At 35.3% G+C, this 118,876-nt stretch overlaps 4 protein-coding genes and 2 long non-coding RNA genes across 7 annotated transcripts; 5 read left to right on the top strand and 1 right to left on the bottom strand.

Annotated features, from left to right (window-relative positions):
• The first annotated feature begins 17,745 nt into the window (after positions 1-17,745).
• LOC129284282 (relaxin receptor 2-like) lies at positions 17,746-43,645 on the top strand. The gene is made up of 24 exons (XM_064110195.1): positions 17,746-17,930; positions 18,439-18,570; positions 19,518-19,850; positions 20,679-20,987; positions 21,639-21,944; positions 22,311-22,358; positions 22,732-22,785; positions 23,177-23,234; positions 24,292-24,366; positions 25,362-25,433; positions 28,601-28,672; positions 29,157-29,228; positions 29,831-29,902; positions 31,064-31,135; positions 31,459-31,530; positions 32,296-32,367; positions 32,536-32,607; positions 37,027-37,098; positions 37,589-37,660; positions 38,213-38,284; positions 38,585-38,656; positions 39,071-39,142; positions 39,667-39,738; positions 40,803-43,645. The coding sequence occupies exons 1-24, from the start codon at positions 17,867-17,869 to the stop codon at positions 41,965-41,967; spliced, it is 3,552 nt and encodes a 1,183-aa protein (XP_063966265.1). The 5' UTR covers positions 17,746-17,866; the 3' UTR covers positions 41,968-43,645.
• Positions 43,646-65,096: 21,451 nt separating this feature from the next.
• LOC129284285 (G-protein coupled receptor GRL101-like) lies at positions 65,097-69,127 on the top strand. Its single transcript, XM_064106289.1, has 4 exons — positions 65,097-65,113; positions 66,058-66,129; positions 67,454-67,525; positions 67,963-69,127. Exons 1-4 carry the CDS (start codon positions 65,097-65,099, stop codon positions 69,125-69,127), a joined length of 1,326 nt encoding a protein of 441 aa, XP_063962359.1.
• Positions 69,128-71,784: 2,657 nt separating this feature from the next.
• Positions 71,785-79,550, top strand: LOC129284286 (scavenger receptor cysteine-rich type 1 protein M130-like). The gene is made up of 7 exons (XM_054919711.2): positions 71,785-71,888; positions 72,509-72,817; positions 74,177-74,302; positions 75,292-75,360; positions 75,913-75,966; positions 78,605-78,659; positions 79,334-79,550. Exons 1-7 carry the CDS (start codon positions 71,810-71,812, stop codon positions 79,548-79,550), a joined length of 909 nt encoding a protein of 302 aa, XP_054775686.2. The 5' UTR covers positions 71,785-71,809.
• Positions 79,551-80,825: 1,275 nt separating this feature from the next.
• On the top strand, positions 80,826-90,513 carry LOC135156789 (uncharacterized). Of its 2 annotated transcripts, none has more exons than XR_010295818.1 (3): positions 80,826-80,911; positions 86,352-86,557; positions 90,135-90,513. It is a non-coding gene; the product is annotated as an uncharacterized LOC135156789 (long non-coding RNA). The 2 variants fall into 2 exon arrangements; XR_010295820.1 differs by lacking the exon at positions 80,826-80,911 and adding an exon at positions 81,604-81,621.
• Positions 90,514-94,198: 3,685 nt separating this feature from the next.
• LOC135156788 (uncharacterized) lies at positions 94,199-103,994 on the bottom strand. The gene is made up of 3 exons (XR_010295817.1): positions 103,819-103,994; positions 98,160-98,369; positions 94,199-96,385 (listed from the first exon to the last, which is right to left on the bottom strand). It is a non-coding gene; the product is annotated as an uncharacterized LOC135156788 (long non-coding RNA).
• Positions 103,995-111,460: 7,466 nt separating this feature from the next.
• LOC129284284 (G-protein coupled receptor GRL101-like) lies at positions 111,461-115,835 on the top strand. Its single transcript, XM_064095768.1, has 4 exons — positions 111,461-111,526; positions 113,537-113,608; positions 113,888-113,959; positions 114,429-115,835. Coding segments are annotated over exons 3-4 (1,215 nt in total). The 5' UTR covers positions 111,461-111,526; positions 113,537-113,608; positions 113,888-113,957; the 3' UTR covers positions 115,642-115,835.
• The last annotated feature ends 3,041 nt before the right edge of the window (positions 115,836-118,876 follow it).

Raw genomic sequence — 118,876 nt, 5'->3', positions numbered from 1 at the left:
TTCGTCCGCGAAAAAATTTGACTAGCAAAAAGAAAAGAGGTCTTCAACCACAAATAAAGGATTTCTTACCACAAACAAAATTGACAAGCAAAAAAAAAAAAAAAAAGGTCTTCAACCAAAACACAAAAGGATTTCTTACCACAAAAAAATTGACAAGGAAAAAAAAAAAAAAAGGTCTTCAGGTTCAAATGAGGGGGTACACGTCTGTTTTTATTGCAGTTTTACATTACAAATTATTGATTTGGCTTCTCAAAGGGGGGGGGGGGGGCACGTCCCATGTATCAGTTGTGACTTGTCAGGGGGCAGGGATACGTCCCCTGCATGAGTTGTGACTCGTCAGGGGGGGGGGGGGGCAGTCTGCCCCCCCTTAGGTACGCTAGTGCTAACAAGAATAAGTCTGTTTTAATATAAGGTGAAAATAACTAGTGGTTTAGTTTAGTGGGTAGGAAGTGTCTCGCTTTGCTAAACCTGATGCCAGCCTGCTTGTGTCGAGCAACGATTTTATCATTATCGTCATGATCAATGTATGGTTCCAAGATAGTTTTTCCTCATGATAAGCACCCCACACCAAAAGAAATCTCGTTGGGCCCTCTGAATGCTGTCAGGTAAAGTCCCATGCAACCTTATTACTAATATAACTAGATTTATTTTGTGTTAGCTTATTTCCAATTTGCAGTATTCAAAACTTGCTTTAAGTTTTGGATCGTGAAAAAAAACTAGACATACGAAATCAGAAATAACATTTCCATTTGGCTAAAAATATATTAAAAAGTAAAAACAGATAAAGGGGGGGGGGCACGTCCCCTGTATCAGTTGTGACTTGTCAGGGGGCAGGGATACGTCCCCTGCATGAGTTGTGACTCGTCAGGGGGGGGGGCAGTCTGCCCCCCCTTAGGTACGCTAGTGCTAACAAGAATAAGTCTGTTTTAATATAAGGTGAAAATAACTAGTGGTTTAGTTTAGTGGGTAGGAAGTGTCTCGCTTTGCTAAACCTGATGCCAGCCTGCTTGTGTCGAGCAACGATTTTATCATTATCGTCATGATCAATGTATGGTTCCAAGATAGTTTTTCCTCATGATAAGCACCCCACACCAAAAGAAATCTCGTTGGGCCCTCTGAATGCTGTCAGGTAAAGTCCCATGCAACCTTACTACTATTATAACTAGATTTATTTTGTGTTAGCTTATTTCCAATTTGCAGTATTCAAAACTTGCTTTAAGTTTTGGATCGTGAAAAAAAACTAGACATACGGAATCAGAAATAACATTTCCATTTGGCTAAAAATATATTAAAAAGTAAAAACAGATAAACAAGAAAACTATTTTTTTAGTAGAGAGACTCGACGTTTCGGACAGCTTGACTAAGCTGTCCGAAACGTCGAGTCTCTCTACTACTCATCATCTCTACTCGCCGACTCAAGCCAGCATCTCCTCATTAGCTCTACTACTCAAGCTGTTCTCAACTCATCAATCTTTCCTGGTTTAGAGTCCTTTTCAGGACGACTTTCAAGAAAGAATACTCTACTCTCAAATCTCCACTTTCTCGCCTATCCATTTCTTCTCTTCTTCTATCCACTGTTTCTATAACACTCCACATGGTGTACCGTAAACCACATCAGCGATCATCATGTTTATGGCATCTCCTTGCCGTACTATGAATTTGTACTACATAAACAATAACTAATATGTGTTGGTGAATATAGGCATTCAAACAAAATATATAGGCACGATAAATGATACCCGGGGGCTTGCCAAATGTCTTACTGTACACACGGGTGGCCAAATTATTTCCAAACACCCCCTAAACGAGTTTTTCTCTGCCGGTGCAAAATAACCCCCTAAACAAGTTTTTCGCGAGCTTCATTAACACATTTTGGCCCCTAAACAAGTTGTCGCCAGAATATGACCCCCCAAACAAGGTTTGTCTTCTTGCTAACAATATATTTAAATATAGACAAGACTATATTCATGGGTATTGCATACCCCCCCCTCCCCCCCCCCCCCCCCAGTGCAGTAAGGGTTAAAATACCACAATCAGGAAGAACCTGAGCACTTTTCAGAAACGAGGAGGAAAAAGCCCCGGGGAAAAAGCTTGAGGGAAAAAACATACCCTAAACACGTTTGGCCAGTCTTAGAAAAAAAAAGCTTTAGAAAAAAAAAATACCCAAAATACGTTACGGTTTGACCCCGCAAGTGACCATTGACCAGTCTTTCAAAACCACCCTATATTGAAAATCGGTGTTTTTGATACCCTTAACCGCGTTTTTTTTGGTCGCGCGTTTGTACAGCAATGTATTTGACTGCCTCCCCCTCCCCGGGAAAAGATAGAGCAAATTTTGGTCTAATCCGGGGAAATTGTCGGAGTGGGGAAAATGCTTGCAGCTATCCAATGTCATTGGTTAATTCAACCTGTTCGCATTGACATCTTCATTATTTAGCCATGAACGGCAACTCATACATTCGCTTCATGATAATTGAATTCAGGATTACACGTAAAATTTTCGTCCAATAGGAAATGACCGGACGTTATTTCATTTTCTGTGCAGTTTAAAAGGGCGTCACAGTGAATCTTTCTCTGCCATGGCCGTATATATTTGCCATAAAAGCGCCTATCCTTCAGGTTTCCACTTTGATGATAAGCCGAGTACTTGAACCAAGGCTGGCCTCCATGTCGTCTAATTATCAAAATGCTGGTACGAAGTGATCGATTTGACATCGTTCTCATCTGACGTTTGATTGATTATCAGTCATTTCATTCGATTGCTTTCATGTTTAACATGTTTTTCAGTCTCGTATCCATCGTGTGTTTGGTGTTTTTCGCGGGAAACGTTAATTTCACTGAAGCATTGTCTATAAATGAAGAACCAAGAGGTGAGAAGACGTAACTTTTTTATTTATCTAATCATTGTTGTTCTTGATTAAAATAATTTGGAATTGTGCATCAGAAGAATAAAATCTAAAAATATTCAACAGCATCTAATCTCATATCAGATGCAAGTCCAAACTTTAAATCCAATTATGTCCACCATCCAATCATTTAGATAGCTCTTCACTGGTATAATGAGTTTGTATTAAAACAAAGTTAATGAAAAGGGAAAGAGGGGAGAATACAGCTTTTGACTTGAGCGTGCCAATATGGAAATAAAAAAGATCTGGAAATATATCTAATCACTATTGTTATATTCAATTATTATATGATATTAAATCAAATCATTAAAGATGGTAATCAATGGCGTAACTGCGGGGGGGGGGGCGGCACGCTCCCCCCAATCGGCTGCCCCCCCAAAAAAAAAACAACGGAGGAAAAGGAGAAAAAGAGGGAGAAGAAAGATAAAAAGAGAAACGTAGTGGGGGAAGAAAAACTGCCTTATTGTGTATTATATCATATTACTTTATACTATATTATATATATCATATTATATTACATTAAAAATCAACTTTATGAAACCTAATTTGCTTAGGGGCTATGTGTTCATCAATCCTTGGATCGCATTGTCTGTTTAATGAAATAAATGATCCTGTTCAAGGGGATTAAATGATACTCAAACGTTTTAAGTCAATATAAACCAAATATATTTCCTCGCACTTCGAGTTTTTATTATTTTATGTAGTGACATATGCTTCGATCTTTTTCATGACTACTTAAAGTGATTGCCCACTTTTAAGGTCTGAATATAAAACATTTCCAGTCCGTGCTGTCATTCGCATTAGTGGATTGGTGAAATATGTCTGCTTTTCATGAATTCCTTGAAACAGTCCTTAAAATGTCCCCTCTTATGGCCTGAATATAAAAAAAATTCAGCTCCCGCTTTACGCGCGTATCATTTGGTAAGTGAAATATGTATGGTATAATTAAAATGCCCCTCTTCAGGTCTGAATTTCAAAAAAAAAATTCAGCTCGCACTTCGCGCTTGCAATATTTGATTAGTGAGATACATTTCATGAAACTACATAAAGTGCTTTATGTGCTTAGGCGGAATTCTAAAAAAAAAAAGAAAATCAGCAAGCGCTTGGCGCTAGCATTAGACAAATGTTAGATGACTATGGTGAGATATGTATGCTCTTCATGAATTCTTTAAAAAAAATACTCCTTAAAATGTCCCTAAATGTTTGGGGGCAATATATACAAAAATTTATGCTCGCTCTTCGCGCTCACATTGTTTTTTTTTTTTTAGGTCTGAATATCAACAATTTTCTGCTCGCGCTCGCGTTATTTGATCAGTGACAAACATATCCGTTTAATGGCACAGTCCTTAAAATGGCTCTATTAGGTCAGTATATTCGGCTATTGACCGCGCTTCGCGCGCCCACTAAGTAACTCAAAATTTTTGCTGATGCCCCCAATGTCATGACCCAAGGTATGCCACTGAGGGTAATCATAAAAATATATTGCATATTACGTGTAAGAATCTTAACATATAAATATGTAAACGTATTTTTTTTTTTTTTTTTGTATGTGTATTTGATAATATGGCTCACATGAAGAATTTGTTTGTACGTTATAACCATTTTTTCTATCATACATCTGCAGAAGAAGAAGACCCAAATTCCGAAAGCTTATTATAAAATTTGAAGAAACCCAGGCCAGTCTATCATGCCTTAAGATTTCTTCCCTTATTAGCATCCTTTCAAATTATACGTCACAAAAGCACCCACGCAATGTTTAGGTCTTTCCTCTTCACATTTGTGTAATATAATATATTGTGAAAAATAGGTTAAGAGAATAATGGTACGCGTAGCTTAAATCAAAGCTCCTCAGAGCTATCCTCCCTCGGAAGCATTGATGAGGCAGAAAAATATCTCCTCTGGGAGGATAGCTCAGGGGAACTTTGATTTAAGCCCACGACTACCCGTATTCTATAATAATTACTGCATTTCTTTCACAACATAAATTATTTAAATAAAAGAGTTGCCAAAGATGTTGTACATGTAAGAATTTTAACATTTTATAGGCAAAGAGGGGGGTTCATAAATTATCACTGCAGGCATTGGGTATGAATTTCAGATAATGAAGAAAACAACTGGTTTTGAGGACGTTCCACAGTTACTTTAGCACCTAAATATTCCAAATATGATTTTTTTTGCTATTGGGCTTTGAATTTTACCATTTGAAAGGTTTCGAGAAATACGCAATGAAAATAATTTTGCATTTTCAGACCCCAACCAGATCGCAACGTTGAGTTTAAACCTGTATTACTCAGTCCATATCTATCTAAATTTCACCGAATTTTACAATAGAGTTCAAGATTATATACTTAAGATAAAGAATTCTCTTATATTGCTATTTGTTTGCTCTTTCAAGAGTAGCAGTACCTTCAAATTTGAAAATAAGGTGTGTCAGACTATAAACACGTCTAAAAACTTGAAATTTATATACAGTGCGCCCCACAAAAAACGAAACCGAGATTTATAGATGATTTATCATGCCTTAATCACAAATAAAATAGACAAATGACCTATCATTGTAAAGCTGATGGTCTCGTCTTTCAAATGAAATAACTTGGATTATTCCTCATACATGCATGAGTGAGTAAAACAATTTGAATAAAAGAAACCAAAAAGTCACTTGGCGGGCGGTATCTGAGTTTCAAAAAGAAAATCACATTTAAAAAAAGTTCAATATCTGCTCTTTAATTTGATACATCAAACGGACGAGAAATGACAACGTTCTGTTTATTTGAAATAAGACTTGAATTCCAATAATATCATAAAGTGAAGAGATTTTACAGGATAGCTTTTAGACTCACTTGACACTCCGTTTTGTTGACGATCAGCCATGCAGAAAGTCTTTTGTTAAACTGTGTGATAGCTTCGATTGGAAACCGGTGAAAACACGTATGTTTCATGAAACTATGGAAATACAAGCATTGTTTCGAAAAAAAACATAACTTTGTTATCTCTCGACCATTTTCTTCGATTTAGCTATCAAATTAAAGAGCAGATATTAACTTTTTAGGCATGTGATTTTCTTTTTGAAATTTTGATACCCCCCGCCAAATGACTTTTTGCTATCCTTTTTCCAAATTGTTTTTACTCACTCATGCGTGGATAAAAAATCTTATATTTATATCAGCTAAAAGGGGACATTCTAAGCTTTATGATGATACGTCATTTGTCTATTGTATTTGTGATAAAGTTATGATAAATCATCGCTAAACCTCGGTTTCGTTTTTTGTGGGACGCACTGTATAACAAATTTAAGAAATGCAATAAATGCTGCGCCTTGTTCAATCTCATTTTCACCAAAGTTTGCATGGTTATAGAGAAAGGTATACTAATGATGTTTGAATATTAAAAATTTGGGGTTTGTGTGCTCGTTTCCAAACTATCAGCACGTTTCATGGAGCAAATGTGCTTAAAAAAACACACACACACGCAAAACGCGTCAAAAGGCTTATCTACACAAAGAAAATTTCTATACCAATATCCCAGCGAATAAAAATCGAGGTCATATACATCTCATATCGCAACACTGCAGAGTAGAGTATTCTGAAGTGGTAGATGCGTTTAAAAAATTGGTACATAGATTATTTACCGCTTATGGCTTCGTAAAATAAGATAATTTGCTGTTAGAGTGCAGATGACTGGGACTGGAAAAATCAGCTGATTACTCACCTGTTCACTTTGTGTTGACGGTGGCGTACGAATTATGGAGTTGGTATAGAGATTCGTATGAAGAACAACTGAAGACCTTTTTGAGAAAAGAAATGATTTACGGTTATATAGTGGCCCCTGAGTTCTAACTTTTTCGTAAAAAACGCCTTGAGTTATCCTTCCGTCAGACTATACGACCATCTTACGATTTCCGTTGTCGCAAGATGGTCGTACTGGCCAGGAGTAGATCCAGCCGGACTAGACACAATAATTCTGATTGTACAAAAACAATATGGCCCTAAAATTGTATTGTGTGTAATCCGGCTGGATCTGCAACTCATTTTATTCGCAAGAAGATTTTAGGATTTTTTGGGTATATTTTGTCGAGTTGTAAAAAAAGACGATGCCGTATCCTGTCAAATATCCTCTTACTGTTGAATTGTTGATATTTTCAAAATTGATGTAGTGCCAAGGAGACTGCGAGTCCCTTGCGAATTCCTTACAAACGTCAAGAGTCGCTCGTAAAAGCGCCGTACGAATTTGGCGATCGTAAAAACGTCGTAAGAGCCCTTTATGAACAGCTTATGCGTTCTTACATCATCGGATGAAATCGAAGCGTTTAGAATTGTCTCTCGACCATATAACCTAACGTGGTTTTTACGATGTTCTTTCAACATTCGTGCGACCGCCTTACGAAGAGACGGTTTGGTACGACGTGAAAAAAAGCCTTGGACAAAGCCATCGACTCGACCAAGCTGCGAACTTACGAATCGTCTACGAACGGTATGCGAACGGTGATTTCGTACGGCCATCTTGGGAAGATGAAATGGCAAAAAAAATATCGTTCTTACTGCGTTCGTAGCAATTCTTAATGATATTAAGGGTCGAGGCTCTAAATAACTTTGTGCTAATGACCATGACAGCATTAAGTAATATCCTTGAACTTCGTTTTGACCACCCCAAAACTATCCACCGTATGTACATCTTCTACAAACCACACTTACTATCTTTTAAGTTACCAATTATAATTCTGTTCCAAATACAAATGTTAAATCCATTAGTACTTATTCTACAGTAAACTTAATTTTTGTAATCAAGTTTCATTATATATATATAATTATATATGAATCACACTTTAATATTTATTGTCTGTGTCATAAGTCCATGAACGAATTATTTTTTTATTAATTATAGCCTTGGTAAGGAGAAAGTGAAAGTTACGTGAAACCAAATTGTAATTATATCTTGCTTGCAAGAAGACGAACGAATTTCTATATAGCATGGGTTAAGTTTTATTTATTTAGTTAAATTTATTCTATAGCAAATGATTCTGTAAACCATTTGTTGAAATTGATACTTTGTGAAAAATGAAGAATGAATTTTAATGGAAAACGCACATTATTCAACCTTCATGAAAACTTAAGATATGCTTTATATTAATGATTGAAAAATAATGGTTTGATCTTCTTTAAAAGAAGAAGATAAAGAAGAAGAAGAAAAAAAAGAAGGAGAAGAGGGATGAAGAAGAGTAGGAGGAGCAGGAGAAAAAGAACAAGAAGAAGGAGATAAAGAAGAAGAATTTTTGTATACTGTTCAGTATAAAAGATTCGTCATGATTTTATACATTTCTCTTTCATGTCTTTCTCGAAATTTTTACTTTCTTTTTAAGACTCTTTTAAGGTCAGGCTCTCGTTTTAGAAAAAACTTTCTTTAAGGTTAATTTCTCGATTGATTTTCCCTCGTTTCACTTTTACTTCATCCTTCGAATATCGTCGAGAATCTAGAAACTTTTATCAGTTCTTGTAACCCTCTTTTTTCATCTCATATTGAATTCATATTGATGGTGCATTGCAGTTTGCTGTAACAATTCTCCCTTTTTGTCCTATATTCTATCATATTGCACGGTATTAGGGAAATATTTTATTAACTTACATTTCATTTAGACATATTTCAAGTTATATAATAATGTTTTTTCCCAAATAACTTGTATTATTACGATACAAGTATGATTGCAATGTAACATGTTTTTATATTAAAGGATAATGAAACCCTTGAAACCAGCTGAATCCATATCAAAGAGAAAAATCAAAGAAACATATTGTTGAAAGTTTGAGGAAGATTGAATGAATAATAAGAAAGTTATGAGCATTTAAATATTGAGATCACTAGTGCCATGTAGATCCTCCCATCGGCAATGCGACCAAGATCTGTGATATCACACACGTACAACTCCCTCATTACTCTAGTACTTATTTCACTTATATTCTCACTTTTATAGAGTCTATCACAAGGTGAGGTGTTCTCTTTATGAGATGACAAGTACAGAGGTTTCACAACATTATACCATTGATGAATCGTTTGTCATATGATTAGAATAAGCAAAAAGAGATGTTTTGGGGTATATTTTCAGTGTCCAAATGGGAGAGTTGTACGTGTGTGACATCACAGATCTTGGTCGCATTGCCAATGGGAGGATCTCCATAGCATTAGTGATCTCGACATTCAAATGCTCATAACTCTTTTATTGCTAGTCCTATTTTACTCAAAGTTTTGTTGATCTTATTCTTTGATTTTTCTGCTTTCACAAAAGCTAACTTGCTCCAAGAGTTTCATTCTCCTTTAACATTTTACACGTGCACAACTTGATTATACAGTGCGTATCAAAAAAAGTTTACACTTTGAAAAGCACTTGGAATTAAAAAATATACAACGTGTGGGTAATTTTTCCACATACATTCTTGGGTTTGGGTCTCATCTATCCAATGAAAGTAAAAGTTTTGACAGAATGTAAGCACTGTCCAATTTTGTAAAGCTCGCAGAAATGTGTTTGCGCAGTAATACTCGTTTTCACGTTGTGTCAAGGGGAAAAGGCCAAATCAAACTTACCCTGCGAAACATTTCTCATACATTTCCCTTGCACTTTGAGTCAATTGAAATAAAACGGATGCATGCAAGCATTTTGTAATAATTTGCTACCAAAATCAAAATTTTAATATTTAGTAAGCACAACCTTTACCCTTTATGTGCCAGCTGGATCTGAGGACATAACTAAATATAAACAAAAGCTTTTATCAGACATCTCCAACATTTTTTCACTAAGTTTTTATCTCTTGAAGTGGGTTTACATTTCATTTTTCATATGATACTTGTTTCTCCACACTTTTCCCAAGCTTGACAATGATTAACAAAATGAAAATCAAGCCTAAGCCATTTCATGAAAATCACAGCTCAGTGTAAAGCAAATATCGTCACGATGGCCTCGGTGTGTGGGGGTGGGGCGCAATGGCACTCTTCGAAGTGTTTTGGGCAAGGAAACCAGTTAAAAAAGGTAAAATATATCTTCAAATCAATTTTACTAGCTAAATTTCATGTGCACTTCATGATTAAGGTCTAATTTTATTCGCATAACTATTTCAAAGTTCTGCGCAAATCTTTATTCACTAACTTTTCAAAAGTAAGTGGTGCTCACTCAAGCGGAAATATTTTTCGACAGTTATAACGTCATTTGCTTAAATGGATCTATACCAATGTTAAAATGTTGAAAAATCTTCAGGATACTACAAATGTATAATTTTACAGGAATTTTTCTAAGTGTAAACTTTTTTGATACGTACTGTATATTATATATTTTTCTTTTTTCATTGTGTCATTGGTAATTCTATAATTTAATTAATATCTATATATCTTGTATATTTTCTTAATGTCACGTGCATTTTACGTTTTTTGTTATTTCTCATGGTTCTAGTTGTAGCAGCTGAATAGGGCTTTTACCTTCAATAAAAAAATTAAACATTTTGTTCTTGGAATCAAAAGTGAATATGGCAAATAATTAATATGGAAGTTATTTTTAAACTCTATAGGCACTGAAATGGAGATCGATGAGGTATATTGATTCTAAGCGAAAATTTACATTAAGTGAACCGAATTTTTAATGAAAGGAAATATAAAACTTTCTTGGATGATATTGCCTGCAAGAAGGCGCATTTAATAGCAATTCTAGAATCATATAAAGGGAAATGAAATTTTACAGAGACATACAGAAAACAGAAATAAGGAGAAGAGCGTATAGTGTCCATTAGTAGATGGCTATTTTAATGGCATCCATTAACAGTGAACAATGGCGGGGAGCACTGATTTCATAAAGCAGTGTTTAATCTTAAAAGGACGAGTTGCATATTTTATGAAAGGCACCGATTCTTTGTGGTCAATCAAGCAAATTTTAGAATCTTTGCATCACAACAAGATTGTTAAATTAAAGAAAGAGTAAACGAATTGGTATCAAATTAAAGAAAGAAGTATACATGTATCCTGCCGTGGAGCATATCACATAACCATTCAATCATGATATCACAATGAAAAAAAATATAGACCACCATCTATAACAAACAATTAAAGTGAAGAAGAAACAGTAGAAAGACATTGGGGAAAAGGGAGGAATTAAAAAAATGGCGCTGTCTAAAACACGACCCAAAGCAATAAAATATTGATAGATTCAGATAAAATCAATCTGCGCCTGCTCAGTAGGCTGTAAGATTGAGCATGCGCAGATTGATTTGTTATCTGCATCTACCAACCTCTTTTCCTGCTGCTGTTATGTTATTGAAGTCATTCGAGCATGTAATTACAAGAAATTAATAAAATGTAAATTTCCAATACGTAGGGTAAGAGTGAATTGTGTCGCCTCGCTCTCTACTATGTCTTCGCCGCGCCGTTTCGTCTGAATAATGCCATAAAAATACAAAAGATGGAGAGAAGTATACAGCATGCATGGAAGAGGAATCGATTGGTTGATCAGTTTTGTTCCACATGTTCCATTGCATATCTCTTGTAGTACAGTCCCATTATTTTCCTGATTATAGGGAATGGATGTGGTCACAGTGATAGGAATATCTTATTGCATAAAAACGTTTCAGCAATACGCGATGTTCCTTCGAGAATATGTGAAAAACTATACATTAGGAATATACTTGAATACATGTGAACTAATACTAATGCGATACTACTACCACTACTACTACTTCCACTGCTACTAATGACTATGATGATGATGATGATGATAATAATAATGATTACAATAACGACAATGATAATCCTCATAACAATAATAATTTCATTATTTGTATCAATGACATCAAAGATGAAGGTTATCGATGCAGGGGGGGGGGGGGCAGTGCGCTCGTTTTTACAATCATGATGATACTGTTAATAACTTCAGCATCTCTCATATTTAACCATTATTTCGAATTCGTTTGATTGTGAAAAGTATAAAAAGTATAAGTATTTATACTCCTGAAAAGTATAAGAATGCTGATCAAGTCTGAACGATCACATGTCTTCCACATGGTCATCACAGCTGTTTCAATTATGTGACTAAACCCTGATGACAAACAGAGTAGATGGTCAACAAATAGAATATAGAGATGTCCAATTTCCAACCAGTGGAACAGATCAAGATCAATATATGCCACCGTATCCAAGGAAACAAAAACGTAGAATATTGATTATAAATCTAGAATATCATTAAAACTCAAAGTTAAGCTGAAAGATTTGATTTTCTTTCAGTGAATATGGGCCATATTTCTTTTAAACATACATATGATTATCATCGGTAATATTTGTAATAAGAGGTAATGGATAGCAAAGTTAGAGTTAACTAAATGTATTACTATCATATTTGTACTTTTCTCTCTCTCCCCCTCTTTCTTTCTTTCTTTCTTTCTTTTTTTCTTTCACTGTGCCTTGGGCACTATGCCCGATTTGGCACATTACAAATCACATATATTATTATTAACTATTCAATATTGTTTAGAACAACAATTTTCAAGTTTAACTCCTAAATTATAAAACGTTTTCTTTCCTTTTTTTTTGGGGGGGGGAGGGAGTGAACTGCCCTCCAAATAGGTCAATTATAGTGGGTTTCTTCTAATAGACTCATGTATATACATGTACATAATATATTATTCTGCTTGGCATTTAAAGAAGAGAAGAATCACGATTAGTAATAGAAGAATGCCATACAAATTCGATAAGAATGAAACACAGAGCTATCATCTTTCAGGTATTTTGGGGGCGTTTAATATAATGACCGGTCGATCCCGAGGTGGAATTAAGGGCCGGGATCTTGTTTGTAACTTGTTTGAAGAATCACAACTAATGGGAAAGCACTTCAGTGCTAGGTATACCCTTAGCTTTTTAATGGATCACGTTATCGTGGAATTGATATTGCCCTTGATTGATTTGGCATATGCGAAATTTAGGTTGAACTAATGGGCGATTCCATGCTAGAAAAATCAGCCATTTTCACAACACTTCTCAACCTGCTGTCCAAACAAACGAGGAACTTCAATTTGTTTGGTTGTAATATTAAAGTACTACTGGGTACTCATAAAAAAAATGACAACCAACAAAAATGTGTTTTCCATTGATGAATTAGGGGTAAAAACGTTGCGTGTCGTACGGGACATTTCTGAGTCCCGTACGACACACAACATTTTCACCTTTAATTCACATGTACTCGAACATTTTTTTTTGGTTGTCAGTTTTACACACTACTACCCGCTTTAACTTAATCATTGGCAAAAGAGGAAGTTTTATTGCGCAAGCATTTGGCTATTAAGAATGTAAATTGTTGTCAAAATGTCCCGTATACGACACGACCGTATGGAATCGCCCTAATGAGGTTTTCCTATAAGTTTTGGGGCTTGCCTTTCATACACGCTTTGCTTTTTTCGGCAAGCACCCCCGTTTTACTCTATAATACAAAAATCATCAGAGCTAGCTTTATTTTTTAAATTGTGTTTACCTAATACATAATTATGTTATATGTATATGATATTATGTACTTTATGTTATGTTCATTATATTATGTACAACATTGTGAAACGGAAACCAATAAAATGAAATGAGAGTGATGGGACATATACTGTAATTTCCGAGGCGATTTGACTCTAGCTCTCTTTGAGAGGCGGAGCTAAGAAAGGATAGTGTCCTCTTTCATCTGTTCATATCGCCGATGGGGTGATATTTGTCTCATCCACGGTAAAAAGTAACAAGTTGCTATATATGTCTATGAAATAATCCTTACTGAAATCATAATATGGCTAAATTCAAGCAAATCCAAAATTTTCTCCACATCGTAATCATAATCATGATAATATCTTATATGTTTAATTATTAATATTGTAACAATTTTTTATTTATGTAGCGGGTTTTTTTGGTAATAAACCAAAAAGTTAACCAGCCAGACAGGATACAGTTTGTTTAGGGAGTTTTGTGAAACACTTGATCGAATATGTTTTAAGTTCTCACTGCAGGTTTGATTTGATTTGATTTGATTTTATTATAGCATTTTTCCAACAGAAATAATTAACAAACATAATGTACAACATAAAGAAAAAAATTGTGATACATTTCTTTTTACAAAAATAAATACAAATAATCATTCATTTGCAAAAATGTATATAGATAGTATTAGTTTGCAATATTATAAGTTGTACTTTGTTGAGTAGACAAAAAAAATGCTGGAGACCGCTACTATAAGCAGTGCTTGACTAGGGTAGCGGCCTCAAAACGTATTAGCGAAATAGACAAAAAAGAACGAAGTACAAATCAAGCATTGACTTAAATTAATTATAAACATATATTATTAATACGATATTTACATGCAAGAACCTTGTATGCCTGCTATTATGTGCACATTTGACGTATTTGCATGTGTTTGTGCATGTGCAAACGTGTGCGCGTGTGCAAATGTATATTTAAAATTGTATGTGTATGTATAAGTGTGTGTGTGTGTTGAGAGTGGGTGTGCGTGTATGTGTGTCGGTATATGAGGGTGTGGGGGTAGTATTAATTAGGAATTATTGAATGGTTCCAGGATACAGCTTGAAATGATAGAAAAGTTTGATACTATGACTTAACTTTTTTTCATTTTCTGATGTAACAGTTTATGAGATCAGATAGAAATTAAAAATTTACCAAGAAAATTGAAAATTGACCAAGACCCGTAGAACTCTTTTTATATATATGCATAAATTATTCAGAATTGTATTTGCGTGTCATAATTTTTTTAAAGGATGATTTGAATGAGTTAAGAGAGGGACATTGTTTTAAGTATTGTGGTAAGGAATTCCAGGTATCTGGTCCATGATGGCGAACTGATTTTTGAGCAAGAATAAGTTTGGGGTTGTGTAGATGATAATCAGAAGAGTGGCGGGTTGGATATGCATGTATATTTGAATTTAAATTGAATAGATTTTGGAATAATGATGGAAGATTATTGTAAGTGTATCTAAACATAAATATACCTGTTTGTAGAGTGTGAATATCCTGTATTTTAAGTGCATTTAAACGCTGAAATAGAGGTTCTGTGTGGGAAATATAATGCGAATGAGTAACGTTACGAATTGCTCGTTTTTGGAGAAGTAGAAGAGAGTTTATTTTCGTTATACTTCAGTTACCCCATACAATATTGCAATACATCATATGTGAAAGTACTAGGGAGTTGTATAGAACCAATAATGATTTTTCAGAAAGTAAGTCTTTTAAGTTGTAAATTATTCCTATGTTTCTTGATATAGATGTATGTACATTGTGTATGTGTTCATTCCACGTTAGATTGGAGTCAATTGTTACTCCCAAGAATTTGGTAGAGTGCTTTTCAGTAAGAGGTAAACCGTCAATTGATAAATTGGGAGCTGGTAAGTGTGGATTAGCTTCTCGAAAGTGTATAAAATTGGTTTTGCTTATGTTAAGTGAAAGTTTGTTTGTTTTAAACCATTGGGATATTTTAGAGAGTTCTGAATTAAGAATATGAGTTAGAGTATCTAAATTAGCATGGGAATAGAAAATACTGGTATCGTCGGCCAAAAATATGAAATTTAGAATTGGGGATGAATTTATGATATCATTAATATAGATAATAAAAAGTAGGGGTCCCAGAATTGATCCCTGTGGTACGCCGCACTTTATATTTTGCTTTTGTGAGTTTTGAGATTGGAAATGTATGTATTGTTGTCGATTATGTCTCGCAAGCTGTACGTAAAAACCGCAGAGTGAATAATTGCTGAATAAATAGTTTTCAATATCAATTATCACGTTATCAATTATCAGGTCTCGGAAGCTGTACGTAAAAACCGCAGAGTGAATAATTGCTGAATAAATAGTTTTCAATATCAATTATCACGTTATTTTTATTGAATAAATAATGTTCATCCACGGTAAAAAGTAATAATTTGCTATATATTTTATTGAATAAATAGTTTTATTGAATAAATAGTCTTCAATATCAATTATCACGTTATTTTTATTGAAAAGGTATTATACAATTAGATGTACTGCGATTTATGTAGGATTATGACCACATGGACAAATGCATTCAATTATTTTGGTCTTACCATGCATTGGCACGAATCTGATTTTACAACACAGCAATTAATGTTATTCACGCGTAAAGAAATGCCATGTAAAAATGATATTGAATTATTTGGGAGAAAATACTCTTTTAAGATGTATGTAATAGTCAAGCATTCATGATAAGGACTTTCATTAAATTTTCAGTTATGAGGTATAAATTCTTTACCTTCTCGGTAGATCAAAGTCGTTAACTTGAGAAGGGTCAACGAAAACTCGAAACCTAATTTGTTTTAATGGGCAAATACCTCATAATTTACATTTGACCGATCGGATAGCAACATTCTATGTACCCTTTGCATTGACTTCATAGCACATGATTTGAGATATTTTATCAGGAACAATTCATTAACATAATTTATAAAGAATATTTTTTTCATGTCAGAATTTCAGCCACATTTGAATGATTCACGCTGTAAAAAACGTTGTTTAAAATATAAAGCAATGATGTTTAAGCCCAACAATCTTATATAAACTATAAAACAATTGTTTACATATAAAACCACACTTATCTAAAAGTTGATAGAATGACTGACTTAAACAGCGTTGCTTAATATTTTTAACAGCGTTTTTACAGCACAGAATAAGTCGCTGCAACAAGAGGTTAATTTCATTTACCAAAAATAAAGATTCGTGTCTATGGGAAAATATATCGAGTGGGTGTTTCATAAAGCTGTTGGTAAAGTTACGCACAACTAAAACATGTTCTTGGGTCATAAATCAATTATATAGGGATATCACATAGCACAAGATAGGGTCACCAGTCGTGCGTAAAGTCATTCGTATCTCACGAGCAGCTTTATGAAACACCCACCATGAAAGTAAGGACATATGGATCATAATATTCCCCGAAGTACACTTAAAGGACAAGTCCACCCTAACAAAAAGTTGATTTGAATAAAAAGAGAAAAATCCAGCAAGCATAACACTGAAAATTTCATCAAAATCGGATGTAAAATAAGAAAGTTATGACGTTTTTAAGTTTCGCTTAATTTTACAAATCAGTTATATGCACATCCAAGTCGGTATGCAAATGAGGGAACTGATGACATCACTCACTCACTATTTCTTTTGTATTTTATTATATGAAATATGAAATATTCTAATTTTCTCTTTATTGTCCGGTGAAACAAAGTTTTATTTCGCCCTGAACATGTGGAATTACCATTGTTTAACATTTTATGATTCAGTCAAGTTGGTCCTTATCGTCATATCTGTAAAAATTTAAATATTGTATAAATCAAACAATAAAAAACAAAAGAAATAATGAGTGAGGGACATCATCGATTCTCTCATTCGCACGTGACTAAATTGTGCATATAACTATTTTGTGAAAACTTTAAAATGTCATAACTTTCTTATTTTACATCCGATTTTGATGAAATTTTCAGCATTATGCTTAATTGTCTCCATTTATTCAAATAAATTTTTTTCTGGGGTGGACTTGACCTTTAAGCACATGTGGTATAGTACATTAGGTTAATTCTCATCAATCACCCTTTCTAGAAATCACAAACACCCGCACACCCAAACCAGCACGCACCTACACACTCTCGCACACACACACACCCCACCAGCGTGCGCGCACCCACACCCGCACAATACCCTTTAAACTCTCTCTCATCAGTGACTGCTCTAGATAGTTTTCTTTATTCTTCATAATGATAGACCTTTACAAGCCTACCTCAAATCCCTTTTTAATAATTGCCTTTTATTATCTTTTGAAAAAAATGACAGTAAAGTCTATACGGCTGGTTGGTGGATTGACGCCCTGGGAGGGCCGAGTAGAAATACTCCATGATGGTGAATGGGGAACAGTATGTGATGATTTATGGGATCTTGCCAATGCACATGTTGTTTGTATGAGTCTGGGTTACGCATATTCTGTGGCGGCTTTGAGTGGAGCTCCGTTTGGTGAAGGCACAGGTAAGATGAAATGAATGCATGCAGAGGGTAGCTATAGGGTGCCATGTGGCATGTCGGAATATTGTCCTTTTACTAAGTTGTTAATGAAAGGTTAATTCTTTTGAAGATACTCATTACCTTTAAATGCTATATCAACATAATTCTAAAGATCTTCGTTAATGATATTAAGATTCATTGTCGAACAAAATGATTTTTGACATTTGTTTCTAAAAATAATGATGTGAACACTTGTTTGATAAATCATGTGTAAAATAAGACTTATCTTAAAACCACGACAGATCACAGTCCTTCAATTATGCTACTGGCCTTAATGCATGACTTCACAATCTTGATCCCCTTTTAAGATATAATTCCGTTTAAGATCAAGATCCTGTAGTGATTCTATGTACAACTTTGAAAGCGCTGCATGAATATCCATCACTCGTGAATGGTCTTGTGTCTCTGACCTTGAATTACGTTTTGTACTACATGCATTTTCTTTCTTGGTTGTATTTCTTTTATTTCAAAGGCGATATCCTCCTAGACGCGGTAGAATGTTATGGGAACGAATCCTCCATCTTGGATTGCATTCACGGTGGAGTAGGAGTTCATGACTGCAAACACGATGAAGATGCAGGAGTTCGTTGTTCTATAAGTGCAGGTATCAACTAAATTTCTGGATGAAAAAAAATCTTCATAACCCATTTTGTGCGAAGTTAATGTAAATGCTGATTTTTGCTCGTAAGTAACTATGAAGCGGTCTTGTGCATTATAGTCCAAGTTAATTCAACACAGGATCCGTCCTGGTAAGGGACGTTCTTGGAGGTATGCATGAAAGAGACATAAACGAAATCAGAAACAGTCCACATAACACTCTTAGATAAAAAAAAAACTTTTAGGTACCGCATTTTAAACCTTTTAGTTCCAGTCTTCTAGAACCGTTCGTTCTACAAGGAACCATCTACGGTTCTTTATACAAGCTAAGGTTTTTTTTTAGTGAATTCATAATCTAACAATGGATGTCCATTGCTTCGTATCATAGGTCCATTTTTGAAGAACCATTTTATGGTTCCAAATACGAGACAAAGAAAGGTTCTAATCAGCACATTGTTTTTTAAGAGTGCATGACTATTGTAAAGGCGACAGTAACACCAAGACGTTCTGAAAAGACAAGACTTAGGTCTAAGGTATTGTGTGTCAGGGTTATCAGCTTTTTCCAATGAGAAGGCTCGGGCGACACTGGAAGATGACCCTTTCATGAAGTAATTGATTTCGTATAAGTATAAATACTTTTATAAGTCACGGAAGAATGTGATTTTAAAAGAGAATATGGGGAGGATTAGACGATATAAGAAAGGAATTGGTAAGATGTGCTAAATACGCGCTGAAAGTTTTGAAGAAATGTGCTAACAGGTCTAATTAACCAGCCCTGAAAGTGTGAAGGAGTTTAAAGTTCAGTAAAATAATGAACAAAGAAATAACTTTACATAAATGAACATTTTCAGGTTAAGCATGGGAAGAAACAAAACATCGCCTAACGCGAAGTTATATGAAGCTTCTAAGTTAGAGTGACCTTTCCCTCTTTCTCTTGACCTATTCACACTGTAGTTCGTCTCGTCGATGGAAGATATCCTTGGGAGGGAAAGGTGGAAGTATTCAAAGATGGTTCCTGGGGAACCGTATGCGACAATAACTGGGACATGGATGATGCCAATGTGGTCTGCAGAAGTCTAGGACTAGGTGAGGCTGTTGAGGTAACCACCTTCCATGATTGTTGTTTCCAGGACTACCATGATGTTGACGAGGGATTGGATGACATTTTCTTGGACGAAGTAGAGTGTCTTGGAAACGAATCTATCCTGCTTGATTGTCCACATTCTGGTTTTGGAGTTTACAACTGCAATCACACACAAGATGCAACAGTAAAATGCAAAACTGGGAGTAAGCATAGTTTTTTATGTCGTCGAATTTAGAGATTCAAGTTATGTTAATGACTAAATATCAATCCAACATCGACCTATCTTATTTTGAATATACATTCTATATACTACTTTATCCTGTATGGCTCAACATATGTTATAATGTCAAACTTAATTTAATCGTTACAAAAATGATCTAAAAAGAACACGGACGAAAATGAATTCTACTTGCATTAAAAGACTTTAAAAGTATTATCGGATTTCGAGCTTAGACACGATGATGTGATACTTTAGGATACAGTTCAGATGGCACATATACATGTATGCCTTGACAATAATTTTTATCAACTTGTAAGTTGGATTAAATGTCCAAAGCTTTGGTAAAGGGTCAATTCGGTGAAGTTATTCGAAAGATCATCTAACAAGGAAATTGTAAGCAAATAAGGAGCAAAAACTATTGTCATTTGTGCAAAGTCATTGACTGTGGGATTCGTGGTGGTGCATGTGGTTTGAGAACTATACTAAAGGGTGCTTACTATTATTTTGTGTTATTTATCGGTAATTACTCTTAACATAAGCCTGTCTTTTATATGGTGTTCCACAGGGCAGTGTCTTGGCACACTCTTGCTAATTTTTTTTATAAATGACTTTAATTGTTTAAGAAGTTATGTTGTTTACTTCAAGTAATTTTTTTGGGTGATGACTCAAATATATATATATATATATATATATATTCGGAGGGTAAATTAATGAAAGGCTAAGGGTTTACGTGATTAATTTTCATTTCGTATTGTGTATTATTATTATTTTTGGTTATATTGGATCCTGTGTTTACTCAATCATGTTACAGTTCGCCTAGTTGGTGGAATCAACAGCCTTGAGGGTCGGGTTGAAGTGTTCTACGATGGTTCCTGGGGTACGGTGTGCAGTCACCACTTCGATATCATCGATGCTCACGTAGTCTGCAAGAGTCTCGGTCACACCTTCGCACTGAGTGCGTCGTCGTACGCAGACTTCGGGCAGGGAACGGGCGATATCGTCTTGGATGGTCTCCAGTGCACCGGCAGCGAAACGAATATTTACGAATGCGAAAGTGATGATACGAATTTCTTCAAATGCTTTCATCAAATGGACGCGGGAGTCACTTGTTCACCAGAAGGTAAAGATACAGAATTTATGTTCAAAAGGTAATTACTGAATCTGACATGTACTTTTCACAAATATTGTCCATCCTTACAAATGTGTTATTTGGCTTTATTGAATATTAATCTTAATATTCTCAATATTAATCTTTTCACCATTATCAAAATTCCATTGCAGAGAATATATTACTCTGCTAGCTAATTATGTAAAGAGATTTTTTTTTTTTTTTTTTTTTTGGGGGGGGGGGGGATAGCACATACTCCTGCAACAATTGCTTATACGGGAAATGCACACATTATAAGCCAACATAAATCCTGACCCGAAACCGTATCCTCGCCATCATCCTAATCCTCACTCCATTCTCAACCAAAATCCCATCACATCATTATTTCAGACTTACTAACCTTACCGTAATCGTCAGAGAAATTAGAATAAGAGCAATTGTTGAGGAGTATGTGTCATGTTATAGAAGGGGTTACTAATAAATCTTTATAAATTAAGAGTTGCTTCCCGTAAGAAAATGCAAAAGTTAGGAAAGTAAGTTTGAATGTTAAAAATACTAGTAACTTACCGAGATCCAACAAAGTGAGTGGCCCTGATTATATTGGGAAGATTAGCGAAAGAGCGTAGAATTCTAGATTATTAGAGCTTTATATTGCCAATACAGATTACGCCGTCTTCCTCATCAACGGGAGCACGTATCTAGAGGGTCGGGTGAAGGTTGCTTATCAAGGCTACCTAGGTACTGTCTGCGACACCTCTTGGGATATGAAGAATGCTAATGTCATCTGTAAAAGTCTAGGTTTCGGACACGCCGTGAGCATCAATGACTTTGGCCCAGGGATCGGAGACATCATCCTCGACGACATTCATTGTGTTGGTAACGAGAGTAGCATTTTCAATTGTTCTCATGGCGGGCTTGGAGTTCATAACTGTAATCATTCTCAAGACGCTGGAGTAACATGCTTCGGAGGTAATATGTCGATTCGCTGTTTATACCGAACAATTCGCAGAATAAAACACTTGACAATAAGATTACATTTCACATTGCGATTGTATCAGCATGAATCAAACATTTTCAAATTGCGATGGAAATGAAAATTGGTAGAATCTGGTTACAAGATAGATTAATGAATATCCCGAAAGATTAATCTCACATGGCAGAATCAAGATAGATAGAATTTCGTTCCTTCTTTAAAAAGTGTAAATGTACCATAACTAGAATGTCTCTTAAGGGCAATACATTTTCCGATCGAAAGTTAAACTATACAGCACTTTACTTTCCTTTCTTATTGAAAAAACCCAACCATATATTGTTTGTTATTATCTGCTTTTACAGAGGATGTCTGTATTACTGGACTGTGTGATATAAACATATTTCCAAAAGGTAAGATGAGTTATGATTATATATCTGAGAAAGAAAAAAATAGAACAATCTTAATATCTGAAATATATTGACCATCTACGTTAATTTCTCACATGATATTAGAAAATATAAGTAAAGAAATATTGCTAATCGTTATATTGACACTTACATAGTGACGAGTGTTGATCTGTCGCTATAAATCGACCAAGAGATAATTTAAGAATTTGTTTATAAGTGATTTCGATGCACAACTGTTATAAGCTTCTGAAATCTTTTTTTTTCTGATTGGCTGAGAGCAAAACTAATCAGATACAATTATATTCAATGTACACAATCTGCATAGTAATTATGCATACAAGTATTTGCAATCATCTGTTGAATCTTTCAAACACAGGCACCGGTAAATGTATTCCAGTAGTTCAAGACTGCTTCGTCGACGGTACTTGGGGTAAGATATTTTCTTATCTGATTCTTGTCTTTTCATTCCGTGAGTTATGAGCTCAAATCCTATTCCACATGCGTGCTGATTCAATCCAGGGAATCTGGAATAGATAGGTTGGTTTATTATTTGTATGCCTGTACTTATCAATATCTTAGCTGACAATTAATTTTAACATCAGAAATAGATTCCTAAAATTAAACGTTTATTTTTAGCTCTATATTGACAACGTTCGTCCCACTGGACTGATCAGTCCATTCACGGTGATACCAACATGGTCCAATATTACAAATGCATATATACATAGAGAATCATGAGTTTTCACCTTACATGTTTTTAGACTGAATGTCGAAGCTAGCCCTTCATAAGTTATTCATTGATTCTCGTTTTATCTATATAGGACTATTTTGCATGCCCCAAAGACCTTCGCTGCATGAATCTGCTGCAATAGAATGCATGTGAGTATATAATACAACTGTGAGTAAATAATACAAATAATACAACTGACATCGTACTTTGTAGATTGAATGAATAGCTATTTCGTTAATAGCGTATAATAGTGTTTAATATTAATTCATTTAATTTAATTCGATACTCGGACACTCAAGTGGGAATGCGCATGTATCGGAAAACATTATAGTGTTACAGTTTATGCAGATGATACCTTTTAATTCAGCACAGGATTCGAAGTGCACCCTTACAACTTTGGATGAAATTACGAATATATCAAACCTTAAAATTAGCATAATCAAAACTCAGATGATACGGATTGGCAGGAAATGAAGCTTCCGTGTTACGTGATCAAAGACTTTACAGTAGGATCATCACACGTGGTTTGATCACAATCATCAAAAAAAGTTACAGAAATAAAACACCAGATGGCGATATGGAAGAAACAGATATTGACTCCCTAGGAAATTTAACCGTTGTGAAATCATGTTTAATGCCAATGTTGCATTTGCTGTATTCATCTTTTCCGAAACCAATATTTGAAATAATGTATGATGTTTATCGATGCTTTTACGAATTCAAATGGCAAGAAAACCTGATAAAATAAGTAGGAAACAATTGTACAGTTATAGAGGGGTTAAATTTACTTATATTTTTATGCACTCCACGTCACTAAAAACTTATGTATATAAATCAAATTTCTTCAATATCATGGCCTGCATAATGCTATCCGATATTGTTTAATAAAGAATGTCATACCAATTCCAAGGCCATGATATATACATGTATTACTCCAGAAACATTGCGTTTAAAACTTGATACTTGAATAAAAAAGGTTGTGCTCACATTGTCCATTCTCCTTTGAATTATAAGTTGAAAGAATGTTAACATCTCACATAATAATAATAATAATAATAATAATGATAATAAACAATGCTACGTGTTTTTATTTCCAAGTTATTATTCCCAAATACTGTCACTATTCATATTACTCGAAGCTGTAATCATGACGTGTTTAAGTTCAAAGATACTAACTGTATTTCGATGCAATTGCCTTTTTCACAGGGGGCTCGAAGACTACAAGTCCGAAAACATGACGAGACAAATCATTTTAGATCGGCAAAGGAATGTCAAAAATTTGTAAGATCTAGATTATATTATAAAAATGTGATTATAGTATATTCATTTGGATATAAATCCCCCAGTGTGTGTTACTTTTCCAATTTTAATTAAAATATCTCTTTTATGTGAATGTTCATGCTCTAACACATTTCTATGATGAAAATTGAAAATGTTGACTCTAAATGGATAGATTTTTAGATTTGTCATGAGAATCTACATGTAGTTTGACAAATTTGATCGTGTGCCCGTTCCGAGTGGTCTATACTCTATAGGGCGCCTGGCTATACATGTAAAGTCCGGGGTTCGATCCCGGCCGCGGCACCTATGACCGTGAGCAAGGTAATTAATATACAATGCTCTTTTATCCTGCTTTTTCAAACAAAGGGGAATGCTGCATGCATTATTGGTAACTAGGTGTGCACTTGTTTAAAAAAAATGATTTTTTTTTATTTTTTACCAAACCACTCCCCAAGCATGGAATGGGATCAAAATTTCAGAATATAATTGTTTCTGTAGTTTTCTGATAATATGCTGGATAAGTGATTAAACAGCCATTTTAAAGGTAAAAAAAAACCCTCACCGGAAAACAACTGCTAGATATCTAATACGAACGAGATACAATTTTCTCAAAGAATAGACCGTCGAAAAATTATAGCCACTACACTTTTGACAGATTGGCATACTAGATGATACCCGAATGATGTAATTCACATTAATGATCCTTCACCAAAGCTTCAGGTGGGTTTTAAAAATAATACAAGTTATATATTCCTTGGATTATAATTTTCTAAGAAAAATATCGTCAGGTCTACATGTTATTCATTTGACGTGAACAATGTTAATATTGCTTTTATGTGAAGTATATTTTACCTTTGTATTGATAAGCCCATGATCTGTTTTATGTAATCAACTTAGTTATAAGTAGGTAATAATTACTTAACTTGTAAGCTATTCTCTCGGTTTAAGGTAACCAGATGTTTACCACGTCTAACATTGCATTCTCTACTTTGAAGGTATTTAAATAAAACGTTTATTGAAGTGCTACCCGGTGGAGCATTTTATGGAATGAAGAATCTCGAATGGCTGTGAGTATTTTTATTCCTATTTTTTTGTTTCATTCAAAGAGAACAATGCGCATATATTCCATTCAATATGTCAATAATAGTGCATAATAATTAATGGAAGATTATGGCACAGTGACACATGTGAAACATACGTCAGATCGACCGAAGTTATGATCATGTTATTTCCAATCACATATAATCGGTCGTTTTATAGCTTGTTTCGTTGGTGTGACTGTGTTTATGGGAATACAACCATGTTGTTGTTCTGCTCTGTGGCGCCTTGAGCATCTAATCAAGATGGAAAGTGCGCTATACATGTACAAATCTCATGTATTATTTTATTATCATTAAACCTAACTCCTCCCTAATACATGTACTTTGTAAACACACTCGTCTATCAAATATAGATTACTGAAATGTTTTGTATAAACTTGTGATAATTACACAAGCAATAATCTGCTTAAAAGGATACCAGATAAGTGATAATGATACCTTTCTACAGCTGAAAAATTAAACATTGTATTTCTGTTTTCCACAGATACCAATTATTTCTATTTGAAAAATGTATTATAAATCATCTTTAAAGATATTTGATGTTTTAAATTTCTTTATAAGTTTTATTTTTTATCATTGAACATGTTGTATGTAAGTATACATTTTTATTGCAAATGAAACTGAACTTGAATTTGACATTTGAACATTGTGCGTTTTGGTGCATCCAATTCATCAAGCCTTATTGGCTTTCACGGATGCACCCTTTCCATTATTTTAATTATATTTCGTACTTTTATTATTTGTATGCTATGTATATTATATTTCCTATTTGTATCGTTTTAATCAATTTGATACTTCCATTTTTACTTGTATATACAGTGCGTCCCAAAAAAAACTATACACTTTTGAAATGGCTGCCAAATAAAAAAATATAGCACTTTGGGGGAAATAACTCATAGATATGGAAAGCCAATAACGTCAACTTTCAAGTGACACCAAAAAGTTGGAAAACTATTCATGCTTGAGCGAGCACTGCCCACTGAAACAAAGGGTATGAAAATTAGGGTGGGCCAGAATTAGCCTTCCAATTTCTTTCAGGTTTTTTGTTTGGTACTTGCAAAGTTGAGGGTTATTTGGTGAATTAAAGATCAGTTGTGATCAGTTTGTTGTTTTTGAAAATTTAATGCGTTATTTAATTGAATTTATTACATTGAAATTTAATGCATGGGTGATCGTGAATTGCAATTTTTAGTGCAGCATTTTGTCTTTATCATGTGGATCTCAACAATGTGTTTATGAAAGTCAGGAGAAGAGGGGGTAATATGACTTAGGTGGGTGAAGTACATTGATGGGATAAAGGTCAACATAACATTTAGCAACCCCTCCCTCCATCTCAACCCCCCTCCCCCGCTTCTCTCCTCCTCGGACACTAAGCTCGGCTAGGCTGGGCAGGAATTAGCCTTACAGTTTGTTTGAGTGGTTAGTCCTTGCGAACTTGCTAAGCTAAATTAATGAGTGAGATAAGTTTTGGTTTCTTAGGCAAATTTCATGAGTTACTAAATTGAAATTTAATGCATGAGTGAACAGGAATTGAAATTTTAGTGTAGCATATTCATCTTGTGGACCTCAGAAGTGTGTTCGTGAGAGTCAGAGTAATGTGATGGTACCTGTTACAAGCAAGAGGGCGAGATATGCTAAGACTTGGTTAAAAGGGCATTCCTCTTCTTTTTGTCCTTTTACAAAAGTCATAATTATGTACCCTCCCCTCTCCACCTCCATTTCCCAGCCCCCCCCCCCTCTCTGTCTCACTTCCTGGATTGTAGCCTATTCAAAACTAAGCTGCCAAGTGACCGATGGCTGATGGTCACTTTTTTATTGAATTATTACCAAGAAATTTAATGATTATGATGATTAATGAAATAATTTATTGAAAAAAAAACTGAATGTTTGATTGATCACATTGCACATTGAATGAGTTGATTTACTGATAAATTGTTGATGAAATGATTGAAAGGAAAAAGTTGATGCCCCAATTCAGAATTAATCATTAAATCAACATTCCGCTCTGGACTTCAAGCGTCCATGACAATAGCCATCAGTCTCTCAACAGGAGGGGAGGGCGGGAAAGAGAGAGGGGGCGGGGGCTGAATGTTCTGTTGACCCTTATTCCATCAACCTACTTCTCCCACTTAAGTCCTATCTCATCCCCTATTCTCCCGACTCCCATCATGAACACACTGCTGAGATCCACATGATAAAGTTGAAATGCTGCCCAAAAAGAGATCCAAATGATAAAGTTGAAATGCTGCCCCCAAAGTGTAATTTGTGTTCACTCATGCATTAAAATTCAATTTAATAATTTAGAAAATTTGCATAAGCAACCAAAACTGGTCACGGTTGATCATTAATTTATCACAACGCCCTTAACTTTGCAAGTTCGAAAGGATTTGCCTCTTAAAAACTGACATAAATTGGAAGGCTAATTCCAGCCCACCCTAATTTTCATACCCTTTGTTTCAGTGGGCAGTGCTCGCTCAAGCATGAACAGTTTTCCAAGTTTTTGGTGTCATTTGAAAGTTGACTTTATTGGCTTTCCATATATGTAAGTCTTTTTCCCCAAAATGTTATATTTTTTATTTGGCAGCCATTTCAAAAGTGTATAGTTTTTTTTGGGACGCACTGTATATATGTATTTTTAATGGAAATAAATAAATGAATGAATGAACATGACTTTATGAATTGAATAAAATTTAACTGAACACCATAAATTGGGTACCTATATATTGCAATTCATAATGAAATTCAGCGACCCCTGTGCCATTCTGCAATTTCTTTAAAATCTTACCGCATTCAAGGAGTGATCTTTTCTGTACATTAGCGTATTATAAAATGAGGTTCGTATTTACATTCATTGATCCGTTAGCCATAATACAATTCTTGTATCCAAGAGTTTGGGTTTTCTGTAATTTTTAGTGGATTTTAAACGAAAATGGAACCCATTTTGCTTTCACTGAATCGTCTCTCAGTTTTGCAATTTATTTTAAAACTAATCGATAAAGGCTTAACATTGGTTGATAAAGTGCATCGTTTTGAACAAAACTGAAAAAAAAGTTTTTGCATTCCCTTTTCCCCCTTAGTTGTGTTAATTGAAATTGAAAGGCAACCATTTACATGTTTTAAATTTTTACCCATAGAGATCTGAATGATAACAATATAACGACGATTTTTCCTGATACATTTTCCGGACTGAGCAACCTGTTATATCTGTAAGTATGAAATTTCAATTAAGTTCTATTCAGTTTTGATAAAGTATTTTTATATCCCTGACTAGAACTAGGCTGATACTGATTGATTTCAAAATTATTTAATGAATTGGTCTGGGTCTAGTTGTATAAATACTACCATTGTGTTCATTTTTCCATTCAGGTAACTTGCTCGAAATATTTCATAATGATTTTTTTTTTTCAATAAAAAAAAAAAACTCCCCAAAATGACGGAAAAGGGTTTCATGCAACGAGTACATCTGGTAATTGTTAATCTAACAACGTTATTTTGGCGTAGATCGGAAAAAATAAATATTTTGCCAAGTAAGGGTGTATACAAATTTACAATTTCTCACTTTATAGAAGATGGACTTGTTTGTATATTACATATTGTATTATGAATTATGAGGATAATAATGGTCATTTAGGTGATAGATAACCCGATAAACGTTTGATAAATGCGGATTCTCTTATAATTTGATTACAGATACCTTACGAACAACAATATTTCTTCTATTCCCGATGGAACCTTTTCTGAGTTGGACAACTTGGTTTGGTTGTAAGTGAAAAAAGGATATCTAGTTTATTCCTTATGACAACCACCTTTGTGTTTAAAGTAGGAAGCTGATCATGGGGTGCTGAAAAAAATACGAATGAAAATTTAATCTATATAGAAACATTGATAGTTACAATTGACATTAGTGGCAAATCAACTTTTAGATCCTTACTTGTTCTTGATTTGATCAAATAGATATGGGAAATAGCTCACCAATATTAATGCAAATATTTTCTTATTTCATGATATATTTGCTGTTACCGAAAACCCAATTATTCATAACACAGTGTCCCGTACAGTGCTATTCATAGATGAGTTTTAATGGTGTACTCATCCATATCAGGGCAATTTATTGAATTATAAATGGAAATTTTGCATTAAGAAATCTTGGGGGAAAACCGTAAAGAGTGACTATTAAATATATTTTGGCGCTCAAATTTTTTCGTGAATGTAAAAGTCAATATGAAGATATGGAGATGACAGTATATCAATTGTTGGATTTGTTATTATTTTGCAAATGTAAAATCAGGATATTTTTTATTTTGTAATGAAGCATAACATTCCACGTTGTTTTGTTTTTGCGTTGAATCTGATATATTTTGCAGAGAACTAAACGGGGCAGGGATAATGAGTGTATCGGCAAATTCTTTTGAGGGACTTTACAACCTGCAACATTTGTAAGTGAAAAAACATAATTCCATGAACATGATGAAGGTGAATAAAAACCTAGGCATATTGGTCTACAGCATTAGCTTATTGGCGCTTTTTCTTGTTTAAAGATGCACTTTTGTAAGACCTATAAAAATCATTGTTCTTAGACCAAGATGGTAGGTCAAAACTCTAATTTTTAATACCGAACTTTCCCTCTTTATCCAGAGTTAGTATATACGTGTAAATTGCTTTCTCTCATAATTTTCCCCAAATGTGTGTTATCACAGTTATCTGTACATCAGTCCAAAAAGTTGGAGTGGATTGCACATTGCATTTTGATTAATATGTATTTCCCCTCTTTTTTCTTAAATAATCATGACCCCGATACGTCGATTTACCCGCCCGTCACCCACATCTTTAACCTAAACACGCATTGCGGATATGGGTAACAATGCATTAAAGGGATGGTCCGGGCTGAAAATATTTATATCTTAATATATAGAGTAGAATTCACTGAGCAAAATGCCGAAAATTTCATCAAAATCGGATAACAAATAATAAAGTTATTGAAGTTTAAAGTTTAGCAATATTTTGTGAAAACAGTCGTCATGAATATTCATTAGGTGGGCTGATGATGTCACATCTCCACTTTCCGTTTTCTTATGTTATTACATAAAATCATAATTTTTTCATTATTTCATACTTGTGAGAATAATCTGTCTCCCTTATAATGAAATAAGTTGTAGCATTAAATATGTAATGCACTAAATCAGTTGTCAATCCAATGTTTCTAGTTCTTGGAGGAAAAAAATTAATAAACCTAATTTCATATAATAAAATACAAAAGAACAAGTGGGGATGTGACATCATCAGCCCACCTAATGAATATTCATGAAGACTGTTTTCACAAAATATTGCTTAACTTTAAAATTCAATAACTTTGTTATTTGTTATCAGATTGTGATGAAATTTTCGGCATTTTGCTCAGTGAATTATACTCTATTTATTAAGCTATAAATACTTTTAGCCCGGACCATCCCTTTAAGCAGTTAAGGGTTACCAAATTGGATACATTTCATAGAGCATGGAAAAGGATGTGATCATTCCTAAATCGGATGCATAATGATAATCTGTGTTTTATAAAATGTCTTTATATTAATTTTTAGATCTGTTTGTTTGATTTATAGGAACTTGGATGGAAACCTGATTGAAACCATACCAGCAGATATCTTCATAGAAACATACAGTTTGAATTACTTGTGAGTATATTTGGGCATAAGGAATACAAAAATTGACGCACATGAATATGGAATGTAGTTATTATTTCAATATCTAGTGTAACGGTAGGTAAATGATTTCTTTTTTCTTACAAATTAGTTAATTCTTTTATATCATTTAACTTTTTCGGTTATTCAATACGATATCTGTGTGTGCAAAAAAATAAAAAATTATCATGTACAAATACAAAAACATTAATTATTCATTTACTCCATGAATGAGAAAAATAATGTCTTCATTGAAAAAAATAAAATAGGGAATAAAGCATGAAAAGTTTTTAATTAATAATTGTCTACATTGCTAGATATCTACAGGAAAATCGAATAAGATGGATTCCAGATGACACATTCAGTAACTTATTCCTTCTTTTCTATCTGTAAGTATATCAAGAATATATTAATCACACTTTCCCTTCACTTTCCCTTTATAGGGCGTTGCCAAAACTTAAACGCTAAATTAATACGTCATTCATTTAATGCACTATTACGCTTAATTTGATGCTGTATTATTGAAAATACATATACGAATAATATATATATATATATATATATATATATACATATGATAATCTGGAGACTTTTAATCTTGCTTTCTTTCCTTTTGTGAACTTTACATTTAACTGGATTTATATGTTCAAGTTTTCACCATGTTGTTTCTCTCTATACTGCTTATATTATACGAATATTTTATTAGGAGGCTGCACTCCACAATCTTCGCTTTTCAGCAGCCTCCTACATTTCCAACCTGTTTGAATAGTTATCTTGATTATTGTAATATACATTTTCCTTGTTCAATTGATTATGTATTAAGTTCCTTTTAAAATTTGACCCAAAAAAAAATCCTTTTTAGATTTTAACGTTCGCCATTATGTTTGGAAAATGATAATCCGAATATTGATTTTCTGATGATGTTATATCCCCACTTTACTGTTCCCTATTTTATTAATTGTAAATCATCATTAGTTCATATTTCATACATGTGTGTAAAACATGGCTCTTCAACATCACAATGGACTTAATGTGGCAAAGACATTATATCGAGGAAACCTACGTTATCTTATTTTCAACACACAATATTTCATTCTCTTTCGATTCATTGAATGTAAATTATGTAAATGTTTTTTTCTTACTTTCATCAACAGTGATCTCCATGACAATCTACTCGAGGTTATTACTGATAGAACCTTGTATGGATTATCTTTCCTTTTTTACCTGTAAGTGTTCTTGAAATTAATAACAAAGATGAATTTTATTACATTTCCTTACATGCTTTCGCATCTAACTTGTATACATGTATGTATATCAATATTTATATATATCTTTAATTTTTGTCCTGATATAACAGCTCATTTAATTTAATTCTTATTTATAATACGTTACAGAGATCTTTCTTATAACAACATCGAAGTCTTATCACGGGCTGCATTCTCTGATCTGTTTACACTGGACCTACTGTAAGTAGACACATATTTCACATATATTTAACCGCAGGAAAAGTGTTTCTTTTTTCAGTTTTACGTTAAACAAACGGTAAGACTCACAAATATTAAAATCATGCTGACCACCTTGTACAAGATACTGTCAGTGATTGGCTGCAGTATGTCTTCTTTGGAATGAATGAGTTTGAATTAACATAAAAAAATACAAAATGTATGTATATGTAGATATATTCTTGACTGAAATTTCAGGGTCTGTTGCACCACTGATTGTCACCCCTCGACAATTTGTGAAAAAAAGACACCACAAATTGTCCCCCCTTCACAAATTTTCGCCTCGCGACAATTCGTGCTGCACGTGCCGGTCTCAATTTTTAAGCACATTGTGCCGATTTGTGTCGGCAAAAAGAAACCTAGAACCACATATTGTCGCCCATTACACAAATTGTCTTCAACCACCAGTCTGGTGTGGAGTGTATGTGTCGTTGTTTGTAGTAAGGTTGTTTTGGTATGTGTGTGAGGGTGTGCGTGGGTGTGTGTATTGTTTCTATTGTTATTATTTCATTATTATTTTTTTTTTAATTCAATTTAATTAATTAATTTATTTATCATTATTTTATTTATTTATTTATTCATTCATTTTTTTTAAATTTATTTATATATAGTGTCACGTATTTTGGTTGATGTTCCGATATTCTCTTATTATGTTTATGTATATAATTCCATTCTTATGCTTTAATTAGTGTTTATTATATCAAATTGTATTCGACTCATTTATGCAATGAATGTCTTGCTAAGATAAATTGTGAATGTCACTTTCAACTTGCCCAGTAACCTGCACACAGCCAAGCCCTCTCTAAGAGAGGCTGTTCTCACTCAGTTCCTTAAACTAGTTTAGTGGAAACTAGTTTAGTGGAAACTAGTTTAACGCTAAGTGAGAACGGTCGAAGCGCTCTTGGAAGCGCTCTTCCAAACCAGTTTGGAAGACCACCTCGCGATGTAGTTTTCAAGATCGCTTCGCATCGGAAAAGTGGTTTTAGCGTAAGTGAGGACACAACCGTTCTTCGGGAAGCGATCTTCGCACATTTTGAGCGCGCTACTCCACACGACAGGTGTAGAATGCCTATGCTGCGGTTTCGAATTTCGCGCGAAACGTGTCTCCCCACTGAGAGCGTTTCCATAGCAACAAGAGCGCTATACGTGAAGTGATTTTGAAAACCACTTTCGTGTGATCAAGTGAGAACGCTAGCAAAGCGATCTTCCAAACTGGCTTTCTGAACCGGTTCCCAGTAAACTAGTTTTAGGAACGTAGTGAGAACAGCCTACTGTAAATTGTTCATGGTCAAACTCTTCTGGTCTGTCCACTCTGTATTCTCTTTGGCTTTCCTTCGTCTTCCAGAAATTGCTAACAATGCATCTCCCTTCTTTGCGACCTTGCATCTACTTCCAGAAGTTTTACTCTCCTCACTTTCTCTTTCTAGTGACTTTCAACCCTCCTCACTTTCTCTTTCCAGTGACTTTCAACCCTCCTCACTTTCTCTTTCCAGTGACTTTCAACCCTCCTCACTTCTCCTTCCAGTAACTTTCATCCCTCCTCTCTTTTCCCTTTCCAGTGACTTTCAAACCTGTGTAGTTCTCTTTAACCTTGCGACTACTTTCAGAAACTTGTTCTTGTTTATTACCTTGGCTACACATTTATGTTCTGTAACTCCCTCCGCGTTCTCTCTCCTCACTTCGACTTTGCCCTGCCCTTCAGACTTCTCTCCCTCAACTCCTAATGTCCAAACTACTAGTTTAACCTTGTGGTCAGTGTATTGGTCGTTATGTGCTTATTCTATTACTTGACCTTATCCCTCTCTCTCTCTCTCTCTCCCCTCCCTGAATCTGGGTTTTTGCTGTGTGCTGGGGATGACCTTCATGCTATGTCCAGAAATTGTATATAAGCGAGCAGCATCTCAGTTTAGGGCTTAGTTTTTTATTTCGAGAGTCTTTTCCGAGCATAGTCTTACATGTATTCCAGAGGCTGTTCACACCGCAAGGGGGGACCGTGGGCGGACCGTGGATCGCGCTATCGTAGCGCGATCCACGGTCCGCCCATTGGCATTCGCCGGATTCACACCGCAGTGAGATAGCGCGGTCTATCGTAGCACCCCCTTTTTTGAGAGGTCCTGTAGCCATGGCGTGCTATCGTAGCTCGGGTTCACACCGGCAGAGATAGCGCGATCTAGCGCGCGCTAGACCGCGCTATCTCTCGTGGACCACCCCCAAGAGGTGCTCCAGTGGCACGCCGTTTTGGCTCGCCGTGGCTCGCTGTTGGGCGGACCGAAACGACGTTGTACCTTCCACACCGCAGAGATAGCGCGATCTAGCGCGCGCTAGATCGCGCTATCTCTGCCGGTCTGAACAGGCTCCTAAGTTCAGTTCAGAATTATCACAAGTTAAGTTCTTATAATTATTTCAGCATCGCTCGACGTTATCTCAGTTATCATATTCCATGTATCGCTGGAGTTTGTGTAATTGTCATCATCACATACTCTGTTGCACCTTCATTAAGTTTTGAACAGTAATAAACTACTGAACTTTAATTTCCTGTGTAATGACTGTTATTCGCTTCGACTGTATTATTTAAGCTCTGGCCATCCTCGACATTTATCTTAGACTCTTATAGCGAGACTCGTAGGACAAACCGGGTCGTCGTTACAATATATATATATATATTTTTTTTTTTGGGGGGGGGGGTATATCCACTTGGTCTAGCAGTAGCAGTTGGTCAAACTCTCTTATCGTCTAACACCTTATGAGCTAAACCCATTTTCTCGAGTAACAGTTTGGTCGAACTCCCACTTGGTCTAATGTATAGGACTTGGTCGAATTCTTGCTTGGTCTCACGACCACTCGGCATAATTGCCGAATCGTCGAATAGCCAAATGGTCTAATCGCCTTTTCGTCTAAATCCCAAATAAATATTTCCAGTCTGTTACAGGAATTGACTAAGTTGTGTTAGACCAATTAGATACTAGACCAAATGGAAATGAGACGGAATGGTAAAGAGGCAAACTGACAATTAGACCATAAGGTAAATTAAGTTGTAGACGAAATGGAATTATACCATGTATCGGACGAGGATAAACGGCCATTGGTCAAATCGGGTTTAGACCAACTGGCAATTTGCCTTTGGGGAGGCTAATATAGAGAACAGCAGCAGATCCCGTGGAAAATTCGGTTTTTATCCACTTGGCCTAATAACATTTGGACTAATCCTAGGTTTGTCTACGTCTACTAACACATGGGCTTAACCCGTTTGGTCTACTAATAATTTGGTCTAATTTGCAATTGGTCTAATATATACTTGGTCTAATTTCCATTTGGTATAATGACCAATTCGTCTAATAGCCAAACGGTCTAATTGTATTTTCGTGTAATGCCCAAATTAATATTTACCATTTTTGTTAATAGAGAGTGACCAAGTGGTGATAGATCAAATGGACAATAAACGAAGTGGTCATTAGACGAAATGTGAATAGGCGAAGTGCTACATAGACCAAAAGGTAGTTAGACCGACTGGTTATAGACAAAATGGAATCAGACTATGTGATATGAGACGGAAAGGACATTAGTCAAAGTGGCACGGAAAAAATATTGGAAACGTCTATGCGACGGAATCGAAAGTATCGCATTCGTGACGGGAAATAGTATTGGAGACGTTTCTGAGACGTATTTGAGACTATTTTGAGACGGTTTTGAGATTCCCGAGACTAATGAAATGTCGTGGGGCCTCAGAAGACGTCTCTGCGACAAGTTTCAAAATCGTCTCAAAACTGTTTAAAAGTGGTCCAAAATCCGTCTCAAACATGAGATACCACCATCAGTTTCACTCAAAATGTTAAGTAACACACATACACACACCCTCACACCCAGAGAAACATACACAGTTTCTTACGAACTCTACCTGACCTATATTTTGTGCGCGTGTGTGTGTGTTCATGGAGACAAGTAAATTAAGTGTCAAGTGAAATGGGGTGACAATTTGTGGTGCCATTTTTTGCACAAATTGTCGCCCAGTTGTCAGTGGTGACAATGTGGGGTGCAATAGGGTTGCTGCTTTTGAGTTGAAGTGGCAGCGTTCGATTGACTGTCGTCAAACATGACTGTCGTTAAACTAGGCGTAGAGGCTCTTGAGCATATCGATGTGTTAGACCATGGATTATACTCTTTCTCGTAGATCCATGGTGTGACCTTGGTATTGCGTACCTCTTGAATAGAGATACTACATTCCCCAGGATTTATTTAATGAATGTATCACAAATTTTCACACATGTTTTCATGCCTGCAGCCTACAGGGTATTGCTTTGAGCAGACTTTATTCGCAATTGCAATCACCAATACTCCCTTTAAATTAATTACAAAAAAAACATTGTCTATCTTTTTTTTTCACAGCGATTTGAAGAACAACAGAATCAAGATATTACCAGAGATCATTTTTAAAGATTTACACAACCTATTTTATCTGTAAGTTAACATGTAATATTCTAATGTGTTCAGATTAACAAAGATCTATCAGTATTCTCTTATACCTTATTAAGATTCAGATTTTGAATATCCTGACTTTTTTTATAGTTTCCGAAGTTACAATTCCTCCACACTCCAGTACTTTTTATTTAAATAGCATCAATGAAGCGATGATACTTGATTTTTTTTTACTTCCTATTCATCTCATGATGATATTCCTTAGTCTTAAAAAAAAAAACTTAACATGAAATAAATTGAAAGCAGAGAATTAAATTATTTCATTCCACTCTAACTTAAGACCGGTAGATGTCAGTTTTAGAGATGAAATCAATTATAGGTGTACATGGAAATTACACTAACCTATTTCGTGTTTTTTTGCTTACAATATTACTTAATGACCAGTACACAAACATACTGTAGTACTGAAGGGTACAAAATCATTTTTTTATATTGATAAGATTTTCCAATCTTTATATATACCTCTTGTTAGATACCTGCAAGATAATAATATTGACGTTATCCCGGAAGGAGCTTTTTCTGAAATGGAGACATTGAGAGTCCTGTAAGTTCTCTTTAAAAAGTTAATATTAATGATCAAACTCTTTAAAAACTTGCAAGGCCATACAAAAAAATGATGGATTCGATCACATTCGAAATCACATCCTATTCTATATTTCACGTTTTCTATTTCGTCATAATTGATTTCAACGAAAAATGTATATTTTGCTTTAGTTTGACTAAAGTCTATCATAATGATTGTAGCTGATGTATTTTGCTCTTTTCCTCATCGTAACAAGTATGTCAATATACGAACACCTCTAGAGGAGGTGAGTCGATCTCTTTCTGAATTTTTGTCAGCATCCTTGGATGTTCTTGTTTGGAAGAGAGGGAGTTGCAAGAAAGGTGAAAGGTGAAAAATTAAGCATATTAAATATTTTTTTTTGGTATATTTAAAAGTGATAATTCTATTGGCCTTTAATAAAAAAAGTTGACGTTTTGTAACGACGTTTTGTATACATTAAAAAATCATTAATGTTTCTCGCCAATTCTTTTTGCTGATACCTAATTGAGCACCACGATGATATATACGTGTTTGTGGTTTATTTTGTTTCAGATTGTTGCAAAATAACAACATTACTGAAATACCAGATAAAGCATTCATCAACCTGTCTCGCCTTACAACCTTGTAAGTGTGCCCATCTAATTTTTATGAGAATTGTGAGGATGGATGTTTGTGTCACGTAAGCACTGGAAAGGGTTGATTCGGTGTAAATCCAATTGAACTAAATATATATATATTTTTTTTTATTTCTTTGTTTTTTTAATTTTGTTTGTATGATAAAAAATTTCTCCAACACACACGTCAATAATAGTTCTAGATTGTAATATCGTTCTCTCAACGCCCTCTTTTACATCCCATTTTCTGAAATAATATTTTGTTGCTTAATTTAGAAAACATACCCTTTATATCATATTTTTATTCCAGGAATATATCATCGAATTCAATCGCATATTTGCAGAATGGTGCATTTCTGGGACAAGAAAATTTGGAATATTTGTAAGTGCCTCTCTATCTAAGCAGAATTACATTTCTTATTGTGAATATGCACTATATGCCATGAATCAATGTTCTTATTTAAGTAAAGAGGCAACGTGTATTGACAAGTAGAATGTTTTCCAAATATTATACTCGTTAGCTACCATCAATATCATAATTGTACAGTATACGAAATGAAACACTTCCTAAATATAATTTCTGTTTAAAATATGAAGTGATAATGATAACATTAATATGATAAAAAGCATGATCACGAAGGAGATGACGATGCTAATGAAAAGATTTGTGACGATGATGAAAGCAAAACAAACAAACAACAACAAATGAAACTGATGAAAATAACAGTGTAAAGAGGAGACTGGATGCATGGTGCTGCCAAATGTAAACATCTCGGTTTTATTTCTATTTGCACAGAGACTTGGGGTACAACAAGATCAAGAGTATCGAATCTGAATCATTCGCAAATCTGAGTAACCTACTCTATCTGTGAGTATTGTTCTCGTTGTTATCTTTTAATTATCAGTTTAAACGAAATACGTATCAACACCAGAGGCGTGTTGCATACTTTTTTGCCATTTTCTCAATATGTTAAGTGCCAATGGCATAATTTTGTTTATTTTCCAGAGTTTTTTTGGCAAAAGTTTTTTTATGCAACAGGAACCAGGTGGGAAAATCATACGAATGGCATACGTAGTATATTTTTAACTCTTAGAAATCGAGAGCATACTTCTTAAAAGTACACTATATATGAACTTACATGATATTTTGATTTTACAACAATTTTCCGATCTCATGATATTCTTATTCCCTTATTGCCATCATTAGTAACAATGTGTGAATTTCATATAAACATAAAGAAAACTGTATTTTGTTAAGCTATCACGATTAACAAGATTTACATGAAATGTGAATTATGAATTAATATATATTTTCAGCATTAAATATTGTTTGATATAAAATATATATGAAAAGTAGATCAATACCATTCTATTATATTCTGTTTTCTTCAGATTTCTATTGGACCTTGATTTAGACACAATTTCCTACGAAATCATGAACGATCTAACTGGACTCAAAGCTCTGTAAGTTTTCGTGTAGGAGACATGGAATATTTAACAGTATAGTATTTGTTAAAGTGGCAATTGTTTGTTAAAAGCTGCGATATTTTGATATTTGGTTTAAATTATTGATATGTAATTAACATTACTCAAATAAACGGATTTTGACAATGTTCCCATTTGTGTATCGAGATTTTTTTGTCACAGCGACACCGTTGGTCATTGAATTGAATACATGTTATTTTTCGTTTAAGAAATCGTTTTCACATTGAGTTTACAAAATAAAAATGATTGTACATGAAAACATAGACGGAATGATACAAAAATACAAATTCCTGTGAGAGTACAAGCATAATACAGTAGGCAATATGTTACCATTGAGAATCAGTCTAAACTAAGGCTGGAAATAAAATGGGTAAGTGAGGTAGGCAAATGAAAAGTATGGGAAATCATTAGAAAAGAAAGCAGCTACAAAACCATCGGTCATGATGAGAATATATTCAAGTTCAAATATTTTTGTACCCATGGGTATCTGAATTTGCTAGATTTTGGTAGAAGCATCACATCTTTTGGGTGTGTTCTTTCGAGGTCTGAGTATTCTATTTTTTATGATACCTGGGGTTGTTTTTTATTCTTTAGCTTAGAGTAACTTGGAATCTAAGAAATATATATTAGATTGTATCCACTTTAACATAAAAAAATAATAGTAATAATTAAATTATCTATGTAGACTTGAATTGCTTATTGGCAATAGGATAGAGCAATATCATACAGAAGAGTAGAAATACCATCAAAATTAAATGATAAACCCAAACAATAAATGTTTACCATGTTAGGCTCAAAAACATACAATACAAACTGATTCAAGATAGTAAACTTCCACGGTACTATTCCCTGACTATCTATAAGCAACGTCTATGAAAGGAATACTTATTTTCCCCACTGAAAGCTGAGAAAGACCACTTGAGAAATACATATCTACATATTCTTGTTTGACGTTGGTACAGGCATAGTATAACCATGAATCATCCACTTAAGCTGACATTTAATCGATTCTGGTTTCATATTGTTTAATCTGTTTCTGACAGGTCTACATCTGACAACCGCCTCTGTTGTCTTCTCAGTCATTCTGAAAACGTCACCTGTGCCAGGACTTCTCCACCAAGTCCCCTGGACACCTGCGGCAGCTTGTACCCAAGTACCGTCCTGCGATTTGCCGGTTGGATCATCGGCCTCTCTTCTCTATGTGGGAATGTGTTCGTCTTATTTCTGCGCGCTACCCAGAAACAACGCAAGACCGTCCAGAACATCCTCACAATGAACCTAGCCGTCGCAGACTCCCTGATGGGTGTTTATATGATCATCATAACATCTGCTGATGTTTATTTCAATAGACTATATTTCCTTAGTGCCCCGCTCTGGAGAGAATCCTTCCCTTGTAAATTATCCTCATTTCTTGCATTTTTCTCGAGCGAACTGTCCGTATTCACACTGACCCTAATCACCCTGGATAGGTACATCAGCATTGTTTATCCCTTTGGAAAATTCAAGATGACTACCAAAACTGCCAGCTTCGCCGTCGTATTCACATGGTTCTTCACTCTCTTGTTTAGCTCGGTTCCATTCCTTGTCGGATATAACGTACCCGGGTTCTATGGACTATCCGATGTCTGTATCGGTTTACCGCTCCATGTAGAACTCGGAGAGACTGGCAGACTGGACATTGTCTGGGACGAGGAGCTGAGTTCCGAATACATTGTAAAGTACGTAGTTACCGATTACGACAACAGGAATGTCTGGGTATTCTCAATCGTAACCTTTATCGGTTTGAACATGGCACTTTTCCTGACCATCCTTATTTGCTACGTCGTGATGTTTGTGACCGTTAAACGCTCGTCGGAGTCCATCCGGAACTCGGCGGGCAGAAATCGCGAAATCCAGATCGCCCGAAAGATGGCGTTTATTGTTGGGACTGACTTCGCTTGTTGGATGCCCATCATAGTTTTGGGTATCTTGACGCAAACCGGACTCGTCGTTCTACCGACCTCCCTATATGCCTGGACTGTAATTTTCATCATCCCAATCAATTCCTCTATCAACCCTGTCCTGTATACCTTCATTAACTACCTTGAAGGTAATAAGACTAAAGGGAAAACCCATGATTCTCTTCAGACCCGTTCTACTCGGTTGAGCAAGGAGGGAAATGGGCTGCATTTGAGTCGCTTAGGATCAAACAGCTCAAATATGAATTAATTGGTATCGTAGAATACGAATAAGACGTAGCGATGTATGTGGAAGAAAGGGATGAACTCGGAGAGAAAATACAAGTAATCTTCTAAACTTTACATTTGAATTGTAAAAATATCGACTAATTACCAATGAAAATAAAAATCTGTGCTAAAGCAAATACCTAAATATTAGGAAATATGTAAACAATGAATTCTTTGCGAAATTTTTAATAAAATCAATCATGATAAGAAATTCAAAAAATAGCGTACATGAAAGTGTAATAATTAACTGCTTGTTTAGGATCTATTTATTTATAAGACATGATAGGTGTGCGCAATTTACATGGTTTAAAGATGTTAGTCCTGTCAAGTTTGGTGATCCTTCTTGTTAAAGTTGAAGTTATTAAAAGTTATTGAATAGTGCTTGTTCATGAACAAAAAGACCATGGGTTTGTTGCCGAAAAGACCACAGACGGCCAAGTCAGTGCTGATAATTTACCTTTACAGGATTTTTTTTTACCTATTCCATATTATTTGTCATCTTTGTCCCTACAAATGCCGTAAAATGTACAACAAGGTTAGTAGGTCACTACTAAGTCACTAACTAGTTTAATTCAAAGGGATGGGGATATATCCCCACTTTTCGGAGCGGGGGATGGCCTGCACAATCATCACCCCACACTTTTCAAGACAAAAAAGATAATTGTTTTAATCATCTAAATAATGATTTCTACTGTTAGTAGAAATTCATACGTTTGGAATAATTGGAAAGGATATACTCGCTGCATCATAAACATGATAAAAGCATGAATGAATTCATTAAGGAATTGTACGATGCCATTTACTTTAAAATATGGTCGTATATTTGTTCATACAAAAATCATATCATTTGTTACATACACTGGAGTGAATGAAGGGGGGGGGGGCATTTGTTGACGAAGGGGATAATTTGTAAAAAATTTGGCCTACCCCAAGTAATCATTTTAATTCTATTATTTAAAGGAATTGTTCCAATCGGCAATTCGGCATCATAATGACACATTCGTATAGAATTTAAATGCATATGTATTGCAAGTATGATGTTAGAATTAATACTATTTATTTTCGAGATAAAGATAAGTTGTGACTTGGGTTGCATTTTCTTTGTCTTTGGTGAATGTGATGCACAAATACTTGACATATAGAACTGTAAATGAATAAGGTAGTGGTATGGTTGACGTATAATGATTTCTGCTATTGTCTGATCCTGAGACATGCAGGGAATATTGATTAATCGCCAGAAAATATTTGGTATCCTAAACTGATAACATGATTTTCCTTTTACATCAGCTGATCTGGCTGTAAATGATATTACTGAAATGTATTTGTGAATCTTGTTTGTATATCAGCATATGGAATTGCTTGTTTGTAATGATATTGAAAATTATTTTGTATATACTTGTAGTTGCAACGAAATTAGCCTATATTTGAAATGACCATTGATTGCACGGCGTAATTTTAAAGGCATTTATTGCTAGTATTTATCTTGACTATGATGTTTTTTCATTGAGTGAGCGACATGAGTTATGTAATAAGATAATTATTGCATGTATTTTCCATTTTAAAATGATCAAGAAACATTTCTTTTATAGTAGTATTACTATTTTTTTTTTAATATTATCATTTGAGAATGTGAGAATTTGCGATTTAAATCAACCTAAAATGAACAGACATGCCCTATGTATTTTTTCGCAATTGCAAGGGGGGCGGATTCTTGTAAATGCCCGTCAAATCACGATGAGAGCTGATAGGTCTTTGTCTAAAACTGATGAACCGGGACAGTAGATCGCCTAAGATTCGGAAAATTTGAAAATATGTCGTTTGTCCAGAGTCACCGACGAAGCTGCTGTTTTATTCATCGATTTTCGACCAAGACCGTTTTATCATGTAGGGCTTTGACAAAGATTCTCTGCGTTCCTGAAAGTATCCGCGTAGTGATTGCAATCCCTCATGATAAAGAGAGAGCATAATGTGTGCGTGTGTATCGGTGGTTTAATGAGCCAAAATATTTGAGTAGGCCATAGGATAATATTTCTTCAAAAGATCTTCAAAAATATATTTAAAATAGAGATTTTGACGAAATATTCAGAAAACAATACCATATTTGATCCCTTTCTTTTCCTTTTCTTTCCCTTTCTCCTTTCATTTTCTTAGTTATTAACTTTTTGGGGGTCCATGGCCCCCATCTGTATGTGTGTGAATGACTGAAGCATGTGAGCGTGTATGTGGGAGGAGGGGGATTTCAAAGTTCAAAGTTTATTTCCAAATTTCCATAAAAACATCAAACAATTTCAATATAAGCATGTATCAAATTATAACAAATATAATGTATATACAAAGGATAAAGAAAGGACAAACATAGAGAATACAAAATACGTAATAAAAATGTGGCGGGTCAAAAGAAGTTAAAAAGATTAAAACTTAAAAAGATTGACCCTATTCTTAGTAAATCAAAGAGGGAGAAAATACAGTATCATATAAGATATGAATAAGTAAAATAGAGAGAGAGAAGAAAAACAAACATAAAAAATAAGAAACAAACTAAAAACAAGCCAATATGTAATCAAATTGAATATAAACAGCTCTTTAGGAGGTGGGATTGAAGTTTTTATTTGAATGTATTAAGCGATTTGCTCTGTTTAAGTTTATTGGGTAGATTATTCCAAAGTATGGGACCTTTGTATTTAGCTATTGTACGTGAAAAAGAAGTACGATCATAATAGACCAGAGTATCATATTAATTTCCAACATTGTATAAGTGAGTGTAAAGGTTTAAGGTAAACATATTTTTTATTGATGTTGGTAACAGATTTTCATAATATGAAAACATAAATATACCTAAATTATATTCATCCAAACATATACAGGAAGGATATTTAGACTTAAGAAAAGGGGTTTATTATCAGAAAGAAACGGACAATTTGTTATATTTCTTTACCAGCCTTTTATTCTTTCTAAAAGATATTTAGTTATACAACAATAGTTTGAATGTGGTAAAATAAGAGTATTATAATGTGTTAATAAAATGTTTTATGTATATAATCTTTAAGTCTATTTATAACTTCTACATTTTTTGAAATACTATTAAGAATGTGATTAACATGACTTTCCCATTTCATGTATTCATCTAAATATATTCAATATAGTCTAATTGTTTGAGATCGTAATATTATTTCATTATTTATATTTAATTCATTTATATTTATATTTCGATTACCAAAAATCATGAAGGCTGTTTTTTGTACATTTAATATCAATTTATTACTGATAAACCAGGTATTTATTTTATTTAGACCACTCGATGGGTGTAGATGTGTGGGTTTATATCCACAAGTGAAGTACTTCTCAGATTAAAAAAAAATCAACTCCTGAATTCATAGCCGCCAAATATTTCGACGTCGCATGGGTCTTTTTTAGTCGAAGGTGACTTGCGCGTTTAAAGAGATTGAAGAACACCATCATATTCAACTACTGCAATTGTAACAACTGAAACAGTAAAATCCTCGTTCAAGTTTTCGGTCTGTCTAATTGGTCACCAATTTAAAGGGGGTTTTCTTCCTCATTATTTTGTGCAAAGGAGTTTAATGATTGCCCTTCCTAGAATCTTCCCGGAATTTGTGTTAGATTACTAAGCATATGCATGCATTTTTATCAATCAGCACTAGTAAATTAAAATTGCATATAACTTATAATATTTGTGACTTTTAAAATTACAATCGCCTTCTTGTTCCTGTAACAAGGGCGATCGCTTAAGATCCCATCTTGATTGTTAGAATTTACGAGTGAGCGTAGCAAGCAAGAAAAAAAAACACCGAGAAAGTTCAATAGCTATTCCCCCAAGAAGGGACTTAGGTGTAATTTTTACGTTCATTCTTTATTTCAAATAATGAGAGAGTACATCGCAGGCTATTGATGCAATTTTTTTTCTTCGAAATTTTAAATAAAACTCACGAAATATCAGCAAATTTAAAAGAGCAATATAGAAAAATAACTGTAAAAACACCCCTCGTAAAAAAAATGTAAAAAGTCCCTTCGGTTGAGTTATTTTGTTCTAAGCCTTGTCCATTTTTTGTTCATTAATTCATTTTATTGTCTCGTCTGTAGAACACAAGCGAGACAACAGCGGCGGCGTCTGCAGCGAATCAAGTATCACTATTCCTGCACGAGTTTCTGGTCCCATAATCAAGGTCAAAGGTAAGGGTAAACGAACTTTGACCATGTTGTGGTATCAGCGTCGAAAGATTAACCAATGTTAAAATTTTGAAATGTCACAACTTCTATGAATTAATTTCATGAAACTTTAACATATGAGTAACCAGGTATCGTGGATTATCTTGCATGAGTTTCATGCCATATCATCAAGGGCAAAGGTCATTTAGGGTCGCTGAACTTTGAACATGTTGTATCAACATCAAAAACTTAACCAAGGTTATAATTTTGAAATTTGGAGATTTTGAGAGTATAAGTTACAAATTTTCGGCAAATAGGAGAATGAAATTTCAGGGCATCAGGCGGTTTAAAGGACATATGAGTTCACGGAACTTATAATTTTATTATCAAATGAATGCGCGTCTTTTTAAAATCAAATTCAATGCTCTCAGTTTTTCCAAAGTCAGCACTGCTGCTTTATAAAATCGCGTAATTAAAGTGAGACTACCCTTGTCGTTCATCTTGCTTTGTTTTTATTTCATTCAAGTTTATTTAATTTTATTCAATTTACTTTTATTTTATTTTATTTTTATTTCATATTTCATTTCATTTCATCTAATCTCATCTCTTCTCAATTATTTCAATTTACTTTATTTCATTTTATTTCATGACATTTTGATTTGATTTGATTTCATCATATTTCATTTTATTTTATTTCATTTCATTTCATTTTATTTCAAATTATTTAATTTAATCTTAAATTGTTTCATTTCATTCTATTCAACCATGGAGTAGTGTGTGTTTGGCGCTTTATTACCGAAAGAAAAATGCGCTATATCAAAAGCCTATTGGATTGGATTGGACTTTTCTATTTTTTATTGTCTATTCCTTTCGTTAATTATTCATTTATCTATATATTTTTTTTTTAAGGGGGGGGGGTGTCCCTCCGTCATTATAAATTGAATGGTTCTTGCCCATGCGCATGGACTGTATATGGGCTATACATAACATGAAATAATCAATAAAAAAAGACTAATGGAAATATCATTCAAAATTAGGATGAGTGCCGAAGAATGACACCATCTGAAAATGTTTCTCGAATAGCACTCCGAAGACGTGACTTTCTTCAGCAATCATTCATCTAGTTAAATTTGTATTCACTATTTTTCTTTTTATATTTAGTGCTTAATTATTCATGACACTGCGATTTTAAATCTTTCAATTGATAAAATTCGCTTCTTTAGAAAAAAAAGGATGGAAATTCGGAGGAAATTGATTGGTTAGCCAACATGATTGTTTGCAATGCGCTCAAAATCCTCATCTGGCATTTGCAGTGTGTCTTTGATGGAACTTTCCTCCACTTCAAATATCTGTCGAAGTACTCCACGTTACCAGGTTGTGCAAGCTGTCATGTATTTAGAATAAATATGCTTCATTGATTGACAATAAAGAAATAAAAAAAATACAACACGAGGGTGCTGTAAAACCATAGTGGAAGAATGAATTAATTATTACAACACATGTATCTACTTTTACTTGGCAGTTTTCAATTTGATTAGGGACAACCGAACCATTCAGATAGACTGATGACAAGTGCGTTCGACTGTATACTTTTCCACAACCAGCCCGACAGTAAATTATTTGCTACCTCTGCAATATACATGCAGCTTTTTTGGGATTTTTATGAAAACCTACTGAAATTATCGCCAAAATGAAACTAACATTACATTTGAGGATTTTCCTTGTAATATTTCTAAAAACCAGCTCTTTTTGCCAAGGTGACGTCCCTGAAAGTAATTTACAAAGTGAGTTATGTTCTGCCAACGATGGTAAGTAAAACATGAAAATATTTAAAACGAAAGTAAGTCTTGTTTCAATGCTGACATCTTGCTACCTTTATTAATGACCAGAATCGTTCAAACGAGCAGTAGATTATACGTTTTGAATTGCAAAATTTATAAATACATGCGATTTCTGTCATGGATTTGTTTTTCGGAGTTTACGGTAATACATACTAAACATTCCTTTACATATGAAATTAAAATCAACGTGTTAATTTTTCATTTGAACATATCTTAACGTTATTTTGTATTATAAATGTACACAAGTATATGCTCCTTCAATGCAGAGAAGAATATTTCGGTTGATATTTTTGCACAGCCTCTCTGGTAACCAGCCATTGGCTGATCGAAGGCTATTTTACCGTGTTTAAATAAAATAAATCAAATCAACATTTAAACCACGGAATTGAATGTACTTCTGATATAAATATTTTTTATAGATGGCATGAAAGGTGCGAGATTTATATTTGTAAAAATTCAAGATAATATAGGATTTCCCGGCAAAATTCACGCAATTTTCATTTAAATTAATATCTAAATAAGCGTAGATCGGTTTCGCCGTGCAACTGTCATTAAAAAATTGTATTTTTACATAAGATTTAGGAGGTTTGTCGAAGGTTTGTGTGTTCTTTTCTTTTAATTTAGAAACGAGCCAGTCAGCTTTCAAAATAGTCAGTGATTATCGAAACGACATTTCTAGCTTTCAAATTAGCGATTGAAATTCTTTTTTTTTTCATTAATGTTAACAATGCAGGGGATTTTTTAACAAGTGTTTACAAATCTAAGAATGTGCCGAAAAATGCCTGTTTGACGTTGTGATCTATTATGTTGTTTCATCTATTCGTTTTCAAGTACAAAGTATATAGGTCTATTCAGAATTTTAGCTAAGAAAGGGAGTAATAAATGCACATTCTGCAGAGACATGTCTATAGCATATTGAATAAGAAAATATGGTCACTTCTGTGTTACCCTCAACTGCCCCCTTCGCTGTACAAGCCACACATTATGTAACCACCTCCTTCCCCCATGAACCACAATATATAAGTAAAAATGGATCACAAATATATGAAAAGATGGTAGATCTTTTTTTTTTTAATGATGATGGATTAAATAACACTAGGTAAATTCTTAAGTTGAGCATTATAATTGAAAAACCGAGCATTAATCACCCATTGTATGACAAGAATTCATACGAAAAAGCCCCAAACCAAACAAAAATAAAATAAAGCTGAAGAAAAAAGGAGAAGAATACTTTCTAATGTAGATAAAGGGAGAATAAAAATTAAAGAAAATGAATCCATGAGCACTGCAAAAGCGCCTAAAGGCAAATTATATTGCATATTGTGCCAATTTGATTGCTATAAACTAAATTAAATGATAAAATCACGCCGTCGCGAGAACCGAAAACCGATTAGTGCTAAATAGAATGACCAATTCGCAAGAGAAGGGCATTCTTCATTAATTAAAAAGAAACTTCCATTAATTCTAATGAAAACTTCGTAAATTTTTGAGCAAGAAAATGGAATATAAAGCAGAGATATCCCCAAGTGCACGGAATCCGTCGAATTTGAAAGAAAGGAAATTTAACATCAGTGCTATACTTTAGATTTTGGCGGGGAAATCCTATAAAATTAATAATTATATTGATAATAATAATAAATGATGATAATAATAATAATAACATCAGTTAATACTTGAAAGTTATAATTTTACCAAATTAGTTGGTTTCTTCTTCATGGCAAAATGTAAATGGAAATACTGATGCAGCTATGGGGTGTGGATGGTTGGTTCCATGATATTTGCTCCGGCGACAATTGTTCAACTGTAAATTACACACACTAATGGAATGACCGAATTTAACCTTGGTTTTTACCTTTATGCCCTATCCTAAACCTAACCCTAAACCTAACCCTATATCTTAGACGAAATAAAGCCCAGAGCAATTTTCGCCGGAGCAAATGTCGTGTCACCGGATGGGTTGACCATTGTTGACAGGACATTTGCTCCGGTCTTGATATCTCAGAGGGCATAGGGTTAAAGTTAGAATCATAATATAGTTTTGGTTCTGAACGATTCAGTTTTGGAAGTTAACTTCAATGTTTTACTTAACGTGCAGATTTTCCATCTGAGCAATTGTCGCCGGAGCACATGTCATGGAACCACTTAAATCCTTATCACCTTTTGCTCTTCTACAGGTGGCACACATGATGATTGTCAAAACACCATTAAAACAACTACAACAAAAACAACAACCATAATAGTAACAGCTATAACGACAGTCTTTCTTTTACAGCGTACAGTTTTGCTGTTTGTTTCCTTTCGTCAAACTAGGGCAGAATAGTACACTGTAAAAAATCTTTGGTTAAATTTTAGCACCACGAGGGTAATTATGATTGCGTCCAACCAATGTGGGGCAGTATTTTACCCAATGCGGGAAGCATATTGTCCAGTAAGTTTAAAAAATAAGCAGCAATTACTTCAGAATAGGCAAAATTTTCATCACACTGGTTAAGTAAAAATGCCCAAAAGAAATGCCCGATGTTGATTGGACACATTATTACTCTCATGGAGCACTTTTACCCAATGTTTTTTAGAGTGTACCCAACTGTCCTTGGGCTTTTTTACCATGGCTTTTGCAGAAGTTTGCTTAGACCCATCAGTAGTCTCGTGCGAGATGGTCTTGCAATAAAAACAAACAAAAACACAAACAAACAAATAAACAAAGTTTAGTTTTACCCAGTAATTGCTGTGCAGAATATCAAATCATGAGTGGCTTCGATAAGATAGTACTGATGGGTGTTTCATAAAGGCTATGTACCTGTGGCCTATTATTCGGCACCAAAGTAGTTTTTCAATAATTTTTATTTCAATAGCTAAATCAGAGCGCCATTTACTTGTTAACAAGCATACATGAATACACAGGTAATCATTTGTCAAAATTTGATTTTGGATACATGAAATCCACCCCTACTTCTGTAAATCATTTTGATAACAGGTCACCAATTGTGTGTAAATTCTTGCGTAACTTACGAACAACTTTGTGAAATGACCCCCTGGTCAAAACATAGCGAATGTTAAAACAAATAGGTCTATCGAAATCCATGTACTAGGGAAACAGAAGGCAACGCAAAAGAACGTGTAAATAGTTTATATTATTCCTGGGGCCTCTCGATTAGCCAAACAATTATGATCCTCATAGTGACCGCATATATTTTTATATGTATTTCAAAATCACAATTTTACGATATAGAAGTAGAATTCATCGAATGGTATGAAAAGTTGATCTGAGCCGATGTTTACATGACAAATACAATTGATTTTAATGTTAGGGGCTTTAGAATGTTTGAAGGTTGACAAATGAAGCTTGGCAATATTTTGAAAAGCTCTATATTGTGATTAAAATGGCGGTCGTTTATGACACTCGGAATAAAACGTGGACGAGAACACAGGCTTCATTGCATTGAGCATGGACCTACTTCTAGGTCCATGCATTGACGAAGGGTCAAGACAAGCTGACGAGCGTTTTTTTTTCTTTATCGTTTGCCTCTCCCTTTCTGACTTGTTTTGATTTCTTGAAAGGGGATGGGGATGCCAACCCCAGCCTGTTTCTTTATTTATATTTATTTCCATGTAAAAAATAAATAATACATGTTCAAATTTAACAAATTGTATACTAGTAAATCATATGAACTTTGGAGGATAGCCCATTTTAGCGGCATTTAAATAATTACCGCTGTTCTTCCATTGTGTCCTTTATAACATAAATACATGCACACAAAACAATATATATATATATATATATATATATATATATATATATATATATATATATATATATATATATATATATAATTACAGTAAATAAACAGAATACTTAATCGAATACATCACAAGAAAGAAATAGAAAGATATTTTCCGTACCCCACCCACAGTTACGAAAAACCGGTGCCAGGTAAAAATGGCAAATTTTTTAATCAGTGGGTCATGATTGCTAAAAAAATCTTTCAGGAGCGGATGTGAAATGATTTGCATGTTGATAAACTTAAGGTTCAATAAAAACCATTTTCATTTTTTTTAATGACATTTAATTGATATTTTTATTACACCATATATGAGAAAAACTGCTCGCAAATGACGTCACCATTAAAATATAAAATTCTTATAGCTCTTTAAATCTTTGATGGATTCCCTAAAACCCTTACCAATATTATTTTGATTATTTTCTGCTATTTTTACAAAAAAAATTATGTCAGGGTGAATTTCCCCTTTAATGAATTGAGTATAATACTTGGGATTCAAAGTGTGCTTCAAATTTGAATATCAGAGGAGCGATTTGACTCGAGAAGGCCGTGCAGGTAAGTCGAGGAAAAAAATAAGAAATACCACTTAAGTGTTATCAATTTGGTGCAGAAGATCTACAGTATATGATTTAAAAATGTTACCCTTTCCATTAGTTCAACATTATGATTCTAATTTTCTTCTCAGAACGTTTCTTATTTAATCTACTGTACATGAAGGGGCTTTTGGAATTTTTGGCATCGGGATTTAAGACTGGCCATTTATACCTCTGTCCCATTACCTCAGCCATTTTTACCTCTGCCATTATTACCTCTGTAATTTTTACCGCTGTCATTTTTACCTCTGCCAGTTTTACCTTTGTCATGTTTACCTTTGCCAGTTTTACCTCTGCCATTTTTACACCGAACCGAAAAACCAAGATACAATATTGAATATTGGATTTAATGGACTGGATCGTTGAACTAGACGACAAGGAATTGGTAACTGATTATGAAGTGTATCCCTCTATACAAACAAATATTCGCTTACATGTATTTAACAATTTGGTCTTGGGAGGTCAGTGGTGGATCTTTCCAGGGGAAGGGGGTAAGGGAGCCAACCCCAAATTACCTTTATCTTATAGCGAACCCTTTTTTTTTGCCTTAAAAAAATTCTCGCTCCCAATATGACCTTCATTTGGTAGTGAAACCTTTCTTTTTTGCTTGTCAAATTTCTTGGTCAAACCCCCTCCTTGCAAGAAAGCTAGATCCGCTCCTGGAGACCAAGGTGATTTTCTGTACGCAGAGAGTATGATTTATGAGAAAATTGGGTTTTCATGCATTCAGGTGCAAATATTATTTAAAACTGTAAACACCATTACGAACATATGTTTCCTTTGCCGAGTATTTAAATTTTTCCATTTCAGTATATCAGGTATATGAGGTTGAAGTATGCAAACATGGACCATTTTAAAATAGTTCTTCCTGCTCGATTTTGTATGTTTTGCAATAAAGCCTCCTGCGCACGGTGCCGCACCGGGTCAAAGATGCAGTTCAAGTGTTGCTCCTCAAGTACCAGAAAACTCGGTCTATATATTAAATTTTCTCTGCGAGAACTTCCTAAAGTGATGCGGGGTGTTTGAACAATCGGAGCTTTCCATATTTGCGTTTCCAATATAATGGAAAAACAGTGTTCATCTTCCATCAAAAAGGCTCACATAAAACACACGTTCATGCTGCATAAATAAACCGCTTTTAGCCTTTCTAGAGTTACATTATGATTACGCCATTTGTGTAGTTAACCATGAACTGTAGTCTTCTGTGGTTCCTTGAGTTGAATATGAGAGAGATAGATTTATAGATATATAATCATATAAAGTTATAGATAGAAAGGTACAGAAAGACAAACATGAATATGTAGATAAAAAGGTAGATACATATATAAATATATGGAGCCGCATACATTCGTAATTCCGACGCTTCGTTATTCCGAAGGTTCGAGTATTCCGAAGGTTCGTTATTCCAAAGGTTCGTAATTTCGAAGGTTCGTTAGTCCGAAAACGAAATAAGGTTCGTAATTCCGAAGGTTCGTTAGTCCGAAAACGAAATAAGGTTCTCGATTCCGAAGGTTCGTTAGTCGGAAAACGAAACGAGGTTCGTAATTCCGAAGGTTCGTTAGTCCGAAAACGAAATGAGGTTCGTTAATCCGAAAATGTAAAAACAGCCAAAAAGGGGGTCTTTATCACCCCTATTCTGGTCCAAACAATCAACTCTCACTCCTCGCGCAGAGCGATTTTTTTATTAGGTTTATAAGTGGTAAACCTTTAATCAAGAATGGATATTTTAGTAGACATTTAGAACTTTGATAAAACAATTTCAAAATGCATCAGCGCGCCCCTATCGATATTTGATTTAATAACTTCTATCTGCCCTTATTCTGGTTTTCGTTAAAATGTTGATAGTAGTTTTCTCGTTGAATGCATTTATATTTTATTTGTTTGATGTTCTGTAGTCTGTGTTTAAGTTGTACTTATCGTAAACATGTACAGTTTGGTCCTTGTGGCTTGGTATCATGTACATTTATTTACTTTTAAACCGGATAAATAAAATGAACTATCAAATAAATTTGCAGGTCAAGCAATGAGAAAAAACATGAACTAGCCTCGTAAGCCTATGATCATCCCTTTGAGAGAATTCTGCGTACGTAGGTAACGATAGTTTAGCCCCTTCCCACAGGGGCGGTGAAAGCGGGTGGGGGGGGGGGGGGCAGGAGGCACTTGCGCTTCCCCCCCCCCCAAAAAAAAGAATAATAATCCCCGTAGGAACGAAATACTGTTTTCCATAATGGGAAATTTCCTTTTTTTTCCAAAATGAAATGCGCCGTTTTTCGAAATGAAATACCTTTTTTAAAGTATATATTTTAGATAAGAAAATCCCAAGTCTTTTTTTTTATTGTTATCATTTATTGTTTAGTAAGGTACTCATCGTTTCCGGTTATAAAAAGGCATAGAATGTCCAGTTTTCAGACTGGAATATCTCTTTAGATTGCGCTTCGCACTGGCATTATTCGATGTATCCTATTCATGAGTCACTAAACGCAGTCCTTTTGGTCAGTATATTTCAGCTCGCACTTCTCGCTCGTGTTAATTCTTCAGTTAGATGCACATCATTTTAATGACTGAAAAAAGTTCAAAATGTTTTATTTTAATTTCTCATTGAAATTTCCAAAAGTTTGAGCGATTCACGCTCGCAACACCTTCCAATGATGCCCTATTGACAGTTGACCCAAAAGCGAAGTTTTACAACCTCAGCTTTGAAGTTTTTTCTCCAAAATGCTCGCTTGTTACACTCTCTTGCGAAAAATAAAGCCTAAATATATATCTTACCATAATCAGAAATCACTTCAAAAAGGCTTTGCTCTACCTAATTGTTGTACTTTGCCCCGCCGCCCTTCTTTTTGCCTCCCCATCCTCATAACAATTGAACAGCAATGGTGTTTCTCCCCCCCCCCCCCCGTCTACCACGCTTACCCTTCCGGTTTTCCCGGCTTCGCCACAGATTATTTCATTTTTCGGATTAACGAACCTTCGGAATAAAGAACCTTATTTTGTTTTCGGATTAACAGACCTTCGGAATAAAGAACCTTATTTTGTTTTCGGATTATCGAACCCTCGGAAAAATGAACCTTATTTCGTTTTCGGATTAACGAACCTTCGGAACAACGAACCTTATTTCGTTTTCGGATTATCGAACCTTTGGAACAACGAACCTTATTTCGTTTCCGGACTAACGAACCTTATTTCGTTTTCGAACTGACGAACCTTCGGAATAACGAATCTTCGGAATAATGCCACAAATGTTCGGATTAACGAACCCTTTTTCGTTTTCGGATTAACGAACATCGAGGTATAGGCAATTTACGTGTTTCGGAATTACGAACCTTCGGAATAACGAATCGAAGTGTAACCATATGGAGCCATGTTGTAAAATGCATGGGCAAAAACTTCACATTGTTCACTATCATGAAGATAAAAAATAGATTTAGTCCTATTTATAAATGTTCTAAGAAGAACACGCTTCTAAATACGTCAAAATAAAAATATCATTACCATTCTCATTATGTTTATTTTCATTAATACCATCATAAGTGCACTTAAGGCCTATGTACAATTTTTGATTGCAGTTTACGAAAACAATATATCATTCGTTAAAAATATCTAGGAAGCAAACAATAAATGCAGTATGATTGAAATCATTTCAAGGTTTGACCAAAATAAACATTTTATCATTGGTTCGATTATGCTAATATACATACTTCATGAAAAATAAACATTAACTGAAATGAGACCCCAGAGTTTCTGCGCGCAAATAAACTCGGATCCACAAAGTCTTTCTTTCAACAGATATGTCGACATTCACCTCTTAAAATACTTGACGATATTTGATGTCAAACAGTTGAATCGTGTTTGTATGGCCGTGGATGTTCAGTAGGTTATCCCTCACGAAACTGTGGTCATTTGAATACAAACACTGGTCCATTGTCTTTTCAACGCTTACAAAGCAATTGAAGTTTCAAATTAATTTAACTTTTAATGGGACTTAAAAGAAATTTCACATGATTTTTCTGAAGAATAATTTCAACTTTATTTTGTATATCCTTGAGAATTATTGATACACGCTACAAAGAAAGGTTCATCTTTGATAACAATTTTAGCAATGTCTCAATAGGGGTACATCAGTTTTGCAGGTGCAAATATGTACCGTTCTTGTCTGAAAGGTCCTGAGTTGTCCAATGTATGTGTGCAAGCGGGTTGCACCTTAAAATGTAAGTAGATCATTTTTTTCTCTCAATGTATCACGGCGGTCCAATGGATAAAATGGGACCCCACCCCAAAATATTTAGATTTTCTTCGCATACTATAATTGGAGTATCGTACGGTGATAAGAAAACAACCATGGCTCTTGTATCTTTTATACAGAATGGACCGTACGATTGGCTAACGACACGTCTGAAGGGATCGTAGAAGTTTGTGTAAATGGGACCCAGGGGTATTTGAGTGGTGCCTCTTGGGACAGAGCCGATGCCAATGTTGTCTGCGCAAGTCTTGGTTTCACACGGGCGATTCGATCTTATACTTCAAGACCAAATGAACTTACCAACGACGAGATGTTTCTTTATAACGTGGATTGCATCGGGGATGAGTCCAACCTGTATGATTGTCAAAATGATGAAAATCTCACAGGGAATACCCATCACTTGGATGAAACGGTTGCTGGTGTTGAGTGTTCGAACGATGGCGGTAAATCATGTTAATTGACAAATCGTGGACAGTTTGGGCTTGAAAAGTGTGTCTAAAATAAATAACAGCTCTTTTGAATTGTTAACATTTAATACACATACATGTATATTGATGATATGAAATGAATGAGGATATATAGTATTCAGTGTGATAGGAAAATGATACAATAGAAGAAGCAGAAGTAGAAGTAGTAGTAGTAGTAGCAGCAGCAGCAGCAGCAGCAGCAGTAGTAGTAGTAGTAGTAGTAGTAGTAATAGTTGTAGTAGTAGTATGATAGTGATAGTAGTAGAAGTAGTAGTAGTAATAGAAGTAGTAGACACAGTAGTAGTAGTAGTAGTAGCAGCAGCAGCAGCAGTAGTAGTATCAGTGACAATAATGCTCGGATCGACCTCCTGTCGCAATGTGGTTTAGAACTGAGTGCTTATACTGATATGCTCATGGTCATTTGATTTACTAAATTAACAATGCAAAAAATGGTGCATTTTCAAGAAAGCTTATGAATGTATGTTGAATTTTTATCACTCTATTGAACATTACATTCATGTTACTTAAAAGTAGCAGATTTCTATAATTTGATAGGGGATTCAGAACTTGGCGGTAGATTTATTCAATTTACTATGTTTTGATTATATCAAAATTATACTTTTGATGTGTTACTTTTAATCTTATGTACAGCGATATTTATGTTATATTTTTGAATACTCTGAAATAAAGATGATTTCATAAAGACAAAAAAATTATATGAATATCAATTATACTAATGATAAAAATTGTGTTGGCGATGATAGCGAAGATGATGATGAAAGCAACAATGATTGTGAATACTGCTAAGTTAGCCTCATCGATTGATAATGATACCATATCATATCAACATTTGAAAATATTCAATTTGTTTCGTTGACAGAGGGAAGTTGTCTTGCAGGACTTTGCTCAAAAAGCACTGAAGGAGGTAGGTATACTATGTCTAAACTATCTTTCCTTGATCCATTTCTTTAGTAAAAATCATGTCTCATTTGCATACATTTGTGTTTCCATATTGGCGAGATAGTTGCGAGATACGTTAGCTCGTCATTATTGTAAAAGATAAATGGCGTTCACGCACCCAACATCGAGATGGAATCGAATTCAGGCCGCGGCGTACATAGCGTAGCTGACTACAGATCAACATCCACGCTAGCCATTTACGTTTTATATGCCAACATGGTAAGATAAGGTAACTCGACACATCGACAGTCGTTGACATACGACTTTTCATAAGTCGACTTAGCGGAAAAAAATGTATCTCGCCCAGTTGAAAATTAATTGTTCATAATGTCACCTTGACGAGATAGCGTATCACGGCAAGTTGACATACATTTTGTTTATATATATGTGTCAACTTGGCGAGATAACGTATGTCGCCATGTTGACAAAATTTGCCGAGATAAATTACCCCGCCATTTCAACAAGTCGATGGCACTTTAAAGCTTTCGTAATTTGCAAATATGCAACTTGTGTTTTGATTATTGTGAACAAAAAAATAGATTGGTTGGCTGTATTTTTGAATTTATTGATTTGAACTAATATTGAATTCATATTAATCGCGATGGTAAAAAAAAAAAATTCTTGCAACTTTTTGCTTACCCATGGGTTTGATTGGCATTAAGTTTTGTCTTAATCACGTGAACTGTGCTCAAAGCAAATAGGAACCAGTGACCTGGAGTAATTTAAAAACAAAATTGTTAAACGAAACCAAAGTTTTGAAGTAGACGATACATGTAGTATTGAAACTCCTGTTATTGTATTGGATTTATGGAAAATAAGCCCTTATCAAGACATTTAAAAGATCCTGCAATTGTTATTGTTCACATTCCATTAACGTTTTAATCGCCATCTATAAAATAGGTTTTACTATATAATATGAATGAATAACTCAATTATGCTGTTGATTCATATATTCATTTTAGGGACCGTTTGTTATCCACTGACAGAAGGATGCTGGATACTACCATGGAATGGTACGAATTAGTTTATATGATAATTACAACGCTTATCATGATAACAAGACTGGTGGGTGTTTCACAAAGCTGTTCGTAAGATACGAATGACTTTACGCACAACTGGTATCCTTTCTTGTGCTATGTGATATCCCTATGTAATTGATTTATGACCTAAGAACATGTTCCAGTCGTGCGTTAAGTTGTGTGTAACTTCACGAACAGCTTTATGAAACACCCTCCTGGATTCTTACGAAATCCTAAAGATTCCAAGCAATATTATGATGTGGTATTGATATAGATTTTATTTATCATTCGCATTTGTATCTTGTGTCAATTTAATGATTGATGAGTGAATTGATTGAGAAGTATCGCAACCTTTGTCATCCAGACACCGGATCTGCTTTTACATTATGAGTGCAGATTTTATTTCGCCTCCATAAATCTGTAGGCTAAAATTTATTTTGATGAATGTGTAATTGAATAAAAAAAGACAAAACAAATAAACATCTATTTTACATTTCTTTCAGACATGCTAAGTTGCTTCCATTTGAGCCTCAGAATGGTCCACTTAAAATGCTTGTAAGTATCATTGGAGGAAAATCCTGTTAATCTTTATTTTATATAAATCGTCATACTAAAGAACATTGGCATGATAAATTATAATATTCAAAATAATGTTTATTTTTTACACAGATATGGAAGGAAAATGATATTTTTCTCAAAAGAATATTCGTTATACTCTAATGAAGCAGAATCGCAGGTAGTTTGTTCAGTATCTTTCAACTTTCAGTTTTTTTTAGTCTGGGAAAGGGTAGATGGATGGAGTTCGTTTATTTATTTACTTTCTTAAAATTGTCGATGCTTCATCGAATTATTGATTAACGTCATTGAATCATTCATTAACGTTGCACGTTACATTCAGATTGGATCATGGAAAACAGAAAGAAAAAAACGATGAATGAATACTACATTTGTGAGTCAGTATGAGTTTCCGCTTTTATAACATCGCATTTGTCTCACCCCATTGAAAAGAGGAATCAGATCGTGAATTGTGAATGGTATTTTATATATTTTTGCACTTTTTTTAGCACATGATGATGTCTTTTCTATTCTTTAAAATGTCATAACTTCGTTATTCCATGTCCGATTTTGATTTTATTTTCAGTGTTGTGTTTGTTTGATTTTTCTTTATCTCTTTATGGCATATCATTTTCAGCCCGGAGTACCCCTTTAAAGTCATTGCCTATAATGCTACTTGGTAGATCGATAACTAAGTTAATAGAAATTCTAGGAAAAATTATATTATTGATAATTTTGATTCACAGAAAATGGAAGAATCTACCTGCATCCTACCGCCCGTCAGGAATATTCTTTGAAGAAAGGGTTGCGCAGATGTACGTAATTTGCATTTTAAACGGAATAACTAGGAAATGCTTCAGGTTATCAGGATATCGTGATATTTTTCTATGTAAAAAATTCTTCATAATCACTTATATATATATATATATATTTAAAAGCGACCATGAAGAATATATATATATATGTGTGTGGGTGTGTGTGTGTGTGTATACACGAAAAAAAGTAACACCAAATAAGTTCTCCGTGAAGGATAGAAAATAATGAGCAAAAGCCAAACAAAATTTGTCTTTAGCTAGTTTCCATTTATACTGCAAAAAGTGAAAATCATATATATAATGTGGTTTGGTAAATGAGAGTGCGTGTGTGTGAGGGTGTTCGTCACGCATTTCCCTGTGTGTGTGTGAAGTTGTGTGCGCATGTATTTTGATGTCTTAGGGTGGGTATGTGTGTTTGTGGGTATGTGCGTGTATGTATATGAATATATACTATGGTTAGGGGAGATGCTGCAGATAAACAAAATCAGTAACTTAAAACAATATATTTACATTGGTTTATTGTTTCACTTTGATAATTTACATCGCATTTTGGTTTCTATCTCGCATATTGTAACTGTTTATCTTATCACCGACTGTATGTTTTTTTGGCCACCAATTAGCTCATTTGACGACAGCAACATCTTGTCAATGCAACCGGGACTTTTCAGGCATTTTGCTAATCTACTTTTTTATAAGTTTAATGTTTCTTGGACATGTTTTCATAAATTAAATAACATTTATTACTATTTGTTTTGTGCTTGCAAACGCTTTGGAATTGGTTAGGACAGTCTGTCGTATGCTTGAGGATAGTTTAAGTTATACTACAGATCCCACATACAATATAGATTCACACGTGGTTCTTTGATGAAGAGTAAAGCAAATTCTAACTGGCCGTGCCCACTTGAGATTAGAGCAGCAACAATACAATTTCAATTCCTCCCATTTTATCTTGAAAATCGGACCACTACAGCATGATTCGGCAAACCATCTAGGTCTAAGGCCCGTTTCATAAATAGATCTACAACTATGACAACCTTGCCATTATTATAACTAACCCCCCCCCCCCCTTAGTTGTGATTGGCTGCTGAGGCCTGTAACTATGGCAGCTTCCGTATATTGGCAATATAACCATAGTTGCGAGTACCTATGAAAAATGGGCGCCATAACCAGGAGGTCGCAGTAACTTTTTTTGCCTACAGATACTCCAGAGGTCAAATTCTGTCCTATCACATAGTGCATCCACACAAACACACGCTCAACCACACACACACCTACAAAAACACATGCTTTCTCTCACACATACTCACCCTTACACATGCACCCACATTACCCATTACCCATCTCACGTTATATACGAAATTATATTCGAAGCCGTTGTACGATTTTCACTATGTTATTATAATACTTGACTAATTCTAATTTTTATTTCTTTTCGTGAACATTGCGATAAACCTGTCTTCAGAAAATAATCATGAAATAAACATTATTATGGTTATTCGTATAGGTTTCTGAATGAAAACAGCATTAGCGGGATAGAGGAGGGAACCTTTGAAGGATTATTGTCACTGAGAATTTTGTAAGTATAAATCATAAAAGCAAGATTTAAGTAGCAAAGTAGCCTGGAGAGCAATAAAAATAGAAAAATATAACTGTAATCTTATTTATGCAAATTCATTTTTATGCATTTGTAGACATACAATTCAGGTTTTATGTACTACATTACCACACAGAAAGAAAATAAAAATCGGGATTTCCTATAGATTGATAAGAAAATGTCGTTAAAAATAATCGGCTTATAATTCTAATCCTTGAACATTAGATTGAATTCTAATTTACTCTATTTATTATGCCCATCGTCCCTACCATCTTCATCATGTAATCTGTGTTATTTTTGGCTCATTGTAAATTTGAAACAAAATAAAAAGCATTTTAGAACACAATAGTGATTATATCTCCGGAACTGGATATATTGTTGTTTCATGTTTACTGATTAGTGTTAGTAACGTATACATGAAAGTCAAGTCATGATCGATAATTTTTACTCTGCATGCCTTATATCCTTTCTATATTGAGCAGGAATCTATCATCGAATGATTTGAAGTATCTACGTCATGGAATCTTCGACGGTCTGGAAAATCTGAGAATGTTGTAAGTTTGAAAGCCACCTTCACCTATTACACATCTATGGGAAGCGTCTAGGATAGAATTTAATATGAAGTCCTGCTTCATTCCCTCCTTGCAGTCTGTATATTTCTTTGCTTATCAGTGGAGTACCTGGCATATTTTGTCAGGGGGGGGGGGGGGGGCAAGCGACAAGGATGAGCAGGGTGGGGGGGGGGTAGTAGGCATGGACGTATAGGCACAAGTTTTTTCAAGTGGGGCTGATAATAATTGCCCAAATATCAACTTCACAGTTTTTAATTTTCGAGCGAGCGAACATTTTTTTCAATTATTATTTAGCCTTATGAAAATAATAACTGCGAGCGCGAAGCGCGAGCTGAATTTTTCTAAAAATTTAGACCTAAAACGATACATTTTGTGCACTTAATTATGAATAGGATGGGTATCTTCCTTAATAAATTATGCGAGCGCGAAGCGCGAGCTAAAATTTTTGTTATTCCTAACTGGACACTAGACATTCTAAGCAGTTTTACAAGATGAGTATCTAAACAGTCATGCGGGCGCGAAGCGCGAGCTAAAACTTTTGATATTCCGACTTAAGAACTGGATATTCTAAGCACTTTTAGTAACCATGAACAAATTGGTTTCTAACTGAATAATTACTTTATGCGAGCGCGAAGAGCGATCTGAAAATCTGAGATACTCCCCCCTGAAAAGTGGACATTCTTAGCACCTTTTTTTTTTAAACTATGAACAAGATGATAGTTAAAAACAATTAATTGGTGTGAGCGCGAAGCGCGAACTGAAAATTTTTGATATTTCGACCTGAAACTTTACATTCTTAGCACTTCATTTAATTATGAACAGGATGGAATATTATGCGAGTGCGAAGCTCGAGCTGAAAATTTTGATATTCCGACCTAAGAACTTGATAATCTAAGCAATTTTTGTAACCGTGAACAAATTGGTTTCTAATGATATATTTTTGATATTTTTTATTTCTATATTCCGACCTGAAAACCGGACATTCTAAGTACTTCATTTAATTATGAACAGGATGGATATACCTAAACAGTTATATGTGAGCACGAAGCGCAAATTTTTTTTTGATATTCCGGTTTAAGAACTGGATATTATAAGCACTTTTTGTAACCGTGAACAAATTGGTTTCTAACTAATCGATTGACGCGAGCGCGAAGTGCGAGCTGAAAATTTTTGATATTTCAACCTGAAAACTAGACATTTATCTTATGTATCCAACCTAAAAATTGATGCGAGCGCGTAGCGCGAGCGAAATTTTTATTGTTATAATTATATTCCCTAAAAGTTGTTCTCTACCTTTTTCCTGTCCCTGGTCAGCCCAGTCCGTCCTCACTATCGGTACAGAGCGCTCTAAAAGTCGCATTTCGTAAAAATCACAATTTACCGATAAAAGTGTACAGTTTAATTTATATTTACCGACAAAGATGGTGGAACTAAAAAAACGATTCAGTTGGAACAGCCCCGTGTTCCCGACAGTTAATTATTTTTTCCGACAGTCTGCAGTCCAGTTTTTGTTTTCCCCTTTCTCTTAAACTCTTTCTTCTTTTTCCCCTTCCCCCCTTTTTCTCTTTCTTTTTTCCTCTTTTCTTTTTTTTCTTCCTTTTTTCGCTTCCTTTTTTTTTTTGCTTGTGACTCGTCAGGGGGGCAGTCTGCCCCCTGCCCCCCCTTAGGTACGCTAGTGTTGATTATTAAGCAAGCCAATACTCGTATCAGATTTCTCAATGTTACCCTTCAAGTATAGATACATATTGACATTATCCTATTAATAGTTATAATCGTAGGATCTTAGACGTACAAGCAATATATGCAATCACCTTAAGGTCATCTGGTGTTTCAGAAAGCTGTTCATACGTCCTAACGAATTTGTGGTAATGGTAAAGTTGATTCACATCAGATACGTATGAAATCAGTGAAATCAGTATACAGTGAAATTGCGATTTCGACTCGCATCAGAATAGGAAATTCGACATGCTTGGTTCGATTTTGGAGTGTAGGAAATAACACCCCTATTTTAATAATGTAAAATTTGGGGGCATACCGCCCTGCCATGTTGGCATTAGGTATCTCATTGAACAAATGCACCTTGTAAACATACATGTATTGCAGATCTTTCAGCTGAATGGGATGAAATAAAATAAAAGAAGTTTGATACATTTTAACCTACCAATTCTTGGTGGAAGTAATCGCGGTAATATATCAGCATGTTCACTGAAATCGGTTTATTTTTCAACCTCTTCATAAATCACTTTTTATCGCTTTTCATAAATCAATAGTGTTAGGCCACTTCCTATTTGACATTAAATTTTGCATAATCTAACATTTATAATTTTGGCATTTAATTAAAATTGAACGCCAGCGATGGATATTTGTACTGGCTTGTCGATGATCACCTCATATCTTTTAGGGGAAAACAAGTGAAAGTACTTGTAAAACATTACGACACTGATGATGCTGATGGTAGACGAAGTGCCCACTTGTGAATCCATTTTTCTTTTCATTCCTGTCATGAAATAATGGATGCTCTTATACAGTGCGTCCCAGAAAAAACGAAACCGAGATTTAGCGATGATTTATCATAACTTAATCATAAATAAAATAGACAAATGACCTACCAATGTAAAGCTTAGAATCTCCTCTTTCATCTGGTATTACTTTAATAGATTATTCCCCATTTACGCATGAGTGAGCACAAACAATTTGAAGAAAGGACACCAAAAACTCATTTGGCAGGGGGTATCTGACTTTCAAAAAGAAAATCACATGCCTTAAAAGTTCAATATCTTCTCTTTTATTTGATACCTTAATCTCAAAAAATGGTCAAGAAGTAAAAAAGTTATGTTCCCTCGAAACAATGCTTGTATTTCCATAATTTAATTAAATAAACGTGTTTTCACCGGTTTCCCACAGAAGCTATCGCACGGTAACAAAAGACTTAATGCGTGGCTGATCGTCAACAAAACGGAGTGTCAAGTAAGTTTGAACCCTAGCCTGTAGAACCTCTTAATTTTATGAAATTATTGAAATTCAAGCCTTATTTCAAATAACCAGAACTTTGTTATTTCTTGACCATTTTCTGTAATTGAGGTATCAAATTAAAGAGCAGATATTGAACTTCTTAAAAATGTGGTTTTCTTTTTGAAAACCAGATACAGCCCGCCAAATGACTTTTTGGTATCCCCTCTTCAAAATATTTTTGCTCACTCATGCGTGAATAAGAAATAATCTTAGTAATTTCAGATGAAAGAGGAGATTCTAAGCTTTGCAATGGTAGGTCATTTGTCTATTGTATTTGTGATTAAGTTATGATAAATCATCGATAAATCTCGGTTTCGTTTTTTGTGGGACGCACTGTATAGCACCATGCAGGGAACATGACCCGGTTGTAACTTAGGAACAGCTTTATGAAATTGCCCAATGATCGGATTAGTTTTATGAAGTTCCAAAAAGTACTTTTTATTCCTTCTCCTTTTATAGGGATCTGAGCTACAACCCCATACTACATATCGACGAGGGAGTATTCGCCAAATTAAGGAACATTATATATTTGTAAGTATGTCCTAATCACACGAATGAAAACGACTCTAAATCAATTGAACAAGACGTCTTTGCACCCCGAAGAAAGAAGGGAATAGGGTCCACAATGCAATATACATATATATATATATATATATATATATATATATATATATATATGTAAATGTAAACAGGCATCCACTCTTTAACATGACTACTGTGTCTTGTACCAAATACTTAGGCGAAAAAATGACAAGACGATTTGACGTTGCTGTAGACCACAATTTAATCCGAGCTTTCGGCCTTAGGCCTTCTTCATGGGTTCTGGGTCTTTGGGGTCTTTCGGGCTGACTCGGAGGTGTGCGGTGTCGTGTTCAGAAACCGAACATACGACACTGCACACCTTCGAGTCAGCCCGAAAGACCCCAAAGACCCAGAACCCATGAAGTAGGCCTAAGGCCGAAAGCTCGGATTAAATTGTGGTCTACAGCAACGTCAAATCGTCTTGTCATTTTTTCGCCTATGTATATATATGTATATATATATATATATATATATATATATATATATATATATATATACATGTATATGTATATAAATAGTCTGCTTCGGCATATGGAATAGAATAATCACAAATAGTTTAGAAAATGCCGTATGAATAAAATCGTACATTTTAAAAGGAGCATAGCTCTTAAAATGAAAGGTAAAGTCACACTCTGCGTCAGTGCCCATGATGTGACAAACAAAAAGAGAATTCAAAATCCGTTACTGAAACAGACGTGAAAAATACGTCTGTTCGTGGGCATACGGATTGTGAAACTCACCTTTCAAAGAAATCAACGCGCTGAAGATGGAGGAAGGGCACTGGAAAAGACGCATCTAAAGACGCGTTGCCAAAACGGATTTTGAATTCTCTTTTTTGGTCACATCATGGGCACTGACGAAGAGTGTGACTTTACCTTTCATTTTTTAGAGCTATACTCCTTTTAAAATCTACGATTTTATTTCTATATCTGTGATTATATATATATATATATATATATATATATATATATATATATATACATGACTCTGGTCACAAGGGAGAAATTTAAAAAGAAACAGAATGAAGAGTAGCATAGTGCGTACATTACAACTTTGTATCGTATGTCGTATCTTCTTCGAAATTCTATAGCGTTCGGTAAGCGAATTTTTATAATCTGAACTTATATGCACTACATGTATTAACCTCGACCCCTCTTTTGATTTCAATGTTGATTTACACTGCCAATTCTTATATTCTATATTTAAAACAACTTATTTGAAGTATCTAACCTGATATCAACTGGTTAATGTATTTACTTTTTTTCAATTTCAGATTTTTTGTTGAAGTATACCTACCATCTTTAGAACCAGATGTCATAAGCAATCTTTCTTCTCTCACGACAGTGTATGTATATAATTTCCACATTAACGATGTGATAATAGGAACTGTGTGCGGTAACTATAGAATCTACTGAAAGAGGATTATTCCAGTTTCTTTTTCATTTCAAATATTTGTTTGAGGAAAATTATTAGAATTTTAGTATGACAAATACAAAAAAAAATAAAAATAATGTTACCCACTATCAACTTAATCATGTCAAATTAAATTACCGGCGATAAACTTCTTACTAGTATTTCATGTATTTGCTGTAATGAGAAGGATTTAAGCTTCTAGAAAAGAAATATCCTTGATCTTTATGGAAGCAACAAACAACATCACATGTGTACCTATCTACTGGGTTCTGAATGAAATATGCATATCTTTTTTTTCGTGTTGTACGATGTTTATTTTCACGCGTAGATTAATATAATTGCCATGTAATCTGTTTCAACTTCATACAGTTCGGCGTCTGACAACAGGCTTTGTTGCCTTCTAAATGACCAAGAGAATGTTACCTGTGCTCGGACCTCTGCTAGGAGCCCACTGGAAACATGTGGCAGACTTTACCCAAGCGCCGTACTAGGGATCTTTGGCTGGATAATAGGTCTAACTGCTCTGGTTGGAAACATCGCGGTGCTCGCTCTAAGATTTCACCAGCACGAGAAATTAAGTGTACAAATTCTTCTGATTATTAATTTAGCTGTTGCCGATTGTCTGATGGGAGTCTACATGATCTTCATAACATTAGCAGATGTACATTTTGGCGATATCTTCTTTCTAATTGCTCCTTGGTGGCGACAATCTATTGTATGTAAGGTGGCCAGTGTTCTGGCTTTCCTATCAAGTGAACTATCCGTTCTAACATTAGCCCTCATTACCCTTGACAGGCTTATATGTATCATGTTTCCATTTGGGAAATACCACTTGAATGTAAAAATAACTGGTATGTTTCTGGTCGTTGCATGGTTATCTGTCCTTGTAGTTGGTGTCCTGCCGTATGTACTTTATTCAGATCTGTCCGGCATCTATGGCCTTTCAGATGTTTGTCTTGGGTTACCACTTCATGTTGATTCAGGAGAAACCGGTATATTACGTTTCCAGAGAGAATTACCTTGGTCGGAGGAATTCATAGTCGTCTACGAGGCAATCAGCAGTGACATCCGACCATCTTGGATATACTCAGTTATTATCTTCATCGGTGTGAACGCAATATTATTCTTGTTCATCTTAATCTGCTACATCTCGATGTTCGTCGAAGTTAAAAGATCAACTCGATCTGTCGGAAACTCGGAAATGAGATGGAGGGAAATCAAAGTCGCCAGGAAAATGGCGTTCATCGTAGGAACTAATTTTGCCTGCTGGATGCCGATTGTTATTATGGGTATTCTTACACAGACAGGTCTGGTGGTCCTACCGTCGTCATTATACGCCTGGGTCGTTATATTCATATTACCTATTAACTCTTCAATTAACCCGATCATCTATACGTTCTTGAATTTTCATGTCAGAAGACGAAGAAATAAAAGGAACACGTCGGCTCTTAATTCTGTTTCAAGGAATGTAGATTTTAAAAGAATACATAGACGCTCAAGAAATAATAGTATTACCAGGGAAACTCGTGCATAAAAATTGTCGATATCGAAGCAATTCGAAAATCCATAACGACTCTTAAGATTTGAAGACCTTTGAAACTATAGGGTCAGGTGAATGTCCCACCATTGTCGCGTAAATACAAATCTTTATTGTTAAGAAGTCACACAGTTACGAATGCCTTCTTGTCAATTTGCATTTCTCGCGACCACGAAAAGTAAATTAGGCAAGATTTGGCAACGTTTATCCGTATGTCGCAATGATACGACATGACAAGATCATATATCCGGTCATGTTGACGTGATAAGTTTATTAAGACGACATGTCATATTAAAACATATCGCTTTCTTGACAACTAGATGGCACTTGAAAGCTTCCGTACCTGAATACGATGAAATGTGTTAGATAAAGCTGTTTTACCCCGAACGTACTGTATATAACTTTTAAATGTGTATTATTTAGACATTTAAGTGGAAATGTGTTTTATTTGTTAGTGTTATTTTAGAATCTACACATTTCATAATTGTGAGCTTGTAAGGCGACGTAAATATATGTTGACATTAATGTATACATTATATATTAATCAATTATTAATACAGGGTGTTTCTAAAAAAAGTAACCGAAGTTCAGAGGTCAGCCATTTCAAAAATACATGTTCTTTTCTTATGATTTTTATTTTAAATAAAGTTAAGGTCCTTCAGAGGCGAAGGGTACAAAACCTACTCTTTCCAAGTTTGATTTTTTTTATGTACAAGCACGCAGCAAGCTTTGTTGTATGGTTTGGGTTTCATCATAGTTTCCCCTTTAAATTCCAGTGAAATGCTATCCCTTGTGTTAATTTTTTTTGTGAGTGACTGGCATTTACATATTGACATCCAACTTCAATCTCTGTTGACCTATCTTTTACACCAACACCTTCAACGTTTTCACAGTACCTCCTCTGTCGACGCTGCATGTTTTGCATTGCACTTGAAACCACTGCGGGATAGTGACGAAGAACATGTATCTCATGCCAAGCATCGGCCTGCTGCAAATCACCAAGTTGTGCTCAACCAAGATTCCAACTAGACACCAGATACAATTTAATGAAATTTGAAGGGAAAAACTTTGATGAAACCGAAACCTTTCGAACACAGTGGGTTTCGTGCATGTACATTAAAACCACCAAAACTTGGAAAAAGTAATTTTTGTACCCTTCGCATTCAAATGATCATAACTCTGTCATGTCTGTGACCCGTTACAATTGTGACACAAGAAAGGTGCCAAATTAAAGTTGATTAGTTACTAAGTTATCTAAAATAGAAATGAATAGAATAAATTACGTATTCTTTTTATGGCAGACTTTTGAACTTCGGTTGCCTTTTTTCTTTAGAAACACCCTGTATATACCATGTAATTATTGCAGTGTATTGTTGGAATGCAGAATAAAGAGAAATAAAGCAAAAACCTACAACAAGCAATGAATGTATTTTAAACGAAGTGGCGTATAAACCAACCAAAACCAAGGATAACTGGTTGCATTTAATGACTAATTGTTAATAATGTTTTTTTTAATTTGCTGACATGTTTCCAGTATCATTATTTATTATTTTTCATCATAAGACTCGATCTTTCAACCTTCATTGCCATGGCGCATGCGTGCATGCATTTGTGTGTGTGTGAGGGTGTGTGTATGTTTCCGTAGATATACCTTTCAAACAGATTCTATCACGTGAATTGACATTTTCATGGTTCAGCGAGCACAAGACAAAGAAGAAAAAAAATCTGTTCAGCATTTCAAAGGGGGCTGGTTTTACATAAGATTTTTTTTCAAGAGCACATTTCACAGGTTTCAGTTGGATGAGCGCATTGTGGCGAAACACATTAAATTTTACTTTCAAACGTTGCAAACGAAAAACCGGCATAAAATTGTGACTTCCATTGATGTTTGAGCAGGAAAAGTATATATATTTTAAATTTTATGCAATACAATCAGGTTTTTGCGCATGGGTGAGCACATATGAAGAAAGGGATTTATCATATTTAATTAAACTTAATCAGCTTATGACGAGTTCAATTAAGCAAATAATGAGTTTCAGTAAATAATACTTGGCATACATAATCTACTTAATTTAACTTCCTTAACTTAATTCACATTTTGTAAGGTCGTGCATATGGAGAAATTCTTAAAATATCTTTTTACCGTAGGACAAAAAATACCTTTTTTTGCATGTAATGTATAAAGGCAGATTCAAAGAATATGTAAAAAGATTTTGATAGCCATAATGAAATAAGCATTACGTGTTGCACTTTGTATTCATAATCTATTTAATAATAATTTTCTTTCAGTTAAATTAAATTTTCAAGTACCAACGTTTTATAAAATGTACCCTATTTGCTATTTGCTTGTCTAGTAGGCCGACATAATGTTGTTTTTAATAAAATCTTAAAAACCCAATCGCTTCTCGCTGATTCACCGGGATGCATGTAATCTAATAAATAGATAAGTAGTCTTTAACCGGAATCCTGAGAAATATGCACTACCAGCAAGAACGATTTGTTTTGAATGATGTTGGTTCGAAACAATTCAGCTAAAATGGCATCAGATACTGTCCGGCAAAGGGCAAAAACTTAATGCTGCTCGACCTATTTATGCCGCACCCTGTTTGTTGATACTCATGATGTTTGGTAATTCACCAAACTACATTGACTTAAGAGTTAGGAGAAAATATAGGAAACATGGCCCATTTTCTAACTGGATTCAACCTAATGGTAGCTGTTTATATCCTTACCAGAATAATATCCGGCAGAGAAACAAGTAAGTTTAATAATAATTGAACCTTATTTTTGAGCAGTTGATCATTGTGCTTAGCTACTTATCAAGTATCAAACACTAAATAATCGAGCGTCTATGTATATTTTTTGTAATAAAGTTCACGAGATTTAAAAATCTACGATATCCTTAATCTCTGAAAGATCTAATTCAAACTATCCCCTGCAGCATCTTAAAATGTCTGTCTGCACACCAAAAAGTGAGTTGTAACAAATAGTCTATGGTACTGCAATGTTCGAATGTTTATGCCAAACATTGATGTGTAGGCCAGTGAATGTATAAAAACTTATGATAATGTTGTTATGTATTGCTATGTTTTATTTTGTTTATAACAAATTTCTTTCCGATGTTAGGCTTTTGAATGTATTGCATGTATTATAAATGCTCGATAATGTCTATGGTATTGTATCTCTTGTCTTTATCGTAAACATTGTAAGATATTATGCTAGTTAAAGGTCTATTTTAAATGATATTCCCAGGTTTGTGTTATCTATATACAACTCCTGTGCAATATCATAGGCTAGTGAATCGATTATAATTTATTTTAAATATGATGTGATATTACAAGATTTCTATTGTCTTTATCGCTAATATTTATTTTGAAGATGTTAGGCTCAGGAATGGATTATCAGAATTAGAAGGCAGAGTTGAGATTCTCATCAATGGAACTTGGGGTACTATTTGTGATAAGAACTTTAATTTCAATGATGCCCTCGTTGTATGTCGAAGTTTGAACTTCAGTGGAGCCCTTGGTACCACATCGCAGTCCGAGTTTGGACCGAGTTTAGGAAAGATTCACTCGGATATTTTACGATGTAATGGGACAGAAACTGACATCTTAGAATGCTTGAGGACTAATTCTGACCCCCAAACAAAATGCTCCTCGTCCCATGAAGCTGGTGTTAGATGCTCAGGTAAATATCAAGTAATTGCAACACATAGCTTTTCAAATGAGACACAAGCAAAATTAATTTTAATGCATTTTCTTCATTAAAAAACAATGCTCGGTGATCGACAAGCCAAACGACAATACATCTACGTTTGACCAATACAGCAGGAACGTAATCATTTTGGGTGATGAATTAACTATTCTGTTATACATGTATATATATATATATATACTTCTATCTATTCGGGAAACATATTTTTATAACTTGAATATCCATCTTTTCCTCTTCCATATGAGACCTTATGCGTAAAATATTATGAATGACGCATGGTCGAAAAAAGTTGCATGAAAACATGCTTGATTTCTACCTATTTGACGGATAGTTGAAAAACAAGCACTTCGTTTTCCCCAAAAAGCAGCAAACAATAGGCTAATGATGAATGCTGTTCGGGCTGGGGAAGGAAAGTCTTTTATTGTAACGAACTGGAGTCTATGGCTATCAGAAAACAATGTTGCAATGCTAATAATTTTGATAGGTTTTATCTCAAACTTCTCCCAGTCATTTCATTCGTCGCTACTTTTCACAGGGGCGGCAGAATATGTTTGAAGGGGGCGGGGCGTAGCAGGAAAGGGGGTAAGTCACTTTTTCCAATTGACGGGAGAAAACAATTTTCTTATTTTTCTTTAAGTAAGTCACCCCACCCCTATCTAAATTTTCACCGCTCCTGTCTCGTCTCATCATTTCAAACATTTTTTTAACAAGTGTTTTTTTTTACAAAAAGAATTCAAACATATCACTCAGCAGTAGCCCGTTGTCTGCCGCCTGTCATGCCTGTTGGAAATGCTCGTTTTTCAATGATCCGTCCAATAGGTAGAAATCAAGCATGTTTTCATGCAACTTTTTCGCGACAATGCGTCAATCATATTTTATGCTCGAGGTCTCACATGAAAGAGGAAAATATTGATATCAAACTTATGAACTGTGTTGTTAGAATACATAGTAGTAAAAGCCAGAACACTCAGTCATGCGTGCGTTATGAACGCTGGGATGACCGTCAAATGAAAGAGGGGAAGTGTATCTCTTCATTGATAATTATATTATCATATTTATAATTATGATTATATATATATACGTACATATATATATATATATATATGTATGGCAAACTGATGTGATTGCTGTTGATAATAATGATAATAATGGTAATCACGATAGTGATGATAAGAACGACAACAATGACAATAAAAATAAGAGTTATGATAATTCAAAATGATAGCAATGTCGTATTTGAAAGCTGTAATTTCCATTTTTTTCTTCATTTATTGTTTGTTCTTCTGAATGGTCATGCATGTATTTCATTATTGGGCATTGCTTTATTTTCAGACTGTAGAGATGTCAATCCTCGGTGCCAATCATGGGCCAACCAGGATGCTTGTGAATCATACCCAGGAGAGGTTTTGCCTGTCTGCCAATTAAGCTGTGACCAGTGTAATACAACTGTTATAAATGGTGAGTGGGATAAAGGAATTTTAAATAGCCTTCAACCTACTACTACTACTACTACTCCTACTATACTACTACTACTACTTCTACTACTACTACTTCTACTACTACTAGTACTACTACTACTACTACTACTACTACTACTACTACTACTACTACTACTACTACTACTACTACTCCTACTATACTACTACTACTACTACTACTTCTACTACTACTACTTCTACTACTACTACTACTACTACTACTACTACTACTACTACTACTACTACTCCTACTATACTACTACTACTACTTCTACTACTACTACTTCTACTACTACTACTACTACTACTACTACTACTACTACTACTACTACTACTACTACTACTTCTACTACTACTACTTCTACTACTACTACTACTACTACTACTACTACTACTACTACTACTACTACTACTTCTACTACTACTTCTACTACTACTTCTACTACTACTACTACTACTACTACTACTACTACTACTTCTACTACTACTACTACTACTACTACTACTACTACTACTACTACTATACTACTACTACTACAACAGCTACTTCTACTTCTACTGCTACTGCTACTACTACTACTACTACTACTACTACTACTACTTCTACTACTACTACTACTACTACTACTACTACTACTAATACTACTACTACTACTTCTACTACTACTACTATACTACTACTACTACTACTACTACTACTACTACTACTTCTACTTCTGTAACTGCTATTGCTGCTGCTACAGCTGCTCCTTCTTCTTTCTTTTATAATTTATCACCAATATGCAAATGGTAAAAAAGAAAGAACTATACGATTCACAAGAGAGGCGTGAGTCATGTAATTCTATCATACCCCTAAAAAATCAAAAAGTCGCCCGTAACTTAAGCATCATACAATCACATTTTCTTCGAACTAATTTCACTATTTATATCAATATAATATGCTTGCCAACTTTGATATCATTTGTGCAGATTCAGCTTCTTACCTGTCTATGAATGAAACATGTGTTGCTGGGCATTGCTATCTGGATTCTAACAATGGTAAGAACGTATGATATTGTATTAAAACGTGATAGGAAAAAGATCATTAAATTTTTCGCGTGACATGGCTTCGTAATCATCATATCATATATCTTGTCAAGTGAGTGAGAGTCACTGATGATTGACATGACAATTGCTGGCATTCTTGTCAGTAAGAGCTACTTATTTTAATGAGACACGCATTGCTGTCCTTAGCGTCATGATTTTTACAATCATTTCATGAATAAGTATGATTACTGTTATTTTGTACATGTATTTTCATGTTTAAAAGACACATCAAGACTTGCAAACGTAAACTCATTCCTCCGTATTTTGTTTAGAATTGGCCGACTTTAAAATTTGTCAGATTAATCTTGAATGTCATTGTTCAACTCGTCATTATTCGATTTCTTTTCTTGTAATTGAAATAAAATAGGGAATATCCATTTCAGTCGTTATTTGAAATGGTTATTATCAGCACTGTAGATGGTAGAATAATCTCCATATTACCGATGATTTTACTGTCATTTATTTTGTTTTTCTTTTATGATTTTTGATTATCACACCATACAGCTTATAGATGCATACCAGCTGTGGAATTATGTGTTACAGTCGGATGGTACCAAGGTAAAAATTGTTTTATTAATGACGTAATAAAAGAACTCCCATTCCCTAACAGTTTCATTTGACATGATAAAGTATAAGCCTATACGTATTGTAAAAAATGAATATATTTATCAAATTACGCAAGCTGATTTAAAGACAATAATTGTTATTGTGAAAGCAGCACTCGTGATGATGGTGACGATAATCCTAACAATATTCATAATCATAATGAAAGTACCATCATCATCAACAATAACAACTACTACTACTTATAATATTACTATTGATAACTTCTTGCTGATACTACTACTACTACTACTACTGCTACTACTACTACTACTACTACTACTACTACTACTACTACTACTACCACTACTACTACTACTACTACTACTACTACTACTACTACTACTACTTCATCTACTACTACTATTACTACTACTACTACTTCATCTACTACTCCTGCTGCTGCTGCTGCTACCACCACCACCACTACTACTACTACTACTACTACTACTACTTCTACTACTACTACTACTACTACTACTACTACTACTACTACTACTGCTTCTACTCCTACTGCGCGTGTTGCTAAACTTCGAGTCTTGAGTCTCCAGTCTAGAGTTTCGAGCTTCGAGTCTCGAGTTTCCCAAATTACAATGGAATTAGTCATTAAAGACCTTCGCTTTTAATTGCTTTAAAGGCGCACTTATCTCACGAATTTGGGAAACCTGTCTGTCATATACGTAAAAACACTTGTACTCTGATGGCGCTAGAATCATCTAATAAAATACTTTTTGATTGGACGATTATAAAAGGACATGCAGTTAAAAGCTGGAGAAAAACTTGCCTCTCGCGACTGATATAGAACTTGCAGCTAAAACATTATTAATACATTAAAAAAAAGCTCTATAATGACATAAACGAAAATCGTTGAATACAACTTTCTGTCAGTAGTAGGAGTAATAATTTTGATTGAGTGGTAGAGTGTCAAGGTCTATTTACTACTATAAATAAAGAATTACAAATCGGACGAGAAAGACGAGACTACATTTTTTTAAATACAAAATTCGAGTTTAAAACCGTTTTCCTTTGATACTAATAGTAGGAGCAATCAATTTGATTGATTTGTAAATAGAATGTCAAGGCCTATCTACTAGTATAAACATGGTATCAGAACTTGTATCGGATGAGAAAGACGAGACTCGAAATTTTAACATAAGAGTGACTGAAAAGCAATTAAAAGTGTGGGTCTTCAATGACTAATTCCAATGTAATTTTAGAAACTCGAGACTCGAAGTTTAGCAACACACACACTACTACTGCTACTTCTGCTTCTACTTCTGCTACTTCTTAATCTACCATTACTACTACTACTATTACTACTACTACTATACTACTACTGCTGCTGCTGCTACTACTACTACTACTACTACTACTAATGTTTGTACTACTGCTGCTGCTACTACTACTACTAATGCTGCTGCTACTACTATTACTACTACTCCTACTACTACTACTACTACTACTACTACTACTACTACTACTACTACTACTACTACTACTACTATTACTGCTTCTACTACTGCTACCACTTCTTCTACTACGACTACTACTACTACTACTACTACTTGTAGTGCTACTACTACTTGTAGTGCTACTACTACTACTACTACACTGTACAAAATATTGGGTAAAATTTTATCCAGCACGAGGTTAATTATATGTCCAACCAATTTGGCGCAGTATTTTACCCAATGTGGGAAGCATATTGTCCAGTAAGTTTTAAAAATAAGCAGCAATTACTTTAGAATGTGCAAAATTTTCATCACACTGGATAAATACAAATGCCCAGTGTTGGTTGGATACATAATTACCATCATGGAGTATTTTTACCAAATATTTTATAGAGTGTACTACTGCTACTACTAAGACTATACTACTACTACTTCTATAATACTTCTACTACTACTACTATACTACTACTACTACTACTACATCCACCATTAGTATCGTTACGGTCTCATACAAGAAATGACGATGAAGAAGTAGGAGAAGGAGGAGACACAATTCAAGGGCGAAAGATACAATCTAAATGGATATACTCTTGAAAATGTTGGGCAACATATAGTGTCCACGCAACAATTGGTTAAACTTTTATCCAATTCTGGGTAGTTTTAAACCAATAATGTGTGCTTTGGGTGAAAACTACACAGTATTGGTTTCAAACTACCCAGAGTTGGATACATTTTTCAACCAATTGTTGTGTGGACAGTATGTTGCCCAACATTTTAAGAGAGTATTTATTATGTTTCTTATTGCATGTATCTGTTGCCATATTTTTGTTTAAAAAAACCTTTCCAAAATTATAAAAGGCATAACACAAACGAAGAAAAAACATTGTTAACACAATTGGTAACTTCAATGATTTTTTTGGTAAGAAGTAAGTATAATTTAAAGTATTATTCGAATGAAATTCGCGAGAAAAAAATGTAATTGAGTGAGAATTCATAACGCTACATTATCAGTTATTTGCTTATTATGCCGAATGGATTGATTTTTGTTGCAGGTATAATACCCCTATAATATCTGTGATTATCTCCTCTTCATTTGTAAAGGATAATTAATTTCATCATTCATTTTTTATTATCATTTAAAGGGCTCATATGTATACCTACACCGACAAGTCCCACCCCTTCATCTGTCCGATGCATGTAAGTGAATATTTCAGTTTGTATTCATTCTCTTCGTGGTTTTTGATAAAGTATCTATTGGTATAAATTTTGTATTCATTTTACTATTAGGATCCCAGATACTGATGGTAAATTATTCTTTAAAGAACGGGTCAAAAACACATTATGCATTTCAATCAAATTGCAATAAGTGACATTAGCAGCAGCTATCTATTTCAGTAGCATCTATTCAACCTGTTGGTAGTCCCCATGGTAGGTGTTTCATAAAGCTGCTCGTAAAGTTACGCACAACTTTACGAACGAATGGAACATGTTCTTATGTCCTAAATGAATGACATAGGGATGCATCATTTAGCACAAGAAGGTGTCACCAGTCGTGCGTAAAGTCATTCGTATCTTACGAAAAGCTTTATGAAACACCCACAAGGGTAGATTATGGTTGGCCTATGCATCTTTAGAAATGATAAAATGATCGGCGTACAACGAAGACATATTCCCTGTCAAGATTTATTTTTAGGGGAGGAAAAATTAGGGGTATGCATTATGGTGTAGGGCTGTAGGCTATATGAATATAATTATGTGAGGGGTGGGGAAAAACTCATTAGTCGTTATTAAGGACTACTCGAAGTATTGTACCGTCTTATTGGTTTGCCTTGTTTAACCCTACACATCTACATTCCATTTTTGTATCAAAGGCATTTTGAGGAGCGTGAACAGACCAACCTAGATGCCCTGGCAGTAAAACACAAACTGAGTTTTACAATAAGTGGTCTCGCCTATACTACATCGACAGTAGACCAAGATATAGTTTTCACTGTAGATCGAATGTATCGCATCTTCGACCAACTGACGAATGAAGGGCTCACGCCGCGGCAAATATACGATCGTCAGAGACAGGTTAAAGTATTGTGAGTCAATGTTTGTTGTCATGTGACAGACGCATTTCAGGAGTTTCTTTATTTCCTTTAATATGAATTCCATTAATGTAACAATGTAAATTTTAACTCAATGCGACACAACATTGATGTGCACAGTATCGGGATCTTGGGAAAAAATAAAGGGAGCGGATGATCCGGGGGGGGGGGGGGCACTCAGTATATAATTGCATAGTGGGTATGTGCCGCGGAGGGGACCCCCATTTTTACACTCAAATTTCCGTTCCAAGGCATAGCATTTTTGTATTGAGAAAAAGAACAAAGAAAGCCGCTCCAAAGCGTAGCATTTTCTTCTTATCGAGAAAAAAAAAGAAGAAAGATATCCGCTCCAAAGCTTCGCATATTTTCCGTTACGCCGTTCCGGTCGCATTGATCTGCTACGATGAGCTGCAGTTTTGGTGACAAGCGGCCGCAGAGCGCTATCCGACCATCGCCTCTGCGCTAGCGCACCCTGCGCCCGTATGGGGCGCCAAGTGTCCGCCAGTGAATTCCGTCCAAATCACGGCATTCCGTACACAAAATGTGTTTTTATTCAGACGAAAATCATTTCGTCATGACGCTTTTTTATTTCGTACACAAAATTTATTTTTTGTCACACAAAATCAATTTCGTCTCGACGAAATGCACGAAATCAATTTCGTCTAGACGAAATGTAATTGCGTCCACAAAGTTTATTTGGCGTGCCATACGAAATTAATTTTTATCAAACGAAATGGCGCACCAAATGTCCGATGGTAAATTCCGTCCAATTCACGCCATTCCGTACACAAAATGTGTTTTTGTTCATATGAAAATCATTTCGTCATGATGCAGTTTTATTTCGTATACGAAATTATTTTTTGTCACACAAAATCAATTTTCGTCGAGACTAAATGTAATTGCGTCCACAAAATTTATTTCGTTGCGATGCGAAAATCTATTCCGTCGACGAAATCATTTTGTGTCAAAACCACAAAAAAATTTCGTTGACGAAATGATTTTGTGTCAAAACACAAAAAAATTTCGTCGACGAAATGATTTTGTGTCAAAACACAAAAAAATTTCGTCGACGAAATGATTTTGTGTCAAAAGACAAAAAAATTTCGTCGACGAAATGATTTTGTGTTTTGAGTCTTTTTGACATAAAATCATTTCGTCTCCTCTGTCTCGAAGGGGACATAAGAAGGTCGCTGATTGGCTGCACCTTGCTCAAGCTGTTTTCGCTCCGGGACGATCACACTTTTTCACAGCTCAGATTGGCATGTTGGTGAACTTATTAGCTTAGATTTCACGTTATTATGCCTACATGAGCTGCATACAACTGCTCTAATCGGTAGGATGTGGACGGACATTGCATTCGTAAGTTCAGCTATGTTTTCGACTTCAAAATTACGTTGAAAAAAAAAAGGGAATTCGTTAGTCGTTACCAAACTTGCATTTGCAAAAAGCTGTGTAACAATACTAGTCCCGTGTATTTAAGTTTATGTACTGTAGTCAGCAGACCATTGGGGGGGGGGGGGGTTGGTCTTTTCTGCACACCTAAAAAGTAAAATGGTTATGAATTATACAGGTTGAAGATATTTAGGCCTTGATCTTAATAAATAATGTAAAATTCATTCCGAGCAAAATGCTGGAAATTTCATTGAAATTGGATGACAACAAAAGTTATTGATGCCTGGCCGTACATGCCGTATGAAACTCTAACGTTAGGCTACTCCACTCAGTGACTCACGCGTATTGCGAGGTTAGTATTAGTATACTAACCTCGCACCATTAACCACGTTTGGCAATGGATTTCTAACTAGTGGGTCACGCGTGCTGTGATCCCACTTCTGGTGTCCACAACACACAACTTCTATTGCTTGATTTTTCTGTGCGCGGCGGCATGTAATGAACCCTTGAGTGACTAGGCCTAAAAAACTCAGGCAATGGTTCGTATAGCCAGCCATTAATCAGTATAGGTGAAGCAGAGGTTAGCAGTAGTGAAGTGTAGTGGAGCTTACATGAACCATCGCCTGCTGTACTAGTATAGTTGTGGTAGCCCTGGCCCCACTCATTACTAGTTCGAGGTTAGTGGCTACATATAGTTGCTACAGTACATGTATAGATCTATAGTACTAACCTCGTACACCGAACTGCATTTGGCCCTGGATTTCTGTGAAGTTGGCAAACATCGCTTCATTACAATACAGAATTAATATTTGCCGAAACTCCTCGCTACTCACCGGGGCGCTTTGCGGTGAGTAGCCATAATACAAAAAGTCAATAGTATATTTTTAATTAAATCAAAATCATATTTAAAAAAAAAGCAAATTTGATTACTTTGGAGTTTGGACTAGAAAGTGACTTCGCGTGTCTCTTCTTTTTACGCAAATAAAAGGAAGCCAGATGGTGGCGCTAATAAATTTCACAGCCTTGATTCAGGCTCGCTTCAAATGCAGCTCCTCGGTAATTATGCCCCCGCAGACAAAGTCCGGAGGGGGCATTAAGCGTTGCCCCTGTCCGTTGATTCGCCCGCCCCCCCCACTTGGTTTCCGCGCAATAAATCGAAACATATTTCGATTTATATATATTGATTAAAAAAAAATTGGTGTGTAGGTATGTGACACCATAGTACAGGCTAACTTTGAATTCGGAGTCTGCAGGTCCAAGGTCACAGCTCATGAAATATCCGAGTTGGTTTCCACATGATGACTTATGAAATATTCTACATATTTAAACGAATTTGAGTGTGTAGGTAGATGACACCAAAATACAGGTTAAGTTCGAATTCGTAGTCGGCAGGTCAAAGGTCACGGCTCATTAAATATGCAATTTAGTTTCCACATGATTACTTTAAAAATATTCTACATATTTAAACAAATTTGAGTGTGTAGGTAGATGATACCAATACAGGCTATGTTCGAATTCGGAGTATGCAGGTCAAAGATCACAGCTCCTTAAAGATATCTTATGAAATATGCAACAGATTTTTAAAAAATTCGGGTGTGTAGGTAGATGATGATGATGATGCACAGCATTTTTACAGCGGCGTAACAGGGTTCGGTGGCCAGGGGGGGGGGGGCAAGAGCCAAAAATTTCCCGGTCATATCATGGTATGAATAGGCGTAATGGTGTAATAAGGCGACTATTTTGAGAAATGCAGCTCCTTGGTAATTATGCCCCCGCAGACAAAGCCTGGAGGGGGCATTAAGCGTTGCCCCTGTCCGTTGATTCGCCCGCCCCCCCCCCCACTTGGTTTCCGTGCAATAAATCGAAATATAATTTGATTTATATATATTGATTAAAAAAAATTTTGGTGTGTAGGTATGTGACACCATAGTACAGGCTAACTTTGAATTCGGAGTCTGCAGGTCCAAGGTCACAGCTCATGAAATTTGAGTTGGTTTCCACATGATGACTTATGAAATATTCTTCATATTTAAACGAATTTGAGTGTGTAGGTAGATGACACCAAAATACAGGTTAAGTTCGAATTCGTAGTCGGCAGGTCAAAGGTCACGGCTCATTAAATATGCAATTTAGTTTCCACATGATTACTTTAAAAATATTCTACATATTTAAACAAATTTGAGTGTGTAGGTAGATGATACCAATACAGGCTAAGTTCGAATTCGGAGTATGCAGGTCAAAGATCACAGCTCCTTAAAGATATCTTATGAAATATTCAACAGATTTTTAAAAAATTTGGGTGTGTAGGTAGATGATGATGATGATGCACAGCATTTTTACAGCGGCGTAACAGGGTTCGGTGGCCAGGGGGGGGGGGGGGCAAGAGCCAAAAATTTCCCGGTCATATCATGGTATGAATAGGCGTAATGGTGTAATAAGGCGACTATTTTGAGAAATGCAGCTCCTTGGTAATTATGCCCCCGCAGACAAAGTCCGGAGGGGGCATTAAGCGTTGCCCCTGTCCGTTGATTCGCCCGCCCCCCCCCCCCACTTGGTTTCCGCGCAATAAATCGAAATATATTTCGATTTATATATATTGATTAAAAAAAAAATGTGTGTGTAGGTACATGACACCATAGTACAGGCTAACTTTGAATTTGGAGTCTGCAGGTCCAAGGTCACAGCTCATGAAATATCCGAGTTGGTTTTCGCATGATGACTTATGAAATATTCAACAGATTTATAAAAATTATGGTGTGTAGGTAGATGACACCAAATACAGGCTAAGTTCGGAGTCGGCAGGTCAAAGGTCACGGCTCATTAAATATGCAATTTAGTTTCCGCATGATTACTTATGAAATATTCTAAATATTTAAACGAATTTGAGTGTGTAGGTAGATGACACCAAAATACAGGTTAAGTTCGAATTCGTAGTCGGTAGGTCAAAGGTCACGGCTCATTAAATATGCGATTTAGTTTCCGCATGATTACTTTAAAAATATTCTACATATTTAAACAAATTTGAGTGTGTAGGTAGATGATACCTGCAATACAGGCTAAGTTCGAATTCGGAGTATGCAGGTCAAAGATCACAGCTCCTTAAAGATATCTTATGAAATATTCAACAGATTTTTAAAAAATTTGGGTGTGTAGGTAGATGATGATGTTGATGATGCACAGCATTTTTACAGCGGCGTAACAGGGTTCGGTGGCCAGGGGGGGGGGGGGGGGAGGGCAAGAGCCAAAAATTTCCCGGTCATATCATGGTATGAATAGGCGTAATGGTGTAGTAAGGCGACTATTTTGAGAAGGCCAGAACTTATCTTTAAAAAAAGTTGCGAGCGAGCGAAGCGAGCGAGCAATTCTTTTTTACCTTTTTAATACAAAAATCCAATTTTGTGATAGATTTTGACATGATATCCAGATAATAAATTTATTTAATTCTTCTCTCTTTAGATTCCTTTTTTGTCACGGTGGTCTGTACGCGCCACTGTGAAGAGGATTATTTGCGGCAGTAGCGTGAAGAGTATAGAACATGTGCCAAAAGGCTGCTTTATATATATATATATATATAAGTCCTGAGCGAGCGAAGCGAGCGAGAAAAAAAATCAACTTTTCATGAGAATATAACTTTGAGCTATTTTTTAACATATTCAGTAATTAAAATCATATCCTACAATACTTTTCCAACAAAAAAGGAGGTAATTCCTCCTTTTTTTTTAAATATTCCATTTTCAGTAGCCAAATAGAGATGAAAATTATCCTATTTGGGAGGGTAACCATGGACCTGGGCCTTTACTGTGTATTTACAGTAAACTCTTACTAAATGAACAAATATATTAAAAATTTGGTTTACCCTACATAATAATCCTGGGCTACTTTTAGATTGCATAGCCCGGGGGGGGGGAGGCTTTTTGGTCCCCCTCTTCAGATCTCCGTCGATCGCAACGAAAACCAATACACACGTCACCATCAATGTAATCTGCAAGCATGGAGCTAAGGGTGTATCGCTGATTTTACAGAATTTAAATTTATTTTTAATAAATTAATAATGCTAATTTATGCCTAAATATAGAATTCTCTGCTTTAAAGGTAAATCTCTAAATAATTCCCCAAATTCTATGATTTCTAAACAAATGTGCTCCTGAAAAAAATGGTAAATCAAATTTCTAATCTTATGTATTTTATTGGTTTTATAATTCCATACGTATTTCTTAGTTTTGGGGCCTTATGTATTTTATTGGTTTTTTTCAATGGGATCACTTCGTGGTACTATTCCAATTATAAAAAGCAAAGATTTGATTATTTTCAACCAATCAGTGCAAGAATAATGATGCATTTGTCAATTATGACTGAAAACAGAATTTCCATTGGATTAAATATGTATACAAAATAATATTTTTTAGCAATTTTTGGTCCAACATAAACTCATAAAATGTTGGGTAACTGCGTATCCGGGCGTCTCGAATTTGGTCTCAAAAGCTCTGCGAGAATTGAACGGAAAAAAAAATTGTGGTACCTCGTTTCTCATTGTGGACTTATCGTGAAAAATGTGGATAGGGGGGCTTATTAAGCCCCCCCCCCCAGGGGCTAGATAGGGTTAATATATCATCATGAATATAAAAAAAAAAAAACATTTATTTTGTTGCAAGTCACTGGAAAAGGTTTGATTCCTAAATAAATATTATTCTTCATGTATTATCAAATATTTAATTGAAAAATTTTAAGCTATCTTTTCATTCGATGTATTAAGCACTATATAAAAGCGGATTATTATTATTATTATTAGGTTTTATCATAATTTTACTTTTTGAAAATTATGCTATTTTGTGACTAAGGCTACGTTTCATGTACTTTCCACCAATAGTATACGATATCAATGGATTCTAGTTAATCCTTTTGGGTAAGATTGGAACTAACTCTGTGTTTGGTAGATAAAGTTATATGACTAACTTGTCCAAGTGTTGAGAAACGGGCCCCTGCTGAGTACATGTAGGCCTAGAGTTTTTATGCCCCCACAGACGAAGCCCAGAGGGGGCATTAAGCGTTGCCCCTGTCCGTCCCCCCCCCCCCCCACTTGGGTTTCCGCGCAATAACTCGAAAAATATTTAATGGATTTAAAAAAAATTTTGGTGTGTAGGTAGATGACCACAAAATACAGGCTAAGTTCGAATTCGGAGTCCGCAGGTCAAAGGTCACATCTCATTATATATGCAAGTCGGTTCAAAGGTCTGAGTTTGTTAATTATATATATATGCATATTGGTTTCTGTATGATATTAAGTTCAATCATATTGATGAATGGATTTCTGATCGCGTTAAGCAGGGGCATCTGTGTCCTTTGGACACGTCAAATTTTCTTAATTATGTGTAATTGATTTTATGACATGTGTTTACATTTGCTGCAGATTCCCATTCAGCCGTTGGACTGAACCGGTACTGTAACACAGTATGGATGGTCAATATGAAGCGAGCTTCATTGAATTCTTCCAAGAGCTTTGTACTCCGTTTTGCTCATTTTGAAGATGGTAGCTTTGACAGGACTGGGCAAGTGACACGTCTTAGACAGGATGCTGTCCCAACCATATTTGATTTCCTGCCTCGTCTTCAGAAGGTAGAGTAGATCTATATCATACATGTGTTCTAAAGAAATATTTTCTCTGTATTATCTACCTTTGGTTTGATAGAACATTGCTTTAAATATTCCATTTTCAGTAGCCAAATAGAGATGAAAATTATCCTATTTGGGAGGCTAACCATGGACCTGGGCCTTTACTGTGTATTTACAGTAAACTCTTACTAAATGAACAAATATATTAAAAATTTGGTTTACCCTACATAATAATCCTGGGCTACTTTTAGATTGCATAGCCCGGGGGGGGGGGAGGCTTTTTTGGTCCCCCTCTTCAGATCTCCGTCGATCGCAACGAAAACCAATACACACGTCACCATCAATGTAATCTGCAAGCATGGAGCTAAGGGTGTATCGCTGATTTTACAGAATTTAAATTTATTTTTAATAAATTAATAATGCTAATTTATGCCTAAATATAGAATTCTCTGCTTTAAAGGTAAATCTCTAAATAATTCCCCAAATTCTATGATTTCTAAACAAATGTGCTCCTGAAAAAAATGGTAAATCAAATTTCTAATCTTATGTATTGGTTCTATAATTCCATACGTATTTCTTAGTTTTGGGGCCTTATGTATTTTATTGGTTTTTGTCTCGCCTGCATAGCAGAGCGAGACTATAGGCGCCGCTTTTCCGACGGCGGCGGCGGCGGCGTCAACATCAAATCTTAACCTAAGGTTAAGTTTTTGAAATGACATCATAACTTAGAAAGTATATGGACCTAGTTCATGAAACTTGGGAATAAGGTTAATCAAGTATTAGTAAACATCCTGCTCGAGTTTCAGGTCACGTGACTAAGGTCAAAGGTCATTTAGGGTCAATGAACTTTGGTCAAGTTGGGGGTATTTGTTGAATTACTATCATAACTTTGAAAATTTATGGATCTAGTCCATGAAACTTGGACATAAGGTTAATCAAGTATTAGTGAACATCCTGCCTGAGTTTCAGGTCACATGACCAAGGTCAAAGGTCATTTAGGGTCAATGAACTTTTGCCAAGTTGGGGGTATTTGTTGAATTACCATCATAACTTTGAAAATTTATGGATTTAGTTCATGAAACTTGGACATTAGGTTAATCAAGTACCATTGAATATCCTGTGCGAGTTTCAGGTCACATGACCATGGTGAATGGTCATTTAACCCTAAAATGGCCGGGGGGGGGTTGAATCAACCCCCCCCTCAACATTTTCGGCGATCATTCCGCCGCGCGAATTTTTTTGACCGCGCCACTCGCAGAGTTTATACTTTCAAGTCTCGCGCATCTTTTGAGATCAAATTTACGACGCCCGGGTACGCGGTTCCGAAATTACGCAACATTTTGTAAGTGCATGTCAGACCAAAAATTGTTCTAAAACATGATTTTGTGTACAAAGTCAATGCAAATTGAGTTTTCTCATCTTATTCATAAAGATATGATTATTTTTACTTTAAACAGCTGAAAGCAACTGATTTTAGCATAATTATGCTTCAAAAAGGTTGTGCAATAAATCTGGTGAAAAAAACAAAGAAAAACAAAAGGTTGAAAAACAAAGAAATACATAAGAAATTCATAAAACAATAAAATACATAGGAAATTGATTTCCAAACTGAAGTTTTTTTCAATTGCCATTGTTAAGAATGCTACATAGAATATTTTTACCAAAAATTAGCATTCTAGGAGCTTTATTTAGTGAATTAGAGCAAAAAGTATGATTTATGCATAAATTAGCATAATTAATTCATATAAAATAAAATCTTATTATTTTGGAAAATTTTACCATACAGCCTTGTAGATTACATCGTACACTACCAGCATGCAAATTTTTGCGGCGCTCGCGCAATCGGCGGCCGAGATCTCAGGGGGGGGGTTAAATCAACCCCCCCCCCCCCGGCCACAGAACAGCCAAAAAAGCCCGGCCTAGTTAGGGTTAAGGTCAATGAACTTTGGCCGTGTTGGGGGTATATGTTAAATTACCATCCTAGCTCTGAAAGTTTATGGATCTAGTTCATAAAACTTGGACATAAGAGTAATCAAGTATCACTGAACATCCTGTACGAGTTTCAGGTCACATGACCATGGTCAAAGGTCATTAAAGGTCAATGAACTTTGGCCGTGTTGGGGGTATTTGTTGAATTACCATCCTAACTATGAAAGTTTATGGATCTAGTTCATAACACTTGGGATATAAGAGTAATCAAGCATCACTGAACATCCCCTGTGAGTTTCAGGTCACAAAACCAAGTCAAAGGTCAGTTAAGGTCAATAAACTTAGGCCATGTTGGGGTAATTGTTGAAGTGCCATCATAACTTTGAAAGTTTATGGATAGAGTGAATGAAATGTGGACATGGGTGTAGTTGACAGTCTTAAGTCTCCGTTCAAATGTCATTTATGGTCAATGAACGTGGTATTATGTCATTATATGAATGATGTTTTTGTGAATGATTATTTTATAGTAGTTTTCAAAGTTAGCACTGCTGCTATATTAAATTGCGTAATGCAGGCGAGACTGCCAGAGGCGTTCCACTTGTTTTTCAATGAGATCACTTCGTGGTACTATTCCAATTATAAAAAGCAAAGATTTTATTATTTTCAACCAATCAGTGCAAGAATAATGATGCCTTTGTCAATTATGACTGAAAATAGAATTTCCATTGGATTAAATATGTATACAAAATAATATTTTTGAGCAGATTTTGATATTATGGTATTGTAGATAATGCCATGGGTAACGCGCGTGCCAATTTTCGTCGCGATTGCGAGATCAACGGCCGAGATCATAAGGGGGGCTGAATCAGCCCCCCCCCCCCCGTCTTCTTAGGCGTCGAAATAGCCCAGTCTATTTAGGGTTAAAGATAAATCCCTAAATAATTCCCCAAATTCTATGATTTCTAAACAAATGTGCTCCTGAAGAAATGGTAAATCAAATTTCTACTTTTATGTATTTTATTGGTTCTATAATTCCATACGTATTTCTTTGTTTTGGGGCCTTATGTATTTTATAGTTTTTTTTCAATGGGATCACTTCGTGGCACTATTCCAATTATAAAAAGTAAGATTTGATTATTTCCAACCAATTAGTGCAAGAATAATGATGCATTTGTCAATTATGACTGAAAATAGAATTTCCATTGGATTAAATATGTATACAAAATAATATTTTTGAGCAATTTTCGGTCCAACATGAACTCATAAAATGTTGCGTAACTGCGTATCTGGGCGTCTCGAATTTTGTCTAAAAGCTCTGCGAGAATTGAACGAAAAAAAAAATTGTGGTACCTCGTTTCTCATTGTGGACTTATCGTGAAAAATGTGGATGGGGTGGCTTATTAAGCTTATTAAGCCCCCCCCCCCCCCCCCGGGGCTAGATAGGGTTAATATATCATCATGAATATTAAAAAAAAAAACATTTATTTTGTTGCAAGTCACTGGAAAAGGTTTGATTCCTAAATAAATATTATTCTTCATGTATTATCGAATATTTAATTGAAAAATTTAAAGCTATCTTTTCATTCTTCTATCTGTTTTTGTTCAATATTTCTTATATGTTTCTTTTTTTTAATTCATTCATCTCGTACAGAGTTCATCCAAGCCAAGGAATTCCCCGAAAGAAAGACGTTTTGATTCAGCAAACAACCTCCCAGATACTGCAAAGTCTTCAGCACCTTCATTTCTCGAGGACCACTCCTACTCAATATCAGAAAGTCCAAGAGGGGTAAAGTGGAAGATAACAGCAATAATGGACTATTAAAAACTTGGAGAAGAGGCTGAAACCACACAGCAGAAGTCCCGCCGTGTACATTACTTGCTCTTAAGTTTGGACAAACATGACTCGCAAAACTTTACAACAAATAATTTACGCTATGTGCATTCTGATTATTTAAAATAGCTCAATGAAAAAGTTTACCACTGGGCATGTAACAAAAGTGCATTCATTAAATTTGAACGTGTTGCAAAAATGATGTCTTACAGTATATTCATTCTGACTTAGAATGTCAGAAGAGAAAAAAGTTTGTGAAAAGTAGGAATGACAGCAAGCTGACAGAAGAATAGAACAAGATAGAACAAGGCGATAGTTATGAATGAGCTGTTGGATAGAGACAAAAAGATGAATTAAGAATGGGGGTGATAGAGAAAGAGAGACGGGTGTTGGGGGAGCCTGTGATCAATGCCTGAGAAAGCGAAGATTACCATAATTTTTTTAAGGATTTGAACAGTCAGGAAGAATCTGGGTTTTTTTTTCTGTTGGTATTTCTCAAAATACTTGTATGTTTTATGTAACGAAACGGGTATAATCCTTCGGAAGTTTCACTCACACAGAAAATATTAACTAAACAAAAGAAAAAAAGCCAAATAATTCACTGATTTTCAATTGTTCAGTAACTCTCATATCCAAAGTGCCCCCCCCCATCATTTCAATGTATTGGAGAGAGAGTATGAACGGGACATGGCTGTCTGCAGAAAAAAAAAATACGGGGGGGGGGCAAAATTTTTTGGGGATATGTGCAAGGGAGCGAAGCGACAGCAGAAAATTATTTTGCAATATATGCGAGAGAGCGAAATGACAGAGAAGAAAAATGCAAGAGACAAGAGATTTGGGGAATATGTGAGAGGGAGCGAAGTGACCAAGCAGAAGAAATGTAGAGGACATAAAATTGTTGGGGTATGTGAGGGAGCAAAGCAACCGATAAAAAAAGCAGGTCAAAATATTTTTTGTGAATGATTATTTTATAGTAGTTTTCAAAGTTAGCACTGCTGCTATATTATATTGCGTAATGCAGGCGAGACTGCCAGAGGCGTTCCACTTGTTTTTCAATGAGATCACTTCGTGGTACTATTCCAATTATAAAAAGCAAAGATTTTATTATTTTCAACCAATCAGTGCAAGAATAATGATGCCTCTGTCAATTATGACTGAAAATAGAATTTCCATTGGATTAAATATGTATACAAAATAATATTTTTGAGCAGATTTTGATATTATGGTATTGTAGATAATGCCATGGGTAACGCGCGTGTCAATTTTCGTCGCGATTGCGAGATCAACGGCCGAGATCATAAGGGGGGCTGAATCAGCCCCCCCCCCCCGAAATGAGTGAAATGACAGAGAAGAAAAATGCAAGGGACAAGAGATTTGGGGAATATGTGAAAGGGAGCGAAGTGACCAAGCAGAAGAAATGTAGAGGACATAAAATTGTTGGGGTATGTGAGGGAGCAAAGCAACCGATAAAAAAAGCAGGTCAAAATATTTTCGAATATGTGTGAGGAAGCGACTCGTTCACTCTTGAGCAGTAGGGACTTGTTTAAAAATAGCTTAAGAAATATGCGTTTTCTAAGCATGGTAAACACATATTGTAGGCCTACGGTAGAATTTAGGTGCTCTAAGAGTTAGATTCTGAATGAGCTGCATTTGCTGGTAAGACATGCGCAGAGGATCTTTGTCTTTCATCCATTTTCCACACTTTTCTTTTGATTTCAGTTTCCAGGCAGAAAGGCCCACCCTCCTGTGGATGCCAATGGGGCAGGGGATTATATGCTTAAAATGCCAATTTTTCTGGTTGGAATATCAAACATTATCCTGAGCTTCGCGCTCATTTTAAAAATTATGTATAAACTATTAATGCTGATAAATACATTTAGATGTGCAGTGCTCTCTTGTAAAGCAGTTTTGTACTGAAGAGGCTACCCTGGGTAAATAAAACAGAATAAATGAATAAAGAAATAAATAAAAATGATGTTTCTAATCTCAGACTTTCTTATGCCCCTCGAAAGCTCACCCATTTTTACAATTCTTTGTTTCTCTTTTGATATCTAAAGTTCCGGTTTTTCCCTTTCTATCGTGCACTATTCTAAGCCCCAGCCCCACTGGCTTCCACAGGAGGGGGGGGGGGGGGGGCTTCCCCTGAAAACTGAAATCAAACAAAAGAAATTTGAAAAATAAAAATGGATAAGAGACACAGATCCTTGCCGCATGTCTTACCAGCCAATACAGTTCATTCAGAATTTGACTCGTAAAACACCTAAATTCTACCGTAGGCCTATAATAGGTTTATTCCCATTTCGTCTACTGCCATTTTGTCCACTCACCAAATGGTATGTCATTTCATCTACCATCAGTTGTTCCTTTTCCACATCTTCCAATTACCATTTTGTCCAATAGCTAGTTCGTCTAATAACCAATTTGTCTACTTTCATTTGGTCTAATTGCATTTTTGGCCAATTTGTCCAATAGCCACTTTGTCCATTTTCATTATGTCTATTACCATTTAGTCCAATAGCCAATTGGTCTAAGGGCAAATGGCCACTGACCACTTAGTCTACTTACATTTTGTCTATGTTCCATTTTGTCCAACTGCAGTTGATCCACTGTCACTTAGTCTAAACCGATTTCATCTAACAATCATTTGGTCTAATCATCAATGGGTCCAATTGCCATCCCGGTCAATATTCGTTTCGTCTACAATCAAATAGGAATAGTCTCCTACTAGCAGTCCTTCTAGTTTGGTGCCTGTGTATTGCTACCTCGACTCCTGTTGCTCTTGTGATTTGTTATTAATTTACACCTGTCGTTTGATTAATCTTTTATTAGTGTTTTTTTAAGCTCCATTGTAATACATTTTATGTTTTTATGTAATGTTCTCCCCATCCTTTCCCACTTTTCTCTCTTTTTAATTTTTTTTGTACCGTCCAAGGCTGTTATCGTTATTATTATAGTACATTTCTTGTTTATTAGTACTATCATTAATTACTATTATTACAATTATTATCATTGTTATATGATGAGTGATGATTATCATTTTTAGGTGTGCATTTAAAAAAAAAAAGAAATGAGGGTAAATTCCAAATCAAAGGACCCTATTTCAATTTTATCAATTTTAACCACTCCAATTCCCCCTTTTGTGTGCGTGATGTGGTAGAGAGAGCGGGGGGGGGGGGGGGGGGGGGTAGGAGGCTGCATGCTGTACCGCATCATTCCATTCCTGATAGCAGGCCTAGTTATATATTTTTTTATCTTCAGGAATTTCAAGGTATATTTAAGAAGTCATTTCATCCCCCCCCCCGGATGATGCATTATATTTGTATTAGACAACATGGCTATTGGACCAATTGGCTATTAGACTAAATGACTATTGGACGATTTGAGAATTGGACGAACTGGGCGATTTGGTTGTTAGACAAACTGATTATTGGACCTAATGGGTGGTGGACGAAATGATAGACGAAATGACAATTATCCGGTAGATAATTTGGATATTGGACCAACTGATATTAGCCAACATGGCTTGGACTAAATGAACATTGGACGAACTGATTAATGGAGATGGCATTAGCCTTAATAGAATTAGACTAAATGGGTGGTAAACGAAATTGCTATTGGACGAAATGGCATTTATAGACAAAATGAAGGTAGACCATGTGGTGAGTGGACTGTATGGCAGTAGACGAATTGGCAATTTACCTTAAAATATGGGTTTACCATTCTTAGAAAACGCATGTTTCCTAAAACAAGTCCCTACCGCTCGGGAGTGAATGTGTCGCTCCCTCGCACATATTCCAAAATATTTTGACTGACCCTGGGTAGATAAAATAAACAATTACAAAAACAAAAATGTTGTTTTTAATCTGAGACTTTTTAATGCCCCTCGAAAGTTCACCTGCTTTCTCACTCTCCCCCTCTCTATCTTTGTTTTTATTCATTTTCATTTTACAATTCTTTCTTTCTCTTTTGATATCTATAAAGTTCAGATTCACCCTCTCTAACTTGCACTATTCCAAGCCCCCGCCCCATTGGTATCCACAGGAATGGGGGGAGGGGGGGCTTACCCCCTGGAAAATAAATTCAAACAAAAGAAAAATGTGAAAATAAAAATGGATAAAGACAAATAATCCTCTGCGCATGTCTAACCAGCCAATACAGTTCATTCAGAATTTAACTCTTACAACACCTAAATTCTACCATATTATCAGTTTACCATGATTATAGAAAACGCATATTTCCTATGCCATTTTTAAACAAGTCCCTATCGCTCGGGAGTGAACGTGTCGCGCACCAGCACAAATTCGAAAAATATTTTGATTGACCTGCTTTCTGTTTTTTTTTATCGGATGCTTTGCTCCCTCACACATACCACAATTTTTGTCCCTCTTTCCTTTTACTTCTGCTTGGTCACTTTGCTCCCTCTCACATATTCTCGAAATATTTTGGCCCCTGCATTTGTTCTTCTCGTCACTTTGCTCTCTCACATATATCCCCAGAATAATTTTTCTGCTCGGTCGCTTCGCTCCCTTGAACATATCCTAAAAATGTTTTGCTCCCCCTGCATTTTTTTCTGCAGACAGCCAATCCATTTCTCATCCAACCTCTCTCTCTCTCCAATACCTTGAAATGAGGGGGGGGGGGGGTACTTTTGATATGAGAGTGTCTGAACAGTTGAAAATAAGTAAAATATAATTTGGCTTTTTTTTTTGTTTAGTTAATATTTTCTGAATGAGTGTATCTTACAAAAGGATTATACCCATTTCATTACATACAACATACACATATTTTGAGAAATACCAACAGAAAAAACATGTACTATTCATTACTGTCCAAATCCTCAAAAAAAAATTATGGTAATGTTCGCTTTCTCAGGCATTCATCAAAGGCTCCCCCACACCTGTCTCTCTTTCTCTATCACCCTCAATCTCAATTCATCTTTTTGTCTCTATCCAACAGCTCATTAGTAAAGGTCAAGTTTACCCAAGAAAATTGTTGGTTCAGTTAAATTGAGAAAAATCAAACTAGCATAACGCTGAAAATTTCATCAAAATGGGATGTAAACTAAGAAAGTTATGGCATTTTAAATTTTCACTTATTTTTCACAAAACAAAAATATTTACAACTCAGTGACATGCAAATGAGACAGTAGATAATGTCCCTCACTCACTGTTTATTTTGTTTTTTATTGTTTGAATTATACAATATTTCATTTTTTACAGATTTTACCATAAGGACAAACTTTACTGAACCAAAAAAGTATTGAATAATGCTAATTCCACATGATCAGGGAGGAATAAAATTTTGTTTAACATGACAAGGAGAAAATTAGAATATACCTTATTCTATATATCAAATGAAATAGTGAGTGGATGACGTCATCAGTCTCCTCATTTGCATACTGACTGTGTACAGAATGTGCATATAACTCTTTTGTAAAATTTAGCAAAATTTTTAAATGTCATAACTTTCTTATTTTACATCCGATTTTTTATCAAATTTTCAGTGTTATGCTTGTTGGATTTTTCTCTTTTTATTCATATCAACAATTTTTGGGGTGGACTTGTCCTTTATCTGTCCCCCTTGATCTATCCTGTTCTATTCTTCTGTCATCTTGCCGTCATTCCTACTTTTCACAAACTTTTTTCTCTTCTGACATTCTAAGTCAGAATGAATATACTGTAAGACATCATTTTTGCAACACGTTCAAATTTAATGAATTCACTTTTGTTACATGCCCACTGATAAACTATTTCATTGAGCTATTTTAAATAATCAGAATGCACATTGGGGTAATTATTTGTTGTAAAGTTTTGCAAGTTATGTTTGTCCAAACTTAAGAGCAAGTAATGTACACGGCGGGACTTCTCGTGTGTGGTTTTCAGCCTCTTCTCCAAGTTCTTAAAACAGTCCATTATTGCTGTTATCTTCCACTTTACCTCTCTTGGACTTTCTGATATTGAGTAGGAGTGGTCCTCGAGAAATGAAGGTGCTGAAGACTTTGCAGTATCTGGGAGGTTGTTTGCTGAATCAAAACGTCTTTCTTTCGGGGAATTCCTTGGCTTGGGTGAATTCTGTACGAGATGAATGAATTAAAAAAAAGAAACATATAAGAAATATTGAACAAAAACAGATAGAAGAATGAAAAGATAGCTTTAAATTTTTCAATTAAATATTTGATAATACATGAAGAATAATATTTATTTAGGAATCAAACCTTTTCCAGTGACTTGCAACAAAATAAATGTTTTTTTTTTTTAATATTCATGATGATATATTAACCCTATCTAGCCCCTGGGGGGGGGGGGCTTAATAAGCCCCCCCCCCCATCCACATTTTTCACGATAAGTCCACAATGAGAAACGAGGTACCACAATTTTCTTTTTCGTTCAATTCTCGCAGAGCTTTTAGACAAAATTCGAGACGCCCAGATACGCAGTTACGCAACATTTTATGAGTTCATGTTGGACCGAAAATTGCTCAAAAATATTATTTTGTATACATATTTAATCCAATGGAAATTCTATTTTCAGTCATAATTGACAAATGCATCATTATTCTTGCACTAATTGGTTGGAAATAATCAAATCTTGCTTTTTATAATTGGAATAGTGCCACGAAGTGATCCCATTGAAAAAAAACTATAAAATACATAAGGCCCCAAAACAAAGAAATACGTATGGAATTATAGAACCAATAAAATACATAAAAGTAGAAATTTGATTTACCATTTCTTCAGGAGCACATTTGTTTAGAAATCATAGAATTTGGGGAATTATTAAGGGATTTATCTTTAACCCTAAATAGACTGGGCTATTTCGACGCCTAAGAAGACGGGGGGGGGGGGCTGATTCAGCCCCCCTTATGATCTTGGCCGTTGATCTCGCAATCGCGACGAAAATTGGCACGCGCGTTACCCATGGCATTATCTACAATACCATAATATCAAAATCTGCGAAAAATCTCATTGCTCATTATGTTAATTAATGCGTAAAATCATAAGTTTGCTCTAATTAACAAAATAATGCCCCTAAAATGCTCATTTTTGTTTCACTTACTCTTTATAGGCATCTGATTAAATTAATTTTTAAAAAAGTTGTCAACATCACATTCATTTTTTATGTATTTTATTGTTTTCTAAATTTCTTATGTATTTCTGTGTTTTTCGACTTTTTGTTTTTTATTGTTTTTTCAATGGAAATTGTCGGAGACGTTTTTTTTTACCATAAACAAGATAAAATTAATTGATTTTGAGCAGTAAAAGGAAAAATATGAAACATTTTATAAATTTTGGCTAAAAACACTACTTGCATTGGATTTGTACACAAATACACGTTTTTGAGCAATTTTGGTTCTGCATGCAGTTACGAAATGTTGCGTAATTTCGGAACCCTGTACCTGGGGGTCACAATTTTGGTCTCAAAAGTTGCGCAAGACTTGAAAGTAAAAAGTAAACGAGTGACGCGGTCAAAAAAATGTCGAGCTCCATGCTTGCAGATTACATTGATGGTGACGTGTGCATCGGTTTTCGTTGCGATCGACAGTGCATGGAGATCTGAAGAGGGGGACCAAAAAGGCCCCCCCCCCCGGGCTATGCAATCTCAAAGTAGCCCAGGATTATTATGTAGGGTAAACCAAATTTTTAATATATTTGTTCATTTAGTAAGAGTTTACTGTAAATACACAGTATAGGCCCAGGTCCATGGTTACCCTCCCAAATAGGATAATTTTCATCTCTATTTGGCTACTGAAAATGGAATATTTAAAGCAATGTTCTATCAAACCAAAGGTAGATAATACAGAGAAAATATTTCTTTAGAACACATGTATGATATAGATCTACTGTACCTTCTGAAGACGAGGCAGGAAATCAAACATGGTTGGGACAGCATCCTGTCTAAGACGAGTCACTTGCCCAGTCCTGTCAAAGCAACCATCTTCAAAATGGTCAGAACGGAGTACAGAGCTCTTGGAGGAATTCAATGAAGCTCGCTTCATATTGACCATCCATACTGTGTTACAGACAGTACAGGTTCAGTCCAACGGCTGAATGGGAATCTGCAGCAAATGTAAACACATGTCATAAAATCAATTACACATAATTAAGAAAATTTGACTTGTCCAAAGGACACAGATGCCCCCGCTTAAAGGGGAATCCAACCCAAATAAAAAATTGTTTTTATAATAAGGAAAAGAAAAATCAGACAAGTTGATAGGTGAAAGTTTGAACAATATTGGACAAACAACAAGAAAGTTATGAATTTTTAAAAGTTGTAAATATTGGTAATCACTGTACCCATGGAGACTTCAAATTGGCTGCATATGGGATGTCATAGTGATGTAAGGCAAGGACTACTCTTCCATGTACTCCAATTCATATTATGGCGAAAATGTGATTTTTTCCCAAAAGTTTTATTTCAAATTAATATTTTTCTTTCATGAGGACATAAAACAATATACTACCTGGGTTATATTTAGATTACTGCCCCAGGGGAATGGGTACTTAGGAGAAAACCACTAATCCCTGATAATAAAGTACATGGCCTATGGGAAAGTTGTCCTTGCCCCTTGTCATAATTTACTTATCCAGTTGCCAATTTGAAATCTACATAGTATTAGTTTCTTTTGCTTGTCTGATTTCTTTCAAACTTTCACCATTCTGTTTAATTTATTTTTCTCCTTCCCAACACAACATTTAATGGCCAAGGCTGGATTCCCCTTTAACGCGATCAGAAATCCATTCAATATGATTGAACTTAATATCATGCAGAAACCAATATGCATATATATAATTAATTAACAAATTTAGACCTTTGAACCGACTTGCATATATAATGAGATGTGACCTTTGACCTGCGTACACCGAATTCGAACTTAGCCTGTATTTTGTGGTCATCTACCTACACACCAAAATTTTTTAAAATCCATTAAATATTTTTCGAGTTATTGCGCAGAAACCAAGTGGGGGGACGGACAGGGGCAACGCTTACTGCCCCTTCCGGGCTTCGTCTGCTGGGGCATAAAAACTCTAGGCCTACTCAGCAGGGGCCCATTTCTCATTACCTGGACAAGTTAGTCATATATCTTTATCTATTAAACACAGAGTTAGTTCCAATCTTACCCAAAAGGATTAACTAGAATCCATTGATATCGTCATATCGATACTATTGGTGGAACAAAAATAGCATAATTTTCAAAAAGTAAAATTATGATAAAACTTACAATTATTGTGATGAATTTGGAAATACATCCTATCAAAATAATAGCAGAGGCAAAATATGCATAAAACATACTCAAACATGCAGACATGGGCATTAAATTGCTGATGAAATGAAATTATCAGTAATTCATTTCATGACAAAAAAAAATCACATGTATGTGGACATTGAGATGGGTATCCCCAGATATAAAATTTGAATAGTTTAAGTAAACCATACAGGCTTTCTTCCTAAAATGATGATAATTATACAGGTTTTTAGGATTCCAAACACCATCAAAATATTATCATCATGAATAAACTCTTTAGATACCGAAACACACGATTTTATAAATTCTATGCGTATATTAGAGAGAGAAGGGTCTGAAAGCGACGAGTACGAGTCCAATTATGGATGGCCTGAAGTGGTAGAATCTTTGTCAATTCAATTATTTTACTACTTTAAAATGAATGGTTTTGTGATGTTTTACCAACACTTGTTATAATTCTGTGCATTACAATTACTATTGAATGATTTATCCCACTTGTGTACAATATAATTCATTTTCTATGAATTATTATGTAATATTATAATTTTCGAATTTCGAGGCTCATTTGCATGTATTATGGTGTCATCTATCTAAACACCCAATTTTTAAAAAATCTGTTGAAATTTTATAAGTTATTATGAGGATACCAACTCGCATATTTAATGACCCTGTGTAGTGGTCCACCTGCATTCCCCCAACCAGTTATCGGGAGGAGAGACCTGCGGGTCACAGTTCTGTGTGCGCGCCCTTGTAGGCGACCCAGATTGGCTGGCTCCTCCAATATGCCTTTGAATGTCTTTGACAGATATATGGTGCTATAAAAATGCAGTGGCGTCACAGGCGGGGGGGGGGGGGCAGGGGGGGCAAGTTACCCCCCCCTGGCGGATTTCACCGGGAAAATTAAAAAACAACGGGAAAAAGAAAAAAAGGAGGGAGAAAGAAAGGGAAAGGGGAAGGAAAGGGGAAAGAAAAGGAGGAAAGGGAAATGGAAAGAGAAAAGGAAAAAGACAACGAAGAAAAAACTGTTTTTAGTAAAAAAGGGAGGAAAGCGGGAAAATGTACGATAGAATTAACATTTGAAAAAGAACAAATCATTGAGAAAAGGGCCTATGTAATGCAATAGCACGGTGGGAAATAAATTAAAAGATGACAAAATGGCAAACAATAGCGGGAAACGAAGGTAGAATGTAATTAGTCAAGAGCTAAATTAGAAAACAAAGAAAAGGAACAAGAAAAAAAATAACACGACCGGGCTGCTGATGATTGAAATTAAAGAGCGGGAAGAAAGATAGACTGCATACAACATTGTGCTATAAGTTTTCTAAATTTTATGCAAATAAGCTACCGGGGCTTTGCCCCAGACCCCACAAAGTAGGGGCTCTTCATTTATAATCTTCAAATGGCTCTATAACGCCCCCGTTCAATCACGTTCAATCACTGCCATACAGGCGGGGGGGGGGGGGGTCGTGGTTCCACACCCAAGAGGATATAAAAGAAATTTATAGGAGACAACGTACATGACGTATAATGAAATGAATAAAAACAAGGAAATGTGTTATATGCTGATAATAATGGAAAAATCTATCACATAATTAGATTTTAATTTCAATAGGCAATTTTTTCCAGCTCGCTTTGCACACTGGCGACTTTTTACAAATTTTTCCCACATTTCTATGTTTTGCCCCCTCAAAATATTTGGTTCATTACGCAACTGAGTTGAATAAATGTGTTGTGTAAAAGCTATATTATGCCCGCGATTTGATTAAAATTGGGGAAATCTGCAAGGTTTAAATGGCTTTGATATCAAGAAGTTCCTGGGGCTCTGCCCTGGACCCCAAACACACAGCACTGCGTATGGAAGGGTTGGGCCATGGCCCCAAAAAGTTCTACAGCCAAGAACAAAAAAAAGGAGGAATTACCTCCTTTTTTGTTGGAAAAGTATTGTAGGATATGAATTTAATTACTGAATATGTTAAAAAATAGCTCAAAGTTAGATTCTCATGAAAAGTTGATTTTTTTTCTCGCTTGCTTCGCTCGCTCAGGACTTATATATATAAAGCAGCCTTTTGGCACATGTTCTATACTGCGCTCCTGGTTGTTTTTTTGTTTTGTTTTTTACTCTTCACGCTACTGCTGCAAAGAATCCTCTTCACAGTGGCGTACAGACCACCGTGACAAAAAAGGAATCTAAAGAGAGAAGAATTAAATAAATTTATTATCTGGATATCATGTCAAAATCTATCACAAAATTGGATTTTTGTATTAAAAAGGTATTTAAAAAATTGCTCGCTCGCTTCGCTCGCTCGCAACTTTTTTTAAAGGTAAGTTCTGGCCTTCTCAAAATAGTCGCCTTACTACACCATTACGCCTATATTCATACCATGATATGACCGGGAAATTTTTGGCTCTTGCCCCCCCCCCCCTGGCCACCGAACCCTGTTACGCCGCTGTAAAAATGCTGTGCATCATCATCATCTACCTACACACCCAAATTTTTTAAAAATCTGTTGAATATTTCATAAGATATCTTTAAGGAGCTGTGATCTTTGACCTGCATACTCCGAATTCGAACTTAGCCTGTATTGGTATCATCTACCTACACACTCAAATTTGTTTAAATATGTAGAATATTTTATAAGTAATCATGCGGAAACTAAATTGCATATTTAATGAGCCGTGAACTTTGACCTGCCGACTACGAATTCGAACTTGACCTGTATTTTGGTGTCGTCTACCTACACACTCAAATTCGTTTAAATATGTAGAATATTTCATAAGTAATCATGCGGAAACTAAATTGCATATTTAATGAGCCGTGACCTATGACCTGCCGACTCCGAACATAGCCTGTATATGGTGTCATCTACCTACACACCCTAATTTTTATAAATCTGTTGAATATTTCATAAGTCATCATGCGGAAACCAACTCGGATATTTCATGAGCTGTGACCTTGGACCTGCAGACTCAAAGTTCAAATTCAAAGTTAGCCTGTACTATGGTGTCATGTACCTACACACCAATTTTTTTTAAAATCAATATATATAAATCGAAATATATTTCGATTTATTGCGCGGAAACCAATTGGGGGGGCGGGCGAATCAACGGACAGGGGCAACGCTTAATGCCCCCTCCGGACTTTGTCTGCGGGGGCATAATTACCGAGGAGCTGCATTTGAAGCGAGCCTGAATCAAGGCTGTGAAATTTATTAGCGCAACCATCAGGCTTCCTTTTATTTGCGTAAAAAGAAGAGACACGCAAAGTCACTTTCTAGTCCAAACTCCAAAGTAATCAAATTTGCTTTTTTTTAAATATGATTTTGATTTAGGCCTAATTAAAAATATACTATTGACTTTTTGTATTATGGCTACTCACCGCAAAGCGCCCCGGTGAGTAGCGAGGAGTTTCGGCAAATATTAATTCTGTATTGTAATGAAGCGATGTTTGCCAACTTCACAGAAATCCAGGGCCAAATGCAGTTCGGTGTACGAGGTTAGTACTATAGATCTATACATGTACTGTAGCAACTATATGTAGCCACTAACCTCGAACTAGTAATGAGTGGGGCCAGGGCTACCACAACTATACTAGTACAGCAGGCGATGGTTCGTGTAAGCTCCACTACACTTCACTACTGCTAACCTCTGCTTCACCTATACTGATTAATGGCTGGCTATACGAACCATTGCCTGAGTTTTTTAGGCCTTGTCACTCAAAGGTTCATTACATGCCACCGCGCACAGAAAAATCAAGCAATAGAAGTTGTGTGTTGTGGACACCAGAAGTGGGATCACAGCACGCGTGACCCACTAGTTAGAAATCCATTGCCAAACGTGGTTAATGGTGCGAGGTTAGTATACTAATACTAACCTCGCAATACGCGTGAGTCACTGAGTGGAGTAGCCTAACATTAGAGTTTCATACGGCATGTACGGCCAGGCATCAATAAGTATAACTTTTGTTGTCATCCAATTTCAATGAAATTTTCAGCATCTTGCTCGGAATGAATTTTACATTATTTATTAAGATCAAGGCCTAAATATCTTCAACCTGTATAATTCATAACCATTTTACTTTTTAGGTGTGCAGAAAAGACCAACCCCCCCCCCCCCCAATGGTCTGCTGACTACAGTACATAAACTTAAATACACGGGACTAGTATTGTTACACAGCTTTTTGCAAATGCAAGTTTGGTAACGACTATCGAATTCCCATTTTTTTTCAACGTAATTTTGAAGTCGAAAACATAGCTGAACTTACGAATGCAATGTCCGTCCACATCCTACCGATTAGAGCAGTTGTATGCAGCTCATGTAGGCATGAATAACGTGAAATCTAAGCTAATAAGTTCACCAACATGCCAATCTGAGCTGTGAAAAAGTGTGATCGTCCCGGAGCGAAAACAGCTTGAGCAAGGTGCAGCCAATCAGCGACCTTCTTATGTCCCCTTCGAGACAGAGGAGACGAAATGATTTTATGTCAAAAAGACTCAAAACACAAAATCATTTCGTCGACGAAATTTTTTTGTCTTTTGACACAAAATCATTTCGTCGACGAAATTTTTTTGTGTTTTGACACAAAATCATTTCGTCAACGAAATTTTTTTGTGGTTTTGACACAAAATGATTTCGTCGACGGAATAGATTTTCGCATCGCAACGAAATAAATTTTGTGGACGCAATTACATTTAGTCTCGACGAAAATTGATTTTGTGTGACAAAAAATAATTTCGTATACGAAATAAAACTGCGTCATGACGAAATGATTTTCATATGAACAAAAACACATTTTGTGTACGGAATGGCGTGAATTGGACGGAATTTACCATCGGACATTTGGTGCGCCATTTCGTTTGATAAAAATTCATTTCGTATGGCACGCCAAATAAACTTTGTGGACGCAATTACATTTCGTCTAGACGAAATTGATTTCGTGCATTTCGTCGAGACGAAATTGATTTTGTGTGACAAAAAATAAATTTTGTGTACGAAATAAAAAAGCGTCATGACGAAATGATTTTCGTCTGAATAAAAACACATTTTGTGTACGGAATGCCGTGATTTGGACGGAATTCACTGGCGGACACTTGGCGCCCCATACGCCCGTGCCGCCGGGCTAGCTGCATGCACGTATGCCCGTTCCATTAGCATGATTAGGATCGATCATGGACCTATTTCCATGGATCGATGCACACGCAGGCGACTCGTTCCAAGGACCCCCGTTTTCACAAACATTTGTAGTTCCGAAGCCCGTTCCGAGTACCCTCCTTTTTACAATAAGCCCGCTCCAAGGCCCCCGTTTTTTGTCTCGCCCGCAGAACATACCTACTACATTTTTGGTCGAATCACAAAGTCATTAAATTAAGGACCGCACTAAGGACTGCAGGTTGTGGGCTCCTTGATTAAGGCTCTGTCACCTGTTTGAAATCTCGGTGTTATATTTGACAAAAATATGTCCATGTAAAAAAAAATCTCAATCAGTATATCATAATATTCATAATCTTTTTAAATGGAAGATCTCGTCAAACATTATTTGCTCATTTTGTAACGAACCTGAATCATCTATTCACGTTTTGTTAAAAATGTCACCAAGTAACTGATTTTTGGAAAAAGGTTCACACTTTAATATTAGATTGGTTTCAAAAAGACATTTATTTAGAAGAAAAGATTACTGTAATTGGTTTTAAAATCAGTGAGTCTAAATTTAATTTGATTAACCTATTATTAATTTATGCACAATATGCAGTGTACAGAGTATATATGTTAAATTACTTTAGGAATAAATTGTTCAATAGTCAATCAATTTGGATGGTATTTAAAAATGATTTCAGGAATTATGCTCAGTGGAAATATAAAAATAAGAAAGATGTTTTAGAAGAAATTGAAAAGTTTCTGTTTTAGATACTCTTACCATTTCTGCATTTGTATTTACTCTTTTTTTTGTCTACACCTGTTGATTAATTTTGTATACATGTGACTATATTGTTATTTGATTTTATGAAATAAAGTACCTCAGAAGAGAAAAAGAAAAAAAAATATTCATAATGTTAACAGCATTAGGAAAGTCTTTGACCATAAGTCTGCTGCTATATGCGTATGCACTCATTTGTACTATATCGTTTTGATATTGGGAATGCTCTTATTTTTAATATAATCTTACGCAATGTCAATTGACTTCAATATGCAGAGAATACAGCTGCCAGAGTTTTAACTGGAACGTCCAAATATCAACAATTTTCTAAAATTCTCCAAAAGTTACATTGGTTGCCAATCCAATACTTCTCATTTGCAAAGTTTTAAGTGGTATGGCGCCAGAATATCTACAAGACCTTGTCATGCCATATACACCAGCTAGTATATTTAGCCTGAGATCATCGCACCAAAACACGTGTTTTCTACGGTGAGCAAGCTTTCTCTGCCGCAGCAACTTCTCTTTTGAATAATTTGCCATTGAAGTTAATCATTATATCATCACGAGAGACTTTCAAAGCTAAATTGAAGTCTTCTTTCATTCTTTATTGTGCGCTTCGGAATAGAATATTTCTTGATAGATGGCGCCATTTAAATGCATATTATTATGATTATGATTATTATTAATAATATTATCATTATGGTTATTATCATAATTATTACTATTAAGATAGGCGGTAAGCTTACGTTTTTGCTTTGTTTCTCCACAGATTTCTGTTTCACATAGATTTACATCATATTGGAGATAGTCCTTTCACCGGATTTTCAAGCCTCCAGTCACTGTGAGTTATTTTGCAATTCCGTGATCGGAAGATTGTCATCTACATTCAAAGCACTCTGTTAAAAATGTTCCTATTCCTCTTTATATTTTACTATGATGATACTGCTTCTTCTACTATTATACTAATGGGTTGTTGGCGGTTTTATTCACCATAGGCAGCATCCCCTGAAAATCAAGTATAGGTATGCTAAATAGCAGAAATTTCTTCAAAATCGTCTTCATTTTGTAGTGAAAACTCTCTTTTGAATTAACTTTTGCTTGTCATTTTTTCCAGTACCAAAGTCCTTCATTTTGTAGTGAACCTATGGGCTAATCTTTCTTTCTTTCTTTTTTCATTTTTGCCTGTCAAATTTTAACCAGCATCCATATAAAAATATCGTTCTCATGATCCTGGTTATTATTGCATAATAGTATGCAACATTGTTCCATGCGCTTTTGTTTAAAACATTAATCAAGAGTCAATCGGGATTGTTCTTTCGTATTTGAAATACATCGCAAACATGTATTTTGTGGGGATGGCAGCTAGATCTCATTTTCAAACATACTTCAGTCGATATTATTTTTGTTGAATAATTCGCTCTAAAAACTATTATCATATGGGTTAGCTTTTTGTTGTTTTATTGCTCTTTTTTCCGTTGTATTAAGTGATTATTCTTTGAATTAGAGACAGTCAAAATTGTTTTCATATAGAAATGTGAAAAGAGTATTGTTTTGGTTGTATTGACTGTATAAAAATAAAAACAATATACATTGTGCAAAAATAAACAACTGCAAATACAATCATGATATCAAAACGTAAAAAGTTACAGATTGGTCAATCAATTCAGAGCCATTGATATACAATGTAAAAATAACGCTGTTCTTCATGGAGGTCCTACTGCTCAATAAAATGGGGAAATGCACATGTGGGCGTTTTTTAATCGATATGGGTTTATTTTTCATATAATTTTTATTGAGTGGGTGAGAGAGATTAAGAAAGAGAGGGAGGGAGAGAGAGATAAATATAGACGGGTATAGAAAAGGAGAGAATGAGAGAGAGAGAGTGGGTGGGGGAGAATAAGAGGGGTTATGAGAAAGCGAGTGAAAATTAAAATTCTTAATTAAATGCTCTACTTCTCATTGTGTTCAAAGAATCGTGGGGGAAAACGGAATACAGGAAATCAGGAATACAGCTTTTACTGGTTTGGAACAGTTGAAGTATCTGTAAGTACTTTTTAATATTTACTTTCCCTTAATATTGAGTGAGGGCATCATTGATTCTCTCATTTGCATGTGACTAAATTGTGTCATATATTGTGTCATAAATTTCTTATTTTACATCCGATTTTGATGAAATTTTCAGCATTATGGTAGTTTGATTTTTCTCTCTTGATTCAAAGTAACATTTTTTAGGGATGGACTTGACCTTTAACCGTGCGATAGCTTCGATGGGAAAGTGGTGAAAACATGTTTGTTTAAAAGTCCCCGACATGAAAATACAGAATATTTTCTATTGTGTATTATTGTGTATGAGTCTTTACCTCACCAAATCATGTCCTGCTGGGTTTAAATGTGGTCATATAATAATTATTTATTTAATTTGTCTTGCATGCTAGGCCCGCCTCCTTAAAATCCACTAGATCATTTTTGCCTCTTGTGGAAACTATGTGCCATTGCTATCAATCACAAGTCTTCATAAAATACTACATCACAAGCAGTAACTAAATGACATTTGAATGGTTGCCATGCAGGTCCTAGTGTTGTTTGTGATTGTTAGCAATGGCACATTACTTATGGCAAGTTGCATAGCATTGTTTATTGTTATGCTTATTTCTGCCTCCTGTGACATCACAAGAGGCAGAAAATGATATAGTGGATTTTAATGGGGCAGGGCTTAGTATACTGCGAATAAATGCAAGAATAATGAAATAAAAATATTGAAGTGTAAACACGGTAAATGAAAGCAATGCGATGCGCAGCATAGAGCTCGACTACGCTCCATGACGTCATAATGAACTACATGCAAGTCGCATGTCAACGACCAAAATTGATCCTATGAAGTGATAATGGCATAATGTGATAAATGATATGACTTGTTAAATCAAATTTCTCCCTCCTTTTTTTTTTTGGGGGGGGGGGATATGATAATAATTATATTGGATGGCTTTATTTCATGAAATACCAGAAATACTCCACTCGTTAGCGCCAATATTTTCCCGAACTCTTGGAATATTTCTTGTATTCCATTCTGAGCCATCAAATATAATATAAATATTTAATTACATAATTACAGTCGAGTACCTAACCCAGCTACGCTTGCATATACACGCACACAAGTGCACATCTTCTTTCACTCTCGCTCAAGATCATCCTCTCAATGCAAGTGATCACTCTCAATATATGATGACATGAAAATAAAATGTTAGCGAATTTATTTATTCCATGTATACTTAAGAGAAAAAATATTTTGATTGACGAATAGATCTTCAAGTGATCTTCATCATTTGATACACTTCATTTAGAATTCAGATTCATAAATTTATTTTGACTTGCCGGGAATTATTTTCTTGCTTACCACTTACATGTGTGTATATATCTCATTGCTTTTCTATTTCAATATTTCTTGATAGAAATCTTCGTCACAACAAGATAGCCTATATTGAAAACGGCACGTTTTTGCATATGACAGCTCTTTTGTTTCTGTGAGTATACTTTTTCCCTATGGGATGGGGGTATCTTTGACAGTACAGTAACAACAGGGAAAGATACACGGAGTTCATAAAAGATGGGATACCTGAGTTTAATGACAAGTTATTATCATTTTAATTTTTACTTTTGTCGTATTTCCTTCAGATATTTTCATGAAGTGAAGAAAAATAAATAAAAGGAAGGTGAAGAAATAGACAACTACGAAGAAGAAGATGAAGAATGAGAAAAAGAAAAAAAGGGAAGAAGAACAAATAAAAGATGGAGGTGAATAGGAGGAGCAGGAAGAAGAAGAAGAAAAAAAAGAAGAGGAAGGGGAAGAGGGAGAGGATGACGAAGAAGAAGATACATGAAATGATAGAACCAGAGGAAAAGAAAGAGCGATAAGATATAACTTAGAAAGGGGGGTTAATTCTCACAATGTTCCAAAAGTGTGGACAAGGCCCACTTTGAACAATAAGTTTTTATTTCTATAGTCACAATCCAGCTTGAGTCAAATGAATTTAACTAATGGACGAAAAAAAAAATAAAGTTTTGTTTTTGGAAACGTATATATAGTCAAGAGTTTAGAACCACAAGTGACATGAATTTGTGAACTCATAACTAATACACCCTTTATGTTCTCAATTTCCTCCTGTTTTGTTTAACTTTAGGGAAATCGAAAATAACTCCTTAGTAATTCTACAAGCTGGTGTATTTTCTGGTTTGGAAAACCTTCGAGAACTGTAAGAGAAAAAATTATATATTGATAGTTTTAAATGAAAAATTTAGATTTTTACCAGTTTAGCGGTACCATCATAGCAACGTAAATCAGCTAATTGAACTTGATAAATATCTGTTTAAATTACTTCAATGGTAAAAAAAATGTCTCTCTCTCTAAATTGTGGACTGCCTTACCAAACAACCAAGATTTTGACAACCCATGCGATACAAGTTAAAAAAATTCCTATTTCGTATAACCATTTATACATATCAACGGGTACATTTTTTTAAATACCCCCCTCATTTTTATAGACTTAACATATTCTGGTCCAGAGATTATTTTTTTATGACACGTTAAAGTTTTCAAACATGAACCTCGATATTTTACTGGCATGCTTTTGTCCATGCTTGTGGACTATCCCGAGCAAAACGCTCGAATTACACATATCCAATGTGCTGCCTGACATATTGTGGTTACTGGACATATGTATACTCTTTCTTACTTCTTGGTCGTATTTTGCTTATAAAGGCAGTCAGTGTTATGTCCTGCGTTAAGGGTGTGGTTATTACAATATAGAGCTAAAATTGAATAAAACATTATGCAACATAATAAATACATGTTCATTAAATAATATCTACAGTAGTCATTATTGTTGTCTTTCATCATGTTCATGGTTTTTTTTTCCACGATTAGGGCTCTCCATGTCAACCAGATTCGAAAGATCCAGAAAGGAGTCTTTGACGGTCTGCAGAAATTACAGTTTTTGTAAGGAATACATTAATGTGGAATGGGGTATGAATTATAAAGTTATATGGAGCACCGCGGGATATTTTTTCCTGGGGGGGACATAAAATCATGGATGTGTTCTTATATAAGAAACGCGCTTTACAAATAAAACAATATTGTCTATTATCATTTTTGCGATAAGTAATGACCCCTGCACTGAAATATGTTAGATCAATTTCATTTTCATAGGATCTAGGGAAAATTTGTTTGTAATAATTTGCATTGTTACCAGACAAAACAAAACAAATGTGACGTGTCTTCTGTGTTCTTATACTCTTACTTCGTTCGGCTCGTGAAGCAAATGCTTCTTACGATGAGGTGAGTGACTTGATAAAATTTTTCCTTAACAATTAGGTATTTGGAATCGAACAACATCAGCGATATTGAAGTTGGAGCATTTTCAGAGCTGGGAAACCTTCAAATATTGTAAGTCCCTGAAAGATAAAATATTTTCTTGTATGTGCAATAGAGAAGTGATTAAAGGAGGAAGAGGACTGTGTTTTCAAGGAATCTAATAAATGTACAATGATTATTCTTGATTTGATCTTATCCTACTAAACAGAACATGTATCGCTTTTCTATAGCAAACCCCTGTTTAGGCACAACCTTACTTTCTTCCTTTTCTCGTTTCTTTATCTTTATTCAAAGTGACATTTTTAGATTAAAATTTCTGATACGAAATTAGGAGTGCATGCTCAACCTCATTTTACAAGATAAAATAATATTTAAGTACATGTATATTTAAGTACATGTATATTTATTGTTCCTCAAAATGCGTATCTGGAACACACTTCCCTACACGTTCTTCGATTCGTTACTTCCCTAGAAACACATGCATTTCCTCCGTTATGTGATCAATCGATTAACCATCTGAAACTAATACTTCCAAACACTAATGTGACAAAAACGTTCCCATGGATTGAAGAAACATATTTTTTTTAAATTCATGATATACTTTAACCCCCCTCCCAGGAATTTGTCATCGAATTCAATCAAGTATTTGAGAAGTGGGATATTCTCCGGTCTCTCGTCTCTCCAGTATCTGTAAGTCAATATAATAATATCAATAATATTAACGCTAACGATAATTATAACAGTAATAGCAGTGACATTAATGATAATTGTGACAAGAATGGAAAGATTTGTTGGATGATATTGTATTGTTGATGATGATAGTAATGGAAAATTAATAGGTCAAGTTTTTAGGTAATACCCAGTGAATTAGGTTTGTTACGTATATACACCAATTATGTTTATCAAATTATTTGAAATATGATATTGTTATATTTCTTAGAAGCACCACTCATGATGTATCCCTGTTTACACGACACATACATATATTCTTGACAGCTGATTGGATGAATGCGTGTCACATGGCATTCAGCATGTTCAGAGGAATCATCTAAAGCACGCCAGCTCATGACACCCTTGCAATAGTCGGCTATTGCACCCCTCAGCAAAAGAGGTTGCACAGGCCTTAAAACATTTCCCATAGACTCGTGTGTTAATGTGGCAATTCAAACATTCATAAAAAATAGGGTTGAAATTCGAGGGTCGAATGTTGAGTCCCAGTGGACAGGAAATATATATGGCATTCCATATCTGACCGTGCAGAAAAGGGTACCTCGACCGGTTCATTTAAAAAATAAATCGGCATTTATGAAGACTACGCTTAACAGGATCAAATATTTATATCTGAATGGTACGCGCATTAAAACCTTAGAAAACAACAACAACAACAACAAATTCAGCACATGAGACAGTAAAATGGGCCATTTTTATTCATTTTTATTCTTCCGCCAGTCAAATTTAGTTCCAAACTTGGTAATATATATTCCCAAATTGGGAAAAGGAAGTTCAGTAGTTACCACAAATAGAATCAGTGTCAGATAAATAATCATACTCATTCACTTTTGTCAATGAGCAATATAAAATGTAAACATTGAGAATGGGTTGACTCAAATGAATATCTTTTGCCTGCCAGTTGTAATTATGCCCATGTAACAAAGGCCAGCCTTGCAATAGTCTAGGGGAAGGCGGGGTAAGTTGAGCATAGGGGCAAGTTGAGCCACCACCCCCAGGCCAATAATGAATGAGTCAGACATCGTGGTGGTGTTATTTATCGATGACCCATTGCATAACCCCTAACCACATTGTTTTCAACTTTGGAACAAAAATACTTTTTTAGAGGGAAAAATACAAATTTTAGCAAAAGAAGTAAAAAGAAGGGTGTGAAATAGATAAGTGCTTTTATACACACACACATCTTTAAATACAATAAAGAACAACATTGTTAGTTTAGGTATGGATCTTCATTCTTGTCATAGTCTTTTACATAATGCATGCATAAGAAATGTATGGATGCGAAATTGCCGCATTAAGTTCGGACTGGGGTAAGTTGTGCCAGCCAACATGGGGTAAGTTGAGCCATGGTAATTCTTATGGTGATGCATATAAAAAACAAACAAACCTTAAAAAGCCATCAATATGCAGGCAGAAAAGAGCAAATTTACATGACTGTTCTCTTCCTTTTAGAGGATAGTAGTATTTATAGAGAATTAGCAAGTGAATCTGAAAAGACTTTTGATAAAACAAATGACATGCTGGTTCTTCCCCATACATTTTGTACATAGTTTTTGTGGCTCAACTTACCCCAGAAGGTGGCTCAACTTACCCCACAGATGGGGCAAGTTGAGCCATTTGACATCTCTTTTTTTTAAGGTGACAATGACTTTCTGTGTGGGGGTAGAAAGTTATATATAGGTGAAAAATATTCAGAAGAATTAAATTTTAAGGCAAGGTACTTATTTTACAACATTATTAACCATATCAATTCTAACATGCAATAACCAAAAGGTGTCACAACTTACCCCGCCTTCCCACGCTCGAGCAATGGAGCCGCGGCGGTGCAATAGATCGGAAACGCAACGTGCGTACCATGGTCATTTCAAATGTAGTTTAATTTTTGTTTCATCATGCATCATATTTATGTATGTATGTATCTATATATTATATATACGAACACTCCTAAATCTATTTTTTCCTTCCATGCAGTCTTCTAACTGATAACTCTATACACGTTATAGATGGACATGCGTTTGGATCATTGAAGTCCCTTAAATACCTGTAAGTAATGTCAACGCTACTATTGCACATGCATGAAACATTTTTTTAAATCTGGAATTCCTCATGATTTACACACCAATATGTAATGGTATCATCTATGCACAAATTATTCAAAACTTCTTTTCCAGCAACATTATGGTATTAAAGTAGTTTACTCCTTACTCTTTAATTTTGGTAATTGATTTTTTTCGGATTACACTATTGAATATGGAATTATCATGATTGTTGTAGGCCTTTATACGATATGCAAAAGCTGTTCTTTATTTTGATTGTGGACAGGTTCTTCCTTGGAACTGAACTAGGACCTGTAAACCCGGATGCACTTGCTGGATTGAAATCCCTGGAGAAGATGTAAGGAAATTTCCCGATTTTGTTTACAATAAGTATGTGAAAACCTCTGTGTAAATGCCCATTTTGAACCTCGGGTATGTTGGGTAGTGGTCGTTATTTAAGTAAATTTTGTTGGAACAGAAGGCTACTTAAAAAAAAACATTATCATAATAAAATAATAAAATAATATGCCATATTACGTATGGTAATTTATAATGAGAACTTCTTATGAAACCATGATTTAGTTATTAAGTGTATTTTAATCATATTTTATCATATTCTAGTAATTTAATAGCACTAAATAACTCCTGACTAGTACGGTTACTAAACATCAATCAGTTCACTGAACTTCTAAAGTAATTTTAAGTAATATTAGTTTGTAGCTTGCTCTTCGGAGTGAAAAAAAAACCCAGATGTATGTATATTGTAAAAACAAAATTCGTTGCAAGCAATAATTCATGTTACAATCGATTTTTCCATTTCCATCCAGGTCTACCTCTGACAATCGCCTGTGTTGTCTTCTAAATGACAAGAAAAACGTCAGCTTAAACGTCACATGCGCTACGACATCTCAGACTAGCCCCTTGGATACGTGTAGTAGGTTATATCCAAATTTGGCCTTGAGATTTGCCGGTTGGATCATGGGGTTGCTGGCTTTAGGTGGCAATGGCGCAGTTCTCTTTATTCGACTGCGGGATAGGAAAAAGCAAAAGAACAAGGTCCAGAATAATATGATAAGCAGTTTAGCATTGGCTGATATTTTGATGGGGCTTTACATGATAATTATTACTTCAGCCGATCTGACGTATGGGGATGGGTTCTATCTCAGGGCTCCTCAGTGGAGGGATTCTCATATGTGTCGGTTCGCTGGTTTCCTTGGATTCCTATCGAGTGAGGCATCGGTCTTGACCCTGACCTTGATCACAGTGGATCGGTTCATATGCATCGTGTTCCCATTCAGGCCAGAGCTAAAAATTCAGCATAAGGGGTCCTTGATTCTTGTCGGTTCAGTTTGGGCGTTCACCATATTGTTGAGTCTAGGGCTAGTGGTTATTACATCATACAAACCTGATGTATACGGACTCTCTGATGTGTGCCTTGGTCTTCCGCTACATGTCGAAGCTGTGGACACGGGGGTATTGGAAATCACTGGAGATTTCTTCTTTGAATATCAGGTAAATTACAAGATCACTGATGTCAGCTCAAGACCTCCATGGCTATTCTCCATCATAATCTTTATTGGTTTTAATCTGGTTTCCTTTGCTTTCATCTTGATCTGTTATATCATGATTTTTATCGAGTCCTCTAAAGCCTCGGAGAAAGCCCGTAAAAGCAAATCCAATAAGCAAGAGACCAAGTTGGCTGTTCGTATGGCGCTACTTGTTGCTACTGATCTTGCCTGTTGGATGCCGGTGATCATCATGGGAATTCTTTCTCAAAGTGGCGCCGTCACCCTCCCTCCTTCCCTCTACGCCTGGACAGTAATTCTCATTGTCCCTATCAACTCGTCAATCAACCCTTTCTTGTATACCTTCATAGTGCACATCGATGGCATGAAAAAGAAAAGGAAGAAGATGGAGAGCAAGGAAAAACAAGTTGGTTTGCAACAGGTCCAAAAAAAGCAAACGGGAAACCAGCCTTCCGCGTCAACTGATGCTACTGACAAGAAAACCAGGATGGTGATTCCCGATTCCCGCACATAAGCAAGTTGCTTTCAATGAGGACGCCTCGTTGTTTGAGCATGGGCAATATATCTTCTTTATGGTACTATACAGTATAGGTTTACTGTAATATGTAAAGGGGCTGTCATACCCATACGTCTTACTCAGCCTGTGCGGACGTTCTTGATATCAAGATTAACATTTACAAAATATCAAGAATTCAGTTTTTTTTAACGAAAAAAAAAATGTTTTGTTAATAGGCAATTATTAATATCAAGAAATGCGATTAAGGAAACCGCTTGTCGTGGCCTACGTGCGGCGGCATACGGTGAAAGAGCGATTTCTAGACTAAATTCTTCTTCTTATTATTGATATCACACTCTTAGAAATAAAGGTTCTTAGAGGGTGCTCTGCATGTCCCGTATATGGAACTTTTAAACGTTCTTGAGCACATAATAATAATAATAATAATAAACAGTTCTTATATAGCGCATATTGCAATTATGAATAATGTCTCTATGCATTTCCAAAGGACTTGGATATTATTACCCCAGCTGTAGCTTGGCAGCCGTAATTACTAAGATTACAGCGCACACGTATTTCAAGGAATAAATTCCTGCCAGGTACCCATTCACCTCACCTGGGTTGAGTGCAGCACAATGAGGATACATTTCTTGCCGAAGGAAATTACGCCATGGCTGGGATTCGAACCCACGACCCTCTGTTTCAAAGTCGGGAGACTAATCCACTTGGCCACAACGCTCCACACATAAATATATTTTTTTAAGCCAAAGATGTCTGTAATATCAGTTTGCCCCCTCTTACCCCGTATTGGCGATAATTTAGTTATAACTAAAAAAAACCCACTCATATTAAACTCAACTGCTTAAGTGTAATTTACAACCATTGCACTTATTTCACACAGGGTCTGTGATTTTATTTCACGGGGAGGGGGATGCTGGTTGTTATGAAGGGCACTTGACAATAAATGTTGTATTTCTTCTTGAAAGAGTTCCGCGACTCGGTTGCTGAAATAGTTCGGTAACAATATGCTCTACTCGCGCTTGAATTGGGCCCTAATGTATTCTAAATTGACTCAATATATTGCGAGGTAGCGTGAAGCGACCGAAGGAAAAAAAGAAAGAATTTGAATGGAAAAATATTAATGCTAGAGCAATTAAAGGCACGAACCGGGTACTGCATTATTCAAATTCTGTTTGAGCTCCCAAAGCCAACCCCCTCGTAAAGCCGCTACTGATACGCTGACTAACGTTCCGGTATGACAGCCTCATTAGGTTGAAGCTGTATAAAGACGAATGTCTTCGTCATATGAAATATTTATACTCATACATCTTAGTAACTGTGAGATAACACACATAGCTGCAGGGTCTTAATGTATATCGAAAAGCATGTATCAAAAAATGGAACTTTGTGGAATTTTCATGGGTGTTCACATAGCGGACTCTGTTAAAATATCATTCACACTTGAAAAATGCTCAAATTCAACAGTGTGAAAATATTGTCACACTGTGATCACACTTCGACAGTGTGACTGATCCTAACATGTTCATATAGTCGAGTATGTGAATATGTGATTCACGCTGTAGAAATGCTCAAATTCAACGCTGTGAAGGTGTATTCACATTGTGTTCCACACTGTGAACACACTGTGGGACACTGTGTTCATTATTTGAATTTATACCTATAAAGATTTTTATGTCATCGAGGGATACTTGTCATTCACCCGATATTGATGGAGAAACAACGTCCTGTAGACTTTCCATCTTCGAACCTGTCACGGTTTCTGAAGTTCAGAAGGAGATTCACAAAAGCCCTTCAAAATCATGTCTACTAGATCCTATCCCAACGTATCTTGTGAAGGACTGCATCGAAGAGCTTGCTCCATTCATAAACAGACTTATAAACCACTCTTTGTCTTCTGGAGTAGTACCGGCGCACAGTGGGCCGGGGCGAAACAAAAGTGCGCCAAAAGTCATTTTGGGCAATTTCAGATTTTTAATTTTTGTCATGCCCAGCTGAGAGATAACACTTTGAAGAATACTTCAGCAAAATATTTCATTCCGGAATTTGCATAAAGGTGGTTTATTTCCTACCTCAAATCGTAAAATGTGACATTTTGCGAAATGTCGCGTATATGACAACCTACTTGGAAAACAGGCCATTTCACAGGAGGTTTTTCATGTAGGAATCTGAAATGACTCCCACATAATCCTGATATATTCTTTTTTCGTATGAAAGGGTTCAAAGTAGATAAAAGACACCTTTCAGGAAGGTTTATAGGATGATTATTCCTCGAAATAGGCTGAAAATCCATGTTTTTTGCATTTACATTAAAAACGTTTAGATTTCCGTGGATTTCCGTCTAAATTCTATAAGCATCATTTTTTCCGATGTCTCAGCTTTAAGTCGATACCAAATTTAGCTGCCCGTTTTTGCCCGTTTTCATGTTAGAGCCGATTTTACTTGACACAACACCCCAAAATCCTGTTAAAAAACGGTAACTTTTTTATACCGCGCAGTCATCGTAGCGCACCGTATGGGTGTACATTGCCGTTCGCTTTTGCACGGCGAGGACAATTCCCCTTCCATTCCATGAAAAGGACATAAATTCCGGGCATAATATAAACATAATAAAGGTTGCTAACGCAAATAAGGGCTATACCCACAACTCTTCCAGAGATAAAACTTACTTGTAGAATAATTTCAGCCCAAAACCTTCCTTATAGTGATACATTCGTGGTGTTATATATACTCTGCGTTTTACATAAGTCCACACAGCTTGATAAAGCACGGTTAATATTTTTCAGATTTTATTTTATTTTTTATAAATCTAATTAATGATCATTTTGATGCCATAAAATTATTTTCGGCATCTCATACACACTTTTTAGGCATGTGAGAAGCATAAACCACTATTCACTCTGATCAATCTTAAAGTAGCACATAACACAAAGTTTATGTACTACACATTGTTTAGCGTAATTTGTCTTTTCACAGATAGGTTTTAAGTAGCCAATCAAAATTTGGTATCAAGGTGACGTCATATCGGCTTTAAATTATGTTCAGTCGATTCTACGGCCCAAATTACCCACAAGCAACATGTTAAAGTAAAAATCTAACACGGAATATAATTTTGGCGCACTTTCAACTCATTCTGGCCCACTGCGCGGCGGCATTCAAACAATCGCATGTCTTTCCTCTCCTGAAAAAAAGCATCACTGGATCGCAATGACTTCAATCATTACCGTCCCATTGC

Source organism: Lytechinus pictus, chromosome 2 (genome assembly GCF_037042905.1).
Source record: "Lytechinus pictus isolate F3 Inbred chromosome 2, Lp3.0, whole genome shotgun sequence".
Taxonomy (NCBI): domain Eukaryota; kingdom Metazoa; phylum Echinodermata; class Echinoidea; order Temnopleuroida; family Toxopneustidae; genus Lytechinus; species Lytechinus pictus.
The sequence above is the reverse complement of the archived record's forward strand: the minus strand, read 5'-3'. Positions and strand labels throughout refer to the sequence as shown.

Excerpts from the sequence above, each read along its gene's own strand:
- LOC129284282 (XM_064110195.1), top strand. The coding sequence starts at position 17,867 with ATGAGTCTGGGTTACGCATATTCTGTGGCGGCTTTGAGTGGAGCTCCG. Across the intron at positions 31,531-32,295 it reads TTATTCCTTCTTTTCTATCT|TGATCTCCATGACAATCTAC; the intron begins GTAAGTATATCA and ends TTTCATCAACAG. Across the intron at positions 37,661-38,212 it reads ATGGAGACATTGAGAGTCCT|ATTGTTGCAAAATAACAACA; the intron begins GTAAGTTCTCTT and ends ATTTTGTTTCAG.
- LOC129284285 (XM_064106289.1), top strand. Across the intron at positions 66,130-67,453 it reads TTAAGGAACATTATATATTT|ATTTTTTGTTGAAGTATACC; the intron begins GTAAGTATGTCC and ends TTTCAATTTCAG. Across the intron at positions 67,526-67,962 it reads CTTTCTTCTCTCACGACAGT|TTCGGCGTCTGACAACAGGC; the intron begins GTATGTATATAA and ends AACTTCATACAG.
- LOC129284286 (XM_054919711.2), top strand. The coding sequence starts at position 71,810 with ATGGCCCATTTTCTAACTGGATTCAACCTAATGGTAGCTGTTTATATC. Across the intron at positions 71,889-72,508 it reads AATATCCGGCAGAGAAACAA|ATGTTAGGCTCAGGAATGGA; the intron begins GTAAGTTTAATA and ends TTTATTTTGAAG. Across the intron at positions 75,967-78,604 it reads TACAGTCGGATGGTACCAAG|GGCTCATATGTATACCTACA; the intron begins GTAAAAATTGTT and ends TATCATTTAAAG.